This window comes from Tachyglossus aculeatus, chromosome 14 (assembly GCF_015852505.1).
Source record: "Tachyglossus aculeatus isolate mTacAcu1 chromosome 14, mTacAcu1.pri, whole genome shotgun sequence".
Taxonomy (NCBI): Eukaryota; Metazoa; Chordata; class Mammalia; order Monotremata; family Tachyglossidae; genus Tachyglossus; species Tachyglossus aculeatus.
Window position 1 is genome coordinate 42,798,922 of NC_052079.1, and position 144,179 is coordinate 42,943,100.

The following is a 144,179-nucleotide window of genomic DNA, read 5'->3' on the forward strand; positions in this document are numbered from 1 at the left end:
GAAAAATGTCCTTTTAATTAGGAAAAGTCATGTACTTCTAGGTTTAACTAGAGTGGAAACAATGGTGGTTCATTGAGTGAGCTGTTTGGGGGTTTCTCCTGAAAGTGTTGACTTTGTGCAGCAGAGCACTGGGGAATGAAGCAGGAAAATGTCTCCCAAGTTCATGGGCCCAGCCATCATTCTGAGAGCCAGAGCTGTTGCTTGCCTTCTTCAGCGGTCTTTACCAGTGATTGAGACAAATATGTCTCTTGGAAAGAGGCTAATTGAGATCTGAAATGTCTAGTAACGTGTTTGTTCATTTATTTACATATCAGCTGCTCTTTGGCTTCATTTACTATTGCTCTGACTCAGGGCTCGTTTTATTAATTTGATTTGGATACTGCCCAACTATGGTGTTTTGCTTTTGATACAGTGTTTAACAGTTCGCCCAAGGCCACTATTGCTAAAAATGTAACTGGCTAGAAAGTTATTCTCCATGGCAGGATAGTATCGAGGCTGGTCTACACAGCCAGAGCAGAGCAAAGGCATTTAAAAATAGCTAAATATGGGACTGTCTAGACCATCAGTGCAGCTAATTCAAGCCACTTCAGTTCCTTCAAGTATCCCAGCTAATAAGACATAGCCCTGATTTGACAAGACAACCCCCACAATCAGCATCCCTTAAACTTAAAAAAAAAAACCAACCAATATTTATGGCATTGATTATTCTGGAATAGCATGTTTTTTCAAACCCCTTTCTGCTCAATGCATTTTTATAATTATCGTTTGACTTTTTTTACGTGGGAACTTATGCCAGGAGAGTTTCTTGAACAAAGCAGAATTCATCTTACATAAACCAATTTACTCTGCTCTAATCCTAACCCATTTGCCCTACTGCATCACTGTAACATGGCTTGAACTTTTTCCAGAATTTTCTTTCATGTCTTCAAATCTGATAGAAGGGGAGCTTTTGCTCCACTGAAGCACAAGTTGTTTTCTCAGGTGAAAGCTTCCATTTGTCCTGTATGGCAGGTTCCTTTCTTCCTAGAAGTGTGATAAAGTCTCTCAAGGGAAGAGAAACAGGAGAGTTAAGAGATGAAGGGAAGGATTTTGGTGGGCATCGTACTTATGGTATCAGTTCTAAATGACTGGTGATTAGAAATAGTGTGCCTAATGGATAGGCCATGGGCCTGGGAGTTGAAAGGACCTGGGTTCTAATCACAGTTCTGTCACCTGTCTGTTGTGTAATCTTGGGCAAGTCACATAACTTTTCTGTGCCTCAGTTTCCTCGTCTGTAAAATGGGGATTTATACTGTGACCCCCATGTGGGACATGAACCATGTCCAATCTGATTAACTTGTAGCTACTACAGTCTGGCACACAGTAAGCATTTAAATTCCTCCCCCACCCCACCCCCACCACCAAAAAAAGGTTTTTTGCCAAGCACCTGGTATTAAATGTTTTGCAAATACTTAGGAGTCATACATGTTAAATACTGTGCTCTGCACACAGTGAATGTTCAATCATCATCATCATCAATCGTATTTATTGAGCGCTTACTATGTGCAGAGCACTGTACTAAGCGCTTGGGAAGTACAAATTGGCAACATATAGAGACAGTCCCTACCCAACAGTGGGCTCACAGTCTAAAAGGGGAAGACAGAGAACAAAACCAAACGTACTAACAAAATAAAATAAATAGAATAGATATGTACAAGTAAAATAAATAAATAAATAGAGTAATAAATATGTACAAACATATATACATATATACAGGTGCTGTGGGGAAGGGAAGGAGGTAAGAAGGGGGGGATGGAGAGGGGGACGAGGGGGAGAGGAAGGAAGGGGCTCAGTCAGCATTGATTGATTGTTTCATTTAATTTCTCACCTTGGGGGTGCTTTTGTTATCATTCCACCCTCTCCCCTTTTCTTTTCCCTTATCCTTTCCCTTTTTGTTTTCCCCTTTTTTGCTTTCTCTTTTCTCATGTCTCCCTCTTCCCCTTTCCCTCCTCTCTCCTATTTTTTTCCTCTCCTTTGCCTCTTTCTTATTTCTTTTTTTTTCTCTCAGGTCACTTTCCAAACCTGCAGCCCACCTGGCCCTCGGCAGCTTTCAGAAACTGGGGACACGTAAGCTCTGGGGTGGATATAAGCCAATCGGGTTGGTCACAGTCCCTATCCCTCATGAGGCTCACAGTCTTAATCCCCATTTTACAGATGAGGGGACTGAGGCATAGAGAAGTGAAGTGATTTGCCCAAGGTCACACAGCAGACAAGTGGCAGAGTCGGGTTTAGAACCCGGGTCCTTCTGACTCCCAAGTAGTTGACTCCAGCTGCACCTAATGTGGGCCTTTCCCAAATGGCCAATCATATGGTGAGAGGAGATCCCAGGCAGGGAGAGCCAGGGTAGTGCCCTGGCAGAAGGCAGAGCAAAGGGATGGTCTCGGAGAGATCCAAGATATTGATAACAGAGGACATGGGGGTAAATGAGAGAAATGTGCTACCTGAGCCTTCTGGGGGCAAGGACTAAATCTGATCTAATTATCTTGCAACTATTCCAACACCTAGCAGGGTGCTTGGCACTTCGTAAGCATTTAATAAATACAGCTGCTATTATTATTGTTTAAATCAATCCATCAGTAGTAGTAGGTGTTTGGGAAAGCACAGTACAGCAGAGTTGGTAGATATGATTCATGCCCACAAGAAGTCAAGAGGGAGAGATGGATGTTAAAACGATTTTCAGAAAGGGGAAATGATGGTGTGTAATATATGCACTATGTAATAGAGAAGCAGTGTTGCTCAGTGGAAAGAGCACGGGCTTTGGAGTCAGAGGTCATGGGTTCAAATCCCGGCTCCGCCAATTGTCAGCTGGGTGACTTTGGGCAAGACACTTCACTTCTCTGGGCCTCAGTTACCTCATCTGGAAAATGGGGATTAAGACTGCGAGCCCCCCGTGGAACAACCTGATCACCTTGTAACCTCCCCAGCGCTTAGAACAGTGCCTTGCAGATAGTAAGTGCTTAATAAATGCCATTATTATTATTATTATATGCAAAGCAGGATGGCATAATGGAGAGAGCATGCACCTGGAAGTCAGAAGGATCTGGGTTCTAATCTCAGCTCCACCATTTGTCTGCTGTGTGACCTTGGGCAAAGCAATTCACTTCTCTGTGCCTCCATTACCTCTTTTGTAAAATGGGGATTAAGGCTGCTAGCTCCATGTGGGACAGGGACTGTTTCCAACCTGATTAGCTTGTATCTACCCCAGCACTTAGTACAGTGCCTGGCACGTAGTAAGTATTTAACAAATACCATAACTATTATAACAAATACCATTAAAAAAGTGCTGCGGGGTAGAATGAAGGCGGGGTGAATATCGACTCTTTCTGTGACTCTGTTTCTGTTAGTGTTGCTGGGTCTTTTCAAACCATGAATCTGAAGTCCTCTTGACCTTTAAATTCTTTTTCTTTTCTATTCAACATTCCTGCTGAGGGCTTTGGAGGCTATAGAGGACGTGACCGCAGAAAGCCTTGAGTGAAACAGGACTGATGGCGTGGAATCGAGTAAGAAAAGAAGTAGGGCAGATGTAACTACCATGGTTTCTGTTGAACAACTTCTGCAGATTGTTCCTCAGAATTTGTATTTCATCTGGCACCCTTGGGCTGTGCATAAAGCAGCCACAGTGGGAATCAATCAATCAATCAATCAATCAATCGTATTTATTGAGCGCTTACTGTGTGCAGAGCACTGTACTAAGCGCTTGGGAAGTCCAAGTTGGCAACATATAGAGACGGTCCCTACCCAGCAGTGGGCTTACAGTCTAGAAGGGGGAGACAGAGAACAAAACAAAACATATTAACAAAATAAAATAAAATAAAATAAAAAATAAAACCTGAGAATCAGCTCTGGAAGCAGTAGAAGCAGTGTTCCCTAGTGGAGAGAGAATGGACATGGGAGTCAGAAAGACCTGGGTTCGCTTGTCTGCTGTGTGACCTTGGGCAAATCACTTAACTTCTCTGTGCCTCAGCTACCTCATTTGTAAAATGGGGAATAAGACCGTGAGCCTCATGTGGGACGCGGACTGTGTGCAACCTGATTAACTAGTTTCCACCCCAGCATTTAGCAATGTGTCTGACCCGTAGTGAGCACTGAACAAATGCCATAAAATAAACAAACAAGTAACGATTAGACAGGAATGAGGTGCCATATTGACTGCTGTTCTCTTCTCCTACCTCTTGACTGTAAACTTGCTATGGGCAGGGAACCTGCCTGCTAATTCTGTCGTAGTACACTCCTCCAAGTGTTTAGTAAAATGTCCTGCACCTAGTAAGTGCTTAATAAATACAATTGATTGGTTGACTGATTACCTGCTTCTGTCACGGCTGTCTGCTCCACGCAGGGGATGTTCAGCTGCGTGAATGTATACTTTTGCATATGCAAGTGTTGTTTCTGGGTGGATCTGCTGCCCTTGTCTGTTTCTATAACTTTCTTTCCCTCTTTAGTGTATTGCTCTGTCTCCTTTTCTCATTTTCTCTATTTGTCAGTGTCTTTCTGTGTCTCTCTGTCTTCTTTTTCTGCCTCTGCTACCTGCATCCCATCATTCAGTGGTATTTATTGAGCATTTACTCTGTGCTAAGCACTTGGGAGAGAACAATACCATTAGTAGACATGATCCCTGCCCTCAAATATCTTAGTCTAGTGGAAGCGTGGACTCTTGGGCTTGATCCTTGGAAGTCTTGCCCCAGAGGAAATATGGTCTTTCCATGTAAGCTGGTAGTAACTGGGGAGCAATTCTTTGCTTAACTTTGTTTTGCTTAGCCAAATCCACAAGTGAATGGTGTGCAATAAATATCATTACTACTTTCGCATGGCTTCCCCTTTTACTACTTTGTTGTGGCTTCCCCTTTGTGCCTCTCTATGCCCTTAGGAGAATCAAGTTCAACCCTTTTCCCGTCTTTGAATGCTACCAGTAAATAATTTATATTTTGGAGGAAAAGTGAGCATGAAATGAGTTTTCTGTAAATCTTGAAGTACAGCTTGGGATTTAAATCCTAGTACTTAAGTGATTATGTATGGTAATTTGTTTTAAAAAAGCTTTATTTTCTAAATTCTTCATAATTTGGTACTGGAAATGATTTATTTCTCTGATCTCCACAGCTAGATAAAATCATTTAAAATTCAAAGTAGAGCTGAGCTCATATTAGGCTTCACAGTGTTTTGGACCCTTTTAACCTTAGAAAGAAAATCACTTAGGTTCTAAAAATATGCTTTTCCTTCTCTTAAAGAGTAAAAAATACTATATTTGTGATTAATTATTTAAAGGGTCTGGCCCAGTATCTGCTTACAGTGCTGGATTTTGTGGTGCAAGATGAATTCAAGAGCCCATAAGGGCTGATGGGAGTAGTGCTTTTGGAAAGCTGAATATGTGTAAGTGCAGGACAACTAGGAAGTAATAAAATAATTAAATGAGAACTGTGACTTAGCTACAGTGCAAAAACATTGCAATTCTAAGTGGGGAAATTGATGGGGACAGGTGGAGCAATGGGAGCACATGAGAAATAACTTTCTCTCTCTCTTTTTCTCAGGGTTCTTGGACACTATCAGGAAGGAACCAACCCCACACTGGTAGACAAACCCTGGACATCCCCTCTCCATTAAAACAGAGAGTGGGAAGAAGCTGCTTTCCTGGTATGTAGGTGATTTGGAGGTCTGAAGGCTTGAACTGGTAGAGATTTTGGATTGATTTGTCAGAGCTGCGGTTCCTTGATCGGAGCCCATGAGCACCTGGTTTCCCCCACCTCCCTTTCTCTCCCCACCAAAGGACCCAGAGAGGCCTTAGAGCTGTGGGAATATCCTGGTACACATTCTTGCTTATTTGAGTTTGTTTTTGAGAGCGGCTGATTTTTGAATAGTTGAAATTTTGATCGAGGGAATTGCTCTGGGTGTGACTATTACCCTGTTCCTCCCCGAGTAGATTCTGAGTTTCATGGGCCCGAGGGATGATGCCATTTTGGCTTTCTTTGTGATTTCTAAGCATTTAGCATAGGTTTCTGCATGGGGAAATTGATCATTAACTCGATGGGATGATTATGATAATGAAGATGCCGATAATGATGATGGGGTGGGAAGAAAGAGAGATCATCATCATCAATCGTATTTATTGAGCTCTTACTATGTGCAGAGCACTGTACTAAGCGCTTGGGTAGTACAAATTGGCAACATAAGAAGAAAGAGAGATGAGAGATAAGAGTCTGGTGCCTGGACAAATCTCAAAAATCTCCAGTGGCTACCAATCAATTTGCGCAACAGGCAGAAACTCCTCACCCTGGGCTTCAAGGCTGTCCATCACCTCGCCCCCTCCTACCTCACCTCCCTTCTCTCCTTCTACTGCCCAGCCCGCAACCTCCGCTCCTCCACTGCTAATCTCCTCACTGTACCTCGTTCTCGCCTGTCCCGCCATCGACCCCCGGCCCACGTCATCCCCCGGGCCTGGAATGCCCTCCCTCTGCCCATCCGCCAAGCTAGCTCTCTTCCTCCCTTCAAGGCCCTGCTGAGGGCTCACCTCCTCCAGGAGGCCTTCCCAGACTGAGCCCCTTCCTTCCTCTCCCCCTCGTCCCCCTCTCCATCCCCCCATCTTACCTTCTTCCCTTCCCCACAGCACCTGTATATATGTATATATGGTTGTACATATTTATTACTCTATTTATTTATTTATTTATTTTACCTGTACATTTCTATCCTATTTTATTTTGTTGGTATGTTTGGTTCTGTTCTCTGTCTCCCCCTTTTAGACTGTGAGCCCACTGTTGGGTAGGGACTGTCTCTATGTGTTGCCAATTTGTACTTCCCAAGCGCTTAGTACAGTGCTCTGCACATAGTAATTGCTCAATAAATACGATTGATTGATTGATTGATTGGACAGGCGACTTCTCTGCATCCTCCTCTCTCCCTTCCAGGACGTTCTGAAGCCACATGGGAATAATACCACAGGAACTGCTGGGTTGAGTTCAGCTGATCATATTTTCCAGAGCTCAAAGTGGGATAGGGAGAGGTGCCTCTAGGGATATAGAGCCAATAGACAGCAAAGCAAGAATGAGAAAGAGAAATAGAGACAGAAAGGGAGAAAGAGACAGAAACAGCATAAGTGGCAGAAAAAGGCAACAGGGGTGACATCCACCCCCCTTCCTCTTTCCCTCCTCCCCCCATACCACACATACACCCTCACACCACCGCACACACATCATGCCAAGTCAGCTAGCTAGCCATTCACTAGAATCCTTTCCTCAGTGCCAACAGTAATGAGTGATGATGTTGGTAATGATGGTGGCAGAGGCTGGGATTCTTGGAGCGGCACAGAAAGGCAACAACACTGAGTGGCAGTAACAACGGCAGTAGCAGAAGAGAACAGCAGCCATTATAAGCAGCCTCTCCAGTGGCTAACCCAGCGCCTGCCAGGCTCACTGCCGCCACGTCCAGTCATCGTTTCTACTGGGGTCACTGCCTGCTCCACAAGGTTTGTGACTCACTTATCCTGGAGGTCTCTGGGAAGTGTGGAGTGAACAGGCAGAACTGCAGCAGCAACAGCAAGCCTGACAATGCACAGAATGGCTGAATTATGTTAGCTGTGGCTTCTTAATAATAATAATGGTACTCATTAAGCACTTACTATATGCCAAGCACTGTTCTAAGCACTGGGGTAGATCAATCAATCAATCAATCAATCGTATTTATTGAGCGCTTACTATGTGCAGAGCACTGTACTAAGCGCTTGGGAAGTACAAATTGGCAACACATAGAGACAGTCCCTACCCAACAGTGGGCTCACAGTCTAAAAGGGGGAGACAGAGAACAAAACCAAACATACCAACAGAATAAAATAAATAGGATAGAAATGTACAAGTAAAATAAATAAATAAATAAATAAATAGAGTAATAAATATGTACAACCATATATACATATGTACAGGTGCTGTGGGGAAGGGAAGGAGGTAAGATGGGGGGATGGAGAGGGGGGCGAGGGGGAGAGGAAGGAAGGGGCTCAGTCTGGGAAGGCCTCCTGGAGGAGGTGAGCCCTCAGCAGGGCCTTGAAGGGAGGAAGAGAGCTAGCTGGGCGGAGTGGCAGAGGGAGGGCATTCCAGGCCCGGGGGATGACGTGGGCCGGGGGTCGATGGCGGGACAGGCGAGAACGAGGTACAGTGAGGAGATTAGCGGTGGAGGAGCGGAGGGTGCGGGCTGGGCAGTAGAAGGAGAGAAGGGAGGTGAGGTAGGAGGGGGCGAGGTGATGGAGATACAAGTTAATCAGATTGGACAAAGTCCCTTGTCCCATGGGGTTGCACTCATCCCCATTTTACAGATGAGGTAACAGAGGGACAGAGAAGTTAAGTGACTTGCCCAAGGTCACACAGCAGATTTGTGTCAGAGCCAGGATTAGAACCCAGGTCCTTCCGACTCCCAGGCCTGTGCTCTATGGACCAAGCCACGCTGCTTCTCTTTATGACCCCCAACTAAGTTACTGCCTCCTCTGATACCTTCCGGCCCAGAGTGGGAGGTTTAGTGTTTAAAAGGTCTGTAGTTTCTTGCAAACCATGAGACTCCCAGTCACATTTGATTAGGTGGCATGGCTAGGAGTGGGTATGGTGGTGGGTAAAGGGGAGAGGTAACAACTACAGAACCTTGTAAGGTAAGTTGATGCTTTTCTCTCTTTCCTGGGATGCAGAAGGTCAGTGGGAAGATGGAGGTGAGGGAAGAAAAGTTATAAATGGTTACCTGGCTATAGCATAGGTTTCTGCATGGGAATTAATCATTAACTCGATGGGATGATGATGATGATGATGAAGATGACGATAATGATGATGGGGTGGGAGGAAAGAGAGATGTGAGCTATAAATGGCTAGCAGCGACAGGGAGAGTTCAGGCCAGTTCCAGTGATCCTGAAAGTCCCGTATCTATCCTTATTCTCAGCTGCTTTTCCTATCTGAAATTATTTTAAGATCAGTTTCCTCCGTTAGTTTAGTTAGTCTGTCATATCTGACTCTCCCAAGTGCTTAGTCCAGTGCTCTGCCCTCAGTAAGTACTCAATAGATACCATTGATTGATTGAAGATTCTGTTGCTGATGATAGACCTAACTCAGATGGATATATGAGGATGAAAAGATGACTGTAGGACCACCAGACCATTCCCACTATTTGATTATGCTCTTCCCATCTCACAGACCAAGAGAGAGAAGACTAAAATACTGTATGATGCAACTTAGGGCCTGAACTAGCATCATGATCATAAATACGCTTCATTTTGCTTTTCTATTTACCATTTCCTTATTTGAACAGATACCTATGTTGAGTCATGTAATGGGAAAATGAGGTTTGCCTCCAATGAAATTGCTTTTCATTCAGAATTTCTGAATTTGAAGAGATTCAGAGAAATTTCATAATGATTTCTGCTTCAAAGCTCTCCATCACCTCGCCCCCATCCTTCCTCACCTCCCCTTCTCCCCCTTCTACAGCCCCAGACAACACACTCCGCTCCTCTGCAGCTAACCTCCTCACTGTGCCTCCTTCTCACCTGTCCTGCAATCGAGCCCTGGCCCATATCGTACCTCTGGCCTGGAATGCCCTCCCACCACACATTCGCCAAACTAGCTCTCTTCCTCCCTTCAAAGCCCTACTGAGAGCTCACCTCCTCCAGGAGGCCTTCCCAGACTGAGCTCCCCATTTTTCCTCTCCTCATCCTCCTCCTGTCCCCATCGCCCCTCCCCCCAGCCCCTACCCTCCTTCCCCCTCCCCATAGCACTTGAGTATATTTGTACATATTTATTACTCTCTTCGTTTTATTAATGATGTGTATAAAGCTATAATTCTATTTATTCTGACATCTATTTATTGACACCTATTTACTTGTTTTGTTGTCTTTCTCCCCCTTCTAGACTGTGAGACCGTTGTTGGGTAGGGACCATCTCTATATGTTGCCGATTTGTACTTCCCAAGTGCTTAATACAGTGCTCTGCACACAGTAAGCGCTCAATAAATGCAATTGAATGAATGAATGAAATCTTCTTTGCTAAAACAGCAGAATGGCCTAGTGGATAGAGCATGGACCTAGGAGTTAGAAGGAATTGAGTTCTAATCCCTGCTTCACCACTTCTTTGCTGTGTGACCTCGGTGAAGTCACTTAATTTCTCTGTTTCACTTTCCTCATCTGTAAAATGGGGATTAGTACTGTGAACCCCATGTGGGACATGGGCTATGTCTAACCTGATGGCCTTGTATCTACCCCAGTACTTAATGCAGTGCCTGGCACAAAGTAAATGCTTAACAAATATCATTTTTAAAATGTTCAACTTTGTAGATTGTGACCCTGATAGTGAAGGAGGAAGCGCTATATCGTTGATAATAAAAAAATTTAGATTTTCAAGTTGAGTAAATTCCTCTGAAGGAGGGTTAAAATTTGATGGTGAATGGTGTCTTCCATACATGCTGCATAAGAAGCACAAACATAATGATGCTCTTTCTTCCTTCTGCATGTGTAAACCCAGTGTGTAGTGTACTTCTTCACACCCCCTCAGCTGTAAGTAGTTATTATTTCAAATCCCTATTAACATATGGGAGTTGGGGTTTCCTTTTGGCATCTAGGTAGACAGCCAGACTGTATACCAAGTTTATAGCAAACAATAAATTTTTATTCAAGAAAACGCATTAGTATTTCCTTTAACTTTTAAGTGGGAAAGTTTCAACAGATTACTTGGAACTTTCATCTATTTCTTTTCCACCTGTTTGTAGTTACTGTCACAAAGAACATTACGTCTCTGTTTCACAGTCGGAAAATAATTTTATGTTCAGTGAGCTTTCGTTGGTTCAGCGGCTCTACGAAATTTCAAGCATCCTCATCTATTTTCCCATACAACTCCTATCCTAATTTGTGGGATTTGCAGCTAGTGGTGCGCTAGTGGTGCTTACAGGGATGTTTATGATAATTAATGAGCAGCTCGGTATCTGAGGACACTCCAGACAGGAGTTCTGCCAGCACGGATGTAGTATCTGGGTCAATTAGCCAACAGTATTGGACTTACTAGAGTCGGCAACTATGGTCTCTTTAAAATAAGCAGGGTAAGCAAGTTCCTAATTATTCAGTGTAAATTTGTGGGCAGCTTTCCGCTATTAACACAGCCGCTGTTAGATATCTTTGATAAGAATTTCAAAATTTATCTATCATTCGGTTTTCCAGTTTATCAGTTTTCAAATAAAGGTTGGGCATTTTGAAAACTAGATTTTCATCATGGGGTTCTCCATTCCTTCCATGAAGTGTTGGTTGTGTTTTAGGGTAAGGAACCAGGAGAGTCTCTCTGCTTATTCTTCTGCTTCCCTGCCCTGCTTGGGAACCAAATGACATTGGTGAGGAAGGGCCACACACCTGTTGAGGATGGTCCTCCCATACTTCCTCTCCTGGAACATCCTCCACCTGCAAATGTCTGTTGCCCTGAGTGTAGGTTGCTAGGCATCTCATACGCTGAAAGAACAAGTTTGAGGAACATAATAGTACAGAAACATTATTCACTAGTCCAGAAATGGAAAGCAGCATGGCCTAGTAGAAAGTGTATGGGTCTAAGAGTCAGAGGACCTGGGTTCTAATCCTGCCTCAGTCATTTCGTCTGCTGTGTGACCCTTGGGCAAGTCACTTCACTTCTCTGCGCCTCAGTTGTCTCATCTGTAAAATGGGGATTAAATCCCTCCCTCCTCTCCTATTTACACTGTGAGCCCAATGTGGGACAGAGGACTGTGTCCAACCTGATTATCCTTGTAACTATTCAGCACTTAGCACTTAGCCTTGGCACATAGTAAGCACTTAACGGTACCAGTAAAAAAAAAAAGAAGAGGCACTCAAAAGTTAACCTCTTTGGGGATTTTTCTCATGTTTGCTTTTGTATCTGGCAAATCAGCGTGGCATTGTCAATCTGCAAAAGCCCTGTGGACTAAGATTCTAAAAAAAATCCACCAAACAGAAGCATTAATCATTTGGATGCTCCATAGCTCAGTTTAGTTGTTTCAGAGCACAGTCCCATTAATAACTGTGGTATTTGTTAAGCACTTACTATGTGCCAAGGCTGTTCTAAGTGCTGGAATAGATGCAAGATTCTCAGGTGGGATGCAGGCACAGAACACTCAACCGGCCTCTCCGTAGAAATGGCAAAAAAGCATTCAGTCTTTGGAGCTGGAACCAGACTTGAGGATTTGACAGCCTGCTGACCTTTTGTACCTGGGAGTCAGAATGAGGGGGCTTCTTCTCTGCCTCCGTGACTAGAGGTCAATACAGTGTCACTGCTCCCTCATCAACATAATTAGATGAACTGACACCTGGTGCAAAATCTTCAAGTCTTGAGCCTTTGAAAGCAAAGTGTATAAGCAGCAATTGGCATGTTCATTTATGTATCATCTTTTCCGTATTCAAAATCTGTCTGTGACTTATTTGATTAAGCATAAAAATAACTCTGTGAATGTCATTAGATGTGCTGATGAATATTCAATGTCTGGTCTCTTGCATCTGTATTCTGGGGAGGAATTATTAAATTGCCTGTAAGTCTTTCCTCTTGTAAGAACCCGATGGTACTCTCTGGAGTCTGAAGGAATTATTTTCCTATTGAGTGCTTTAGAGCTTTTAATTTTTCCACTTCCCATTGAACAAAAGGAAACAGCTGGTAAATTAGTGAGTACCTGGTACAGTGTATTTGGCTACTGTATTCTCATCTTGCCTCTTTGGCTAATTGAACGAGAATGTTTCAAAAAACTCCTTGTTGTTAGATGAGAAGAAAATGAATTTTTATTTTAAAGTTTGCCTTTACTTTTTCTTTACATTGCCCCTAGGCACCATTCCTCCACTTTCCCTTCCCTCGGTCTGTCCCTTCTTTTGTCACAGCTCTTTGGGGTAGAATGCTTCAAAGGCCTTGACTAGCACTATGGACTTCGACTTAGTCAACATTATATGCCTTGTGCTCTTCATTCATTCATTCAATCGTATTTATTGAGCGCTTACTGTGTGCAGAGCACTGTACTAAGCACTTGGGAAGTACAAGTTGGCAACATATAGAGACGGTCCCCTACCCAACAACAGTCTTCCACACAGTCTTCCAGTCCAAGGGCTACTCCCCCCTTTCAAGAGTAACATTACTGAAGCCTGGAAACCCACCTCATCCTTTTCCAGATGTGATCTTCACTTTATAATAATAATTGAGGTATTTGTTAAGGGCTTACTGTGTGCCAAACACCGTTCTAAGTGCTGGGGCTAGATACAACGTAATCAGGTTGGACACAGTCCCCTGGGACTCCATTTCCAAATTCTGGGAGGGGCAAATCTTAATGTGAAAGAGTATTAATTTCTCTACTACATTTCAGTACCAAAGTTTAATTAGCTATGTAAAAAAGTTCAGACCCTCTCTCTCTGGCCAAAGAAATAATACCTCTGAGGAGCTGCAGTCTGGTGTCAGAAGATCTAAATTAATGATTTTGTGGGGGGGTCCTTGTTACATGTAGCATCAATTCAAGTGCTAAAGTCTTTTGATATACACATGTTTATGGGGCAAGGAGAAGGGAGAGCAGCACCCCATAGACATGTCTTTGATCTTAGACATTTTCAGCCTACCCAGTATGATAATAATGGTAAAAATTATGATAATGACTTGGTATTTGTTAAGTGCTTACTCTTACTATGTGCCAAGGACTGTACTAAGTGCTGGGTTGATACAATATAATCAGGTCCCACGTGGGCAGAGAGTTCTCGAAGATAAATCTGTCTAGACATCTCAGTCTCCCTAAACAGCTTTTCTCTGGGTGATATGGATGAGTTTGGACCTGAGTGGCGTAGGAGGGAGGAAGCACCCCCACCCGGATGATAGGCTCTATCTCCAGATATAAAAAATTCAGGGAAGGAGATCTCTAGTTCTTCTAGACAGCAGGAAAGCATCTAGGGAAGTACAGCACATAGATTTATAGAGATGAGGGGTTCGCTGTGGACATATATCCCTGAAGAAACCAACCTCTAGGGGATGTTTTTACCAAAAAAAAACTCAAGCAATTTTTTTCCTCCAGATGCAGGTGAATTCTCCAGTTGAATACTTCCTCAGACAATTTCTAAAAAAAAAAAAGTATTTGAAAGGCAAATTAACCATTTGTTTTCTACTCAGTCATCTTGCAGTTGGAGAGGTGAATTTCAGTAGTGTCTCTGAATTAGATAGACACCGAGACACCAGCAACAATGAATCTATTTTGAGGTGAATTAAGATGCATACAGGGAGAAATAATATTCCAAATTTTTCAGCTGAGGATTGAAGGGAGATGGAATACCAAGGAGGAAAAGAGGTGGAAGATGTCTAAGATGATGCTTGTGACTACAGGGAACATGGGGCAAATGGGATATCTGAATTAAGGGAAAGATGGGAGGAAGAGAATAATGTTCAGAATTGAAGTGTGGCTATTCTCCTGTTTCTATAACCCTAGAATTCACTTTTCATATTTTACTTTATGCTCTCACATTCTCTAAATGCTAAGATCCTTAAAATAAGATGCTGTAAAACTTGTGATGCAAGAATGAAACAATGTAATTCATAAGGTTCTTAGGTGTAGCATTTTAATAATATATGGTATTCCTCTTCACCTGACAGTTGAACCAAATGGTTTCTTAAAGGTAAAGTCTAAATAAAACATTGAATGTTGTATTTCATCCATACAGCTCAAAGTGCTCTTCAAACATTGAGCCATTTTCAGAACAACAAATGATTTAGGTATGTGGGTGGCCCAATTTAAAGCCTGGGGAAACTTTTAAATAAGTGTGTTCCAGGAATGGTAACAAATTTTCTACTTAACTTGTGTTCGATTATTCATAAGTAGAACTCAGTTATCAGAGTCTAGGGGGTGTACCTATTAGGTAATCACACCAGCTTTCCAGGTAGTAGATAACAAGCAGTTCTAAGCTTAAGTGGCAGAGAGATTCTCACTTCCAGGAAATCCATTCCGAAACACCTGAGGCTAAACAACAGTTTAGTTATTGGGAAGGATAGCTGTGTCCAAATTAATTTTTGAAGGAAAACTGACTAAACAATCTTTTCCCCACAACACACCACTCCTACAATGTTTTTGTACTAATGTCTTGGTATGATAGAATCTGATTATAATGGTTCAAGGGTCCCTGCAATTAATTACTTGAATAGTTCGCGTGGCCTAATGGAAAGAGCCTGGGCCCCAGAGTCAGAGGACTTGGATTCTAATCCTGGCTCTGACACTTACCTGCTTCCTGACCTGAGGCAAATCACTTCACTTCCCTTTGCCTCAGTTTTCTCAACTGTAAAATGGAGAATCAATACCTGTTCTCCCTCCTAATTTAGACTGTGAGCTCCTTGTGGGACTGGAGATGTGTTCAACCTGATTGTCTTGTATCTAGTCCAGTGCTTGGTACATAGCACTTTACAAATACCATAATGATGATGATAATGATGATTGGAAGAGAGAGGATGGGCCCTCACTTGAATCTGTTGGCTAAATCTCCTGGATCAAGATCAGTGGGGTGTGTATGTGTTTGGCTGTCACTGAATTCCAAAGATCATCCTGGTAATTGGTGGTTTATTTGAAGGTGGTTTGCTAAGGTTCTGTTTGGGTGGGGAAGATGACACCATAGTTAGCAGCACCGTTGCAAGTGTTCCATTTCTTCTGGTCTGTGTAGTCACCAACTCAGTAATACAAAATGTACAGTGGGCAATGGAGAAACCAACTCATTTATCCCTGTCTTTGTTTTTCTTATGACCATAACTGACAACATTCTCAGCTGTAGGATGAAATCAATACAAAAGCAGCATGGCTCAGTGGAAAGAGCACGGACTTGGGCGTCAGAGAATATGGATTCTAATCCCGACTCTGCCACTTGTCTGCTGTGTGACCTTGGGCAAGGCACTTAAATTCTCTGTGCCTCTGTTACCTCATCTGTAAAGTGGGGATTAAGACTGTGAGCCCCACGTAGGACAAACTGATTACCTTGTATCTACCCTGGTGCTTAGAACAGTGCTTGGCACATAGTAAGCGCTTATAGCCAGCAGCATGGTATAGTGGATACAGCATGGGCCTGGGAATCAGAAGGTCATGGGTTCTAATCCTAGCTATGCCACTTATCTGCTGTGTGACCTTGGGCAAGTCACTTCACTTCTCTGTGCCTCAGTTTCCTCATCTGTAAAGTAGGGATTAAGACTGTGAGCCCTATGTAGGACAGACACTGTGTCCTACCTGTATCTTGCTACCCCAGAGCTTAGAACAATACCTGGCACATAGGAAGCAGTTAACAAATACTATAATAATACTTATTATTATTAATAAATCCAGCCCTGTATTTGTTTGGGGAATTACTTAGGATCATAGAGAAGAGGAGAGGGCCTAATCACTGGCTCCTGTAACACAAGAGCCAAATTTTCAGAGCAGGACACCTCTATCAAAATGAGAGTGCAGTTGTACCCATCAAATAACTCATTAACAAATAAAAGAAGGTGATCATTTGTAGTTAAAAAATGGTTGAGAGCCATAATGTTGTGTAGAATATGATCAAAGAGAATGAGACAGTGGAAATTAGAGAAAAGGAAAAAGGCAGGAGAATGTCACTCACTCTTCCCTTGAGATGGGGGAACTTACCCCTACCTGAAAACATTTTAGTGAGTAAAACTGAACTGAAAGGAGAAGCATATTTGATATTAGGGTAAAAGAAAAGCATAAATGTACCAATTCATGAACTGTTGTAAAGTTATTCTTATCATCATTGTTGATAATGATAATGATGATGATGATGATGATAATAATAATAATAATAATAATAAAAGCACTTACTATGTTACAAGCCCTGTACTAAGTAGGAGGGAGAACAAGTTGTAGCTTGCAGAAGATCCAGGCAGGTATGGAAAAAGTGGTGGAAAAGTGAAACAACAGGCATACTGTTAACAGAAAGATGAATAAAGAAGAAGTTGAATTAAAGCAGATAATTTTTAGATTGGGTAAAACATGACTTCTATTTGTTGCCACGGATCTGCTTATGAAAGGATGAGGGAAAATTTTAAGCAACCAGTTGAAAGCTTTGACCATCGAGGAAAATTCTAACATTTAAAGTAGCTACTCTGTCTCCTTTACTGAGGAAGTTGAGATTATATCGGAAGCTGACACAGAAACAGTATAATCCAGTGACTCATCGAGGTTCTTATGGCTAGGGCAGGATCTGGTTGGGTCCAGCTCAAGATTGCCAAATGACCAGTGAAATAAACCCTGCATTAGGTTGGTAAGACTGTGATTGTAGTACTAAATCCCCCAGTGAGTCTGAGTCTTTTCACAGGAGGCAGGGTCAGAGCTGCTGAACCTGACCAGGAGACTGGGGCAAGGTTAGGGGAGAAGGACCGGGGGGGATGGACGTGTCTTTTAATGTTGGCCTCCAAAATGACTCTTGTGACTGATAATAATCTCAAATGTTATGCCCATTCTCCTCAAGGGTCCCTAAAAGCAGTGGAGGCAACTTTGATCACAGCCCTCTGAGTAAGTGATTGCTGTAAGCAAAAAGTTCCCAAACCCCAGGATGGTGTACAGTTGAGTGCTTACCTGTATTTCCACCTGGAAGCTGTTTGGTTTCTTCGCCAGATTCCATGTCCTTCCTTTCTGGAAGTACAAACCTTACTTGAAGTCCAAGGTACAATCTTCTGAGGGCTAAATCCTGATTCACTGAAGTTTTCTCGAGTGGGTTTCTATCTATTTCCGTCCCGCGTGATTGCTCTATTGTTTTCAGGTGAACCTCCTCCCATTCCAGAGTTGAGAAAAGAACATTTTAGAAGCCAGGTGTTATTAACCATTATCCTTTATTAGACCTCACAGAGGTGTAAACTATACATACAAATACATTAGAAAGATACCCTCTCACAGCAATGCTTCACATTTTGGACCTGAAACCAAGAAGGCTGCAACACATTTCCATACATTCTACAAACCAAAGGGTGTGTTAATCTTTACGTTCACAGAAAGACAAAGCCCTTTTCCATTGGCCAAGTAGATGTAATTTGAAAATAGGTCAGCGTGATCTTCCAACTTCTGGGCCTGCATATAAAAACGTTTAGAAGCACGATTCACTAACGTTAATGGAACAACACGGAATTTGACAAGTTGTAGAGAGAAGAAGGACAGGTGGTTGATTTAGCATGGTTTGCCAAGAAGCAGGATTCTTTGTGATCAACTTTCATAGTTTCTCCTATTAATTGTTTTAGCAAAAAGGGTTCCTTACTTTGACCTGTGATTTATTTCTAGAAGGTTTGAAAAGGCCAAGTGGAGATTATAGCCCAACAAATGACACTGTTGAGGTATCCTGGGGTTTCTCTGCAACACAATGATGTTACATACACAGTATGAAATATTACTTGTCATCAAGTATTGACATTGCAATATGAATAAGCACAGACAAAATTAATAAGCACAGTTAGTGGTTTTTAATATGGATCACATCATTTAAAGTGAACAGGTCATATTTGCAATTATGTGAAGATATGTACTTGTACTGTGAATTTGAGAGTTATATTAGTAGTGACAAATTCACTCTTGTAGCATATAAACTCAGGTTTTTTCATTAAAAAAGTCAATCAATGTAAATGGGGCCCTTGTCTTTTGCCCATGGACAGGGAATTTCCTTATAACCAAATGTTAAAATTGGATTTTCTTCTAAGCCCCTAAAATGGGTGTGACTTTAGAAAATGGAACGAAGCACTGCACGTCCTTACCCAGTGAATACCAGAAGGTTAGTAATATGTCACTTTGTTTTTTCTATGATGGTAATCCTGAGGTTTGATGCTAACAACATCTTTCCAGTAAAGAACCAGAGGGGCTTTAAGATACCAGCATAGAAAGAAATACCACATTCTGAAAAAGATATATTTGCGTATAACTCTTTAGAGAGAGCAAATATTTTACTATGTAATCAGATCTAGAAAACATTTTTCATATCACTCTGAAGTATGGATTTATAATTCACTTTTGATTACATTGGTTTGTGTCACATATTTCATTTTGCTTTATTGTGAATCAGTATATCACATAATTCATACATATTGTATATTCCAATTGGACAAATTCTACACTTCCATTTCAGTGTACAATTTACTTTCATTTCTGTGTAATAAGAGCTTTCAAATGCATATTTGTTGCAATGTCCTCCATTAGTGAAAATTATGCTATATTACAGTAGCTTTCTCAAGCAATGACACATTGCGCCAACATTATCCTGAAGGACTAATCAATCAAACATGATTCATTTTAAAGTGATTACTAAAGAAATGACTGATATACCACTTTATTTTGAAGCTCTATCAATACATTGCCCAAATTTTCTTCATACACCATAAATGAAAGATGAACATTCAGTTACATTTTTAGAAGTCATTGGGATCGATACTCTTTCATCACATAGACTCAGGATTAATTTCTTAAAAATTACTTTCTGCGGTTTAGATATTATGGTGAACTTCCAATAGTCATTCTCCTATTATTCTGGGGCAGGACAAATGTGTTCAGTGTTTGCAGGTCTCTTTATCACACTTGACCTAAAAGCGATCAAACAATACATGATGTAGCCACGACTCTCATACTTCATTACATCTGCTTTTCCAATGAAAGTTTGATACAGTGTTTGGAGCCCTTGTGTAAACTAGATACAGGCTAAATGAGATTTGATTAAGTTTTTGTGAATCCTATTCTGAATAGAGTGAAAAAACGAGACACAGACACATATAAGAACTATTAGTAAATACCTTGAGGGCTGAGAGGCACCCCTGCAGAATGGTTAGCAGCAGAAGTATTGTATAAGGAACAATTCAAAATAAGTGAACAGAGATAGCAGAGCAAAACAAGATTAAAAATTCATGGACTAGAGATTCCAGGTGGATAATTAAAATAGTCAGGATCATTCTGTCGCCACTTTATCCTGTGTTAAAACTACTGTACATCAGTGCAGTTTGACCAAAAGAAACTGAGTATCTTTCACTTTTAGAATATATGCAGTGATAACTGGAAAACATGCGAAGTATTACAATGGGGTAAAGTTTATTTATAAGAAAAACAGGTTTCAAATGACTTAAAAACAGATGTTCCATCTCTCATCAATTTAAAAATAATCAGATTATCTGAAATGAACTGATGGGACTCTCTTGGCACAACAGGGAGTGAATCTTGACTATAAAAGATCTTTTCCCTTTAAGAAAGAAAAAAAAATATCATAATGATCACTGAAGGATGGAAAGAGAAAAAAATACCTATAACTCATTTGGAATAATGCATTATAAAATAAGGGAAAGGAAAAAAATGATTAAAATCTTGATCGGAAGAAAAAGGATAATTAAAAAACAACACCCTCTGCCCCACAATGAGTGAGACTTCTTAACTTTAAAGAAAGTACCAGGGAGGTCCTTGTTGGTTTGGTCCCTGTTAGACTGGTATCTTTATACTGTACTATATGCAATCAAGCTCCAAACTTTCTTCTAACTTCCTTTTTGTAAAAATGGTACAGAAAAAATTTATATATATAGATATTGGTTTCTGAATTCTGACATGAAAATCTATTTCAGAATATTAGAATAGTGACAAGCAAAATGTGTACTGTAAGATTAAACATTAGCACTTAAAAATTTCCTTTATGATTTTTCCACAATTAAAATAGATAGATTTGATAAGCTTTACCAAGAAAGGCTCTGGATTTGTGGCCAAGTATTATCCTTCGATTTTAAAATCAGAAATGTGAAGGCATTAGAATAGATTGGTCATTTGCAAACATAACAAAGGAGAGGTCTGGGTGAAACCTTGGCACCTGGAAGATGGATTTGAATGGAAGCAGGATGGATTTGAATGGAAGCAGTGTATTTAGGGGAGCCAGCTGAATAGATAGGTCTCTAATAAATTAGTACAATTCCTTTAAGAATAAAAAATAACTTTAAAACATTTTAAATAGACTGATTATAACTTCATCAAGTCAAACATACATTTTCTATCTAGCCTAAAGTTTCAAAGATTCTCTATTTGGGTTTAACTTACTATCCCTCATTCCAAAAAATCCTTGAACTGAGTCATTTTTGAACATGAAGATGCTCAAAGAGACTATATAAAGTTAAAAAAAACTTCACAGACTGTTAGCCATTTCTTTCAACTCTTTCTCGTAAGTTGTTCTTTTCATTATCAGTAGATGACCTCTGTCTCACTTTGGGAGTGCTTTATTCGTCAAATCCCAACAAGAACAGACTTTGCTTTAGATAAGTAAAGCTAAATGCTCAACAAGATGCTTGGGGAAAGGAAGAACATCTTCAACCAACCAAGAAATGCCAAAGAATTTCACAAGGGGAGAGGCCAAAAGCTATTTTGAAAGATGAACATTTATTGTTTTTTGTTTCTGAGCTAAATGTCTCCTACATTTTGATCATTTGAGTCTACCATGATTGCACAAATTAATTGAAATGTCATTTTAGCTCTGCCATTAATCAATTAATGTTTTCCTCCCTTTGTGTACCACAGTCTTAGTCCAGGCACTTTATTCTACTACACTATAGGAAAGTGTTGGGGAACTCAAGAACTTGAACTATAATGCGGCACTCTAACTTTCATTCTACTCCCCAATGTTGTCCCTAAAACTAACAGTTTAGTGGACAGTTTGCTGCTTGTGAATGGTTCAAAGTTGAAAGGTGATGGCTAAACATTATTCTATTCAATAAGCCTATATTTCTAGAATTGTCATTTTCATATTTAAAAAAATATGGTTTGTTTTCTATTTTATTTAGTACTTTCTTACACAAACAATAGCACCACTTTGGCTTTCCTGGCCAAATCAGTAATTAGTAAAGCAAAAAATGCTACATATCCATTTTAAAGCCTCATTCAGAATGTACTTGCTTGTCTTGAAGGCCTTCACATCATTGTTCTAAATATATGGCTCCATGCTTCAGTATACAAATCATCAAGAGATAGGTGATTTGAGAATGGTCCCTGCACAGGTCAGACTTTTTCATGGACAATTCAGAGAATGAATTTCTGCGAACTGATGTGTGTTATGCTCAACCTTCGAAGATTGGATTCAATTGAATAGACAGAGGTTTCAGATCGGGCCAGTTAACTTTGCCAAAAGGCAGAGTCTGGCTAATGTAGTCATCTTACTTGCATTAAGTTCTGTAAAGTGAACATCCATTTTAGGAAGGATTTGGAAACACCTTCTGATGCTTGTTGGTATTAGGTTCTAAACAGGAGGACAGACTCATTCACAAAGAGGATGGTGAGCATATTCTGTTCTCATAGAATGATATACAGAAAAATATATCAGTAACTTCAAGAAAGGCATAAATCCATGGATGAGAGGTCATAATAAGGATTTCAGAGAGAAAAGTTTGAAATGTTAGATGGTACATCCATAGCAGTGAAGATGCATGTCAAAGAGGATAACCATCAAATAGTTCCCCCAAGAATCCTTTGTGGCCATTGCCAGAGAGATAATTCAGGACTCAAGAGATCACTGGTCTGAACCAGTAATGGTATTATTTATATTATCTTGTCATATATGTACTGAAAAAAGTTTGAGCTATTAAAGAAAGCAACATGGGAAATAAGATTCAAATAAAAAGAGAGTTCTCAGGTTGAGTGACCCGGTTTATTGATCCACATCTACTCAAACATATTTTCTGCTCTCTGTCATTCTACCCATTCCCTAGAATAAAAATATATCTTATGTGTTGGCTTTGTTAATTTAAAACATTCTGAGCTATTAGAATGGCACAGAACATTCTTTACTTTGTTTTTCCCTCCTCCTCCTCTTCTTCTCTCAACCCTTCCAGAAAACAGATGATCCCTGGTTTAATGAAATGAAGATTGTATCTTTTTATGGCTTAGGATCATTTGAGAAATCTGCCTATATGACAACCAAGTCCATTTTAAGCCATTAAATAGTCTGGATGTAACGCATCCAGGGAATAATTTTTCAGCTGTTGTGGTAATCACTTCACTGGTAGTTGAGTGGTGGAATGAACATCTTAAAGCCTAAATTTATTAGATATTTTTTCATTTAACAATAAAATTTACCAGATATGGTTATCCTTCTCCTGCCTGCCTATTTATGGTGCTTTCCTCCAATGTGTTTAAGGAGTCAGACAACTTCCCATGGTCAGAGAAATGAACAAGCCTGTGGGAATTCAATATACATTTTACTCATTAACCCACTCTTTCTCATAGTATGTGCTCCAGAGAGTTTAATCAAGAGGGCGCATATTGTTACAAAAGAACAAAAGATTTGAGGCAACCATCTCTAAACACAGTCTTTGTGTAGGTAGAATAGAGGGATTGAAAGGCCTGAATAATGGCAGACTTTGTTGGGCTGAGATATTCCTCCCATGTAAAGGTTTTCTACGTTTCACCTATTAAGAAGATAAAATTCTTAGATGTTTCCCTTTCTGAGATTCTCCCACTTCTTCCCCTCCGTCGCTACCTCAAATCTTGGGAAGGGTGGTCAGACATTTTCCCATAGCCAACTCACTCTCTTACACTCTAATCATGCAGATTCAAAGCCAGCCACCTTAAAGCACTGTAAAAGAGCAAGAGGGTAAGGAACAGGGCAAGGAACTCTGAGGAGTAGCAGCAATTTCCCTGGATTTGTTTGTAAAGTACCACCTACCCAAAAAATTCTCAAATTCAAAATCTGTTTTCTTTCACCCCAGGCAAGTCACCTGAATAGAGTCACATCCCCAGATTGTTTGTTTTTGCCAAGAGGTCTTGTGATTGAATTCAGCAAGGGGCAACTGAAGAAACCCAATTATCTCTCCTGAGCTGCACTTGGTTACATTTCCAAGCTTGGGGATAAATTGTCGAGTTACCCACCAGAAAGTGCTCTCAGGGTTTAGAAAAAAAAAAACAGAGAGAGAAGGTAACTCAGTTGCCCAGTTGCCATGAGATGGAAGCAAAGACCTCAGAACAGGGACTTTCTTTGCCAGAGCCTCTTATACCTCCACTCCTGGAAAGGATGAGAGAGGTCTAGACCCCCACCCCAATTCCACTTTGGGGGTAGGATTTTCCCCTGTTACTAATCCAACTCGGCCAAGTAATGTCACCAGGCACAAAATCAATGTGCCCCAGGAGCAAAATTGTGTGTCTAACTACAAAACTAAAGAGGTTTTATCTTGGATTTTTAGACGGACATTATTGTCCCTGATTTTTGGAGGGATTTCTGAATCCCCTTTACTATTTCTGTAGGGCAGACCTGTTAGTGCATCCTGGAGTTTAGCTTCAATGGTTCAAAGTTTTCTGGTCTGGAGGAAGGAGTTTTGTAGTGTACTGGCACCCCATTCTAGTTCACTGATGAAGTAGGTATTAGATTTGGAGAATATTGTGACTCTTAATTTGATGCTGTTTAAAATAATTTTAAATTGTTGTGTGTTGTTAAATCAGTAGGCCTCACCTTGCCAGTATGATGGGGATGCTTCTCAGTCTTTTAAAAAGGGGTAAGTACGATTTAATGCCTCGGAGAGATATTTACTAAATGGATGTCGATGCCTGAAAGGGTCGATGTATGCTCAAAAATGGAGCATTTGCTCCTTTTTCGCTAGTAAAGTGTCTGATTCTCTCTCTCCACATTAATAAGAATATATATATATAGTATTTTAAGCATGTGGGCAGAAATCAATTCTGTGATCATTAAACATTAATCCAAATTGCTTTGAAAAGCTTTTAAACTATTCTTGGGTTAATCTTGACATAGATTCTCTGTTTGAGTAATCTGTTAATGCACTATACAGTAATAATAACAGTAATACTTCCTACTTAAAGTTTCTTTAGCCCAGTATCTCAAAAGGCTTTCCAGCATCTCTCAGGAAACATCGTAGGATAAGAATCTGACCCATTATTTTATCAATTCTCACCCCACCCCTGTGAGGTAGGTAGATGTCGTGAATGATGTGTTCCCATTTTACAGATGGGAAAACTGAGGCTTAGAGAGGTGAAGTGACTTGCCCACAGTCACACAGTGGGGAGTCAGTGGCAGAACAAAGAATAATTTTCAGAGCCAGAATTGAATCCTGATTCTTACACTTCTGCTCTCACCACTAGACTGGTTCCTCTCTAGATTCTCAGACCCAAATCTCAAGAAGAAAGCAACTGCACTTTTTATTTTCAGAGGACTGGAAATTAAAACATGGAACTTCTCATCTTTCCAAACTGACATTCATATTTTAAAACGTACTTCCCTTTGTGTCATCTTTGGCTGGGCACACAGTATAATCTTTTCTTTGCTTGAACCTGTTACGGTTTTGGCCAGACCCTTTCATAAAACAAAACTACAAAATAGCACCATTGTACTATAAAACAGAGTTTTACATACTGCTTGATATATCTGTATAATTGATATGCTAAATTTTACATACTGCTTTACATGGAAAAAGGTTACTTATAAGGTTGCAAAACATTTTGTAACCTGAAGGAATCATTGGGGTTTAAGAGCCTACATATGCTTTAACTGCTTCTAAAAATTATTTGCTTCACAAGTTGCGACTACTTGCACCTTAGCAAGATGTGGAAAAATAAAGCTTTGTCTCTAAAAATAAATGTCTCCAACCCATATTTGGTCAAAATGCCACAGATGGAATTCATGTATGTTAAACAATGTTAGTTACTTTACTGCTGCTGCTACTGAGAATGTCAAACTGTGCAAATATAAATGGGGTAGACAAACAATGTTAGACACTGTAAAACAAACAGGCTGTGGCTTGTAAAGAAGTACAAATAAAATAAAACCACTTAGACAAGGCTGGTGAATGGCTCCAGCAGCCGGGTTCATAGATTAATTTAGTGCAATTGGGTCCATCAAAGGCCCATGCATTTCTGGGCTTTTGAGGGGCACAGGACTAAGATTTTGTGCAGGATATTGAAGACAGTTTAAAGCTCCAATAGCTATATACCAATTCCAGGAACATTTTAGCAACGAGTTGGTTTGCGACAATGTGCACTAAAGACTTAATATTGGAATGTTTAGTTGCTTTGTTCATTGGGAGAATGCCCATTATTTGAGATTTTATCAAGCTTATTAAAACTATGTTTTGTTTTTGAGTCTTCCAATGTTTAACAAATAACTTATTTACAGCAAAGTATCCTGCAGGTGGCACATTCATCCTTCACTCCTCTGGATGGTATTTCTTACATTCTGTAGCTCCTGTTTCCTGCACTCCCTCTACTTGCGTTCTTCAAATGTACTTCCTGAAAACAATGGGAAAAAAATCCTCATTAATCTTAATTAAGCTAATACCGGTGGCTTAATGAACAAATCTAAAGTACTGCTTATCATTCCATGTAAGAACTTCCAGAACTAAAGTTTCTCTCCTTCTTATCTCTTACAAGGAGTAACTGAGCCCTAATGTGACACTCTGGCTTAGTCCTGCTCACCCAGGTAAGTTGTTAAACCCTTGGGCTTCTTGAACTTCACCCAACTCAGTGGGCCCTTCTGCTGAGATCATGTAGAGTTTCTTTTGGAGGATTTTATTTTCAGAGAAGGAGCACGGGGACAGGTGTACAAAAACACTGTTCAGTTCGGGAAACTTGTGAAATGGAAGCGAGTTTCGCCTCTCCATTGGAAAGAATTAGGAGCCCAAAGTCTGAGTTCTTACTGTGACACACCATCAGTGGCCTAGGAGAAATATCTTTACTCCCGATCAGGAAAACTGGGAAAGTATCTGTCTGTTCCCTACTTTCCCAAGAAGCTTTGAGGACAGGACCCATAATCAACAAGTTGGTTCAGGGGAAAGTCACCATCTAAAAGATTCAGGTTATTTTTCTATCCGAGATGCATGAGGGGACAACAGAGAAGGGAGAGAAACCTTCCTTTACTCCAACTCTCTCTCTGTTGAAGCAGGCATGCCTACCCCTGATTCAGTTGGAGATTCTCTGCTCAGGCATCACCTGCTGCACTCCCTCAAAGCTTTGTTGAAGAGGTATCACAGAGGAATGAAGCAGTGGATCTGTGCAGAAGGCAGAACCACTACTAGACTAATCCCACTGCCCCACTCTCTTCCTTCTTTAGGCTGCTCTGTGCCCATAGATAGAACCTCTAGGGTTTCACCTGATACTTTCCAAGTCCTTAGTACAGTGCTCTGCACACAGTAAGCGCTCAATAAATGCGATTGAATGAATGAATCAATGTAACAACCTAGTAAAGATGGGAGGAGGAGGAGGAGGAGGAAACTCTTTCTTCCAAACCACATAAGTGTGTCTCACCACCTGTGGATATCCTTAAGGAAATCAGTTATTTTTTTTTTTTGAGAAGCAGCATGGCATGGAGGATAGAGCTCAGGCCTGGGAATGAGAAGGACCTGGGTTCTAATCCCAGTTCCGCCTTTTGTCTGCTGGGTGACCCTGTGGCAAGTCACTTAACTTCTCTGTGCCTCAGTTACCTCATCTGTAAAATGGGGATTAAGACTGTGAGCTCCATGTGAGACATGGATGGTGTCGAACCTGATTAGCTTGAATCTACCCCGGTGCTTAGAACAGTGCCTGGCACGTAATAAGCATTTAACAAACACCATAAGAAAAAGTGTGAAGCTGTAAGCTCCCTGTGGGTAGGGAACATGTCTACAAAATCTGTTATAGTATAAAAAAAAAGATGGCATTTGTTAAGCGCTTACTATGTGTGAAGCACTGTTCTAATCGCTGGGGGGGATACAAGGTAATCAGGTTGTCCCACGTGGGGCTCAAAGTCTTAATCCCCATTTTACAGATGAGGTAACTGAGGCACAGAGAAGTTAAGTGACTTGCCCAAAGTCACAGAGTGGACAAGTGGCAAAGCTGGGATTAGAACAAATGACCTCTGGCTTCCAAGCCAGTGCTCTTTCCAGTGAGCCATGCTGCTTCTCTACTCTCCCAAGTACTTAGTACAGTGCTCTGCACACAGTAAGTACTCAATAAATAGGACTGATTGATTGAGAGATGGACACTGGGCTCATAATCATCTGGTTTGACCTTGGATCACTCACAGAAAGGGACCTTGCATTCAATTTGTACTATTTTTCCATTGGGTAACTCTGGGCCACCTTTCACCACTGGTGTTTTCATAAGTGGCTTTTTCATAAGTCTGGTATGTTTTAATACCAGTTGTGCAAGGCAGTCACCCTTGAGTTCCCAGAGCTCGGGTTTACCAGTCACCTGGGAGATGCAGGTTAACCATACTGGTTAGCATCTCTGCAAAATGTCCAGAAGGTTTCCAGTAGAAGGGAGGAGAAGGAGAAACAAGTAGCCGGGGCACTTCACAGACAGAACAACTAGCCTTTGCAAAACCAAAAATTAATGGAATTGGAATACAAATCCGAAGAGAATATGAGCAATTTGCTTTGCAGTCTTACTCGCTGGCAGGGCATATTGGCTTTCAAAAGTTCTAGAAGAAAATTTCCTGGTATTTATCCATGACATTTCCTCCCAAGCAGAAAAGCCTCCTCTATTAATTCACTGCTGTAGTTTATGATGGCTGAGTCATCAAAGAAAGCCATTGCACTCAGATAGGTCAAGGGTACCAGTGTTGTATTTTATCTCCATGCCAAATGTGTGATGCTCTCTTTCCTCTCCTGCAATAGAAGGGGTCGGTTTGAGTCTGAGCAAGACTTGGGGGGGTAGGAGGGCCGATTCTAGGCCTGACATTGCAGCTAATCAGAAGCCACACACAACCAAATCGGGCTCCTCCTCAAGTAGCACGTTTCCCGCGAACACATACAGCTGAGATCATTCAAAACCAGCTGGAATGTCTGGTTCAAGTTTGGCTCTCTTCCCAGGGTTTTGCACATGATTCCTTTGTTGCAGACAATGACAGTGATATAACGAAAGTACGCGGGGACTGTGGTCTCAGTCACATCTGTTGCTTCACTCATTGTCTTAATTTAATTATGCAGGGGATGAATGGCAAATGACAGCCATGTTAAGAACAGCAGTCAGTGTTGGCACCTATCTCATAATCACTTCTTGAAGGGTTATGAAACTGTCCCCATTTCAGGCAAGCAAAAACTTTTCACTTCAACAGCTCATCCAAAGCAAACCAACCAACCAAAGCAGGACAGACTTTCGAAAGGAAAGGAGTCCTTTTTCTAGTGATAATGGCATTCTTTAGTTTTCCCAGGGTTCCATATAGGATCACCCAGGTATAGGATCACCCAAGTATTTCTTCTCAAGCTCTTTGAGATTGTTATGAGGCAAGTCAGTTCTTCAAAAGGTCAGCTCAGTTTCCTCATCTATAAAATGGGGTTCCCTTTCCCTTTTAGGCTGTGAGCCCTGGGTGGGATGTGGACTGTGAACTGCTTTTCTTTGTAATTAAGCTAGTGCTAAGTACAGTGCTTGGTACATAGTAAGCACCTAATAAACATTACTATTATTGTTTTTATTATTATTATCATTATTATTAACCAAATCTTTCTTGGGCACAGGGTATGATCAACCCATTCTCTGAACCACTGGCTTCAGAATGATTATTATACTTCCCCAAGTGCTTAGTACAGTCCCCTGCACACAGCAAGCACTCAATAAATACCATTGATTGATTGAGTGACCTCAGTCAGTTGTCCAGCTATTTTTGAAAAATCTCCATCAGTGACCAAGGTTGGTGAATTTGGTACCCTGGCTTCAATTCACAACTCACTCATGTCCTGGGGAAGCCTATTTTAAAGAGACATGCTATAATTTAGGTTTGGTTAGTGCAGCCCCAGGTGCAGAAAAAGGGGGTGACACTTGAGAAATACTGACTTCATGAAGTGGAAGGCCTTTCTTAAACAAAGGCTGTTTCTGAGCAGGATAAGGACTATTTTGTGAAAGGATTTTTCTACTGCAAAACTTCTTTTGACCTGAAGCTCCTCAGAGCGAATCTAAATGTCGACACCTACCAATCTCAGGGTAGATGTGCGGTGCAGATAGGAGTAGTGTTTATTGAGCTATGTATCAGTCTTGATCTAGAAGCAACATGGCATAGTGGAAAGAGCATGGGCCCAGGAGTCATAAGACCTGTGTTCTAATCTTAGTTCAGCCACTTGCCTGCTATGTAATCTTGGGCAAATCCTTTGATTTCTTTGTGCCTCAGTGCCTCATCTGTAAAAGAGGGAAAAAACATTTGTACTCCCTCCTCCTTAGACCGTGAGCCCCATGGGGAAGAATGACCATGTTCAATCTGCTTATATTGTACTTAGTGAAGTGCTTGGCACATAGTAAATGCTTACCAAATACCACAATTATTATTATTATTAGAACCTGCCTTGGCTTCCACCTTTCCACCTGCTTGATGGGAAGACCCTCTTCAGTTTCTCACCCTTCTGTTGCTCTGGGAGCTTCATGCCAGTCTAAAGAGTCCAGGTAGGCTGGCAGAAAGGTGAGGAGAGCAAGGCAAGGTCCTCAACTTCTCTGCAGAGCAGCTGCACAACTGTGTGGATTCCCAGATTAGCCAGGAGGCATCCTGGAAAGCACGGTCCCAGAGCCAAAATTATCCAGACATATAACCTGAAATAACTGATGTTCATCTGATTCCAGGATTAGCAATACAATTTACTACTTGCCAGTCTCTCTTTAGTGACTTTGAAAATGAAGCCAGACAGGGTTATGTTATTAGGAAACATGTTTTGGGGAGTTGGCTTTGGAAATGAGTGTTGGTTTTTGACTCAGGTAGATTTGAATAAAGTGTGGGATAGGCCATATCTGGGCAAAGGCAGAGTTAAAACCAGGGACCTAGATCAATTTACCAATGGTATTTATTGAGCACTTACTGTGTGCAGAGTACTGTACTAATTGCTTGGGGTAGTGCAAATCAGCTGATAGACACTATCCCTGTCCACAAGATACTGTAATCTAGTAGGGGAGAGAGACTTTAAAAACAAATCATGGATATGGAAATCAACAGATTATAAAGTAACCTGGGGGTGGGAATAGGGTGGATGAATATCAAGGGGCTGGGAATATGGGCACAAGTGCATAAGTGAGGCAGAAGGGAGAGAGAATATGATGGGGAGATGAGAGGTTAGTCAGGAAAGGCTTCTTGGAATAGATATGATTTCATTACGGCTTTGAAAATTGAGAGTGTTGGTCTGTCAAATATAAAGAGGGAGGGAGTTTCAGGCAAGAAGGAGGGTGTGAAAGTTGAGATCAAGGCATATGTTCAAGGTTGGAATTAGAAGAGCAAAGTTTGTGGGTTGAACTTTAATGGGAGATGAGTGAAGGGAGACTAGGAAGTCTGAGTAGGATGAGTAGGAAGGGGAGAACTGATTAAGTGCCTTAAAGCCAATTGTAAGGAGTTTCTGATAGATGTGGAAATGGAAGGGCAACCATTGGTGCTTTTTGAGGAGTGGGGAGATTAGTGCAGAGTGACTCCTGAGAAAAATGATCTGGGCAGTAGAGTGAAGCATGGACTGGAGAGGGAAGAGATTAGAGGCAAGGCGTCATTGAGGAGGCTGATGCAGTATTCTAGATAGGATATGACCAGTGCTTGGTCCAACATGGTAGCCATTACGATGGAGAGGAAGTGGGGGATTCTAGAAAGATTGTGGAGATAAGATTGACAGCATTTTCTGACTGAATATGTGGCTTGAATAAGAGCGATGAGTTTAATGCCAAGGTTACGGACTTGAGAGACAGGGAGGCTTTGTGGTGTTGTTCATAGTGATGGGAAAGTCAGTGGACAGAGAGGGTTTGGGTGGGAAGATGAAGAGATATGATGGCATTCCTACAGAAATCCACACGAAAGGATGGGACTATGCCTCAAAATATGACTGAAAAATGGTACAAGACTTGGAAGATCCTACCATAATCAAGAAGAAAGGTGAAGTAGAGACTGGGTAAAATCCCAGTATATCTTAGTGCTTTACATTCCTATCAAGATTCAAGGCAGTGTCTGGATATAACCTACTGAAGAATCTTGCCTACTATGTTGGTGATGGAGTCTCTCATCAAAAACGTGGCTGAGCCTGGGTCCGGTCACTTTCTTCCAGGAAGACCGCAGGACTACAAGCGTGTAGGTGTGTGGGAGCCCAGCACACCATGAAGTTACATACAGAACCCAATTTTGACTTTAATGACTACAGCATAGAGCCAAAGATGTGCCTTTGATGCTACAGTCTGCCCCACTTAGTTGTGCCAGTGATTTTCAGGATTAACCATATTCTCCCTGACTATCCACTTGGCTTCCGACCAAAAAACAGACACGATCTTTGCAGCAAGACAACATAGAAATTCAGGGTGTCTCACCAAGAGCTCTCTTTTCTCTTTTCAGGAACTTGACAAAAAACATTAGGCCTTATTAACAGATTTGTATCCTGGACATCCACATCCAAACTGGCTGCTCTGTAAAACTCATTTGAGCCTAAGGCCATTGATGGTGTGGACAGTCAAATCTTGAAGTTGCTCTTTCTAATCATTTTCTTCATCTTTGTCGGAGAAAAGCTGATCTGTTGGGTAGGTCCGCTACTGATCAACCTATTCTATGCAGTGAAAGTGAAGATTTGCAAAGGACCAGGAATCTAGTATCTCAAAATGTACTCCATTATTAGCCTATATCCAGTTTAGAAATATAGTGTAGCCTCACCTCTTCCTTTATGAAAGCACTAATTTTCTGATTAATAGAGAACATGATTGATATTTTCAAGATCTTACATTTTTATCAACTTAATAAAGCCAGCCCAACTACTTATTAATAGGAATGATGTTTATTGACATTTCTTGAAATCAGGCCCAGGATTGACTGCCACTATTCCCTTGTTTTAACTCTTTAGACTCTTGCCTCTGAGACAAGAGGCAGGCATGGAGGAGTGTGATATTGGGCAGTTTTGAGTTCCCATAGGAAGCAGTGATGCTTTCTAAAGATTGAAATTTTCAGCCCTGCTCACATAGAATAAGCAAGTTTTGTACAGTATAATGTCCTGGAGAAATACTTGAGAGTCATGTGCCTTTTGAGAGTCATGTGCTGCTATTTTATTAGGTATTTGATATGGAGGTACTATGAGTAGCTGAGAATGACCTAGTCATCTAAATATCTGCTTTGGAATTTTGAAACTCCTTGGAACGACAAGTTCAAATTCCAGCAGGATTGCCTCACCCTTTCATCCTTGTCAGGCAGACAAATCCAATGGCTGGGAATTTACTCACTGTTTTTGAATATGACCTTAAAAACCAAGATTCCTATCTGTTCAGGATGACTGTTAGGCAATGCCTACACATTATATTAAATAACTGCATTTTCTGTAACCATCAGGCTCGCTCTTTTGATTCAGGCAGTTCATCTACAAATACAGATGGTATCGTTTCAAGTGGAATAGGAAATGGAGGTGGATTAAAATAAAAACTGTCTCAGATCCATAGAGGCAGGGTTAGACTGGCAGGGGAATTTGCACTCACTCTGGAACTAGAGTGTTTGCAGAGTAAATCTCCCTACCTCTCTAAAAGAAGCTTCAATAGGCAGAGGAGAGGAAGTCCTTAGTACCATGCTCAGCACAATACGTTTGATTGATTGAAGAAGACAGATAGATAGGGTTGATTGGCTCAGGAAACCAAGTACTGTGATACTCCTGATGTATCCAATTCTTTGTCTCTCTTCAGGTGTGATATAGCTACACCTGGTCCTTTTTGAAAGAATAAGGGTTAGGGTTAATGTCTGTGACCAATTTTTGTGTCATTATTACTGTCTTCAGGGTCTTACATTTTCATCAACTTACTAAAATGAGGTCATCTAGAACTCCACCATTCTCAGCCTGAAATCTTTAACGTATGTCTCAAAGAGCTAAGTTTAGAAGACTATTGGAAGGTGTGATTCTCCTCTGCATAAATATTACATGCATTTACACATTTACATTTATAAAGGTTTTAAGATTAAAACCTCTTCAGGAATGTTTGCAATGTATATACAGTAAATCTTATTCTAGGAGAATAATTCTATTTTGAAGAGAGGGAGATGGACCCCCTCATTCCAGCAATTCACACACATGCACACAGAAAAATCTATCAAGCACTCAGATATCCTGACTTCACCATCAATCATATTTATTGAGCACTTACTGTGTGCAGAGCACTGTACTAAGCGCTTGGGAAGTACAAATTGGCAACATATGCTTTGACTTCTTTTTAGTGGTTAGAGCTAGGGAGAATGGTAAAAACATTTTGCATGATGAGTAGATCAAAGTTTATAAAAACAACTGAAGCCTCTCTTTCTCTCTTTTTCTCAATTTATCTCTCAGTCTCTCTCTCTCACACACACACACACACATACACACACAAATAGACTCCCACAAGGAGATGTCTTTTCCCAGGGCAAGAGAGCTGGTAATTACACTTCACCCTACTCCTTTTCAGGTCCCGTTCACCCTACTTAATGCTGTGGGCCCATCAGGGCCGATTCAGGAAGGCTAGATGAACCTGTTTCCACATAGACAAATAGTTTTTTGACTCAGCTGTCTCCTAGCCCAGCCCAACAACAGTCCTGCCTAGAATCTTTGTCAGGAGCCCAATCCAACAACATGGTCACAGTTCATTTAGAGCCAGGGTAATATAGGGATCATAGATATACCTGGTAGAATGACCCATTAGTGATAATGATTTTTCCATACTTCATATAATTAGAATGTTTCCACGTATCTATAATACGATGGATAGAAAGGAATCTTGGAGTTTGCTTTAGAAGTATTTCTTGCTCTATCAGATCTGACTGCGGGCTTGGTATTAATGAACTAAATACATAGATCCCCTCTCAAATGCAATTTTTAGGTTACCAAATCAATTCCTGATTAATCCCCTAAGTGGGCTGGGCTAGGTCTTCTCCTCCTCAGCAGGGCCTATAGAAGACCCAGTTCCTCACAGTCAAGTTAAGGAGATAATAGCCTCCCTTGAGCTAGAGAGTTAACGATTGGTTGTCGTGAGGAAGTTACTGCTACCACTTTGAGCTCAAATATTCGGATTCCCTAGGCATTGCCAACTCAGCTGACTTTTCTCACATATTGATTCTTTAGGTTAGGCAGAGTTATGGTACAAGAGTCTGCAATCCTAAGATTCCTCAGCACTTATTCATGGATGTCTCCATTTCATGACCCTTAGACATTTATGTTACATGCCTGCTTTAATCTTAAAATTACAGAAGTCCCAGTGACGTTCTATCAGGCTGCAAAAGTGTTGGCACTAAGTTTAATATTTTTGTGGGACATTGTAAAGCAGGTTAGAGCAAAATACTACTTTGATTGTTGATTCTGTGGACCACATATTTGGTTAGCTGTTTGCGTTTGTCTCCACTTCTTTAAAAGAAAAAGTTTAAAGAGATTATCTTGCCCAGAGTCCGTTGTTTTTGGAACTGATGAAAGGCTCAGACAGTGTACTCAGCTCTGATGTGGCATTTATAAAAGTGCACTGGCAGATTCCTGCAATGTCACTGATATAGGCCAAATAGAGTCACAGGAGGATGGCCAGGTCATTTTAAACCAAAATGCTATTATTATTTTTCTTCCCTCAAGTTCTGCCACATGTAGGTTTTCTGATTTCTTCAGTGTTTTATTCATCATTGAATTACACCAGATCATTTGGTTTGTAGAACTAAAGGAAAAGCCAGTCTTTTTTTATCATATTGAGTCTTTTAAACATAAAAATATATTTCAATCATTAGAGGTCAGGAGAGAGATTTTCTGGGGGTCATGGAGAGACTTGGAGACATTGAGCCAGTGAGCCAAACACAAGCGAGGCAGTACGACCCAGCGTATGGCATGGGGCTGGAAGTCAGGAGACCTGGTATCTAGTCCTGGCTCTGACACTTGCCTATTGTGTGACCTTGGGCAAGTCACTTCACCTCCGTGCAGAATGGGAATTAAACGCTTGCTCTGCCTTCCACTTAGATTGTGAACTTGTGGTACAGTGGTTGTGGTGAATCCAATGATCTCCTATTTACCTCTGAGCATAGCACTGCACTTCGGTATATCACTGAATCAGTAGATTAGCACAATACTTGCCAAATACTTAGCTCATTAAAATTATTGCTAGTATTATCATTACTACTATTACTCAACTTTTCTGTTCCTAAATCTCTTCACTTTGAAGAAGGAGGCTTGCCTTGTGTTCTTTGACTATTATTATTATTATTTGACTAATAATAGATTATTGACTATCAATAATGATACCATTATTAATGGGCAAATAAATGAAATGGGAAAATTATTTTAGGTATTTTTAAAATGGTATTTGTTAAACACTTACTATATGCCAGGTACTGTACTAAGTGCTGGGGTAGATACTAGCTCCCTTTATTCATCCCCTCTCCCAACCCCATTACACTTACGTACATATCTGTAATTTTATTTGCTTATATGAATGTCTTTCTCCCCTTTAGACTTTAAGGTTGTGGTGGTCAGGGAATGTGTCTGTTACAATGATATAGCGTACTCTCCCAAGAGCTTAGTTTAGTGCTCTGCATACAGTAAGTGCTCAATAAATAATATTGACTGCCTAGATACAAGGCAGGAAAATCAGGTTGGACACAGTCCCTGTCCCAAATAGGGTTCACAGTCTTCATCCCCTTTTTCCTGATGAGGCAACTTAGGCACAGATAAGTTAAGTGACTTGTCTAAGGTCACACAGCAGACAGGTGGTGGAGTCAGGATTAGAACTCGTGTCCTCTGACTCTTAGGCTTGTGCCCTTTCTACTAGGCCATGCTGCTTTTTATATAGCAACCTTCAGGAAGGTAAATATATGGGGAGCTAGAATTTTTCTGAGTAGATAATCCTTAAGCAAGAAATAGATTGATAATATTTAATCAGGTTTTCATCAGAGTAATTTAAATCCCCTTAGGGAAAAACATTGCTGCCATTTCTACTTTCCAGATGAAAAACTGAGACACCAAGCGGAGCCTACTATTATATAGGGACAGAAACCAGTGTCTTGCCTTGGGATCCTTTCAATAGTCCCTGTTTCCAACCCAGAGTTTGGGGAGCAATCTCTTAAATAAACACCACTATACTGATTGTACCTCTCCCCAACTTTCAACCTGTCAGCTTACTCTTTTTCTGGCCAGTCAAAATTCTGTCTAGCCATAGATGTTCTCTCCAGCTGCGAAAATAGAACATCCCATTTATTTAACAGACTCCAAGCCTCTTTTACCTTTCTTTGTTCAAGTTCTTGGTATTGGCCAGACCAAATGCTGTATGCTAGTATTCATATAGTCTGCAGAGAAATCCGAGAAACCTTCGGCACCCCAAATTCAGTCAGTGAGCCATTGACGTTTTGTTGGTTTTAGTTTGAAGTAAAATGTTCTATCCATTTGTAGGAAAAACTAGGGTTGTTGTTTTTATTTTTTGGTAAGATGTGCCTTTGTAATGGTTATTTGTTGATCCTGGTAGTAACTGGACCTTGTTCATTCAGCAGGATGCAGGGCCTAAATATAGCACTGCAAATAAAAGCTAGTAACACCATATAAATTATTTGGGTTTCTGTAACTCTCTTTTCTCCTTATTTGGGTTTCTGTAACTCTCCCTGTTGAGAAAACTGGTGAATGGGTTTGAGATCTATCATGTGAGGTGTGCTCAGCTGAAAACCTCAAACACTTTGGGAATGCCTGATTTAAAGTGCAACTGAGCCACTTTTGCAACTAGATCAGAGGGGAAGAAGTTTTCTCTCTAGGAAGTGAGAGAGAGTCATGACCACACAAATGAATTCCCCTTCTCCCATAATGTTTATTTTAAATCAATCAATCATATTTATTGAGCACTTACTGTGTGCAGAGGACTGAACTAAATGCTTGGGAGAGTAAAATATAACAGAGGTGATAGACACATTCTCCGCCCACAAGAAAATTACATCTAGAGGCCGAGACAGACATTAATTTAAATAAATAAATTATAGGTATTCACGTAAGTTCAGTGAGGCTGAGGGACAGGTGAATAAAGGAAGAAAATTCAATGCAAGGGTGATCCAGAAGGGAGTGGGAGTGGAAAAAGAGGGCTTAGGAAAGACTTCTTGTAGGAGATCTGCCTTCAACAAGGCTTTGAAGGTGGGGAGAGTAATTGTCTATCAGATGTGAAGAGGGAAGGCATTCCAGGTGAGAGGCAGGGCATTGAGTGAGAAGTTGGGAGCAAGATAGATGAGATCAAAGTACAATGAGTAGGTTGGAATTAGAGTAGCAAAGTTTCTTTAAAGCCCTCATTCGGAAGTCTTTGAGTTTGCTTAGGAACTAGCTTCTACTAGATTGATACTTACTCTTTACTTTGCTAGCTTGTTTTAAAAGAGGGGAAAACCCCATGAATTATATACAGATGCATCTAGAGGTGACAACTAGTACCCCAGGTTGTATCATTTTTTTCTTTTGTTTCTTGTTCCATTGGAGAGTCCACTGATAAAACCTGAGATATTTCCCAGAGACACAACCCAGTGGTTGGTACATATTAATACTAAATGAATGAATTACTATTTCCTAGCTGTCACTTTTCATTTTGCAATACTCTTTCAATCCCTGAAACTGTCCTTACAGTTAGGGCAAACAGCCTTCTCATTTTCTCCTAGGGGTACTTTCCCAGCTCCTCCACTTGTCTGCTTGGTGACCTTGGGCAAGTCACTTCACTTGTCTGTGCCTCAGTTACCTCATCTGAAAAATGGATTGAAACTATGAGCCCCACATGGGACAGGGACTGCGTCCAACCTTATTTGCTTGTATCCACCCCAGTGCTTAGTACAGTGCCTGACACAGTAAGCACTTAATAAATACCACATTTATTACTGTTATTATTTCCTCACCCCCTTTGTAACTGAATGGAGTAAATACAGTGTTTGAAAATCATTTTCCAGTGAGATGGGGTTGTTTTGAAATGAGCCTGCAGAAGTCAAACCTAACACTTGACAACAAGTTGGCTAGTTGTTGTCAAAGATGATGCTACTGAGCTCCTCTCCATTTATGGGACTTCGGCTGAAAAGATCAACTCGCAACAAAACTCACTTCCCTGTTTGTCCACAAAGATAATTCTTTTACTGCATTGTTTATGGACACAGAGACCAGAATCCCAGGAGACAGTCTTGGAAATAGACAGGCCCAGAATGGAGTAACAAATGATAGTTCCTTACTGCATTGATTCTTTTCCCCACTCAGGGCCAGTCTTTGTTTTTGGGACTGCCTCCTGGGGTTCTGTTCTATCAATCAGTCAATCAGTCGTGTTTATTGAGCGCTTACTGTGTGCAGAGCACTGAACTCTGTGCTTGGGAGAGGACAATACAACAGAGTTGGTAGACATGTTCTCCGCTCACAACGAGCTTACAGTCTGGAGAAATTCTGTGATTGATCGTTCCCTGTGCAATCCCCATGCAAGAAGATCCACCTATCCCCCCTTCCCAGACTGGTTTGTCTGCTGGGATGGTTCTCCAGCAGTCTTCCATGAATCAGGCAGCTTGAGCCCGGACTTCACTATAATCAGCAGTACCTCACTGTTGCTTTGGATCCACCTGTGACTTCCTTCAAGAGCCCAGATATTAGTATTCTACCTACAACACAGAGTAGTTAAGGCTTTTGCTGGGCACCAGTTTGGTCCCATACCCTCCCGCTTCACTGGGGGAGCCTTCTGGTAATTTTCCAAGCCTAGGTTAGGTGTTCTGGAGAGGGAGAGAGAGAGGAGAGCAGAGAGGCCCAGTCCCCGTGGCAGCCCCTTCCAACCAAGAGGCCTGCACAAGGAGCAATCTCACAGAACAGGTACTATGTTTCTCAGCCTAGTGCTTTTAAGCCCTGGCTTGCAGTGTGAAATCCTCCTAGCACTAACCCGTAGTCCTGAAGGAAGCTAATAGACCTGGGATGGATTCTATTGGATGTTTTCTACCTACTGTTCATTTGCCCTGGGCCTTTTTGCCTTTTTCTCTCTGCTTTCCTCAGTCTGCTTCTTTTTATCAGTTATACATTGACTTTGTATTCTTAGGCATTTGTAAGATTCAGTGAATATGAAAAACAAAAAGCTACACCATTAAACTTGAAACATGGTAGTGCTAGTTTTATCAGGACTTCTGAAAATCAAATCTAAGGTATTTCAGATTCGGTGACCTGATCAGTATGTTCATTGATACGGACTTCTGGAACACCTGATTCAGTTGGCAACAATCACAGTTTTGTATTTTTATTGGCTCAGATTTACTCCATATTGACCTACTTCTAGTAACCTCATTTCATTCTCTCTATTAAGGAAGGGTAAAAAAAATGTAGGCAGCAGCTGAAGATTCCCAGACTTTCACACAAACACTTCAGTACAGAAAAGTTGAACCCTTCCTTAAGAGAAAAGTAAGCTTCCCCCAGAGTGCTTATACTGGCCCATTTTCCAGGGAAATTCAGATATTTATGGGCCCTCAGAGCATCATTACTGACCTCAGCTACTCCTTGTTTAAGAATATGCTTTTTCTTAGGTCAATGAATGCTGTCACTGCCTTTAAAAAAGAACCCATAGCAGGACTGTTACTTCATGGAGAGGGACAAAGCATAATAAGGAATTCTGAATATGATCTTCAGAAACAGGTAGAGAAAAATTTTACTCGGTCATAAAAGAGAGATCCCTGCTTTATAGTTTGTATAGTTTTGCACATTATTTTCAGAATACGGCTACATCCCCAGTCATTTGAATGGAAACGAAATGTAAGGTCCTTAAGGGCAGGGATTGTGCCTACCAAGCCTACTGGAACAACCCAAGCACTTATTAAAGTGCCCCGCACACAGTAAGTGCTCAATAAATGCCACTTTTTATTGATTGGTTAAAATCTTCATTTTGAATTAGGGGGCTGTCCCTGAAAAGCCAGTACAACCTTGCCATCCCAATAGGCTAATGGAATTAGTGAAGAAAGAAAAAGCACAGCCACAGAATTGCACTTCCTCAGACCATTTTTTTCTTTTCTGAGTGGAGATACTTTTTAGAACCTCTTCTTTGCCACCTTCTCTATTGTTTCAATCCCAAATTTGTTTCATCCTGGTCTTAGCTTGGGATTTTTTTTTCAAAAGCCATTTAAAAATAGATTCAGTGTTTGCCAAAGGCATTGGGTTGGCATCCTTAGGGACTGATGTCCCAGAAGCTGGGAGAGGATTGAAGTGCCCCATAAGTCTATCTATTTTGGCATTGCAGTTTAAAATATTTATGGGACTTCATGCTCCAATTCTATTTTCCCCAGACACTGCACTCTTGGATCAGCTATTCCACCCTAATAATGATGAAAGCACATATTACGTTAGATTGAAGTAGCTGAGAAACATAGTGCTTTCTAAAAGCCGATTCTACCATTCTAGCCGTGAAAGTTAAATCACCACATGGGAGAGTTCAGTTTTTATTTAAATAAAAAGTATATTTAAAAATCTAATATGCTCAAGATCATTTTTTACTTGTACCAAATTAACACCCAACAGCATCTGCTTTGGGTTAATTTAATTTAGTTGTCCACCTCTCAGGCGTAAAGTTGTTGTAAGCACATTACCCTAATTATACAACACCACACTTGTGTCACTTGTAATGCCTATTTGAAAGCCTATCCTTAAGGCTTGAATGGTAAATAAAGGGATGAAAATATCTAGGTATGGTTGAACACAACTCTTTTTCCTTCAATTGTCTTTTTCGTAGCTATGACAAACTCGTACACACCATAAAGGTCTACCTGTCTGCTTTTCTATTTTTAAGCCCGATTGAATGGCTCTGTTTTGTCGTTGTCTGTCTATTGTCTTGTCTTATGCCATCGAGTCATCTCCCAACCATGGCGACACCATGAACACATCTCTCCCAGAACGTCCCACCTCCATCTGCTATCGTTCTGCTGGTGTATCCACAGAGTTTTCTTGGTAAAAATATGGAAGTAGTTTACCATTGCCTCCTTCTTCACAGTAAACTTGACTCTCCACCCTTTACTCTCTCCCATGATGCTCCTTTTTGACTCGTAGCAGATTGCCTTCTACTTGCTAGCCACTGCCCAAGAGAAGAGTGGAATGGATATGCCTCTGCTTGACTCTCCCTCCCGTAGTCGAGACTGGTAGAGTACTGGAAACTCTCCAGGGCTGACTCTGGGAGGGTATCTATAGATTGATTTTAATACCTACCTATTTATTTTATATGTCTACCTTCTGGCTATCTATCTTAGCTATCCATTTGTGTACCTGCAGTCTATCTACTTTACCAACCTACAGTCTATCTAGCAGCTATCTATTTATCTATATCTATCTTTGTTACATCTCAAAGAGCCTAGCTTAAAGAATGAGTACTAGAAAAGAGTCCTTTTATTCTGGTTAATATTATCCAGTGACCAGGCTCGTGGACATTCAGAATGTACCATCTAAGAGTCTCTACACCCTCAGGGGTGAGAGAGACGTTGGATTTTGTGGGAATATTTTAATAGTTGGATTAAACTGATTGTTTTAGGTAGAAAGCTCTACGTCTCATTCTGAGCAGAAGAAGCATTAGCTCTTGTTCCTCTGACAAATTTAGCATCAGCCAACTATTGGCACAACTGCTGTAAGGAGAGCATGACTTGAGAGAAGACCAAGTTGCCAGGCTTTTCCTAAAGCAGTTTTGTTGTATGCAACCTAGTGCCTTGAGTATGAGAGTCCAAGTCATTAATTGGATTTGGCATTGACTAATGAGTCAGTGGGGAGAACGAAGGCTTGGAGAGATATGTCCCAGGAACCTTTACCTACTGAATGAGTCTCACCACTAGCTGTGTAACCTGAGTAGTATTCTTTGTTACTCTCTAAGCAATTCAATAATAATAATAATAATAACTGTGGTATTTGTTAGGCACCTACTATGTGCCAAGAACAGTACTAGGCACTGGAGCAGATATGAAATAATCAGGTATCACAGTGATGGGGCTCACAGTCTGAAGCAGGAGGGAGAACAGGAATTGAATCTCCATTTTGCACATGAGGTAACTGAGGTACAGAGAAGTTAAGTGACTTGCCCAAAGTCACCCAGCAGGTACGAGGTGGAGCTGGGATTAGAACCCAGGTCCTCTGATTCCCAGGCCCACGCTCTTCCCACGAGGCCATGTTGCTTTTCAAATGACATAAGTTCAGCATGTAGCCAAATGCCCGGATCATCCTGAAAACTTGTGCCTTCAGGAGGAGAGGACTCAGTCTTGCAGGCTCAGAGAGATGAAAGAGTTTCCTTCTGGCTAGGAAAAGTGATCTAGAGAGCAGATGTGATGAGGTTAGCATGTGCTACCTTGACACTGGGCAGCCACACACTTCTTGTGGATCTCTGTGCTCTTCTCCAGATCAAAGAGGCTGTCGACGCAGATCGTTTTCACTGGCTTGGTGTTTGCTATCTGTTCTAGGAAAAGGCAAAAAGGCTGCTTTGGTTCAGTGCAAATCTCTGGATACGATAATTCAGATCTTCTCAATTGCAACTCTTCTGTCTTCCCGTGGATTTAGCTGTCGTTTCCTGGTGAAGAGCATCTTCAATCCCATTCCAAGAATCCTGAGAATCTAGGGGAGCTCCTGAGGCCAGGGAAAGAGGGCTGAGATATTCTCTTTTTTTCCATTTGATTTTTTGGGTGCCATATTCCACTTCCTACTGTTTCGCCACTTTCAGGTAATTAGACTTGGAAATATTTGCCCCCATGACCAGTCTCTTGGGACTGTAGACTGAAAACTCTTCCTCTAGACTGTAAGCTTCTTGTGGACAGGGTGGGGTGTCTACCAACTCTGTTGTTTGGTACTCTTTCAAGTACTTAGTACAGTGCTCTGCACACTGGAAGAGCTCAGTAAATTCCATTGATTTATTTCAGATCACCTTTCAATGCTTTGGAAGACATCTATTCTATTTTGCCCTCCCTTGACACTAAGTACTCTCAGCATCCCTCTTAATTTCTCTTTCTATTTTTGTGATTATTTCTGGCAAATACCATCTTGCCACTCCTTTACTCTCTCAAGTCTGACAAAAAAAAAATTATCTTCGACTTTGTGAGTTTTATCTGTAGATTCCAAGGTGGGGCCAGACTTCTTTCTGGGGAAAGACTTGGACAGAATTTCACAGATTCACAGATTCTTTTTTGTGGCTCAAAGAGTAAGGACTGACAAACTTCCTTCCTTGATAATGGGGAAAGGGGATTTTGGAATCTTTTTTTTCCCAACACTTCAGCCCTACTTCAAATATGCTCCATCAATTTCCAAGAGTTTGAGTAAGCATGTGATAATAACGCAGATATGTCTTCTAATAGCTCAGTAAAAGATGAACTATTTCAAAATTTGGACCTTTTCATCGTTTTTCTGGGGGGCTCATATATCAGGTTTTTTCTATTTATATTGTTTTCCACTTTTTATTTGCCTTATTTTGGAATTACTCTTATAATCTCTTCATTCTTTCCTTCTCTCTTTGTTTCACCACATGTTCATTTCCCTGCTCTCATCATATATTACCTATCTCCATAAATTCTACTTTTCTTCATTTTCTCTCTATATATTTCCTGAATTTCTTTATTCTTTCTGTTTCTCTCTCATCTTCCTTGCCTCTGTATGTTTACTCCTTCCTTCCATTTTCCTTTTATTCCTCTGGTCAGTATTCCTATCTCCAGTCTCCCTTCTCTGCTCTTTCTTCTTTTCTTTGCTCTGCTGTCTCTCTTCTGTCCCCTGATTCTGTTCCCCTCTTTGTTGTTTCTTTGTCCCACCTTTCCTTCTCCTTTCAGCCTTCTTTTTCTTGTTGGTAGATGGGGAAATAGCTGGTTGATACTGTAAATATCACAAAAATAATTTCATTGAGAATACCTTGAAAATAAACCTTTCCTGTGGTGTTCCTGATGATAATTGTTTCAACCTAGACTACTTTCACTGGACTCCCGAGATCTGGAAGAATAAGTTTTAGACCTTTACTTTGCAAAAGTATCTTTACCCCCATACACGAATCTAATAATGTCAAGAACATTTAGCACTTTAAATCTTTAATTCATGAATGATGATTTCTTTTCTCGATTTTAAAATTGAGACTCTCAAAAAATCCCCACCCCTTTCATTACCCCAATCGTACTGTATTGTTTCATCATTATTTTCCTCCTGTTAAAATGATAGCATTGTTGACATGGACTAAAAACTCATATTTTTTAAAAACATCAACATCACGGAGTGATTTACATGGTGCTGCCCCCGTCTTGCTCTCACTCTTTCTCTCTATAACCACTAGAATCTCCGATGAACTATTTCATTTTCATGACTATTTTCAGATAAGACAGTATTAGAAGGACTTGATCAGAGCCTGTTATAGGAAGAAATTATTCATTTCTCACGTCTCTCTTGCTTCTGTTGTAATTTCCCAAGTGCTTAATACAGCGCATTGCGCCCAGTGAGTGCTCATTAAATAACATTATAACTACTTCTAACATGCTTTGTTCGTTTTTGTCTTTGGCATCCATTTTTTAGCTTTCTAAAACAAGTTTCCCTTAGCGGTGTTTAATCAATGTATCTAAAATCCAAACTTCGCCTTTGGAGAAAATTTTCTTTCTACACTCTACCTCCCCCGTGCCCCCTAAAGTGATCTTGAGTTGGGAATTAGAACTGGAAATGAATTTCCATACTGTAAATTCAGATTCAGTCGTGTTCAAAGACAGGTGAGGAGGGGAGGAAGAGAGCTGGAATTTAAACTTGGAGCCCAGGAGGTAAAAACGTACTAGTCTGGGCTTCAAGAGGTGTTGGAAATGCTCCGTGGGGCATTCCACAGCACTTCATGAGAGGGCACATTTCTTTCCGCCAGCCCCAGAGGGAGGACCCTCCAACTCGTTCTGCTCTACCCAGCACACAGGAAGGCCGTGACATTTTCTGGCCTACCTTTTGTGCTTTTGGCATATCAGTGTGGCGCTGGGCACGCACCGAACGTGCTGACTTGGCCGGTTTGATGGGGGCGCAGTACATCTCCAGCCTCCTCAAGTCACAGCTCCTGAAGCAGCATTCATCCACTATTCCCGTGTGGTGCAAACGCCGACTGCTGGATCCATACCCCGTGGGCTTACCTGCACACAGCAAAGCAGAACAACAGCCTGTCATTAATTGGGAAATGCAAAACGTTTATAAGCACTCCACCCAGGCCCGTGGCTGAGGAAAAGGTGGATGAGGGAACGCTCTTATTATTCCCCCGCCCCACAACTTCAGGAACATGTGTGTGTGTGTGTCTGTAACTCAAGCGGAATGCTTTAAATGAAATCAGTCAATCAGTGGTATTTATTGAACACTTTCTGTGTGTAGAGCACTGTACCAAGTGCTTGGGAAATGCTGTCAAGGAGCTTGCAGTCTATACGGGGGAGACACGTTAAAATAAATTACAGATATACGTAAGTGCAGAGGGGTGAACCTTAAGGGCCTCAAAGGGACAGATCCAAGTGCATAATTGATGCAAAAGGGAGAGGGAGAAGCAGAGAAGAGAATTTATTAGGGGAAGGTCTCTTGAAGGAGATATGATTTTAATAATAATCATTAATAATCATTATAATAATTATGGTATTTGCCTGCGCTGTTGTGGTATTTGTTAAACGCTTACTGTGTACCAGGCACTGTTATAAGCTCTGGGGTGGATACAAGCAAATCGGGCTGGATGTAGTCTCTGATCCACATGGGGCTCACAGTCTTAATCCCCATTTTATGGATCAGGTAACTGAGGCACAGAGAAATGAAGAGACTTGTCCAAGGTCACCCAGCAGACAAGTGGCGGAGCCTGGAGTAGAATCCAGGTCCTTGCCCTATCCCCTAGGCCATGAGCTTCTCTAATAAGGTTTTGAAGGTGGGGAGAGTGGTAGGCTATCAGATATGAAGGGGGAGGGAATTCCAGGTCAGAAGGGGGGACATGGTCAAGGGGTTGGTGGCAAGGTAGATGAGATTGAGGTACAGTGAATAGGCTAGTGTTAGAGGACAGGGTTGTAATAGAAGCAGCGTGGAAAGAGCCTGCGCTTTGGAGTCAGAGATCATAGGTTCAAATCCCAGCTCCGCCAACTGTCAGCTTTATGACTCTGGGCAAGTTACTTTACTTCTCAGTGTCTCAGTTCCCTCATTTGTAAAATGGGGATTAAAGTTATGAGCCCCACGTGGGACAACCTGATCACCTTGTTTCTTTCCCAGTGCTTAGAACAGTGCTTGGCACATAGTAAGTGCTTGACAAATATCATTATTATTATTATTAGTAGTAGTAGTAGTAGTAGTAGTAGTAGCAGCAGCAGCAGCAGCAGCAGCAGCAGCAGCAGCAGCAGCAGCAGCAGCAGTAGTAGTAGTAGCAGCATGGCTCAGTGGAAAAAGCCTGGGCTTTGGAGTCAGAGCTCATGGGTTCAAATCCCAGCTCCACCAATTGTCAACTTGTGACTTTGGGCAAGTCACTTAACTTCTCTAGGCCTCAGTTCCCTCATCTTTCAAATGGGGATGAAGACTGTGAGCACTCCCGTGGGACAACTTGATCACCTTGTAACCTCCCTAGCGCTTAGAACAGTGCTTTACACATAGTAAGCACTTAATAAATGCCATCATTACTATTAGTAGTAGTAGTAGTAAGAAATCAGCTAGGTAAGGCAGCCAGGGGTGAGATGATTGAGTGTTTGAAAGCCTATTGTAGGGAGTTTATGTTTTATGTGGGTGCAGATGGACAACCACTGAAAGTTGTTGAGGACTGGGGAGATGTGAAGTGATTTTTATTTTAGAAAAATGATCCAGGCAGCAGAGTGAGTTATGGACTGGAATGACTTTAAATGTATTATCTGAGATGCTGGTCTTGGAAAATGTCCTTTCCAGCTTTCTCTTCTGTTCATGAGCTTGAAAATCAAACGGTGGCTACCTTTTCTAATGAAAAGATCAAAGGCCCAAGAGTCAGGGAACTTGGGTTCTGATCCCAAGTCTGCCATTGGCCTCTGAGTGACCTAGGGGAAGTGATTTGATCACTCAGTGAACCACTTTCCTTATCTGTAAAATGGGGAAAATACCTCCCTTTCCCTACCTTATGAGGTTGTTGTGAGGGTGTACCTAAGGTAAAAGTGTTTTGGGTAAATAATAGTGCCATACAAAATAAGGTATTACTAAAGACATGGCAAAGTAGAGAATAGGGTCTATTAGTAGAGAAGCAGCATGGCTCAGTGGAAAGAGCGCGGGATGGGAGTCAGAGGTCATGGGTTCTAATCCTGGCTCCGCCACTTATCAGCTAAGTGACTTTGGGCAAGGCACTTAACTTCTCTGTGCCTCAGTTACCTCATCTGTAAAATGGGGATTAAGACTGTGAGCCCCACATGGGACAACCTGATTACCTTGTATCTCCCCCAGTGCTTAGAACAGTGCTTGGCACATAGTAAGCACTTAACAAATACCTTCATCATCATCATCACAATACTGAAGTTAGTGAAGCAAAATTTTGCCTGAATTATTTGGTTAATTTCCTCAATTGTTTGTCTTTCCAAATTTAAGAATCACTTTCACTCCCAAATCATCAAGAAAGTAAAAAGCACTCAGTACAGTACTCTGCACACAGTAAATGCTCAATAAATACCTTTGATTGATTGAAATGGTTTTGGCAGCTGGTTTTAGGCTCTCTACTTCAAGCTTTTATAGACTTCAATGATTTTGTAAAAATTCACCAGAACTATATAGAGGGAGCAAATTAGTTAACCAGTGGCAGTTTCTTCTCAACTGAATGTTCCCCTTTAATTTCTCCAGGGCAGAGAAATGGACATGTCAAGTACAATGTATGGTAAGGAAGAGGTAAGAATAGCCTTCATTCACATCAAGATCTGTAAAGGGTGGCCCCTTCTTGAAAAATCAGTTGAGTGAAATAATTTTTCCATTGAGGACAGCCTAGACATTGACTTCATAGCTCCCCATTTGAAGCTATGAAGTCAAACAGATTCTGCCTTCGAGAACAGCTGCCTGTTCTCTATCTCTTAAGAAAACCACTTTACTGCTACTTGGCCAATTAACCTGGAAGGTCGTTTTTAAGCAGGTGGAGGTTTGCAATGGGACTTGGTGCAGCTTGAAGAAGAATCTTAATAGGGCATTCTTTGCCTCCCAGAGAGAGTACTGCTTCTTCGGCTCTGAGATCAAATCCTGGAGGAGCCTTCATTGGTGTTGAGTTTGGGGGAGACAGTGCAGCTGGTGCTCCTCTCTGCTTCACAATATGTTGTAAAATCATCAGTGGAAGAGCCACTACTGCTAAAATATGTCTTTAAGCTTTAGCCAGTGATACCTTTTGCTGAGAATCGACTGTTCCCTTGAGCTTCGTAAAATCAGACTATTTTTGGCAATCTTTTCCAGGGACTATAAATTAGAGACGAGGGAAAGATGTGCTTACGTGGTAGTTTGTAACCCGTTGAGGATCAGCCGATGCTGTAAGCTAAGTTACTGGCTATTTCATGAGGCCAAAGAGGTCAGCCAACTAAGAAGAGATTATATTATGGACAAGGATATGGTAAGCTTTCCTGCCCCTGCACCACATAGAATGATACTAGACTGTAAGCTTCATGTGGGCAGCGATCATTTCTACCAATTCTGTTGCATTGTAGTCTCCCACATGCTTACTACATTTCTCTGCACACAGTAAGTGTTCAATAGATGCCATTGATTGGTAGCGTAAGGGAGGTTCAGAAGTCCAGTTTTCTTTATAATAATTTCTTTTTAAGAATCTATATTTTTTATAAGAATAGATTAATAAGGGCCATTTTCAAAAATAGGAAATGGTTATTTAGATGGGGGTGGAAGTTTCATAAATTACCAGGCAGTTATTTAAAAATCAGTATAAATAACAATAAATAAATTGTGGCATTTGCTAAGCACTTATTAGGTGCCATTCACTGCATTAAGCACATGTGATAGATATGAAATAATCAGGTCAGACACAGTCCCTGTCCCACATGGGATTCACAGTGTCAGTAATCAGTCAATTAATGGTACTTACTGAGCACCTACTCTATGCAGAGCCCTCTACTTAGTGCTTGGGAGAGTTCAGTACAACAGAGTTGGTAGAGAAGCAGCGTGGCTCAGTGAAAAGAGCCTGGGCTTTGGATTCAGAGGTCATGTGTTCAAATCCTGGCTCTGCCAATTGTCAGCGTGTGACTTTGGGCAAGTCACTTAACTTCTCTATGCCTCAGTTATCTCATCTGTAAAATGGGGATTAAGACTGTGAGCCCCCTGTGGGACAAACTGATCACCCTGTATCCTCTCCAGCACTTAGAACCGTGCTTTGCACATAGTAAGCGCTTAATAAATGCCATCATTATTATTATTAGACACATTCCCCACCCACCAGGAGCTTACAGTCTACAAGGGGAGACAGACATTGATATCAATTACAGAAGGGTGGGGTGAATATTAAGTTACTAATGGATACAGATCTAAGTTTATAGATTACTCAAAAGGGAGAGAGAGCAGGGGAATGATGTGATAGTTGGGAATGGTCTCTTGGAGGAGATATGATTTTAATAAGGCTTTAAAAGTTGAGAGAGTGGTGGTCTGTTGTATATGAAAGGGGATGGAGTTCCAAGCCACAAGGAGGATGCGGGCAAGGGATCAGCAGCGAGACAGATGAAATTGAGGTACAGTGAGTAGGATAGCATTAAAGGCACCAGGTGTGCAGATTGGGTTGCAGCAGGAAATCAGCGAGGTAAGGTAGGAGTGGTGGGTTGACTGAGTGCTTTAAAGCCAATGGTAAGAAGTTTCTGTTTGATGGAGGAGGTGGATGGGCAACCACTGGAGGTTCTTGAGGAGTGGGGAAACCTGGATTGAATTTTTTTTAGAAAAGAGATCTGGGAAGCAGAACGAAGTAAGTACTGGTGTGGGGAGAGGGAGGAGGTAGGGAGGTCAGAGAGAAGCAGTGTGGCCTAATGGATAGGGCACAGGCCTCGGAGTCAGAAGGATCTGGGTTCCAATCCTAGCGCCACCACTTCTCTGTTGTGTGACTTTGGACAAGTCACTTAACTTTTCTGCTCCTCAGTTACTTGATCTGTAAGATGGAGATTAAGACTGTGAGCCTCATGCAGGACAAGGACTGTGTCCAATCTGACTAGCTTGTATCTTGTCTTATGCTATCGAGTCGGTTCCAATCCATAGCAGCTCCATGAGCACCACACCTCTACCTGAAATCATTCTGGTAGTATATCCATAGGATTTTCTTGGTAAAAATATGGAAGGGGTTCACCAATACCTCCTTCTGCGCAGTAAACGTGAGCCTCCACCCTTGACTCTCTCCCATACTGCTGCTGTCCAGCACAGGTGAGTTTTGACTTGTAGCAGACTGCCTCCCACTCACTAGCTACTGCCCAAGCTAGAAATGGAATGGATTGGGCATGCCTCTGTTTGACTCTCCCTCCCGAAGCTGAGACTGGTAGAGTACTGGAAACTCTCCAGGTGTGATCATGAGAAGGAAGCTTATATCTACCCTAGTGCTTAGTTCAGTGACTGGCAAATAGTAAACACGTAACAAACACTATTTAAAAAACAAAAATTGATGCAGTAGACAAGGTGGGTTATAATAAGTTCTTGGATCACTGTAGTAGCAGTTTGGATGGAGAGGAAAGGGTGGATTTTAGTGGTATTGTGAAGGTAGAACCAACAGGTTTTGTTGACAGAATCAGTATGCGAGAGTTAAGTTGAAGGTAATACCAAGGCTACTGGCTTGTGAGACAGGGAGGTTAGTGGTGTTGTCTGTAGTGATGGGAAAGGCAAGGGGAGGAGAGGGTTTGGGTGGGAAGATAAGTTCTGTTTTGGATTTGTTTAGTTTGAGGTGTCAGTGGGACACCCAAGTAGAGATGTTCTGAAGGCAGGAGGAAATGTGAGTCTGCAGAGACTGGGAAAGATCAGGGTTGGAGAGGTAGATTTAGTAATCATCCGTGTAGAGTTGGAGTGACTGAGTTTTCCAAAGTAGATGTAGAATAGAAAGGGACCTAGAACTAAGCCTTGAGGAACTTCCACTGTAAAAGAGTGGGAGGCAGAGGAGGAACCTGCAAAAGAGACTGAGTAGTGGTTAGAGAGAGAGTAGGAGTGTGAGGAGAGGACAGTGTCACCGAAGCCATGGTTGGCTAATGTTTCATGGGAAAAGGCATGAAAAGGAAAAAACCACTGTGTTGAAGGCTGAAGCCAAAGTTTGCATTTGACAATTAGGTCATTGATGATCTTAGAGAGGGCAATTTCCTTGGAGTGAAGGGGATGAAAGCCAGATTGGAGGGAGTCAAGGAAAGAATTGGAGGGAAGGAAGTGGAGGCAACAGGTAGTGATAACTCGCTCAAGGAGTTTGGAGAGGAATGCTAGGAGGGAGAGGAAGAATGACTGGAGGGAGCCACATGATCAAGGGAAGGTTCTTTTAGGACAGGGGATTCTTGAGTACATTTGAAAGCAGGGGGGAAAAAGCCATTGGAAAATGAATGGTTGATGATGGCAGTCAAGGAGAGAAGAAGGGAGGAGGCAAGTGTTTTGAAAAGTTGCAAAGGGATGGGGTCAAAGGTACAGTTGGAGGGGGTAGATCTTGAAAGGAGGCAGGAATCATCCTCTTGAGATACTGTTGGGAAGGATAGGAGAGTTGACGAGGGAGCTGGAGAAGAGAAGGACTGGAGAGCGGCAGGGGAAATTTTAAGAAGATCATGCTTGATGGTTTCAACTTTATCAATAAAGTGTGCGGCCAGGTAATTACGGGCAAGAGATGAGAGGGGAAGTGGGAAAGGGGTTTTGAGGAGGGAGTTAAATGTCTGAAATCATTGGTGTGGCCAGTGGGTATGGGATTCAATAAGGGTAGAGAAGTATTGTCATCGGGTGGAGGAGAGGGCAGAATTAAAGCAGGTTAGGATGAATTTGAAATGGATGAAGTCAGCCTGGTGTCTGGGTTTCTGTCAGCAGCGCTCCACAGCTGGAGGAGCTCACAAGAAGCTCACAATCTAGAGAGGGTCATTAAAGACCCACTGTCACAGGATGGCAGAGCATGAATATTGAAATATCAGAACTGTGACCTCACTCCCTAGGTTTAGTATCAAAAAGCACTTTTGTGTAATACAGTTTTTTCACCTTATCAGAATGTTTATATACTTACCCAGTGAGGTGGTACTGGGCTTTCCTGCTACCGAGAAATCCAACCAATTGTGGAATCCACGAAATTAATGGAGGGGTTCCACAAAGTCAAGGGAATCACCCACCATCATTGACTCTCTGCTTTTGTGGCCTGCCACAGGGAGAGGCTGTGTGGTGTAGGAAGGATCCAACGAACAGACCTCTAAACTCTAAGCCCTTTCTGGGAAGAGAAAGTGTCTACCAACTCTGTTATATTGTACTGTCCCAAGTACCTAGTACAGAGCTCTGCATGGAGTAAGTACTCCATCAGTTCCACTGATTGAATGATTGATTGATTGATTGAATTCTCTTGAAGTCACCTCTGTCAGTTCTCAACAATGGGTTTCAACTCAGAAAACCTTTCCTTTCCATCACTGATTGGCTCAGTGGAAAGAGCACGGGCTTTGGAGTCAGAGGCCATGGGTTTGAATTCCAGCTCTGCCAATTGTCAGCTGTGTGACTTTGGGCATGTTACTCAACTTCTCTGTGCCTCAGTTACCTCATCTGTAAAATGGGAATTAAGACTGTGGGCCCCCTATGGGACAACCCGATCACCTTGTAACCTCCCTAGCACTTAGAACAGTGCTGTGCACATGGTAAGTGCTTAATAAATGCCATTATTATTGTTAACAAATTGCAGGTAGGAGTTCATAGTCCCTTTAGTCTCTTGGATATTTAGTTTTGCAAAGTTCACTTGAAAGGATGGATTCTGTCACCTGTTTTCTCTTCACTATTTAAATGACCTGAAACCTTGGTTGGACTAAACATATTGATAATTCTTGCTCTAAGGCACAAGGTATAAAATGATAGATGACCAATGTAGTCCTTTTTAATCATTCTGACACAGTTTCAAAACTCCTGTTCATCTGCCATCAAAAAGGTCCTTATAGTTACTCGACCTTTAGAATGGAGCCTGTGGATACGCATGCATAACAATTCTTGGAATTCCTCCTGTTGAAGTTGATCGGTATTCTTGGAGGCTTCTTTCCTATTTTTTGTCAGTAGTTCACGCCAAAGAGGTTTTTATAGCATATAGGTCAAAGATTTCTTAATAGAATTTTTGGCTCCCTTTTAACTTCATCTATGAAAAAAGTCAGATTTTTTTTGTGTGTGCATGCATTGAGCAGACAGAATGTTTAGTCACAAAGTTCCGCTATTTCCTGAAATCTGGCCAACCTACAGAACTCCAATGGTTAAACAGCTGGCTCCTATAATAACAGCACTTCCCTTTAAATAATGCATGGCCAGTGAAGTAATTCAATAAGTTTCAGAGCTCACTTACTATTAACAAGGGCTCTGGGCAGAATTGTGGCATCATCAAAACCACAACAATTAGCTGAGTTTCCACATTTTGTCATGGAAATAAACAATAGCTCTCTTATTCTTCAAGCAAAATTCAGTATAGAGCTTTAACCTGCAGTCACCATTAATGAATACTTAAGGTTAAAGCGATGTCACCTCTACTGCACCTGGGGAAGCTCCTGACTTATCCTTCGTAAAAACTTACAGGGGCATGATCAAGGTATCAGATCTTGGGCATCTGACCTGGACATTAGCTTCCCACCCGGAGACTTCCTCTAGTTTTCTCTGCAGGTTTTATTTTCCAGATTTTAGCAGTGGTACTTCAACTATCCGATTCAATTGAACCAATAACAAAAAAAAAGGTTTTCCACCTACAGAAACCAATTCTACCTGAAAAACTGCACTTTGCTTAGAACTGTGCTTGTCACATAGTAAGCGCTTAACAAATGCAATTATTATAATTATTGCTGTACGAATTGTACTCTCTTCAGAACATAGAACAGTGCTGTGCACATAAAATGTCCTCAATAAATACTATTAAATTGATGAAATCTAGGCATTCTCATCATCTGATGACTAGAAACAATATTCAGTACCCTGGGGTAAGAAGGTCAGACAAGTAGATTGGGATTGGACTCAGACTGGTGGAGTGGCAAGGGAGAGGTTGATTGAGACCTACTTTAATGTTGATGAGGAGATGTATAAATAAAACCATAGTTCTCTTGGGATGAACTACAATCATATGAATTATAAATGCTTCTCAGAAAGGTTTATCAAACTGCCCTACTTACGTCCCATAAAACAAACAAAGGAATTAAACATGTATGAAAAACAAAAAAAGTTTTCATGGCAGGGGGAGAAGGTAAGGCCTACTTGTTATGGGGATTTGTAGTTCCAGGGCTGAGTCTATAGGTATCTTTATGTACTTGAATCTACAGTTTGTTGGAATCTACTTCATTATAAATTGGTGAATATGTTGCCGGTTTCCTTTTCTTTTCTCTGATTTTTGCACACAACTAACATGCTATTTGGGTTTTGTAAAGTAAGACTGTGGCAATATAGAAACTGAGGAACTAAGCTCCCTGCCCCTCTCTTCCTTCTTCCCCTTTAAATTTTATGGAAGTTCTCATTTTTGCACAGTCTAGGTTCTTTCTTAGAAGAGTTTGGTCTGAACAGTTCAGAATAACATTGTTCTGTGTTACATGGTCTTTAATTAGAATTTGGTTTTCTGAATACCTTCTCTTTGGAGTCATTCACTATGAACATAACCGGCAGGAAGGTCAGTTGACATAGCAAATAGTTTATACTTAAACTCATGTCTCTGGGTGCTAGTAGTTTTATATGGTGATTTTAAAATCTTTTAATGGGAAAAATTTTTCATTCAAGCTTTACTAGTTTTTTCATTATAAAGAATATGCTTGCTACCTCTAAATGAGTTCCTGCCCACAAGGGAGATAGTGACTTCACAAATGATCAAGAGGCAAAATGAAGTATTGAGAAGGCTCTTGTTTTAAGCGTAACGTGAAATTTAAGAATCTTGTCAAGTCAATAATTTTGACTTTATTTTGATATCCCAATCAATCATTAGGGTTTATTGAGTGCCTATGTTATATGGAGCACTGTAAGTACTTGGGAAAATCAGAAGATATGATCCTTGTGCTCAAGCCAGGGAAATAGTAACCAAAATAATTTGCGGGGAGATGGAAGAAAGAGAAAGAGATATGTATATTGGGAAATAGATTTACATTTTTGATTCCTAAAAATGTTTGTGGGGAGGATTTAGTCAGTTTCCAAGTAACCAACTTTCAAAGACAATTTAATTGCTAGGTTCTGATCTCATTTCTATGCTGTTTGTATTTTTAAAGTATAATCAGTTCTCCTCTAATGATGGGGTGGCTTTCTTTTGAAAACCCTAAATGAAAACTGGCATTTCAATGCTTCCCCATGTTCAGAGATGCCCAAAACACTCAGACGTTACTTCCAGCACCATGCTGTGTTCTATGCAGACAGGCATATGTTGTTGGAAGAGGGTATCCTAATTCTGCCACTGTATTCTTTCCAAAATTCATAGTGAAAACACGTGCTATGACAGACCGATGATATCTGTCTGTTTTAGTTTCTGAGCACCCTATTCTAGTAGTATTACTAGGGAATTGATAGTACAGTCTCATTCTACACATGTGCCTGCAAAACGAACATTTGTTGAATCCACGGTGGGGGGTTCTACCAATTCAGAGAGATTTGCAACTGGGACGTTTATTCATTCATTCATTCCACTTTATACACGCTTATATAGGCAAATTTTTGTATGCCTGTACTTGTGTGTGCGAGACCCTTAGCCATAACTTCTGATTATTTCATTAAGCTGCTTTGGGAAGATGCTGATTCTAATCTTTCATTTGTTTTACTATGAATGACTTAGGATTTCAGTTGGCTTGGAGTATAGCAGCTGAGCCTTTGGGAAACCAGAAGGAAAAGCAATCCTTTTTTTCCCTCTAAGGACAGGTCATCCTGTCAATGCAAAGGTGAAGTCACCCATTGCTCTAGATTGTAAACTCATTGAGGGCAGGGAATGTGTCTATTTATTGTTGTATTGTACTCTCCCAAGCACAGTACAGTGCTGTACACTGTACAATAAATATGATTGACTGGCTGAATGAATGGGCATGCTTTTAATCAGGATGTAAAGAGAGCAGGTTATCCTCGAGTCTATAGCTTTCATTATCAACCTAAATGGGCCTTTGTTTTCTCATTCTCTCAGTGCAGCAGTAGGGTAAGGGGATGGAGAATTATTAGGTAATAGTAATAATAATGATGGTATTTGTTAAGTGCTTACTACGTGCCAAGCACTGTGCTAAGCGCTGAGGTAAATACAAGGTAATCAGGTTGTCCCACGTGGGGTTCCCAGTCTTAATCCCCATTTTGCAGATGAAGGAACTGAGGCACAGAGAAGTTAAGTGGCTTATCCAAGGTCACACAGCAGACAAGTGGCAGAGCTGGGATTAGAACCCAAAACCTCTGACTCCCGCTTCTCTAGGTGAAAAAGTCTAAAGTTCAGACCGCAATCAGCTGTGCAGGCTGACATAAGGGTTCCCTAGACAGACTTGGAGGCTCAAATAACATTTATCTTCCCAGGGCAATCCCCGCTATTCCTTGCTAGACTATGAATGATAGGTTTGGGTCCCATGCAGATTTTTCATAACCATTTAATATTGAACAATAAGGCTTATTGAATGATTATTGATAAGGGAGCTTCAGAAATTCTACAGTATCCAGAACCCCAATGGATTGTGAGCTCCTCCCATTAGATTGTAAGATCCTTGAGGGCAGGGATCATGTCTACCAACTGTAATTTATTGCACTCTTCCCAGAACTTAGTACACTGTTCTGCATATGGCATGTGCTTATAAATATGATTGATTAATTTAAATCTCTTGAAAATTTAAAATGAAAAATAGTCATGATTTGTAGGAGCAGAGGGTCCTAAATATAACAAAATGCAAGTCATTCTAGTTCTAGAAGTGTGGCCTAGTGTAAAGAGTCTGGGTCTGGACCTGGTACTGATCCCAGCTGTACCACCTGCCTGTTATGTGACTATGAACGAATCCCATAACTTTTCTGTATCTCAGTTTCTTCAGCCGTAAAATGGAGATTAATTGATTCTTTCCCCTCCTGCTTAGGCTGTGAATAACCTGTGTAGGATGAGGGCTATGTCCACCTGATTATCTTGTATCTAGTCCAACCTTTAGTACATAGTGAGTGCTTAAATACCACTATGATCCCTACCTACTTTCCATACAGGTTCAGTCTGTGGCCTGCATTAATCTTTAACTGAAAGAGTATTTGCCAGACCACTTAACTCTTAATTGGGCAAGATCACTTTTCTAAGAATCAACATTTTTTTCCCTCTTCCTCAGATGTTCCATCTAAAACAAATGAAGCCCGGCTACCTCCCCTATAATCAATGAGGGACTGTTTGTCTTTCACAGAGTTTGAAATGACCTTTCCTAATACTCACTGCACTGTGCAGCCTCAATTTAAAGATCTTCTCTGGGGGAGAGCAGGGATTTCGGAAATGCATGATAAAATCACTGCCCTGGACAGAGTAGTTTCCAGAGCCTGTAGCAATGGTGTGAAAAGTGAGGCTTTAGGTAGGCTTAATCTGGGATTTGGAGTGGAAATGTTACTGTCTTAGAATCCTTTTGAGAAACAGGCAACAGGAAGAGTGGGAAACAACCTTGATGTATTGCTTTAGACCAATACAATGCCCTAGAGGGCGAGAACCTTGCCAGCACAGCACAATTTACAAGCCTAGGTCAGATTCCAGTGCTGGAAAGTGATAGACGCTGCCAAAAAAATTATACTTTGGCAACAGAAGTGCTTAACTGGACAGAAATGTATTTCTAAAAGAATGGCTTAGTTTATCAATGTTTGATTTAAGATAATTAGGTGCCGTGAGTTCCTTGTTACAGTTTAATTAATTTAATGTAGCCTACCATGGAGCAGCGTTCAGTGGATCTTGAAAAAGCCTTTTTCAGCTTGATAGGACTAGATTCTTTCACTATTTCAGTAAAGTAAAATAAATTTACTCTGCACTATCTCCACTCCTTGTTTCCTGTGTTTATTTCTAGATTATGCCCTGCCCAAGATTTTTGGTTTTTTGGTCCTGGAATTCCCATCTAATAGAGAATTACTTTCTGGGATGCCTCTTTTCTTATATGAGCTGCAAAATATTCGAAGGAGAAATATAGCATAAGGGATAACAGATTGAAAGTGCAGTCAGCCCCACTACTTGAAATAGATGAAAAATCAAAATCACACCAACTATGGAAAGGTTGCTTAGGTGGCATGCTCAGACCTTCACTGTGTATATTTCCTCCTGAAAATGGCCCAAAGGCTGAGAGCAGAAAGCATTTTTTACCTGTATGAGCTTCCAGTGTGAAACAGGGGTGAGAGCATAATAATAATAGTAATAACTGTGGCATTTAATCTCTTACTATGTGCCAGGCATTGTACTAAGCAGTAAAGTAGATACAACAAAATTGGGTTGGACACAGTCCCCTGTCCCATGTGGGGCTCACCATCTTAACCCCATTTTACAGATGAGGAAACTGAGGCACAGAGAATTGCCCAAGTGGCAAGTGACTTGCCCAAGTTCACACAGCAGAAAAGGGGAAGAGCTGGAATTAGAACCCAGGTGCTCTGACTCCCAGCCCTATGCTCTTTCCTCTAAGCAATGCTGCTTCTAGTATACCACTGAAAAATAAAACTAAAATAAGTGGAAAATCCTATCATTAAACTTTAGACTGCAGACTGAAAGCTCCTTGTGGGTGGGGAACGTGTCTACCAACCCTGTTGTACTCTCCCAAACACTTAGTACAGTGCTTTTTCACACAGTAGGCAGTCAATAAATACGATTGAAAGAATGAATGAATGAATGAATGAATGAATGAATGAATGAATGAATGAACCTCCTTGTCAAGAACTATGAGCAAAGGAGTACAGTTGTAAGGGCTGGGGATTGCTGGATTATCTAATTCTTGTGTAAGGAAAAGGTTGATTGTGTTTCTGCTAGAGCTCAGGTTTAAAGCATTTTACAGCTCTAATTTGTTTGCTTAACTTTCGGGGCAAACAAAAGCACAGAGGAAACCAAGCAACTACTGGAGAAGTCTAGATAAACACAAACACTTTCAACAATCCATACTTGGTTTTGCTTAAGACTTAAGCTAAAGCTAATTAGCCAAAATGTCTTGTTGTTTTCCATGCCTATTATCACTTGGAGAGCTTAAAAAATTAATTCTAAGTGATTGTTCTTGACTGGTTGGTGATACTTGCATTAATTTTAGCTGTCTTCAATTAGCTAACTGGGCTAGAACTCAGTTTGGAGACTCACTGCATCAGTTCAATTCTGGACATCCTGCCTCTGGCCTGGAACCCCTTCACTCCTGAAATCCGACAATCACTCTTTCCCTCTTTCAAAGCCTTACTGAAGGCACATCTCCTCCAAGAGGCCTTCCCAGACTAAGCCCCAATTTTCCTCATCTCCCACTCCCTTCCGCATCTCTCTGACTTGCTCCCTTTTCTATTCCTCTGTTCCTGCCCCACAGCACTTATGGTACATATCTGTAAATTTATTTATTAGTATTCATGTCTGTCACCCCCGCCCACCCCCAAACTGTAAGCTTGTTGTGGGCAGGGAAAGTCACTGTTAATTGTTATATTGCACTTAGTACAGTGCAAGCTCTGCACACAGTAAGTGCTCAATAAATATGATTCAATGAATGAATGAATGGACAATAATAATGGTAATAATAATAATGGTGCTTGTTAAGTGATGATGATGATGGTATTTGTTAAGCACTTACTATGTGTGAAGCACTGTTCTAAGCACTGGGGGGGTGTACAAGGTGATCACGCTGTCCCACGTGGGGCTCAGTCTTAATCCCCATTTTACAGATGAGGTAACTGAGGCACAGAGAGAAGTTAAATGACTTGCCCAAAGTCACACAGCTAAGTCACACAGTGCTTACTCTGTGTCTAGCACTGTTCTCAACCCTGGGGTAGATACAAGTTAATCATGTTGGACACAGTCCCTGTCCCATGAGGGGCTCACAGTCTAAGTAGGAGGGAGTCAGAGAGAAGCAGCATGGTGTAGTGCGTAGAGCACAGGCCTGGGAGTAAGAAAGTCATGGGTTCAAATCCCAGCTCCTCCACTTGTCTGCTGTGTGACTTTGGGCAAGTCACTTCACTTCTCCACACCTCCGTTACCTCATCTGTAAAATGGGGATTGAGGCTGAGAGCCCCACATGGGGCAGGGACTGTGTCCAACCTGATTTGCTCGTATTTACCCCAGTGCAAGAGAAGCAGCATGGCTCAGTGGAAAGAGCACGGTCTTGGGAGTCAGAGGTTATGGGTTCTAATCCCGACTCCGCCACTTATCGGCTGTGTGACTTTGGGCATGTCACTTAACTTCTCTGTGCCTCAGTTACCTCATCTGTAAAATGGGGATTAAGATTGTGAGTCCCACGCGGGCAACCTGATCACCTTGTTTCCCCCCAGTGCTTAGAACAGTGCTTTGCACATAGTAAACGCTTAACAAATACCATCATTATTATTATTACAGTGCCTGGCACATAGTAAGCCCTTAATGAAAACCATAATTATTCTTATTTAATCCCCATTTTACAGAAGAGGTAACTGAGGCACAGAGAAGTTAAGTGGTTTGCCTAAAGTCATCCAGTAGACACATGGCAGAGTTGGGATTAGACCTTTGGTCTTCTGACTCCAGGCCTGTGCTCTCTTCGCTAGACCATCTTGCTTCTGTTCTCTGGATACTGAGAAGGGTTAAGAATAGAAGATGAGAATGTTTACCAAGAGTATAACTAGGAAGTCTCTAGTTGATCAATGTGATCAGTCAATGATAGCATTTATTTAGTACCTAATTCTTGCAGAGCACTGTGCTGAAACTTTGGAGGAGAACCTATCTACTTTGTAGATTGTAAAATAAGATTGTATTTTAGATTGTGAGCCACCAAGGGTCTGAAACCATGTCTAATTCCCAGCTGGGCTTTCTTTTCTGGCACTTCGCTACTTAGCTCGGCACACAGTAAGCGCCTAATAAATACTATTGCTACTGTTTTGCTGTCTCAGGTTATACTCTCCCACGTGCCTAGTACCATGTTCTGCACACATGAAGTGCCAAAAAAATACCATTGACAGATTGATTGATTGAAATAGAATTAGTAGATATGGCCCCATCCCTCAAGGAGTTTACTTTCTAGATGACATACAGAATGTGATAAAAAATGGCAAATTGATTTTGGCTCTAACCTGAAGATTATAAACTGGCCACACAATCGATCTGCTAAAATTGCACTCTGGTTGCTCTTTTTTTTGTTCTTTTAGCACCTTAGAAGAAAATAGTGAGTACTGATCTTAAGGGAGTGTTCAGATTTCCCACTTTCCCCATCTCTGAAATAATAAGCTATTAAATGTGAATTAAAATAAAGTTTTAATTTAAAATTTTGCTCAAAATTCCATTGTTTTCATTTTCCCAACAACTCCTGTATTACTCCCTCAGGCCCCTTCTCCAACTCAACCAATATGCCCTTAACTTCCTGACCTGTCTGGAGTACCTTTAGAAGCTTTCAAGGAGGGACAGGCTCATTGACATTTAGGGAGAGTATGAATGTGAACTCCTTGTGGGCAGGGATTGTCACTCTTTATTGCTGAATTGTACTTTCCCGAGCATATAATAAGCACTTAATAAATATGACTGAAAGAATGAATAGGTTGAAATCTCTACGAGTAGAATCAATTTTCATCCTTATTTCATGCAGGACTGATATTGCTCCAACAACCCACAGGATGTAACTAAGTACTTTTCAGTTAACATCATTATTTGTCCAAAGAAATCAGTGGTCATTAAAGAGTCCTGAAAATCAACATAATAATAAATAAAGTTGATATCTCCAGTTAATGGGATCAGAGGATGAATGAACGAATAAAATGAGATTTTCCGAAGAAGCTCTTTAAAAGATCCACCGTGTTACTTGTTGTCATTGTGAAGGAGCTCTAGGTAGGAAGTTAAAATATTGTTGAAAAGAACATAAAAATGCAATGTGAAATTCATCCTGGGACTTTTCAATCATTTCACCCTAGTTGTATTTACTGTGGAGCTATATAAACACTCATTATTGATTGATTAATGTAGTATCTTTTCTTGAACTGGAATATACTTACATTTTATAGCTAAGTGAATAGGAGAAAAATCATGGTCAGCCAAAGATGTTTCTCAGTAGTTCTCTTTAGAGAATTCTCTTCAGAGAATTTGTCCTCTGAACTGGCTAAAAATATTGGAAATTTAGGGAGATAGGTTGAAATCTCTAATATTGAATCAAATTACATTCTTATTTCTTTTTGAACCGCTATTGTTCCTATAACCCCCAGGCTGTCACTAACTGCTTTTCAATAAAAATCATTATCTGTCCAGGAAGTCTCTCAACATTTTTTTCCAACTAAGTTTAGAATGTGCTGCATTTTGCTTTGCAATCTTGGCTTTGAGCGATCAACTATTTCTTTTTTTTGCAGACTACACTAGGCTATGAATGACCACATCTGCTGTGAGATTCTATTTGGAATAAATAACCTCTTGCCTGATGAGTCAATCAGTTCTGTGAATTTGGACTTTCTGAGAATTCCAGACAGTGATCCTAAAAGACCTCTCCAGTGTAGTGCTTAACCTAACCCAGCTTTGAGAATCATACCTTTTTCCCCAGCTGTCACTGGGATGCCTACTACAATACCAAGAAATAGCTCTTTGATGTGGTAATGCTTGCTTCAACCAAGTTTTCAAGGCCACTTCAGTGTCTTCTTCACGTCATTTTGGTTGGTAATCTATTACCCAGATGTGTGAAGCATTTAGTGATGATGTATAGGGTGGTGCAATGATTCTCAAATGTTTTCTTCTTTTGAACGCCACTTATCCTCCCTCCACTGACTCTGGAAGGCTTCCAGGACCTTCGCGAAGGGCCCAAATCACTCTTCCACACACCACAAGTGGTAGCAGAATTTCCATATTTCCTTGCTGTTAAATGTGCTAGATGCTAGAGTGCTAGAAGCATCTTTTCTTTCTTTAGTCTAAGAAACTATTGGGAGAATGAGGTGATAATGAACAAAATGAGAAGGTGGTGAGAATACATCAGATACTTAGCCAGTGTCAACAGACAATCAACAATAATAGGGACAAGACCGGGAGAGCAAATACCAAATTTAGCTAACAGTAGTTAGGAGGAACTATTTTTAAAAAAAGAAATACACTGACTGGGGTCAATGTTTAAGCTGTTGTGAAGAGACCTTCAGGTCTGTATTTTAAGTCACCACGTAATTTCTCCATGATTCCAGTTTGAAAGACATTTGTGTAATGATCCTAATAATAATAATTATTATTATTATGGTATTTGTTAAACGCTTACTATGTGCTGAGCACTGTATTCTGCACCTAGCATATCAATCAATCAATGGTATTTATTGAGCACCTACCTCGTGCCTGTACTAAGTGCTTGAGAGAGTACAAAACACTTGGTGGATATTATCCATCAAGAAGTTTACAGAATAACTGCTTATTCTCTTCATTTTCATATCAAGAACTTCAAATACTAATTGCTCTCGGATGACCCCTTCCATAAAGAAGACATTGGTTCTGCTTTCATATGGTGTCAGGCATCAGCTCTGCGCTTCTGATCCCAGACTGTTCTACAAAGAGTGGCAGAGGTGCTGGAGAGCAATTCAGCAGGCACATTGCATTTTAAGTGAAAACTTTACAGGTTAAATATTATATTCTTAACTCTGCCTAGTGGATGCACAAAGATCAATGGCCCGAGGATGAACCCAAATTCTTGCTGGGAGTTTTCAATACAAATGTCTGTATTTGTTTAGAAGGAATTTGATAAGAGAGTGGGAATAGTGCAGCAGAGGCCCACACCACTAAAAACAAGGCATTCCCACTGAGAGAGGGTAAGGCCAACTTGGAAAGGAAAGTACAATTGAAATCAGGGCTGCATTTCAGGAACTACTGTTGTTTGTCATTAATGACTCTAAAACCCTTCTCTCCTTAGCCATACTCAACTATGTACATTATTTTTTTCTATAGCGTGTAGTCTAGAAAGGCCAGTAGTGAATATCTAACATCCATTTATATCAATTGCTTAATTTTTTTCTGACCATAGTGCAATATTTGTCTACAGTGCCCCCTTTTTAACATTTGGACTGATCTCTCATAAATACTGTGAATTATTTGGAACATCTGTGCCTTTCTTTGCCTCTTCTTTTTTCTTGGAACTCAAGAGGCCACAAATCACTGTGATTTCTCTTTCCAAGGCTTAGATGTCTGAATATTCTTCTTTCAAGTCAAATTCCTCTATGTCCCTCTCATTTGGGTTCTCCATTTATCATGCCATCAACAGTGTCACCTTTTTGCTCTAACTTGGAATCATCAATTTCTCTGAATAGCAGAGTTTCTATGCAAATCATGCTACCTGGTTTTAAGCTGAGTTAAATTCCTTAAAATGGTTTAAAAATAGTAGCACCGACAACACTTTCATAAAAACAAGAGCACTCGAGAAAATTGAAGCATAGAGCGTGCTGATTAGCTGGTGAGAGGTAATGAGCTATTATAAGATCAGTAAAGTTAACTAACTGAGGGTGAAAACAAGGCCTGAATGTAGGCTGACTGCATCGAGACCAGAATTGGGGCATCCACATTTAACATTCTCTATTAAGAACCCATGTATTTTTAATGTAATAATAATTGACCTGAAGCATTTATAAAAATAGGCATGTCAAATATTTAAGGCAAAAATGATTAGTGGGATGACTTACAATCATGGTGATGACCAAACAAAGGCAATTACTCGCCCTCTGCACTCCCATCCCCAAAACAAAACACCATGGCCAAAGGGATAGAGCACAGACGTGGGAGTCAGAAGGACCTGGGTTCTAATCCTGACTTTGCCACTTGTCTGTTGTGTGATCTTGGGCAAGTCACTTCACTTCTCTGTCCCTCAGTTACCTCATCTGTAAAATGGGGATTAAGACTGTGAGCCCCATGTGGGACATGGACTGTGTCCAACCTAATTAGCTTGTGTGTACCCTAGAGTTTAGTACAGTCCTGGCACATAGTAAGAGTTTAACAAATACCACAAAAGATCTCTATTGATGACTGTCCAGTGAGGCTGTCACTATGTAAGCATTTAGAAAAGAAGAAACAGAAGACATTTTTCTGAAGAATTAAAAAATACTACTCTTGCCTATAAAAACTGGGAACAAGATATTAAACCACTCAAAATCAACAGGTTTGGAAAGCACTGACTCCATTTTTCTTCCTCCCTGCGTTTGTCATTTGCAAAGCTTACGCAGAATTACGTATTTCTAGAGATTCCATGACAGCGTAGTGATTTTGGTCCAAACAATCCTCCTGGCAGCTAATTTTCCTATGTAGACCGATTTTGATAAGGAATTCATTAGACTGACTCAACTCCGCTTGGAGTAGGGCAGAAGAGGACAGAGAAAGGGAGGCAGAAAGGGAGGGTTCTAACAGCAGAATCCTTTAGCTGTTTGGCTGCTGCTGCTGATGCTCTGGTTTCTACTGCTCATCCCCACCTCTCATCTCCAGGAACCCATCCCGTTCTTCCCTGGTTTTAGAGTAGCAGAAGCTCCATTGGTGCCCCACAGTGATATGATCACCACTTTTTGAAGCTGGAGGAAAGCAAGGGAAGCAGCATTCTCTCTACCTGTGCCTGAAGCAGCTCCGCCACTTCCAGGGGGTTGAAGACTCCACTTGTCACAGGACATATCTCAAGCATTTAGTTCAGTGCTCTATGCTCAGTTAGCGCTCAAGAAATACGATTGACTGACTATGCAGATCAAAAACAAAGCAGTTTGCTTGGTGAGCATATCAGATTGAAAGGTCACCAAACCCCTTTGATCTGAAATGGAGTCGATTAATCAAAATGCAAATGGGAGCCTTCAGGGACCTGTAGTCCAACTAGTCCCTGGAGACTGAACACTCTGCCATAGTCCTCACACAAGAACTCTGGCACAATATCGGCATCATATGGCTGCATTCGAACTGATGATCTTGTATCTACCCCAATGCTTAGTATAGTGCTTGGCACATAGTAAGCCCTTAATAAATATCACAATTATTATAGAGCCAAATGAGAAGTCAAAGTTCCTGAGACTCTTAAGAGACTTAAAGCCTTGCTGGCAAAGTCATAAATGTCACATCGTTCTAAAGTTTTCAAAATTTGGGGTGGATATCAGAATCGATGCATTAAACTGAGAGCTATTACTGAGTTGCTCCATGTCCCCAGTTCCCCCAAATCCAGGATCTAATTTGCTTGAGTTTTCCCTTAACGATGACAGGGCAAGACATAAATACTGAAAGGAAATCTTAAAGTGTTAGGAATTTTTTTTTACATATTCTATTTTAATTGTACCGTAAAATCAAAAGCATGGCAACAATGATCACTCAAAATTCTTAACAAATGAAAGGAAGGTGATGAAAAATAAACTATCAAATGATATCTGGCACCCCAGAACCCAGGGTTATGTAATTTGGAGGCCATTCAATTTTTTAAAAATATAATTTATTATTTGTGAGTCACATTACACAGAATCAGAAGAACTGCTCAAGCTAAGACTTTTATTAGCCAAACTGAGGATAGGAAGACTGTGTTAATCCAACTGTCTCAAGAGGTAAATCCAAAGTAGTTGGCATATTTTGATCCTTTCTTTTCTGAATTACACTGACAATACATATACGCTCCCACATACAAAACGAAGACAAGTAATTCTTGAAATGGTATTTGGGAGGAGATAGTCAATCAATCAGTGGCATTTATTGAGAGCTTACTATGTGCAGAGCACTGTTCTAAGCACTTGGGAAAGTACAATACAACAGAATTAGTAGTCGTGAACTTATTTCCCAATTCATTCATTCAATCGTATTTATTGAACGCTTACTGTGTGCAGAGCACTGTACTAAGCCCAGTAATCTGCTTCTCCCAGAGTTTACAACTCTCTTTATGAAAAGGTAGGTTTGTCAGTCCTGAGTAGGTCATCTTCAGGAGGGGATTTCTGGGAATGGCCAAGGGTCCTCGTTCAGTTTAATTCAATCTCTTACCTCAGTATGCATGTGTTATCGGTCCATTAGTCATTCTCTTTATTTCCTTGTGTCTTATTTGTATCTGTTCTCTTACTCTTAACTTAGGCATGCTCATCAATTTAGGTCCAGTTTCCACATTTGATTGTAAACTACTAAAGGACAGAGATTTTGTCTTTCATTTCTTTAGTGTGTGCCCCACTGCACCTGAGCTAAACCTCCAGCCAGAGTGGGTAAAATCCAATAAATACTGTTGCTACTGATTGCAGTCAGAATTTTCCTCATAAAAATCCTTTATATGCTTTTATGAAGACAATTATTGTTGTAGCTCTTTAAGCATTTCTTCTAGGCTAAATAATCCCTATTCTTCTCACCTTTCCTCTAAGGATCTTTATTCCAGCATTTTTAATCTCTGTTGCATCCTGGCCAGTTTCTCTACATACGTTTTAATAGGGAATGCCCCAAACTGGACTTAGAAATCTAATCAGGAATTGACTGTTGTAGAATATAAAGGGTAGAATATTTCTCAACTCTCATATGTGGTATTTCTCCTAAACATAGTCATAACTTGGCTTTTTGGAAAATATATTTGCATTTGTAAAAACAAAAGTTTCTAAGTCCTCGCACTCTCCCAAATGCTTAGTACATAATGAGTACTCAATACATTCCATTGACTGATTGACTGAGTGATTACTTGGGATGCAGGTGTTAACAGAATAAATTTAATTGGTAATCCCAGATTAGGGTCTGGCAATTCATTTGTGTTATATGCAGAAGAATTCTGATTTTTTAATTGAAATTCAAAAATTCAATTGGGTATTAGAAATTCAAAGTTCCTACAACAAGCTGAAGGAATAATATTTTCTGTCTCTTGGGGCCTCATGACTTTAACTTTGCTTCTTACCGATTTTCTGGATTTTTTAAAACATGGTGTTTATGAAGTACTTAATATGTCCCAAGCACTGTAGTAGATACAAGCTAATCAGGTTAGACCTGGTCCATGTCCCACATACGGTTCACAGTCTTAATCCCCATTTTATAGATGAGGTAACTAAGACACAGAGAAGTTAAGTGATTTGCCCAAGGTCACACAGCAGACCTATGGCAGAACCTGGGATTAGAATCCAGGTCCTTCTAACTCCCAGGCCCGTGCTCTATCCACTATACAATGCTGCTTCCTATTTATTGATTGATTTATAAATAAGTATCCGGATTACGGACCAGACCCAGCTGAGGGGTGGGCCGGTATGGTGAGTGACATGGTTTTTAAAGTGCTGCTGTTAAGCAGAAAGGAAAGGCCTCACAAAGTATCTCCTGTGTTTTGGCACGTATTGTAAAGGTTGAAAATAGAGGGTGCTATTTATAAAATCCACGAACCAGTCCATCCAATTATAGTTGAGAACTCACAGTGTGGTACTAATCAGACATATGGGTGTCATTAAACACACCTCTTATCCGTAGTACATGATATTCTACAGTAATGCAGCAATGGGGAAGATTGTCCTTGCTTCCTTGCCAAAGTGACCTCACTGCATTAGGTCTCTCACGCGGATAAGCAGGACCTGGTGAAGGACTATGTTCTCAGCATTCCATTTTTACATGTAGCACCCATGTCAGTGTGATCCTATTGAGATATGATGACTCTTAAAATTCATTCAAGAATCAGAAGAGCTCAAAAGGATCCCATTAGTTCTCACTCTTATGAGCCCTGCTTTGCTTCTGCTTCCCCTCTTCTGCACACCTACTTACTCTGTTAGGAAGTAGTAAGGAAATTCAGGAATTGTTTCTGTCTCTAGAGAAAGATCTAGAAAGAAAAAGGAAAGAGGGGCAATAAAAGGTGAAGACATTCTCATATGCGGGGCCCGGGAGGTGAGGTGTTTTCACTCTATCCCATCTGGCCAAGTATCCACAAAATCTTCCCAACTGAAAAATTGCAACCCTCCCGGCCCCCCCAAAACAATCATCATTTGAAGTGTGAGCAACTTTAGAGTAATAGTTGGTAGATTTTAGGAAGAACTGCTGCCGTTGCCCTTTAGTGTAATGTATATATTCAATGTATACACATTTCCAGTGAAAATGTTTGTATTTTTCAGAATATAACTGACACCTTCAATTCTTTTTCCAGGGCTGTTAGAGCCAAGGGGTAGTAGAAGAAATATAGATGTGGGGATTCCACCATATGTTTTGCTTCTGGGCCTGTAAACTTGACTGAAATTTGGGAAGTAGTAAGACTGTGTAGGGGAGGGGAAGCAGAAGCAGGCAGGGCATATATGAGTGAAAACATTCAGAATCTACAAATCCATGGAACCTCCTTCCTGGTCTCCTGGTTTCTAGCCCTAGCAGTCCTTTCATCCAGCTGTGACCCCTTGGGTAGTAGAGATATCATCCAATCAGTGGTATTTACTGAGCATATGCTGTGTGCAGAGCACTATATTAAGCGCTTGAGCGAGTTCAACACATAAGCGCATAGTACAGTGCTCTGCACACAGTAAGCACTTAATACATACTATTGAGTGACTCCTAGTCAGTAGGCCTGATCCCTGCCTACGAGAAACTTACAGTTTAGAGTGGCAAACGGACATTGAAATCAATTACAGATATGCACATAAGTGCCGTGGGGCTAAGAGTGGGGTGAATATCAAGTGCTTATAGATAGGGTAGAGATCCAAGTGCATAAGAGATGCAGATGGGAAAGGGAATAGAGGAAATGAGGGCTTAGTAGGGAGGGCCTTTTGAAGGAGATCTGATTTTAATATAACTGTGAAGGTGGGGAGATATGGTCCTTCATATATGAAGGGGGAGGGAATTCCACACCAGAGAGAGGCAAGGGCACACCAGATGAGGGCAAGGGGTCAGAGGTGAGATAGATGAGATCAAGGTACAGAGAGTAGGTTGGCACTGAGGGATCAAAGTGGCTTGTATTAAGAAATCAGCAAAAATATGTGATCCTGTGAAGTCCTGTTAGCTACTCACCTCACAACTGACAGACTCTTATGTGCCCTTCTCTAACCTACATCTCCCCATTGTCTTAAGGGGGCCAGGAATCCTGAACAGGGCTTATATGGGGAGTCCTTTAAGGGCTGAATAAGAGGGAGGATAAGTGGATGGAGGAGCAGCCGTTCCTTTATTTCCATAGCACTGCTCCAATGGACCGCGTCAGAGAAGAGAGTGGCTCCTTGGTTGGGAGTCTCTCAGAGCAGAAAGACCAAAGTGAAAGAACTCCTGTGAGCCATTCTGCCCAATGCAATGTCAGTGCAGCTGACATTGGGGCGTATGAGTAACTGTTTGAGTCCCCTTGAGATTGGGGGGCCCAGACCACTGACTGTCCCACTGTATCAGTGATCATGCAGCCCTACTACTCACTGTGTGGGAAAGCTATGGGATCTTTGTGTTTAAAGTTCTGAAACACAGGATTTACCATACTACATGGAGACAAGTGTTGAGTAAAAAGACTTCAGAAGTTCCTTTCGGTAGAGTTTACTGTTGGCTTTGTGGACTAAAAATCCTGTGCCACAGGGAAGAGTACTCTGTAAATTATAGATGGGATTTTAATGGCCAAAGGAAATGGGTCTAGATTGCACTTTCCCTCCTCTTCACCTTCCCCCACCACCCAAACATGTAACCTCATAACATAAAGGCATAACATCTTTTTAATCGCAGGTTATTCCTGATACAGCACAAAGTTGATCATTTTAAGAGTCCTCCTGAATAATTCTATTATATTATTTCTCTTAGAGCACTTCATGCTGCCACTATTGCCTATGATTTTAAAATCTCCAGCAGATATAAAATACTGAATTTTTGGTATTTACAAGTCCTTAGTCCAGTGCTCTGCACTCAGTAAGGGCTCAATAAATACCACTGATTCATTATAAGCAGTTTTTTAATAGTATTTGTTAAGCATTTACTATGTGTCAGGAACTGTTCCAAGCGCTGGGGTAAATAGAAAGTAATCAGGTTAGACACAGTCCCTGTCCCATGTGTCTTAACCCCCATTTTACAGATACGATAACTGAGGAACAGAGAAGTTAAGTGACTTGCCCGAGGTCATACAGCAGACAACTGGTGGAGCTGGGATTAGAACCCAGGTCCTTCTGTCTCCCAAGCCCTTTCTCTACCCCGTAGACGACACTGCTTCACTTACTACATGACTAGAACTAGGCAAAATTCTGGGGTGGAGAAAAGGTGAATTTGAGGCTCAAAACTTTCCACTTCAGTTGTAATTTTAAAGGAAGACTACAAGGAAGCAGGGCAGTGTGGATTATTGGAAAGAGCACAGGACAGGAAGTCAGGATATCTGGGTTCTAGTACTAGCTGTGTCACCAGTCTGCTGTGAGACCTCAGGCAAACCACTTTTAACCTCTCTATGTCTCATTTCCCTCATCTGTAAAGTGAGAATAGGATATTTGCTCTCCCTCTGTGATTGTGAGTCACATGTGGGACAGAGGTGGTGTCTGATCTGATTATCTTGCATCTACTCCAGTGCATAGCAGGGATATTAAAGACATACTGTGGGGCAGGATAATGGAGGAAAATGGGAATTAGACATGGTTAGGGGAGCCAAAGAACCAATAGCATGAAGTGGGGATGAAAAAAATCTGGATTAAGAAAGGACATGTTCCATCAGATGCAACTGTCAATGCTAGAAAGGAGTTAGGAGATTATGTGAAGCAGAGGGATGGCTGTGTGGTTGTTGTTAAAAGGTAAACAACTTTTAGAAATTCCTAAAATGTTTCACAAAGGCTAAAGTCTAATATGAGACCAATGCAACTTTCCTTCCCCATCTAAATGATTTTATTTATCCCCAGTTTCTTTCCTAAGAAGCTCAATATGGCCTTTGGCAGGTGGGGTAGTGGTACAGGCTTTGGAGTCAGAGGTCATGGGCTCAAATCCCAGCTTTGCCAATTGTCAGCTGTGTGACTTTGGGAAAGTCACTTAACTTCTCTGTGCCTCAGTTACCTCATCTGTAAAATGGGGACTAAGACTGTGAATCCCACATGGGACAACCTGATCACCTTGTATCCCCCCCCCCCACCAGTGCTTAGAACAGTGCCTTGCACATAGTAAGTGCTTAACAAATGCCATCATTATTATTACTGGGGAATTGGGTTTTCTTTTTTATCTTTCACCTCCTGGTGATAGAGAAAATTCGTCGATATCTGCTTCTCGGCAAACCTCCCATCCTCATTCTAATCCTAGACACATCCCTCCTCTGCCGTGCTTTTTGCGTTAACACAAAGTGGGAAATGTACTTCCTGAAAACAGGATGTCTTTCAAGTCTAAGAGAAACCAAAGTGCCCAGGAGCATAGATATTTGAACGTTTGTTTTTAAAAATGGCTCAGGAATTCTATGCTTCAAAATCCATTTAATAAACAACTCACCACTAATGTACACATCTGGTAAATGAAAGTAAACTCCCGAGGACAGAGACCAAGGCATCACTGACTGAAAGAAGCATCCCTGAATACTTAGAATGGGGACGGAGTTTCAGGTGGGGTCTCAGGCAAGAGGATGGGGTGGCGTAATAAGAAGGGATTGTGTCCACAATGATGGCAGATTTGACCTTTTGGCTGCTCTGTGGAGTGGTATTGGCAGAGAGCAGGATAGAAGTGCCAGCCAAACGTCTTCACCACAGAGGGATGCAGCAACAGCTGCTGTGAGACATCAGGAGAAAAAGGGAAAAGCAGAAGCTAGTGAGGAAGGGATCCCAACAGGTGGTGCAGAAATGGATTCTGCAGTTGCTGATGTTATGAATAACTGGGACTGCCATAAGCCTTTTGAGCCTGAAGAGAATTAATGAAACGCATTACAGGGTGTAAATTTTGTATGACATGAAGCGAGCTGGGGAAATGCCTGTTTTGAACACTTTTAATGGATCCCACCAAAGTGGTCCCACACACGTGGCTATACTGCGGCTCTCAGCACAGAAAACAAACCTGGTGTGAAACAGTAATGGATTGGATTTGCACTTGCAAAGGCAGTATGGGATCCAAGGCCTTGAAAGCAGAAAAGCAATTTAAGGACATGGCCCTGCTAAAGGAAAACTGCACCTGTTTTATTGAGCCTTCTAGTCTGAAAATTTCCTTGCTTAGAAACACTCTACCCGCTGTGCAAACCTGTGACTTCAGTGCGAAAATCAGAGTTTTAATTAACTTGAGTGTTTCTGCGCCTTCTGCTGAGAACCGGGGGCTAGTCATTGACAAGAAGAATGACATCATTTGAAATCCTGCCACCTGACAGTCTGAAAGGCAGTTATCAGAGACCAGCAATTCAGCTTCCTCACTCCCTCTACATCAGATGAACTCTCTACTTTGTTCATTAAGCACTGAGAGCAGCTTTATCACCCTTCTGCAGCCAAATTAGCACTGAGGTGGAACTGGAAAAGAATTTTAACAAGAGATGGGGTCATTGGAATTGGGTTTAACTTTTACTAGTTTTTCTTGGGAAGATGAATGGAAATGACCTCTCCCATTTCTGAATGAGAACAAGTTGGGAGGAAAGCTTGTGGCTCCCCAAAGCAACCCCCTCTATTCAGTTTTTCTGAGCTGTAAGCTCGTTGTGGGCAGAGAACGGGTCTACCGACTTTGTTATATTGTACTCTCCCAAGTTTTTAGTACCATTCCCTGCATACAGTAAGTACTCAATAAATATGATTGATTGATTTTATGCAGGACTTGCTCTAGGAGGTAGTGAGGGAGACTCAACAGATTTACATCAATTCCCAGACCCGAAGGGCTCTCCCTGCCTCAACTTCTCATCCTCGTTCAAAACATTACGAAAAATCCACCAAAATCCAAATCTTTTCCCATGTTAATCCTGCCTGTGTCTGGTCAGATGATCACCCCGAGGACCCTTTGTGCATATAGAAATATGCAAATATCTGCAAATTATTCAATCTACATTTCAGTTTGTGGTCCTGTTTCTAACAGATTTGATGTTTCAGCCTCTCAGGTTTTCTGTTGATTTGGTACCATTGTGCCCTATTATATTATAAACACCATAAGGGAGGGTATTGTAATGATAACACTGATGATGATGATAATAATAATGATAGTAAATGTGCCAATTATCCTGTCACATATGGAACTCACAGTCTAAGGGGGAGTGAGAACAAGTATTGAATCCCCATCTTAATAGAAGAAACTGAGACGCAAAAAAGTTAAGTGACTTGCCCAACGTCATACAGCAGTCAAGTGGCAGAGCCAGGAGAACCCAGCTCTCTTCACTCTCAGGCCTGAGCTCTTATCACTTGGCTATCCTGTCTTGTTCATTCTTTATAACTCTTGAATCCCTCCCCGCTCCTACTGTAGTATAGTAGAATGCTTGCTATAATATTTTACCCCCAGTAGGACTGCAGAAAACACTGTTGTTACAGACTGACCCCAGGAAAGATGAAGAAAGAGGCTCTGATCACGTCTTGCTATTCTGAGAAGTGTGCTGGCTCACTCCTTACCCAACAGATCTAGAGAAAACTGGTGCAGGTACCAGAAGCACTCTGGGGATCCTGAGTGGCTCTAGAAGGAAGTAAGGGCAATGGGAAAGCTACCCCCTCCACTTTCTAGGTGATGTCTTACAAAATTAATCTCTTTCAGTACAATCCCATTCATGCCGCTTCATCTAGTTCAGAACTTCTGCATATCTTTGTAATTTCAACATTCGTTCCTGTTACTTGTACTTTTAAATTTTTGCCTCCAACACTTGCACATTAAAAAAAAATCTAACTGTAAGTCTCCATTTGTTTCTCCTGCCTCGTCCATTTAGTTGTTCACTCTTCAAGGAACCATGCTTTTTGTTTGTAAACCCCAGTTCACTCAGTGACTAGATACATCAGAGTTGGTTTGGCAGATACCGCTGAGAGCTTCCTATAGAGAGGGAGGGGGAACAAGAGCCTATTTGCAAAAACCCTATCCCTGTATGTGTGCCTGCTCCAGTTAGTCTCTCTTAGATGGAATCCTCTATGATGAGTTCAGGCGGCCATAAGAATAAGCACTGGCCAACCAGCCTAGAGCCTAAATGAAATCTGGTAAGTTTAATGGAAGTCAGGCAGAAGGGCTAAAAGGATGGTCAAACACCGAGACTTTTGGTTGACATGCTTTTAGGTTCATATTCATGGAAATCTGTGTTGACGGGAGAATGCTAAGTGTATTTACATGGTTAATATCAATAACGTTGATGAGGTGCTCCTTCTGGTTGTGAAAAACTGTACTGGGCTCCTGAAAACCTTCCACAAGAGTGAAAGACATGATTCCCAGATCACCAGGTTAGGAAAACCCAAACATCTGCTGCTTAAAAATTGTAAACTCCTCCATTAGCTAGCATACTCATCGAGGGTAGGGATACTGTCTTTCACTCTTGTGGAAGGTTCTCAAGGGCCTAGTACAGTCTTCCACATCCAGAAGGAGCACCTGCCCAACGTTGTTGATATTAACCATGTAAATATGCTTAGCATTCTCCCATCAACACAGATTTCCGTGAATACAAATCTAAATGTATCTCAACCAAAATGAATTTAAGGTGGACAAGGTCAGAGAAAACTCTGGATTTCCTCCAACCATGCTCTGCAGCTCGGGCACAGGTGTGGAGAAGAAGTGTGCTCTGGAGGTTATCTAGGGTTATGGGTTAGTGGTACGAGACGGGGGTAGGGGCAGAGGAGCAAGGGAATGCACTTTATTGGAGAGGCTGGTGTTGAGCTTGTCGATCTGTGCGTCAGGAGACTGTTCTGCTATCTACCAATATGTGAAATTGTTTGCAGCAGGGAGGGGAGGCCAGCTGATCACAGATTTTTTGGCAATGTGCATGTACTGCTCTTCCTGCTGACTGGTGCCTGCCATGCCCCCAATCAGCTCTGCAGGCGTTCGGGCATACCCTAGTCTGTGGATGTTGCACAGGAACCATGGCTGGCCTGGGCAGGAGCATTGTATCCCTCCTCATGTAAACCCACAGGATTACTGTCCCCTGCACAGTAGGGAGAATTGTGTTTAACCCCATTAACAACTGTAAAGGAAATGAAAAGCCGAGGAAACAACGATGGGTGAGCATTATTTTCCGCTTTAGAAGCATGTGCACTAGAGATGTGCTTCAGCTCTGGGCTATTCCCAGACTTCACTGAAAAATGATTGCTATGAACGGGAACAAGATAAACTTCAATGTCAGCTGAATGCCCATGAACCTCAATGTTTTATCTGACCTACCAATAGGTCAATGACAGACCGGTCTATTTCCACTTCCTCCGGATGAGACTTAAGTGGTTGCCCTTTATGAGGCCCTGGACAATGGACACTGCTTTGGAACACTCCCCTGAGACTCAAAATAAAAGTCTTTTGGAAGGATGGCCTGAGGATATAACTACTAGTAGTCAATGGGAGGCTCTTACCACATCAGTATTTAGTCCTAGACAGGAACTGCTATCGCAGGGACTTTGGAGGGCCTATCAGTGACCCTGCTTCTCTAATTCCCTTCAAAGGGGAGTTATTTGCAGAGACCAATGCTGCTGGCCTCTTCCACTACACTGCTAGTCATTTTTTGGTTTTCAGCAAGGGAATGAAAATGGGTCTGCCTCTCCTCCTTTGCTTTTTCCTCTCCTTCCTCTTCCATCCCTTCCTCAGCGAAGAACTGCTGCTTCCTAGTTCTTTCTGAAGATGTTTCACAAGAGTGATGACTTCGGGTGTCCTGAAGGGATCTCCACTGCCCCAAGGTCTTAGGAGCTGCAATTTCTTGTTAAGGATTTTATTTCCTACTAAAAGCCTGAAATACATTTTTGTACTGTTGCCTTTCTTGAAGAATGATTTTCCCAGATCCACTGGGCTGTTGGTCTCTGAATGTGCATGCCACAGACTTGTACAAAGACTCTGAATTTCCAGCTTCAAGTCTGGCTGGGAGTCTGGGGGATATGTGACTCCGCAATATTGTTAATCCTAGATCCTGGCTTTGGGGGCCATGGATTTAGGGATCAAGCAAAACCTCCATACAATTAGCTACCTGACTTCCATCAGCTACCCATCGGCTCTCTTCATCACTATTCCCTAGCTCAAACCCTCAATATCTACCTCTAACTGTATCTCCCTCTCAATTTCCCCCCATCTGACCCTTTGCACACACTGTTTCTCTAACCTAGAAAACTCACTCACTCCCCCCACAAATCTGCTAGGTCAGTTCTCCCCATCTTCAAAGTCCTCCTAACTTTCACCTACCCCAGGAAGCCCTTCCTGATTAACTCATAACATCTTAGTTGGGCCAACTCAACAGTCACCCCGGCATTTTAGTATTTTAATTCTATCATCTGTAATTCATTCATTCATTCATTCAATCGTATTTATTGAGTGCTTACTGTGTGCAAAGCACTGTTCTAAGCACTTGGGAAGTACAAATCGGCAACATATACTGTCCCTACCCAACAACAGGCTCACAGTCCAGAAGGGGGTAACAGACAACAAAACAAGTAGACAGGTCTCAATACTGTCAGAATAAATAGAATTATAGCTATGTACATATCATTAATAAAATAGAGTAATAAATGTGTACTAATAAAATAGAGTAATAAATATGTACAAATATATACAAGTGCTGTGGGGAGGGGAAGGGGGTAGGGCAGAGGGAGGGAGCGGGGTGGGGAGGATGGGGGGGGGAAATGGGGAGGGGAGGAGGAGGAGAGGAAAAAGGGGGGCTTAGTCTGGGAAGGCCTCCTGGAGGAGGTGAGCTCTCAGTAGGGCTTTGAAGGGAGGAAGAGAGCTAGTTTTGTGGATGTGCAGAGGGAGGGCATTCCAGGCCAGAGGTAGGACGTGGGCCAAGGGTCGACGCGGGACAGGCGAGAACAAAGCACAGTGAGGAGGTTAGCAGCAGAGGAGCGGAGTATGTGCTCTGGGCTGTAGAAGGAGAGAAGAGAGGTGAGGTAGGAGGGGGCAAGGTGATGGAGAGCCTTGAAGTCGAGAGTGAGGAGTTTTTGCCTGATTCTAAGGTTGAAAGGCAACCACTGGAGATTTCTGATAAGGGGAGTGACATGCCCAGAGTGTTTCTGTACAAAGATAATCTGGGCAGCAGAGTGAAATGTAGACTGAAGTGGGGAGAGACAGGAGGAAGGAAGATCAGAAAGGAGGCTGATGCAGTAATCCAGTCAGGATAGGATGAGAGACTGAACCAGCAATTTGGGTAACAATTATTCATTCGGCTACTTCAGTCAGACATATTTGTATAAAACCCTTGTTAGAGTCCACATTCTTTAGGAGGTTTTCCCTGATTCATTTTTCTTCTCTCCAGGTCATATTTTCCCAATCCCATCTCAGGATTTTTGTGCCATCTCTGCAATTATGCACTCCCAACCACTTACATTACATCTGTTCCTATCAACTTATATACTTTATATACTTTAAGCATTTACTAATCCACATAGTCATCTTTCCATTCTTTTCCCCTCCTATCTGTAATTTAATTTATGTCTGTCTCCCCTGCTAGAACGTAGGCTTCTTGAGGGTAAAGATCCTTCCTTCTACCTCTATTGCATCTTTCCCACTGCTTAATTTGGTGTCCTCTGTAGAGTTGGCACTCAATAAACACTGTTGATTTTTAAAATTGATTATATCCTTGTTCCTTCTCTTAGTCCCACTTTTTTCCTCTCTATCCTCACTTTTTTCCTCTCTATCCCATTAGCTTATAAACTCCTCAAGGGTAGGTGAACTTGTGTTTTCCTTCTGTTCAACTCTCCCAAAAATCTTTGTTTGGTGCTTTACATTCAGTAACTGCTCAGTAAATACCACTGATTGAATTCTCCCTTTCATACACAGCTTTACTGTAATTCTGAGTCAGGCAATTTAGAGGTCACATTTGAAAAAAAAATTTATCAGATGCTATTTTATTTTTTTAGAAGGCAACTTATTCAAAATGCGATCAAATGGGGATTGTGTGAGTCATAGGATTAGTAATGGGTTGTAGAGTCTTTAATCTTCTGGCTGTTGGGTTGACTCCAGACCAAAATGGTAAAAAGTCATGGCCATTTGATGTCTGTTTATAAGTCTGTGAAATTAGGTTGTGATCTCAGTCTAGTTTCTGGCTAACAGGTGTTCACCATTGCTACAGTTCTCAATAGAGAGGTATAGGGTCATGAATCCTCACCCCTCCCTCTCAAGGCTGAAGTGCATTGGCAGGGCCGAGGGAGGGAAATGGACACTGCTACTATGCCCAGTTTTTTATTATAGACAAAATGTCAGGCCTGCATGTACTTTTCTTAAGCTCTAAATTTGCCTTTATTGCTTTTTTTTTCCACAACAGAGAAGTCTCATATTTCACAGGGGTGATCATAAATAATGCTTTTTGGTTAAAACATAAAGTTGCTAGAGCTTTCAGTAGTCGAATGCACAGAGTGAAGTTACAAAAGTGACATTGCTATGGTTATGAGTTACACAACAACATGATGTCAGCCTTCCGAAAGGAGTCATGCTATTGAGCAATGCCACTTGGAAGAGGGAGGTCACACACCGAAAACTGTCCAACAGTTCTGAGAATTTTATATCTTTAAAAATATTCAATATATTTCTTTATGTGTTGAGGCATGGACTTTCCAAATCCATGTTAGTATTTTTCCAGAAATCTCAGTGAACTTGGGGTCATGGGATGGCTTTTTACTGACGGGCTCAGAAAGAGCAGTCATTGGGAGTTTGCATTCAGCTCACAAGAAACAGCCGACCGGGGCATTTGAAAGGCATTAAGGTTATGTCCCAGCTGGGGTTACGAGCTGGGCTGAAGGTTGGTGGGGGTGATTGCCAGTAGATCCTATTCATTTTCTCTTTCTCTAAATCTGCTCATCTGACCCTGACCACCCACTCTTCTGTTGAGTCTGGACAGCTGGAGTGGTGTGTATGCATTTCCCACTCTTTCATAACTAACATCTAGCCCTCGTGACACAGTGTGGACTTGGGGAAAGGGCTGAACCACCGCTGACTACCTGCTCTGTGGCACATCCACCACCCCTGGTGACAGGATGGGCAAACAGAGCCTGATCAGACAGAAGGCTTCCATCCCTGGATGAAGAAGTGGTGTTTATTGAGTGCTTTCCTGGTGCAGAACACTGAGCTAAATGCTTATGGAAAGAATTATGGTCCGAGAAAAGTTCCAAGGGTCAACTAAGCCTCTGAGCCTGAGATATCAAAGTTTAAGAACCTTATTAAATAATTGTTCCCAAACTCCATAAGTAAAATCTTATTTTCTCCAATCTGTTGCCTTGACAAGTAATTCTTAGCAATTCTTTGTGGCAATAAATGTGGAGAAACTTGAAACACCCTGTGGGCTTATAATTCATCTTAAACTTGTTTGACCATCACTACCATCATTAAATATTTATCGAGTCCCTGTATGTGGGGAGGGAGCTGTGCATCGTGAGATGCTTTATGAATGACAGAACTTTTGCAACTACTAGGGCTGTCATCTAGGGAAGATGTTGGGGACAAATACTTGCCTTTTACTGATAGTCTCAAAACTTTCTTGCTCAAAGGTTTGGCAGGGCAAAATGTAGCTTTTCAATCTACCTCTACAGAGTAGCAAAGATTTAAAGCAAACGTTCTTCAAATTCCACCCAACAATAATAATAATAATAATAATGTTGGTATTTGTTAAGCGCTTACTATATGCAAAGCACTGCTCTAAGCGCTGGGGAGGTTACAAGGTGATCAGATTGTCCCACCGGGGGCTCACAGTTTCAATCCCCATTTTACAGATGAGGGAACTGAGGCACGGAGAAGTGAAGTGACTTGCCCAAAGTCTCACAGCTGACAGTTGGCGGAGCCGGGATTTGAACCCATGACCTCTGACTCCGCAATCTATTCTAGAAATCGGAGGAAGTTTCCACTGGGGGAAAACTTGAAGGGAGGTGGCTTCAAAAAGATAGATATAATACCAACCTCTATTGGTTGTAGGTAGCATTATCTTGTCTGTGATTTTCTGCAGTCTTCTGTTAATTCTCCTGTTCTCATCTGAAATAGTGATTCTGTTTAGAGCACATATAAATGACAGGCCATTTTTAGTATGTTTCTCTCTTTTAAAAAGCAGGAGGAGCTTACTTTCTCAGGCCAATGAACACATAACTTCTTCTGCTGCTACCGGGATGTGTTCAACTTCTGCTCAACAATGACAGGATGTCATAAAGAGGCAACTGCTGACTGAGGGCAGATAAGATAATTGGTGCAATGCCACTAGTTTCCCACCATCTAAATGTGTGAATACATTAAGACAAATGATATACTGTAGAAGGAGGGAGAGGAAAAATCCAGGAAAAACCTAATGCTCTCCCCATGGACCAGTCTTGAAAGCTTTCAGTGGTATTTACTGAGCACCTTCCGTGGGTAGAATGCTGCATTAAGCACTTGAGAGAGTACAATATAACAGATTCGATAGATGTCTTCCCTTCCCACAAGGAGCTTACAGTCTAGAGGTGGTTAAATAACTCTTCAAATTACAGGGGTTGTTTGGAGGTAGTACTTTTCCAGCATTCCCGATAAGACTTTTCAGCATAGAAAGAAGAGAACAATTTTAACACCTCACACCAACAGAGGTTATTTTCCAAATTAACCATAAATTCTGCTTCAAATGACAGTCTTTCAATCTTTAGGTCAGCTCCTGCTGCAGACTGGTCTGGGTATGTACAGCTTAAATCCTCTTACACATGCCAAGTTTGCTTAAGCAAACCTGGAAAGCATAACGGAGCTAACAAAATGGACAAATCCCCAGAGAGATTATTTTCTTAGTAACTTTGGGTCCTTTCTCAGCAGGTGGGATTCCAGGGTTGAGCAGATTTTGCAACCAAATTGGCATAAACTGAAGCACAGCCCCAAATAAAGGGAGTGAAAATGGGTGTGGAAGAGGACGGGACACCAAGTTTTGCTTTACACAGGGTAGGCCGTGTCTGCTTTAGGCCTCTAAATCTGGCCCATGCGAGTATGTCCAGCATGTCAATGGTATTTACTGAGCACTTAGTATATGCAGAGCACTAAACCAAGCGCTTGGGAGAGTACAGTACAACAAAATTGGCAGACACTTTTCCTACCCACAGCAAGCTATCCAAGTTGAGGTGAGTCTGAAACCACATGGACTAAACCTTCAGGAAATCTATGTGTTCCAGAAAGCAGTCTGCTCCCCAGTTCTGCCCTGGGTGTGTCTTGCCAAAAGGGAACCTAAATTCCTGTGACTCCGTCTAACCTACTACAGGCTTGGCTTTTGCTCTCATATTCAGCCCTCTACTGTTCTACTCATCTCTGGATAACCAGGAGCTCTTGCTGATACCTTTCCTCCTGAGGCTAGATGATTTCGGAAGGAGCAGATCTTGCTGCGTAGAGAGGAAGAACATTTTTTGTTTGTTTGTTTTGTCTATATATTTTGCGAAGGTCTACACCAGCAAATTATCCTGCTCATTTAAACCCAAAATCCTATGTCATGGCTTCAATTATCTGGATAGTCTAGGCAAAAATTGTTTTATGTTCCCCCATCTCTTTCCTGACCCTAGTACCCAAATAATTGAAATTGAACTGTACTTTTTGGCTTGAATTACCCAGGTAATCCACTGGTACACCTCAAATTTGTGGTCATTTGCTCTCTTGATCCAGATTTTTCAAGAAACAATAGTACTCAGCCTGATAGGGAAAGAGGCAGTAGAAAAAACCTGAGGGGCTTCAAGGTGGAATTTGTATGCTTTCCCAGTGTGGTGGGTTTTAAAGACCATTATAATTATGTCTCCCCGACTAGATTCAAAACTCCTTGTGGGTAAGGATCGTGCCTACCACCTCTGGCTTATCATATCCCCCCAAAAACTTAGTAAAGTTTTCTGCACAAAGAAAGTACTTAATAAATAGCATCAATTGACTGATTGATAGAAATTGGAAAAGACAGATTCTTTCATGGGCATTCCATTTACTCCTATTCAAAGTCAAGTTGCTCCTGCAATATCTCTGACCTCTTTCAGGAAGCCTGAATATTTCCAGGCCTTTCCCAGCCAGCATCTAGGCACAAAGAGGGCAGAAGAAGGTGAAACACATTTTTAAACCAGCCTTTTCAACAGCGGGAAAAGATCCAATGCCAATTCCTTTGAGGGTCGAGATAAAAGATCTAATTAATCTTTATTTCCAAAGAGCTGACTCCTTATTATTCTATGCCACTCCAATCTTAATTCCACACTGCTGAAATATATTTCTTTTGAGCTAGAGACCAAAAGAAGTGTCTCTTAGCTAAAAAGGGATTTTTTTAGCACATTTTTATTTCAAGGTTTGACATTCAATTCCATAACCATTTGGCTGGACCATTGTCTTCGACCATTTTTCTTTGAATAGTAACTTTCCCATATTATCTTGTAAGGTAACTATGGTCAGAGAGGACCAAATTGAGATAGGAGTACAAACTGAAAATCACCATATTAATAATTGTAATTGTGTTTGTTAAGTGCTTACTATTTGCCAAGCATTATTCCAAGTGCTGGGGTTGAGCCAAGATAACCTGGTTGAACACAGTCCCTGTCCCACGTGGGACTCACAGGTCTAAGGCAAGGGAGAACAGGGATTTTGTTCCCATTTTCAGATGAAGAAATTATGACTAGTCATAACTTTATTTTTGGTAACTTCTACCATTTTAATAATCTTCTACTGGAGTAGAAAATCTAAATTAAAGGGTAGGTATATCTAAAGTAAAAGCAATTAAAAAATGCAAGGAAATAAAGGAGGCCCCAATTCTGACATGGCATAGCAAACATTTTACAGTTTCTTACAGAGTAATGAACAGGGTGCAAATAAATTCCCCCAGATTGTCAAGAGGAAGATATTCCAAGGGATATGAAATGCAAATTAAAGTCCATTGAGATGGCAACATATTATATGCTGTTATACAAGGACAATAACTTCTTTCTGAGGAAACTCTCCCACTCAGATCTCTGACCCTCTAAAGATGACCAATGCTTGGGATACTTGCACAACATCCAATACATCTGCTCCTTAACTAGAGGAGGCTTTCAGCAGTATTCCGAAAAGTCATTCCTACATCATTCAGCTTTAGAGCACACACTTCAGCTTTCAAATTGCTGACAGCAACACACTTTTTCAGCTTCTTAAAATCATTTTTTTTTCCTGAGTGGAATACTAATGATCTTAATCAAATTAGAATGACAAGAAACAATATTAGAACCTGACGAGGAATGACAACTGGAGTAATCTGATATGAGTAAAACACACATTTGTCTGCTTATTGCAAACATAAATAATTGTCTTTGTTTTTTTAGTGTTATTCTCTGGCCGTTCATGAAGAATGTAACTCTTGAAAAAAAATTGGCACGACCGTAACGACTGAAGTTTAATTTCTGGCCCTAGCAATTGGTTTGGAAATTGCAACCACAGCAATTAGCATTTCCAGTTTCCAGTTCACGGAAGGTCAGGCAATGAGGTTATCCTTGGAGCTATTCTATATTACCGCGGAGAAAAAGCAAAACCAAAGTGAGGGAATTAGTTGAACTTTGCACTGTTGAGTCAGCATACGCATGGTGGGTACGTGACAGGGGTGCGATTTGCAACACGGTCAGTTGGTTGGATTACGGATATGTCCAGGCATCCTATCAAATCTATCAATTTCTAGTAGAAGTGGTTGAATTATGACCCAACATGGCATCACGTCCCCTGTGACTGACTTCTGCCGTCATTTGTTGGCAATCTGACACCGGTCTGGCCTCCACCTCCCCATTTTCCCTCCCCAGTCTGCCTGTACGTCAGAGACTCTGTCCCCACTGCCCCTTCCAGAGCAGCCTCTCTGTTCCCTTCCACCCACACAAACCTTCCTGAATAAGGAAGGTCTTCCAGTCTGGTCTGGAAGAACAGAAGCCGGAAGATAGTCTGCTCTTTGTGGGCTGGGTACTCTTTCTCCACTGTCCCCTCAGTGGAGGTCAGCTCTGGCAGAATCAACATGGGAGAGATATGAAAGGCATAATCAAAAGGAGGGCTTCTGCCTATTTATGAATCCCCAAATAATTGAATATAGGGGAAGAAAATAATTTACATATTCTTATTCTTCCCTTCCCACCCTTCCTCCACAAACTCCACTTTCAATTCACTGCAGAGCCTCTCCCCATCTGTAAGCCCAATGAAGTAGGGCTTGGGTCTCTTCCTCTGGAGCTCATAGAGAAGCAGCATGGCTCAGTGGAAAGAGCGCGGGCTTGGGAGTCAGAGGTCGTGGGTTATAATCCCGGCTCCGGCACTTATCAGCTGTGTGACTTTCACTTAACTTCTTTGTGCCTCAGTTACCTCATCTGTAAAATGGGGGTTAAGACTGTGAGCCCCGCATGGACAACCTGATTACCTTGTGTCTCCCCCAGCGCTTAGAATAGTGCTTGGCACATAGTAAGCACTTAACAAATACCATCATCATTATTATTATTATTATTATTATTATGGAGAGTCCTGCCCTTCTCTTCCCTGACACTATCCCCTGGTTGCAAGATTGACAGACTTTGTAATTTAAACAATGAAGACAATCAATCAAGAGACTGTATAAAAGGCTCATTTATCAGATCATCTTGAAGATTTCCCCCTGATTAACATGTAGAAGCAGCATGGCTCAGTGGAAAGAGCCCAGGCTTGGGAGTCAGAGGTCATGGGTTCAAATCCCAGCTCAGCCACTTGTCAGCTGTGTGACTCTGGGCAAGTCACTTCACTTCTCTGGGCCTCAGTTACCTCATCTGTGAAATGGGGATTAAGACTGTGAGCCCCACGTGGGACAACCTAGTCACCTTGTAACCTCCCTAGAGCTTAGAACAGTGCTTTCTTAGAACAGCCACTGGAGATTCCTCAAAAATCTCCAGTGGCTACCAATCAACCTACGCATCAGGCAGAAACTCCTCACCCTTGGCTTCAAGGCTGTCCATCACCTCGCCCTCTCCTACCTCACCTCCCTTCTCTCCTTCTCCAGCCCAACCCGCACCCTCCGCTCCTCTGCCGCTAATCTCCTCACCGTGCCTCATTCTCACCTGTCCCGCCGTCGACCCCCAGCCCACATCATCCCCCTGGCCTGGAATGCCCTCCCTCCCCACATCTGCCAAGCTAGCTCTCTTCTTCCCTTCAAGGCCCTACTGAGAGCTCACCTCCTCCAGGAGGCCTTCCCAGACTGAGCCCCCTCCTTCCTCTCCCCCTCCTCCCCCTCTCCATCCCCCCTGCCTTACCTCCTTCCCTTCCCCACAGCACCTGTATATATGTATATATGTTTGTACGTATTTATCACTCTATTTATTTATTTATTTTACTTGTACATATCTATTCTCTTTATTTTATTTTGTTAATATGTTTTGTTTGGTTCTCTGTCTCCCCCTTCTAGACTGTGAGCCCACTGTTGGGTAGGGACTGTCTCTGTGTGTTGCCGACTTGTACTTCCCAAGCGCTTAGTACAGTGCTCTGCACACAGTAAGTGCTCAATAAATACGATTGATTGATTGATTGATTGCTTTGCACATAGTAAGTGCTTAACTAATGCCATTATTATTATTATTATTATGTAGCATTGCAAAATGCATCAATCTGGCCTAGTTCTGTAATGACCTCAAGCAGGATTTTTCTCATTTATCTTTTCAGTGAATCACAGGTGTATGTCTTTCTTATCCAATGCTGGTCCATGGGAGTAGATGAGCTAAAGAGGTCAATAAGGACTTGCTACTCCTTTAACCATCCCTCCCGCCCAGCCTCCGCAAGAATGGAGAATGGTGTCCGCTCTTTCTTTCTGGCTAGATTTGCCTTCCATTCTTCTCCGAGCACCACTGGAGTCTGGTTCTTTGATCCCCAAAGCAAGCTTTCCCACAATAAATCAAATCTCATTAAAAATCTTTTCTTGGCTACAAAATGGTTTCCATAGCCAGAGTTTGATATGTGATGAGCGTGTCTAGATCTCTTGGGAGCCAGGGTTTTCATTTGCACTCTCAAACACACATCAGATGATTTCAAGGCTTTGTGCAGTGTATGCCTTCAATTAGAGGGACGGACTTGAATCTTTTTTCTTTTTCTAGCATTCCTGGCTCTTAAGGGTCTTCCCTCTTCCCCCTTTACTAGTTGCTATCCTAGCCTAAATGATAAGGAGGGTTCCATAAGCACATGCAAAGTTACAGTAAATGACAGAGAAGTAAGACAGACTGGTAGCACAAATACACTTCATAATTCTCACTATTTTATATACCTTTGGTCTCTCAGTTCCAACTCTAATTCAGAATGACACGGTAAATTAGAATGACACTTACAGTGTTCACATGTTATCAAAATTCCATCTGAGCCCATTTTTAATTAACTGCTCCAAAGTATGAGGGAAAAATTAACAGAATTAGCCAGACCTTATAGGGGAGACAGATTTCCTGGCCCAGAGTGTCTCCCCTCAAAATTGAGAGAGGAATCAACAACATAAATGCAATGAATTGGCAGAGGCCCCTATGAAGGAAACAGCGTCATTCCTTTAATAGAGAACATTTGTTGGGGTTTGACAAAATGGACTGTAAAACGGCTGGATCCATAGGAAGGATCATGCTGAAAATGGTTTCAATATGATTCTGTTTTTTCACTCAATACCCATTGATTGAAGGGGCCCTGCCAAAAACAATGAGAAAATAAGCCAAGGATAGTCTCACATTTTGACCAAACAAGCTAAAGTTGCATCTGAAGTACTATACATTTCAAGAATATCAAAACAGCTACGCAGAATGACTAGCTGGCAATGATGCATTTGATGAAACCAGGAAAAATTAGTCAAATTATCAATAGCTTGCTCCCAAATTACACTAAAAGAAATTAGATCCATTTTCAGTAGCTTTGCTTTCAAATTTCTTCATTCCATGAGTCACTAGTGCCCTGCTGCCAAACTAAATATGTCTATGAAAGGCTGGAAACTTTAATGGAAAGAAATATAAAACTCAAAATACTTAGGAAAATTTAAGCTTCCAAATGGAAGACCTGTTGACTAGCAAATCAGGAATGTTGGGGATGAAGAGGCAAGGCGTTGACAGTGTCTTTATCTTCACTTGTGTTCCAACAGCAAACAATTCAAATGTACAGAACTGTTTGTGAATGTTACCTGAAAGCTGCTTTCAAAAAACCCCAGAAAAATTAATATTCCTAGGGACAGTGGAATTCCACACTTACAAAACTGAATTGACCATGACTGTAGTAACAAGAGTCCTTAAAACATCAGATATACCAGGAGGTAGAAATTGGATGAAAAATTAATCTAGGTCTTTTCAGGGCTTGAATTATGAAAGAATGTTGGTCTCTAGTAGATGGGAGGAACATAGAAGAGAGCAGACTGCTTCTTATGGTGAGGGAATGACTGAATAAAAGAGTCTTTTCTTCCTTTACCAACTGCTTCTAAGTTGACCAAAATAAAGCTTAAAAATGTAAAAGCCTCTGGACTCTCTCACTTGTGGGGTGCTCCAGATCTCCAAAAACATGGTCTTATCTTTGTTCTAGGGCTTATTGTACTGATGATATCTAGCTGGCCTATGGTATTCCAGTTATTCATATGACCAAGGCCAGCCCTAGAAGGATATAGAATTTGAGTTACTTAGTCATTTTTGTATGGGATTTGTTAAGCCTTTACTATGTGAGAAGCACCGTACTAAGTACTGTGGTAGGTACAAGCTAATTATGTTGGACACAGTCCATGTCCCACATGGGACTCAGTCTTCATGTCCATTTTGTAGCTGAGGTAATTGGGGCACAGAGAGCTTAAGTGGCTTGCCCAAGGTCACACAGAGATGGAGTCGGAATTAAAACCCAGGTCTTCTGAGTCCCAGGCCCATGGTTCAGCCAGTATGCCATGCTGCTTCTCTAGTTGATTGGATTTTTTTATGGTTAAGTGCTTACTGTGTGTCAAGCACTGCTCTAAACACTGGGGCAGATCTAAGTTAATAAGGTTGGACACAGTCCCTGCCCTACATGAGGCTCATGACCTAAGAAGGAGGGAGAACTGGTATTGAATCCTCATTTTGCAGTTGAGGAAACTGAGGCACACAGCAGGAAGTAGTGGAGCTGGGATTAGAACCCAGGTCCTCTGGCTCCCAAGTCTGTACTTCACCCACTTGACCACAAGGTTAAAGAACAAAAATCCCTTCTGTATTATGAAACCCACTGGATATTGTGCAATGGGGAGCATGCACTTGGTCTGCCACTTCATGTTGCTCCCTCCCTGCTCTTCCGGGTACACTCTGCTCTGCCTCAGCTCAAGTCCCTGATCTTCCTTTGTTCTTGATGAAGAGGGCTTGGAGAACTGTAGCTGCATGGGACTGCAGGGATTGGGTGAAGAAAGGAACAAGAGGGTCATGGACTTGGAAATATGACTGCCACTCCATTCTCACATCCAAGCCGTCACCAAAACCTGCCGGTCTCAGTTCCGCAACATTGCCAAGATCCGCCCTTTCCTCTCCATCCATACCGCTACCCTGCTCATTCAGGCTCTCATCCTATCCTGTCTGGACTACTGCATCAGCCTTCTCTCTGATCTCCCATCCTCGTGTCTCTCCCCACTTCAATCCATACTTCATGCTGCTGCCTGGATTGTCTTTGTCCAGAAATGCTCTGGGCGTATTACTCCCCTCCTCAAAAATCTCCAGTGGCTACTAATCAATCTGCACATCAGGCAGAAACTCCTCACCCTGGGCTTCAAGGGTGTCCATCACCTTGCCCCCTCCTACCTCACCTCCCTTCTCTCCTTCTACAGCCCAGCCCACACCCTCCACTCCTCTGCTGCTAATCTCCTCACCGTGCCTCATTCTCGCCTGTCCCGCCATCGACCCCCGGCCCACGTCATCCCCCGGGCCTGGAATGCCCTCCCTCTGCCCATCCGCCAAGCTAGCTCTCTTCCTCCCTTCAAGGCCCTACTGAGAGCTCACCTCCTCCAGGAGGCCTTCCCAGACTGAGCCCCTTCCTTCCTCTCCCCCTCGTCCCCCTCTCCATTCCCCCATCTTACCTCCTTCCCTTCCCCACAGCACCTGTATATATGTATATATGTTTGTACATATTTATTACTCTATTTATTTATTTATTTATTTATTTATTTTACTTGTACATATCTATTCTATTTATTTTATTTTGTTAGTATGTTTGGTTTTGTTCTCTGTCTCCCCCTTTTAGACTGTGAGCCCACTGTTGGGTAGGGACTGTCTCTATATGTTGCCAAGTTGTACTTCCCAAGCGCTTAGTACAGTGCTCTGCACATAGTAAGCGCTCAATAAATACGATTGATGATGATGATTATTCTCCTTGCTGGTGGTATTGTTTGACTGAAGTCCTTAGGGTTTGGGGCAGTTCATTCATTCAACTGTATTTATTGAGTGCTTACTGTATGCAAAGCACTGTACTAAGCACTTGGGCAATTGGGCAATTGCCCAGATGGGTCCAACCACAGGAATTTCCTGAATGGGTTACTCCCTCTGTTGTTCCCAACCATTGACTGATAATCAGTCGACCACATTTTTTGAGAGCTTACTGGAGATACAGCACTGTATTAAGTGCTAGAGAGAAAACAATATAATAGATTGGGTAGACCTGTTCCCTACCCACAAGGAGCTGACAGCCTTCAGGGTTTATTAATACAGCCATTTGTGTCAATGGAAAAGGTCCTTTGACTGATGCCACCCTGGAGCTCCTATTTCTGCCCACTGTGACTGGCAGGAACTAAGGCGACCCCTCTGAGGCAATCAATCAATCAATAATCAATCAATTGCATTTATTGAACTCTTACTGTGTGCAGAGCACTGTATTAAGCACTTGGGAGACAGTACAATACAATTTAAACCAAGCTGGTAGACACGTTCCCTACTCACAGTGAATTTACAGTCTTGAAGGAGCACCTATCCATCAACAGGCCTTTCTGTAATTATTGCGGTATTTGTCGAGCACTTACTCCGCGCCAAGCATTGCACTAAGAACTGCGGAGGTACAATATAATTAGGGTGGCACAGTCCCTGTCCCACACTGGACTCACAGTCCACGTAGGCGGGAGAAGAGGTATTTAGTCCCCATTATAGAGATGGGGAAGCTGAGGCAAAGAGCAGTTAAGTGTCTTGTCCTAGGACAAATAGCAGGCAATCGATAGAGATAGTTTAGAACCCAGGTCCTCTCACTCCCAGGCCTGAGCTTCTTCTACTAGGCCACACTTTTCTCGGTCACACAAACTCTCTCATTTTTATTATCATGAGCCCGTTTCACAATTTCAGTGTAGTGGCATAAAGAATGAAAGAAAATGATGCTAGTAGCAATAACAATAATAATAGTATTTTAAAGGGCTTATAGAGAAGCAGCATGGCTCAGTGGAAAGAGCATGGGCTTTGGAGTCAGAGGTCATGGGTTCAAATCCCAGCTCTGCCACTTGTCATCTGTGTGACTTTGGGCAAGTCACTTAACTTCTCCGTGCCTCAGTTACCTCATCTGTAAAATGGGGATTAAGACTGTGAGCCCCATGTGGGACAACCTGATCACCTTGTAACCTTCCCAGTGCTTAGAACAGTGCTTTCCACACAGTAAGTGCTTAATGAATGGCATTATTATTATTATCAAGCATTTTACAGATGAGGAAACTAAGGTCCAGAGAATTTATGTACCCAACATCACCCAGTGGACCAGTGACAGCTGGAACAAGAGTACAGATTTCCTGACTCTCAGACCACTGGACCTTTCCCCCAGACCATACTGCCATCTCATTTGTCATATTTGAAGATATTACTGAAATTCTTCCTGTAGCTGAATTTTTTCCAGCCCAAAGCCACCTTGTTCCCTAATTTGCAGAGTTATTTGGATAACTCTGATTTCAGGGCATAGCTCATGATTTTGTCTCTCCCACGGCTGTACCTGTAGGATGAAGTATTTGCTTCTCTGTAACAACTCCAGAGGGAAGGGTCCACCCTACAGTGAGGAAAACCACTGATCATCATCAATCGTATTTATTGAGCGCTTACTGTGTGCAGAGCACTGTACTAAGCGCTTGGGAAGTACAAGTTGGCAACATATAGAGGCAGTCCCTACCCAACAGTGGGCTCACAGTTTAAAAGGAAGTCACAGTCTGATGTGGGGCAGAGAGGAAAATGTGCTGCAATGCTCATTATGGTCAGTCTTTGATCATCCAGTAATAACACTTGTAGTAGTTGTTAGAGGCTTACTATGGTTCAAAGACTGTAGTAAGCACAGGGGGTGAGATCGTCGGGTTGGATACAGTTCCTGACCCACATGGGGATTCACTGAATAAAATTGGGGCCAAACTACTAGTTAATTCCCACTTTACTGAGGCACAGAGAAGTTAAGTGATTTATCCAAGGTCACAGTGCAGGCAAGTGACAGCGCTGGGATTAGAACCCAGACTCCCAAGTCTGTGCCTTTTCCACTGGATGAGGCTATGTCAACAAAAATAAAATGGGAAAAAACTACATTTCCCAGAAAGCAATGGGGCTCAGCCCTTTAGATGATGGTCAGGGGTGGAGCTAAGCCTCACTTGATCTTCTTGGTGAAGGTGGCTGGCTTGCTGACCAAGCTTTCTTTCCCTGTTTCCCTCCCTCACCCAACCTGATGCTTGGAGAATGAGGAACCTGTTCAGAAGTGGTTTCACATGGGTAAGCCTCCAATCTCTTGATTAAGCTAATGGAAAGGAAAGCTAGGGAAGTTGGATCAATGATCTCTTTGGAAGTTTTCTGGTGTAAACCTTAGTTTGACTATACTCTCCTCGGCTCTTTTCAAATGCATTCCAAATTAAGCCCTGTTTGAATTCAGGATGGCTGGGATTGAGCCTAGCGTATGCATATATAGCAAAGCAGCCCCAAGTTCCATTTAGGGAGATTGCAATCACAGTAGTTCCATGAATTCATTCCCAGCATTGTTTCCTTACATTCTTGAATTTAACATGCAAATCTATTCAAACAACTTGCAAATTCAGAGAATCTCCACATTAAGCTGAAAAAAGATGGCCTCATAAAACCTGAAGCCTGTCAAAAAGAAAATAAAATCAAAACCAGGACTTTAAAACATGGTAAAAATTAAATAGTAAATTGGAAACTCTTTCATAGCATGTTGTCCTAAGTACGTTGCCTTGTTTATCCTTTTGAAAACATCTTTCTATGTCAGTGCATTAAAGAAAAACAATAGATGGCAGGGCAAGTTGTCTAAACATGAAATTTGAACCCAGGGCAAAAAAAGAAAGTTGTTTCTTTTCAGAAAGTATGTTCATTTTCCTAAAAGTCAAGTTAAATGTTTGAATGGTTCCCAGATTTCCAAGCATGTCTTCTAGCTGAACTTGCAGAATGGAAGCCTCAGGTGTAGCCTGGCAGAGTAACATCATAGTAGACCTTAACGTTTCTGGGGAGAAAATCCTCAAGACTACTTAGAACTGCTAAAGTATTAGGTTATATCTGTCTTTTTTTCTGACACGAAGAAAATGAATAATGATCCTGATCTGTCATTATTAAAATCATTAATTGGTGATTAGCAAGAACTCTGAAAATTTAAAGTGCTGCATAGAGTCTATGTATGTAGTTGTTTCAACTCCTAGGTTGAGTTAACACTGGTCACAAGTAACTTCTCCACAGTATTTTAATAGTTAATAATGATTACAATAATAATAGTAATAATGACATTTGTTAAGCGCTTACTATATGCAAAGCACTGTTCTAAGCACTGGGGAGGTTACAAGGTGATCAGGTTGTCCCATGGGGGGCTCACAGTCTTAATCCTGATTTTACAGATGAGGTAACTGAGGCACAGAGAAGCAGCATGGCTCAGTGGAAAGAGCACGGGCTTTGGAGTCAGGGGTCATGGGTTCGAATCCCAGTGCTGCCAATTGTCAGCTGTGTGACTTTGGGCAAGTCACTTAACTTCTCTGTGCCTCAATTCCCGCATCTGTAAAATGGGGATTAAGACTGTGAGCCCCCCATGGGACAACCTGATCTCCTTGTAACCTCCCCAGCACTTAGAACAGTGCTTTCCACATAGTAAGTGCTTAATAAATACCATTTTTCATTCATTCATTCAATCGTATTTATTGAGCGCTTACTGTGTGCGGAACGCTGTACTAAGTGCTTGGGAAGTACAAGTTGGCAACATATAGAGATGGTCCCTACCCAACAGCGGGCTCACAGTCTAGAAGGGGGAGACAGACTACAAAACATATTAACAAAATAAAATAAATAGAATATGTACAAATAAAATAAATAAATAGAGTAATAAATACATACAAACATATATACAGGTGCTGTGGGGAGGGGAAGGAGGTAAACTTCTCCTTCTCCTTGCCCCTTCCCCAACACCCCCTCCACCTCTTGCCTCTTTCACTTTTGCCTCCTACTCTCCTCTCAAACACACAGCCTTTCCACTTCTTTACCTCTTAGGATCTAGCTCCCATCTTGCCTTGGCTGGATTAATTTTTCTGAATAAAATGGTACCATTTTTCGGGGTTTTTTTTAAGTACAGAGGAAATCTTGCCACTCACTTATGTGATTTGCTCGAAGTCACACAGCTGACAATTGGCGGAGCCGGGATTTGAACCCGTTACCTCTGACTCCAAAGCCCGTACTCTTTCCACTGAGCCATGCTGCTTCTCTAATGGTATTTGTTAAGCTATTACTGTGTGTCAAGGACTGTTCTAAGCGCTGGGGTAGATACAAGTTAAGCAGGTCAGATAGTCTCTGACCCATGTGGAGTTAATGGTCTAAGTAACAGGGAGGATAGGTATTGAATCCCCACTTGACATTTGAGGGAACTGAGGTACAGAGAAGTGAAGTGACTTGCCCAGGGTCACTGAGCAAGCAAATTACAGAGCTGGGATTAGAATCCAGGTCCTGTGACTTCCAAGCCTGTGCCTTTTCCACTAGGCTACCCTGTTTCTCCGCAACTAGTGAAAACATGTATTTGGTGGTGAGAGTATAATTATTGACTCGACCTCTTGGACTGGTAGTTTAAAGTAGCTAATTCAGTGACAGTAATAATAATAATTCCTTGTTTTTGTTCTTGGCTTTTCTAGTTCAACACTCAGTTTGTAAATCTCTCTGCAGATCGCATCTCCATAGAAAAGCACCTAGCCAAATTCATTGCAAACATTGATAAAAGCATTTTGAGGCTTTTGGTGAAAATGAAGACTATTATAATATAGTTAATCTGGAGATTTCATGATTTTGGAACTGTTTATTCCTATGCTACCATTATGAATGTGATCCCTGGCACATTTAGGGTGGGATTCATTGGTGATTTTAAATTCATGGTAATAGGAGAAAGCGGTTGGGTTGTGGATTATCAAAAACCCCAGATAATAAACAGCATGCTCAAACTGAGCTTCAGCTCACAGCACTGTGATGTCTTAACTAGCATTTGAGATGTAAATAATGCAAAGTAAAGTTTGCCACTATTGAGCAGGAATGGAGAAAAACACACTGACTCCCGTAGAGAAGAAACAACACTAATATAAAGAAGAGGTTTTATTTGTTGTTCTAAGCCAGACATTGGCAGCCCCCAGCTTGCTTGCCAGTGTGTGGCATGCCAAACCATCCTCCTGGCTGGTACACAAGCACAGAGGCTGGGAGTGATGGCTTAAATCCAGAAGCAGCAACACCTGCTTTGTAGATCCAGCTCCTACTGGAGTCCATTCACTCCCTCCCGCCACTGCGCCGGTCCCTGCTTCATATTGGCAAAGAAACAATAAAAAAAATGCCAAAGCATGTGCTAAATCATCCAGGAAAGTGTGTGACTGGGGAATGCTAGAATCGGTGCCTAAGCCAAATTCATTTGTGTGCTATCCCTGAGCCCTTTTCCAGCCACCTTCTATTGGAGTTGCCAGTGAGAACTGTCCACTGACCAAAAGGGTGCAGAGCAAGAGTGGGAGAGTCTGAACAAAGCCCGGGAAATTCCCTAATTGGACATATCAATTGGGTCAAATTCAGAATGGGTGGTATTTTCTGGATGAAAGAATCAACTCTTCGTCACAACCAGGGCAGAATAGGTCGTTAGAGTTGCTGAATGTGATCGTTAGAGGGAGACCGATGGAGACTCAATTAGAGATAGAGATAGGTCTCAATTTTTCTTTAAGTAATCAATCAATGGTATTTATTGTTTTCTGTACGCAGAACACTGTACTAAGTGTTTGGGAGAGTACAGTAAAACAGAGTTGGTAGGCACATTCCCTGCCCACCAGGAGCTTAAAATCTAGAGGGGGAGACAGATGTTAACATAAGTTGTGGATAGGTACGTAAGTACAGGGGAGAAGAAGGTGGGGTTGATGTCAAAAATTTAAAGGGTACAGATCAAAGTACACAGATGATGCAGAAGGGAGAGGGAATAGGGCAAGATGAGGGCTTTGTAGGGGAAGGCCTCTTGGAGGAGATGTGATTTTTAATAAGGCTTTGAAGGTGGAGAGAGTGGTTGTCTGTCATATATGAAGGGAAGGAGTACCAGGCCAGGAGGAGCACATGGGCAGGAGGTCGGTGGTGAGACAGACGACATCAAGGTACATTGAGCAGGTTGGCATTAGAGGTGCTAAATGTGCAGACTCGGTTTCGTAGAAGAGTAGCAAGTTAAGGTAGGAGGGGGTGAATTGATGGAGTGTTTTAAAGCCAGTGGTAAGGAGTTTCTGTCTGATACAGAGGTGGATGAGCAGCAAATGCAGCTTCTTGAGGAGTATAGCCTGAATGTTTTTTTGGAAAAATGATCCAGGCAGGCGACTGAAGTAAGGACTGCAGTGGGGCGAAACAGGAGACAGGGAGGTCAGTGAGGAGGTTGGTGCAGTAGTCAAGGTGGGATAAAATAAATGCTTGGGTTAACATGGTAGCAGTTTGGGTGGAGAAGAAAGGGTGGATCTGAGGGATTATTAAGGTAGAACTGATAGGATTTAGTGACAGAATGAATGTGTGGATTGAATAAGAGAGATGTGTCGAGCACAGTACCAAAGTTATGGGCTTGGGAGTCAGGGCGGACAGTGATGGGAAAAACAAGGGGAGGACTGGATTTGGGTGGAAAGATGAGGAGTTTTGCTTTGGACACGTGTTAAATTTGAGGGGTCGGTGGGACCTTCAAGTAGAGATGTTCTGAAGGCAGGAGGAAATGTGAGGCTGCAGAGCAGGAGAAAGATCAGGACTGTAGAGGTAAATTGGGGAATCATCGCCATTGAAGTGCATGAGTACTCTAAGGGAGTGGGTGTAGATGGAGACTAGACAGGGACCAGAACTGAGCCTTGAGAGACTCCCACAGTTAGGGTGAGAGGGGCAGAGAAGGAGTGGCCAGAGAGATAGGAAAACCAGAAGAGGAAAGTGTCAGTGAAGCCAAGATTGGCTAATGTTTCCAGGAAAAAGGGAGGGTCTACAGTGTCAAAGGTAGCTGAGAGGTCAGGGAGGATTAGGATGTGGTAGAGGGCATTAGATTTGTCAAAAATGAGGTTTTGGTGACCTTAGCGAGGGCAATTACCAGAAGCCAGATTGGAGGGGGTCAAAGAGAGAAATGGGGGAAAGGAAGTTGAGGCAGCAGGTTTACGGCAACTCTCTCAAGAATTTGGGGGAGGAAATAAGCAGTATTTTTGCTGAAACAAAAAACCATTTAGATCTGAAGACTAAAGGGTGAGGGCACTTAAGCAAATAGTTCTGTGGCTAGTTGAAGCTTTTAGGAAAACTTTAGGAACTTTTTAAAATGATAGATTCCCCAGTACCTCTCTCTCAGATGAGGCATTGCCTTTTGATGGCTCAGGGACTGATCACCTAGTTGGTAGATTAACCAGAACTTTAATTTGCCTCCCCTTTTTTCTTTTGTCTATTTCACAGCCCAGTAGCACTTCCACCTGATGGTTTGGGCAGATAAAATGGAAGCAGATTAAATTCAAAAGGTCATTCTAATTCTCTGAGTGTTTACAAGGTAAAAGATTTGGGGTGAAGAGGTGTAAATTCGTGGCTAAAATTTGATTTTGGACTAGCTGTGGATTTCAACTGTTAACGCTAGATGTGTACCGTTACCATGGAAAACTGACTGTATATGGGTTTGCTCAATACAAATTTTCCTAATCTCAGGCCTGTGATGAAAGCCCAATTCCATCAGCATAAGCAGACAGAATAATTCCAATTTTCCTGACCATTTCAAGAGAAATGACTATGTGATGATTGCTGTATTAAAAAATGAAATAAAAAATAGACAGGCATTTCTTAAGAATCAAGAAGTAACTACATTTCATAAAATTGGCTGAGGAAGGAAACCACTCTAACAGGAGTTCAGGTGCCTTTTGCTGAAACTTTGCAGAAATGAAGTGAAAACCCTCTTGGTTTGGGACTGTGTTGACGTTTGAGTTCGCAGAAAACTCCAGGAAAAAAAAAAGGCTATCAGTCCCCAAACCCATCTCTACGCTTCATATTTTCCAGGAGCTAAACTTCACTTAGCCATTCCAAAGCAACTCTACAGGAGTTTACATTGGAGAGAGAAATCTAAGATTCAGGTTCTTATAATATACAATAACAGTCTGAATATCTCCTGGTATAACTTGAGCAACAGGAACTTTTTGATGGCTTCTTTACAGGGCAGGCTAAGGGAGGAAACACCCTTGGGAATATTACTTTTGAAATTGTGGTTAATTAAAAAACATGATAAAGCCCAATTTATATTAAGGAGGCTCTGAGAGAGTCTAGGCTTGTTTATTCATCTAAACCTGGAATAGATTCTTTGGAATAATCCTCCCAGATTAATTAAAAACAAGCTTGTAACAACCCTATCCCAAACTAGTGATAAATATCAAAATAGTCTTTCATTTGATATTAGTAATTCTCAAACATGAAAGTCATGCCAGTGAATCTTTTTTGTGCACCCTTTCTGGGTTTATTCTGCATTCACTTAGTTTCTTTGCAATAGGAAGGGATCATTTTTCTTAACTTATGCAACTGGGGTGATTTCAATTGGGAGATATTAGTATGACGTATGGTTAAGTGAGAATCTGCTCCTTTTTCAAAGGCTGCAGTAGGATGAATGCCTAAGTATTTAATGTGAAAGGTTTTAATTAAGAGACTGTGTGGCCTCAGTCGATTTCACAATTTCTCTTTGTGACTGTAGCTGCTGATGATCAAATATTGCAAAGCTGTTAATTATTTCAGGACAAATGTAGAGGCCCATAGCGGAGATTCTAGCCAATTGCATAAAGTAATGTGCCAGAAGTAAAGTAAGTCAAGGGTTTTTCTTGGTATTTAAGGTTCAGTGAAAAAGTAAGAGTGGCAGCTATGCCAAGAATTAAAACTGAGCTTGCCAAGTGCTTCTTTAAGTGCCTTTAGCCAGTATAAGACTAAACAATGCATTAAATAGCATTCAACTAACTGCAGTTAAGGAATCAGATGTCAAGTAACAGCTTTTTGCTAAAATGTAAACTTGATCTAGCCTGTAGATAAAGACAAGTATACCAGTTGTCATGTCTTTTCACTTAACAGCTATCAAAATCTGGACGACCCCACTTTCAGGGAATCTACCCTAATTTATTCTTCTAGGTGTCAACATGGGATCTCAACCCATCATTCCAGCCCCTGTGTAGACTTTACCATTGATTATCACCCAAGAGCAGCAGGGGCCCCATCAAATGAAAAGGCTAAGGGCTCCTGGATGACAACAGTTGTGTCTCCCCAGGAGCCCTCCAATGAAGGGAGAAACATCTCTTTGTGCTTTTTCTGGTGTGATGCATCTGATTGCTTTGAGAGGTGTGGAAAGTAGATCCTCCTCCCCCGCCCCCCCAAGAGAGGATGATATCAGATCTTATCTGAGAACCACATCCTTCTCATGCAACCCTTGGGTATAAACACTGTGAGAAGCCACAGGCACATGGCCTTACAAGATTAATTCTTTTTATTGTAAAAAAATCAAATCACTAAACTATGCCCAAAAGGATCCTCTCCCAATATTACGCAGCTCAGACCCGTGTAATAGATTTATGTCTTTCACCTGTGGTGTAGAGAAGAGCCAGCAGAATTTATTGTGGCCCCAATCGCCTAAAAGTGTCACTGTTTCCTCCAAGAATGAGAGTGATGAAGCCTGTCACCACGTGAAACTCCTGATATTATCTTCTCAGGAGACAATTGGAAGAGTTAGTTGAGCATACACTCCTTGGAAAGCAGGAAGAAATCATTGGCTAACCACTTGGCAGGAGCTAATGCTCATTGGTGAATCATTAGTTTGATATCTTGTCACATTTCAAAAGCCATATATTCCAAGATCAACCAAAATCAGGAGGACACCTTCTCCAAGGCGAAAAGCAACGAGACATCATCAATAGATAGAAAACCCTGGCATTAGCCTTAGTCCCAGTACCTTACCTCTGGAAAATCTGTTGGTAAAAAATATGCATCTGACTTTCCACCTGTCACTTGTTTCCTCTTGTTGGCTCTTCTAGGAGCAACATTGGAATTGCAGCAGTTTTTCATGCAGCCATCAGTTTCTGTCCCTTAAACATGTGAACTTTATCGCTTCTTCCTTTTAAATAGGTGAGGTTTGAGACTGGGAAGGCGTAGGCTTTCAAAAACTATCTTAACCAACAGTGTTTAGAACTCCTGCTCACTGCTTGCCCAGTAGGACTTTGAATTGACAAAAACATTCCTAGTTACCTGATGTTGTGTGAATAGCTCCACTGGGATCATGGCCCCCACAGCTTTTCGAGCTGGATTCCCAGCCTCCTTTTATCCCTTCATTCATTCATTCAGTCATATTTATTGAGTGCTTACTGTGGAGACCACTATACTAAGCGCTTGGAGAGTGCAATTCGGCAACAGAGACAATCCCTACCCAACAACGGGCTCACAGCGTAGAAAGGGGAGACAGACAACAAGACAAAACAAGTTTATAAGCAACCAAACAAGTATACAGGCAGTAATCAGTAACATGTAATCAGGTTGGATACAGTCCCTGTAACATGCGAGGTCCACATTCTCAATCCCCATTTCACAGACGGACAAGACTTGAGAGTTTCTGGTGGGGATTGAAAAGACCCAAAGAGGGACTTTCTGTTCTGTTAGTTCTTGAAAGCCTACCCCCTCCCTCCCAGTATCCATCCCTGTTCCCTTTGCCCCCACACTCATAATGAAAAGTCATCCCCTGCAGTCGAGCAAATTTGAAGTGATGTGGATATAGACTGTTGTTTTGGGTGTGGAGGAATTCATTGATTTGGGCATAGAATGATGGGACTTGGGAATTAAAAAATGTTTGTGTAGGCATATCTGAGATTCGGTCTTTCCAAAGAGATGACCTAGGAACTCCCCCAATTGAGTATTTGGTTCATGTTAAGTGATTTGGCAAATATTTACCCTTAATAGTAATATAATTTATTAATCACTTACTGTGAGCAGAGCACTGAATTAAGTGCTGGAAAAAAAGTACCTGGATGAGAATTTGACACATTCGAAAACTCAAAGTGATTATCTAACAGTAAAATGCTCATTCTTGGCTAAATTTGCGTGGAGTTTCTGGCAAACACTGGTCAGGTAAAGCTCTTGGTAGCCCTCTCTAATTATATGTAGAGTAGCTGCAATCCAGAATAATCCAGAACTACCACCATCTTTGACCCAAAGACAGAAGGGGAAATCTGTGACTTTGAATATGTCTTTTCTAGCAGAAAAAAGTGATGACTCTGAAAACTCATGTGCCCTCTTGGCGGGTACAGTTCATGCTTCTGACTATTTCTTCTCCTCTGATCTACTCTTAAAAGTACAAGTTCCAAAATGAAAGACTGACTTCTTCAAGGTAATGTGATTTTTTTTTTTCAGTTCACCTGGAGTTAACTACACTGCCTTATAAGTGTGTTAGGTCAAGAACTCCCAGAGGGTTTCTGAACCACAAACTTCTCCTTTCTGAATGTATCTTCATCTCATGCCTTGTGTCATCTTCTAATTAAAGATGTAGTTAATAGCATACTTTGATCTGGCCAGTTTGGTACTAATAACCTAAGTACTTCTGCTGAAGCGTCAATTTTAATTCCATCAGCAGAACTAGGGTCAGGGTGGGACTACCTCCTCAGAGTAAATTGGCAGATTTCCAATGAAACCAGGACCCTCCTAAAGAGTGGGGATTCTAATGTGTGGGGCTATTGGAAAGCATAGCATACTCCTTTCTCATTCTCTATCCAGTCTCCTATCTGCCATGGGACATTTGGAGAAGCCAGGAGGGAGATTAGGACTGGTTTGGGAAAATGGCAGGGCCAGAACAAGTACTTTTGTGCCCATAATAATAATTTTGGCATTTATTAATTAAGCTCCTGCTAAGTGTTAAGCATGGAGAAGATGTAAGGTGATGAAATCACAGTCCCTATGCTTCATGAGGCCCACAATCTATCTTATCCTCATTTTACAATTGAGGAAACTGAGGCCCAGATAGAGTGTCTTGTCCACCTTCACACAGTACTAGTGTTGGTATTCACTAAGTGCTTAATTGGTGCTAGGTGCTGAGGTAAATATAGAGTGATCAGATGGCCCCTATCCCAGATGGGGCACCCAATCTGAGGGAGGAAAAACAGATATATTATCCCCATTGTACAGATGAGGAAATTAAGGCACAGAAAGATTCAGTGATTTGCCCAAGGTCACAGAGCAGGCAGGTGGCATTGCCAAGAGTAGAACATAGGTCTCCAGATTCCCAGTCTCATGCCTTTTGCATTTGTCCGGGCAGCATTTTACAAAACCAGAAACCGAATTAGCACACAGTTCTCCTAATGCCCAACATGAGCTTGACATTTTGACTATGATCTTTTTCTCTCTTTAAAATGAAAGGAATAAAAGAGATGGTCCCATGAAGGAAACCCCGAAACCACAAAATCTAGCTCCTATCCTCCTTCTGGTCCCTTCCCCTTTAAAACCCTCTATTTTTCTTTGGTCCGCCTGGACCTCTGCTCATCTTCTCAGGGTTGTGGTCTTTCCTGAAATCCTGAACCTGAGTACACTCCAGGGACCTGCCACCATCTTGTTATGGCAGGTGTCACCGTGTCACTCACATCTGGGGAAGGGCCAGGACTCCTGAGGCCAGAACCAACTAAAAGCTGCATTTCTCTCTGCTAAGGCCCTGTAGAACCCAAGGCTCATTCATTCATTCATTCATTCAGTCATATTTATTGAGCACTTATTGTGTGCAGAACACTGTACTTAGTACTTGGGAAGTACAAATTGGCAACATATAGAGGCAGTCCCTACTGAACAATGGGCTCCCAGTCTAGAGGGGAAGACAGACAACAAAACAAAGCAGGGCTCTTTCCCTGCCCTGCCATTGCCTTGTCAGATTTCCCTTTCCAGTTAAGGTGACCACAATTCCTGACTTAGGTGGGACAGACCAGACACTTTGGAGTCTGCCTTGCCTTCTGTTTAGGTTCTTTGGGTCACAGAAGAATCCTAAAGGGGAAATGGGTTCGGCAAACAGGAGAGATCACATAGGAATGGCAGTGCGAGCCCACACATCTCTCTCACTCCTTTGGGAGCGAGTGGGGAGTGGAAGGAGGAGCAAAGACAGGAGGAGGCCACAGCCATCCAAGCTTGGTAGCTGGTAGGCTTGTAAATCCAGAGATTGGAAGCTGCTGCCTTCTGGTTCCAGATCGCTCGTCACCTCATTTCCAGCCTCTATAAATCCCACTGTTAGAAAAAGGTATCATTGTAATAGCAGATGCAGATCATGTGAGCTCCGGAATCCGTGACTCCTGGACTCAATACTACGGTCCTACCAATAACACCAGGCATTCTCAGTAGCCTGTGGCAGGTGGAGACGGCTGCTTTTGCATCTGAACGTGACTCGGGACTTGACTTTGCTTGTTCTTGTCTACCATCTCTTCCAGTAATATCTGCCTCCTGCTTCTGTCTCCCTCTTTCCTCACCCACCTGGCTCCATGACACCTGCCTCCTTCCCGCCTTGCTTGGGCTGCTGCTGTGCTGGGATTGGATGAGTTCCCAGCTGCCTGGGAAATACACAAGTCCCTTCTCCCAAGGCTCCACCCTTGGGCAGGACAGGCACCTCGCTCCCCTCTGCAGCTTCCTGGAGTCAGAGGAATTGGCTCAAGGGCAGGAGTTAGCAAGGGTCTGGGCCAGCCAAGGCTGGAGCCCAGCTGGCCCTGGGCAAAAGGCCAATCCTGGCTGGGATAAGTAGTCCTTACAGCCTCGCAAGATTGTTGTAAGAAATAATTGATTAAATGATTATGTCAATGCTAAACAATAACAGAACAGATTCAGGAGCCTTAACCTTAATACGCAGGAGTTGGAAACCAATTTTGGAACAGTCATAGAGATGAAATTGTCAGTGGTTCCACTTCTTTGCATAATCTCTTTATTCTGAGCTGTTTAGAGAACAGTAATATTGTTTTTCCTCAATGGAGGCATGATTAGAATTCTAGAACACAAAGGGCTTTAGGATTCTGGGATTGGTGGGACCGTCACTTGGATTATTATAGTGACAATCAGTGGTAATGGCCATTCAGGAGCTGGAAGAATGGGACGCAATTTTAAGAAGCCACCTGACACCAAGCAGGCCTAAACCAAAACTATCTGAAACAGTTGTCTAACTCACTTTCAAAGATTTCAGGAAAGATGTTCCTCACCTGACCTCCCTACCTCTTACTTTGTGAGTCTCCTATGGGGACTCATTAACCTACTTCTACCCCAGCACATAGCAGAGTGCTTGGCACATAGTAAGTCCTTAATTAAATACAATATTATTGTAAAGAAAAATACCACCATCTCTGCTGTAGCCTCTTCTGGTGTAGTCACCCTTATAGGAAAAGAATGCTTTCTTATAGCTGACCTAGTTCATTTTTGCAATTGTTCAAACCCCACTTCTCTTGTTGGGTCCCTAGGGAAGAGAGTGAACATAAGCAAAATCATCTGTTCTGGGGCCTTTAGGGCTGGCCAGGAAGGGTTTGTTTTTCCCTTAATAAAGATGATTGCCATAATATCCACCATTCCATCCATTTCCTCTAGAATTTGGAAAGTGAGAAACTGGCTTGTGATGTCTATTCTTATGGCACAGAGGCAAGAATCAGTAATTAACTTTTTATTTGGACTTTTCATTCCTTAAGACTGCAGGGGAAGTATTAAATAGAACCAAGGGAAAATAAACATTAAGTGCTATGTTCTACTTTTACTAGATAGACGTAGACTGAGCCATGCAAGTTTGGAAGGTGCTACCATCGCATGATACCTGGAATTTTTGACTTGTGGAAAAATCGGAGCTCATGAATGACCAGTGAGGTTTTTAGTGAGAGCATTAATGTATACAAAGGGGTCAGGAAGCTCCTCCCTACATTCCTGAAAAGAAAAAGACAAAAAGGAACCACTTTTATATTTGACTTTGCAAATCAGGTTGAGTTCAAAAATAGTGATATTGGAATTTATTTATATACAAAACGCACACAGTATTTTGGGGCACACAAGTCACCTCTGTGGTGGTAATGGGGTGGAGAGGGAGATAGAATATATTTGTGGCTTAACTGTTGTTTACAGTTTCATGACCAAGTCTTTTTTTCTCCCTATTCCCTTTTACTTGTACATATCTATTCTATTTATTTTATTTTGTTAATATGCTTTGTTTTGTTTTCTGTCTCCCCCTTCTAGACTGTGAACCCACTGTTGGGTAGGGACCGTCTCTATATGTTGCCAACTTGTACTTCCCAAGTGCTTAGTACAGTGCTCTGCACACAGTAAGTGCTCAATAAATACGATTGATTGATTGATTTTTGATTTAAATGATGATGTAGTTTTATTCTAAACTCTCATCTGATTTCAGACTTTAAAGGTCAAACTAGGTCTTTAATTGGGAAACTGCCAAGGGGAGAAAAAAATTGAGTATTGAGCGGTTGTCGGTATGTTTTCTTGTTATTCTAACTCGGTTTGAAAACACTTCTGACTTGAAAGAACAGTGGTTTTTTAAAAGGTGGCCTGCCCTTTGAATACTTTTCAAGGAGGGGTACATGGCCATTCTGATCATTTGTGCAAATGTTTATGTGTATGGCAACGTTTATGTTGCCAACTTGTACTTCCCAAGTGCTTAATACAGTGCTCTGCCCACAGTAAGTGCTCAATAAATACAATTGAATGAATGAATGAAATGAAATGTGACAACTCTATTACCCAGGGAATTGCTGTGTTCACCTATTAGCCTGGCTTAATCATGCTATCTTTCAAACTCGAAGGAGAGCACTTTTTTGGTGTGTGTGTGTCCAGTGGTTGCAGACATCTACTGCCATTGTAGCGCTTCCTGTATGCCTTTAATTGAAAAAGTTTTGATTATGGTCGATCTTATGCCTCTGAAATTCCAAAGTATTAGAACCCTGAGTGGTGTAGAGTTGGCTTTGATCCAATCTCTAGTAAAAAAAAAAAATCTCTATTCTCCTCTTTCCATGGAAGCAGTGTGAAGGAGAAGAAGCCATGTCCCTGTCTCTTTTCTCCAGCGTTTACCCCTGTAATGAGCAGCATGCATGGCCTAGGGTAACGGAAAAGCCAAGTCAAGTGGTTCTATCCTCAGTGACATCTTTACCCAGTCTTACATCAACCTGCACCCTGTCAAGCATGAGAATAGAATTGGACTTATCCTGGTGCCTAAAAACATGCCTCTTTTAATATAATCACATGAAAGAAAAACAGAACTTAAGCCCAGTGTGGGTAGGAATTGTCTCTATTGCTGAATTGTACTTTCCGAGAGTTTAGTACAGTGCTATGCACACAGTAAGCACTCAATAAATATGACTGAATGAATGAATGAATGACCCTCAGCTCCCTGTCCTAAGAATAGCTAACTTCAGAGAGAAAGAAGCATTAGGTAGAAGTTTAGATTCATCCAAATATACGTATAGGTTGTAACACCCATGTGCAGCCTTTCAAAGACCTCACAATCATCCTGAATATAGAGACATCCCAATGCATAAATAAATTTAGAAGACCTTTTGGTAAGGAATTTGTCTCTGTAGACTATCAATTAACATGATGATGGTGCATTCATGAGATTGTTATTTCTTCAAAAATCTCTTTACATCCTCGTAGTACGGAGTGCAGTACAGTGCAATAAAAGTGCATTGGAGGCAGCAAGGGAGCTCTACTTAAGTGACAGGGAATGAATTAACTGCTTATGGGTTATTTTTCAAACCCTGTGGCCTGTTTACACTGTCTGCCCAAACCTATTAAGGTAGAGAGTTAACTGCATCTCCAGCCTCTAAGGTGAAGAAAAGCAACTTCTTTTGTAAAGCCTGTTCCCTCTGAAAGTGGGATTTCTCTCCTCACAACATAAATGCCTGGTGCCTTCTGATAATTCACTTTAAATACCTTCAGCTCTTCTGAAATTTCCTCCCAGATTGGGTTGAAATACCAGAAAAAGTGCACAGAGGATAGACTGTATTGGGGGAAGAACATAGAAATTATAACAACAGGAATGAGGCTGGGGAGTTTCCCAAAGGGCCTACTATAGGTGGAGAAAGATTTGGTACAACTGTGGAAAAAAAGAACAAGAGTGGAAAAGATCCTGGTTTCATTAAGGAGCAGCACGTCATAGTGGGAAGAGCACAGGCTTGGGAGTCAGAGGACCTGCATTCTAATCTCAGCTCCACCTGCTGTGTGACCTTGGGCAAGTCACTTAACTTCTCTGTGCCTCAGTTCCAGTGCTTAGAACAGCGCTTGACACATAATAAGCACTTAACAAATACCACAATTATTATTAAGGCACAAAAAGAAAAGGCCTTAGGGAACATGTCTACCACCTCTGTTATACTGTACTCTCCCAAATGCTTAGTACAGTGCCCTGCACACAGTAAGCATTGAGTAAATGCAATTGATTTTTTATAATGGCATTTAAGTGCTTACTATGTCCCAGGCACTGTACTAAGCCCCGGAGTAGATACAAAGTAATCAGGCTGGACAGAGTCCATGGCCCACATGGATCTCACAGTCTTAATCCCAGTTTTACTGATGAGGTAACAGGCACAGAGAAGTTAAGTGATTCGCCTAAGATCACACAGCAGACAAGTGACTGAGCCGGGATTAGATCCCAGGTCCGCTGACTCTCACACCCTTGCTCTTTTCACTAGGTCATGCTGCTGCTCACATAAACATGCTTTCTTTAAAGATGCAGGGATTCAAAACTGATTTGTTGTATTATCAAATATGAGAATTTGGGTGTATAGGGTACAAAATAAATCGCCACAGGGAGCCACTAAAAGTACCAAATCCTTCACTTCCAATCTGCTTGTTTTCCCACCAGCCTACTTTAATCTTAGGAATAATAACTGTGGTACTTGTTAAGAGCTTAGTATGTGTCAGCCTCTGTATTAAGCGCTGGGGTAGATTTGAGATCATCAGGATGGACCCAGTTCTTGTCCCACACAGAACACAGTCTAATTAGAAGGGATAAGCAGGTATTGAATCCCCGCTTTACAGATGAGGGAATTGAGGCAAAGAAAAGTTAAGTGACATGCCCAAGGTCATACTGCAGTTAGGTGGCAGAGCCGGGGTTATAATCGCAGGCCCATGCTCTTTCTACTAGGCCATGCTGCCTCTCTTCATTAAATTATTTGACCATGTCACCATACAGTTTGCTACCTCAATATGAAACTTTAGTGTCACTTGAATAGAGTCCATATGAGAAAGTGAATTGGTAGCAGGAATTCATAGAGAGCAATTATGACCCACGTTTACATTGCATTTACGGTACAAGATTTTGAATGTTAATTTTCAAAGTCTAAACAATTCTGGGAAACTTATTCCAAGAGCTTCCACACACTGGATCTACAACTCTACCACGGACAGAGAACTGGGTAAAGGGAGTTAATGGTATCACCCAATTCAATTGTTGATTGAAGGTGTTCATTGTTTGCCTAGGAAGGTGGTGGAATGCTCTCTGAATTTAGATGCTTTAACGAAGAATCGCGACAGAATCGGCAGCCGGTATCCTGTGCCTGGAGAGTGGGGAAATGTCTGGGAAAAAGATGAGAGAGGCTCACAGCATGTGAGTCATAACAGGAGCTATTCAGAGCTTAGCGGATAACCGAAGTACCTTTCCACACTCTAGTGATATGAACCTTTAAGAATGATTCATATTCACTGGGGGCCAGATTCTCCTTCCCTGTAACACAATGGGGAGGCTCTCATGAAACTCCCTGAAATTCCATAAAGTTACAGTGGATAAGCATCTGGCCCTAAATTCTTTCATTGCCCCATAATATATAACAAGATAAATCCTAAGTAGACAACTTAATGAATTCAACTGAACTGCATTAATGCCACTGATTTCTTTTGTAATTATGTGCAAGTAGAAATTTGTAATGGGTCTGAATTATTAATGTTATGCGCTTCACTCCCTCTGACTGATGTACTCTAAGAGTTCTCAGTGCCATTACCAGTGTGCTCATCCCTGGGTGAGCACATCTCTGTGTGTCTCCGTTAACTTGGTTGGTCCATTAAGAATCTAAGACAGATCCTGAATTAAACATTGATATGGCCAGGGTAGCTGGCTTTCAGGCAATAAGCTGTGATTAGGTTTTTGATGGTGTTTCCTGCATTTCTAGAACATCTGCCAGTGAATTTATGTCTGCATTTCAACCTTGCAAAATTGAATTTGATATTGCATGTGAATGTGAATTAGATATTGAGCTAACATTCTGTCTGCAGCTTTTAAAGTTCTCACTCATTAGCCACAGGTTCTAGCCTTATATTAGCTTGGAACCATAAATACTTTTCAGCTAGCCTATGTTACTACACGCAGTGCGCCTCCTTCCCATTCTCCCACTAAGGTACCAGGTTGTAGCCCAAAGAAAGAAGTTATAGTCTCATTGATCACAGTCCAGAAGGCAGTAACATGGCGAGGATGGGGAAGGGTAAGGAAAGCAAAAGGTAAAACCAAAACATTTAGAAAATGAACTCCATCGAAGTTTGAGGGGGAAACAGAAGACATGCCAAGCTGCTCAGCTCTCCATCATGCTTATGGGTGAGGAATCTCTTAAAATTCAGGATAATTGCCTACTTTGGGGACTCATTTAATTCTCCACACAAGCACCTTGCGGTTGTCCGTCCACAAAGGAACATACTTGAAGCTTTAGAAAAGGGACTAGAGAAAGGAACTTACTGAAATAGAAACCTCTGTCTCCACATACGAATTGAAGAGCATCCACCAGCTCGGCACCACAAAGCGTCTCTGACCCAGCCGTAGCAGAGCTGGTTAAGGTTAGCAAACACAGGGCAAGGTAGAAGAGATGGATGTAGGACACAGTGTGCATCTTCACCTGCCAAAGAAGCAGAAGGACTGGGTCATATATTCCCCATCTCTGATACCACAGGAAATGAAGTACTGCCCTTCCAAGGGAGTGACCTTATGGCCTGATTGTAATTTGCGACTAAATTAAGGCATGTTTATCTCACAACAACTACATAAATCTATCCATTTATCCAGGGTTGACTCTGCTATTCTTTTTAATTTACACCTGAATTTCAAAAATGGAACAGTTTGCCCAATGTTAGGGAGCATAACGGTGGAGATGTAGGAGCAGAATTGCTGAGGCCTAAGCTTCACCGCCCATCCCCCAAATAGTAGAAACCCATTTTCTCCAATTATTGTGAGGTTAGTTCTTATCAATACCAGCTCTACAACACTGTTCTCTCCTAAGCACCTGGTGCAGTGCTCAGATACCGGTGATTGAGCACGTGCTGTGTGCAGTAGTAGACATGATCCCTGCCCTCAGGGAGTTACCATATAGTGGGAGAGACCCACACTAAAATACCAATCAATGGTCCATGGTTTGGTCCAAGGAAGCTTCCATATGTGAATAGCTTTGCCACCTCTCTGGGGTCTTTAAACTCCAGAATTAGCCAAAGAGGTGCACCCTGGGTATCAGTAGGATTCTACGGTCAATCATGAGCTGTAATTTTCAAGTCCTTCACTATGAACCTTGACAGCGTTCACACGCAGCCATGTAACTTTTGGAGTAACAGACTCAATCATTTATACTCTGATTGCCCTCTCTACATCCTGTGAACTCTCAACTTTCGTAATAAGCTTTACATCAAATTGAACATTTTGCTCTGTCACATTTATTAAGGTTTAGACTTTTGGGGCCACCCCACTAGCCCTGCACTCGGAAAGGATCCCCCAAAAATGGCTCTCATTAGGACAACATAAATAGTTAATGCTTGTAAAAGTTCTTTGAAGAGGAAGTGTTCCATGTGATTGCAAATCAGTAAAAATAAGTGGCATGACATGGGAGGGGAGTTGGAACCAATTCCAAACAGTTCCTTCCATTTTTTTTAATGGCACCATTGCTGGCAATCTCCAAAGTCAAAATCTACCATGTGCTGCCTGAAACCACTGAGGAGCCAGTATTCATTTTCTTATTCACAGGAGGCTCTGATGGCCTCTCCACTGGAGACCAAGAGCTGAAAGAGCATTACTGACTTCAGTGGTTGCTCTCAAAGAGCATCATAAAAGATTACCTAGGCTACATCCCACTTGGTTTCTGTCTATAATTGATCATATTTAAGCCTATATCTACTCTCCTCTCCAAAACTCTTGAACAAGACTGACAGTCAGACACCTGTAATTGCAGTTGGCTTGTAAATATAGGAATTCTAAGGAAATAGATTGGAAAAATCACTCAGCATATAGTCCCACTGGCTTGAAAGCTTTGTTATATGTCAGTACTTTGTTTTATAACAGCTCATTCCCTTATAAAACACCAGGGCCAGTAATAAACATAAATCCTCAACGTTTAACAACTTATACTTTTCAGTGTTTTCAACAGGATCACATTGTAAGATAAATATCAGCACTTTAGTTCCAGGACAAGATAGATACTCCAGTGTTTTTTCCCTTTTAGTGAAGGCCAAGAGAACAGTACAATACCCAGAGAATGAGAGCATTTATCCACACTCTGTTCCAAAAGAGAAAACAATAAAGAACTTGCATACAAGTTAAATGCCTGAAAAAAGTAAACCCATATGTTCATCATTCACTATCACTTCTTTTATTTTACACCACCTCCCCTTCCCCCCGCCCCCCTGCCACACACAAAATACATAAATTCAAAGCCCCATTTCCTCAGTCATTCAGGAACATGCTTTAAAAAGAACATCACTCTTATCTGAATTTGAATTAAATGGAATATTAATTGATTCACCATGTCTAGGATAAGAGCAAGGTACCCAGTTAAATCCAAGGACAGTTGTCATAAGAAAATACTCACGTAGGTGTGACAATTTTGCTTCAGGTCTTACAGCAGGTCAGGGTGGGTATTATGAGCCTGATGTGAATAGAAAACTGAGGACTTCAAAAAACATGTGCTGTTTTGTGGGTGGGGTTTGGGAAAGCATCTAGTTACATTTGGACACCAAGTGCAGGTACAGTGTGAGACTGGGTGAACTTCCTTTTGTCCATTCAAAGACCAGTCCTATTTGCACAGCTGAAACTTCACTGCATCGTTTTTCCATTAAAGTGACCAGTTTCCACTGCATTGCTATTGCAGCAGCATAAAATAGTGGTAGGTAAGTGAAATGACATAAGCTCTGAGTCTAGCTTCTGCCCTTGCCCTTTTCTGAGGGCTACATCACTTGAAAATACATTGAGCCCCAGGATACATTCAGTATGTAAGTAATTCATTGGCATGAGCTATCTTTGGTCTCGGAATTACATTGCATTCAATCATGTCTGTGATATCCTCAGTAATACATAGTTCTGAATAATTGCATATTGGAAATTCCAAAATCCTTTGTGATTTAGTTGGCATATTTTAAAAGTTGAGCAAACATGTAATTACAATGTAGTTACATAGTACTGACTGCACAGTATTTGCTATGTAGTAACCAGGAAGTTTTAAAAAAAGTCAAATTCACTTCATATCCCTCTCCCCCTTAAAAAAACAAACAAACCAAAAAACTCAAATCATGCCTCTCTCAAAAAAGTCAGGATGAGGACTCCCAGTGGCTTGGATTTCTTAAATCACAAGTCACTTAACTTCACTAAGGCAGTTCCTTGTGAATTGTTTGAGAGGAGTGAATGAGTCCTGCATAAAGTGGCAGGTACATTTTATGAATTGGGCCCTGAGGCAATTACAACAGTGGAGGTTGTGTCAACTGCATAAAAGTGCTTGCAAATTGAAAAAACACAGGTCTTGAAGGATATAATTTTGCCGTGAGTGGAAACTTGAATGAGGGCCAGTGATAGAAGCAGAGGTCAGGGTATTTACGGCAGCCAAATTTACCTAAAGAGAATTTACACCAGCGAGTACAAATCATAGCTGTATAACTTGAAACCTCACATCAAAACTTTGCCTTCAAAATCCCTCCCCAAAAGGGAAAAGTTGGATAAGCAGCTGCTGGAGTATTTCCGCTTTCCTTATACAGTATACATTTGCTTAAACTATAGGAATATGCAAGGTCAGCAAGAGCTGTTAAGGCTTTCTTTTCTAAAGAAGCAAACTAAACTTCACTCTAACTTTTAACATCTCTAGCACAAAATAAGTGTGGGGAGAGTTCCAGCCTTTTGGCTCCTAAGAAAATCTATTTAAGCTTTTTAACATCATCAAGTATACTCTCCCCCTCAACCCCCAAATATGTTATTTGTATTGTAATGACAGTAGTGACAAACTTCTAAGTATTCTGTCTGCTTATTTTCAAAATCTACACCTGCAGAAAAGGTAGGAAACTGCATATTCCACATCAAGAGCATTAAGTATAGGTATGATGCAAAGTAATCCTTAATAGGCTACAACTGAAATCTTATAGAAGTGGAATTTAGCATAAGTACCTGCAATAGCTAATCCCCTTTCAACTGGTAACTGCAACTGCAAACTCCTATTCAGTCAATTCTCAAATCACAGAAATGTGTCTGTTCAGCAATTTATAAATAATCCTCACTTTATAAATCAAAGAATTAAAAAGTGGCAAACACACTTAAAGACAAAAGCATACAGTACAAAATGAAATAAAACTCCCAAATGATTTCAAATAGTAATAAAGATTTACCTTCAAGAAATCACAAAAGCAGCACTTAAATAATTGTGTTGAAAGGCTGTTGATTTTTTCCATTGCTTCTTAAGTGCAAAGTCTGGAAATGAATTGGTTAGCAGTAATAATGAGAAAAAAGAAATCCAGAGAGATGGGAGATGTTGAGAGCAATGTCACATTTCAATATTGAGGACTTTATTCCATTGCGCAGGCTCTATCTGCTCTGAATTTAGCAGTGACAGTGAGATTTAGCAAACAGAAGAGGGATTTAGAGAAAATCCTCACATTTATCTACAAAACACAGACACTGTAGACAGGAAACAGCTGGGGGAACATTTGCCTTCTCTCTCTCTCCCTCTTCTGGCAAAGTTATTGAGTAAGGACTTTTTTGGGCATGGTGACAAATAACATCATACCTTTGCATTTTAAAACTGGAGCACAGAAGCATTTTTTTCCCTTAAAAGAATGTGCATTAATGACAGGGTTAGCAGACAAAAAAAAATGCTTATGCTGCCATAGAAAACAAGGAGCTGTATTACGATTAACTTTCGGCTGAATATAGACGCACACACGCACACACATACACACACACATCTGCTTATACACCTTTAAATATTGGGGAGAGAAAACTGGCACTTTTAGATTCTCGAGCCAAAAATGTAAATCTTTAAGCGTCTCCCAAGTTTAACCCTGACTTTGCCATAGAACAATAGACAGAAATACAATCCTTGAAGAATACTTACTTGGAACTCACAGAATAAAATATCTGTGTGATCTTCAGCAGCCACGTGAGGGAGATGATCTCATTTCCTAGAACCTACCAAGTCAGAATGCAGCAATGCAATTGGCCTACTTTGGGTCACTGTTTCATGCCCTTTGCCCAGGATTCTTCGGCAGGACTGGAAACCAAAGGGTAAACCACCCTTCCTCTCTCTGTAGGATACAAATAAATCATTGTCAGCGACGAAGGAAAGGGTACCTGAGAGAAAATCATCTCACATTGCTAGCTTTATCATGTGCAACCTGGGGGCTTTTTTAGCTATGCCCCCCTGCCCTCCCCTCCCCCCATGCCCCCTACACACACACACACAGACACAATTTGTGTCTTTTATAAATAACACCAGCTGGCCAGCAAAATACTCTCACAGGTTATGATGTCATTCAAATCCCTCAACTGTGTTAGTGGCTAGCAACATACGTCAAGCCAGCTGTTTTTCTATTTATAATGTATACTCACAATTCAGTTCTTTGCCACTGAGAATAAAGTTGTGATATTTTAGAGATACAATTTGTACATTTTTTCTCCTTAGTTCTGAGAGGTGATATACAACGAGGAGATGATTATACAAGGCTGCCAAAGCTACAGACTGACATCCTTCCCTAGGTATCAAGGTGTGATTTCCAATAAATGAAGAAGTGTGTTGTAGTTTACAGCTCTCTCTGGCAATTCTCCTTAAACCCAGTTACATCAAAGCCCCATTTCAAATTGCAGTTATCAGGAAGGGTTTCTATCTGTAATTTTGCATTCTTTGGAGGATTGGAGCTGTATTAGAGCGATGGCTACATTTTCAGACTGGTGCTTGCTCCAGGAAGAAGAAAAATGACGATTGATTGATATCACATAATTTCATTTAACTGTCTCTTGCGGGGTTAATATTCCAAAGCAATTGTCAGTTTGGGACATTCTAGCTTTTTTTAGATGTAGAGTGTGCATCCCCAAGCAGCCTTAAACAGGACACTTCCCAATTCATTTGTGAATTTAAACTATACTTCTGGGAGCCAAACCCTCTGGGAGGCAAGCTTGAAAACTAAGACGGAGAAGAAAAAAATGACTGTGCTCATATAAAATTTAGTCTCAACACTCAGTCCTTTGCTCTGACCACTAAGACTCCCAGCATATATGGAGTAAAGACTGCACTTCACTTCCCACTGTGGTTTCTATATATTTTAATCTTTCCAGTATGTTTCAGAAAGCTCCCTGCCTTTCATAAGTATGCAACCAAGCAGATGTGATTCACTATAGCTCTTAGTGCATGAATCACTTACTTAATCAATTTAATAAGGTGTACTTCTTTAGTAGAAGCAAAATCCGACACCTGATCAAAGCACCAGTCTTCCCTGGTATTAGGCACTAACTTACAGTCCTGAGGTTTTTGTAACCACAAAGCCATTCTACCTTAAAAGGTAATTGGGTTTTAATTTGTGTCCCAATTACTGTGCCATGAGCCAAATAAAATACATATTTCAGTAACCTATAATTATTGTCAGCTGCACTGTTGCAACATTTCTGATACTAGGTATCAGTTTCCAATAGTGGAAGTAATTTCCTGAAGTGATTGTGATTTCGGCTTGGAGAATATGGTGTTTCTGAGCAGGCCGAGCCATGCACCATCAGTGCTTTATAGAAGTGAGATAACCACCAGAGAAATTTTCCTTTTCCTTGCTAGTTCCCAAAGCAATTATGAAAACTCCAAGAGGATAATGTACCACATGATTACTATTTAATGACCAAATGCTTGTATGGTTACTTGTACCTCATAAAGTACACCTATAAACTACAGATTACATGGTAGTCAGAAATATAATCACCAAGAAATGTTCAGGTCACAAGTAACCATTTAATTAGAGTATATAAAGCATCTTTATAAAATTATGGGGGGCTTACATGGCTCGGTGCCTGGCAAAATTTCCTAATTCAATTCTAAAAATGGATACCATCATGACAGGTTCTGTCCCCATAAGAATATGGTCTTCATAACCCAACTGGACTCATGGCGATTTAGAGAGCCATAGTTTTTACCTTTGCATTTTAAATGCCTGTGTGATATAAATAACTTCAGCTCCGTCTCTTTTCTTGAGCACAGTATTTGCATAAGGTGGCCATTATATGATAAAAATAATGATCCACCCCTCTAAAACTGAGTATCTTGCTCATTTCAAAAAGTGAAACCTCATTTTTGTTAACCTGAGAAGGGGGAATGAGATCCAGTCCTCCTCCTCACTTGATCTAGGTCCATTGACTTCAAGTTCTGCTTGGGTTAAATGAGCGGGACTACGTCCAAAGTGAAACTTCATATCCGTGAGCAATGGGGATATTTAGGTTTTCTTTTAGCTGATTCACAAAGGAACCCAGTCTATCTTTAAATCAAACTAGATTAAGATTCACAAGTTCCGAGGACAAGACACTAGACAGAGACTTGAAGAAAGATCTCTGGGTTGATTAGGCCATGGGCTTATATGATATTTCACTAGGAATATATTAATCAATATTTATGTTGTGTCTGTAAATTGCTTTAGGTTAAAAATGCCAAGTGGAAAAGAACAGTGACTCAAACTTGAAAATGGTGGCCAAGACCCAATTTACTGCAGTAAAGCTCTAAACCTCCCCTGAGTGGGCGTAAACCAGATCTCAATGGTTGGTTCTGGCTTTGCTCAATATCCTGTTCTATGAAGAGAGATTGGGTGGGACTATGCATAACCAAAATGGTATTTCTACTGAAAGTGATCATCTTGCAAACAGAAGAAAATCAATAATAATAAATAATAATTATGGTATTTGTGTGTCAGGCACTGTTCTAAGCACTGGGTAGATACAAGGTTATCAGGTTGTCCCACGTTGGGCTCACTGTCTTAATCCCCATTTTACAGATGAGGTAATTGAGGCACAGAGTTAAGAGGCTTGCACAAGAGATTAGAACCCACATCCTCTGATTCCCAAGCCCATGCTCTTTCCACTAAGCCAAGGTGTCATGTTGAGTGGGCTGGGGGAAGAACCCCCATACTCTGCAATTCCTGCCCTAGTGTCATCTTAAATTGAAATCTCTTTCTTTCTAATAATTAAAGAAAACTGTACAATACTAGTAATTCATCTTCACGTGTATTGAGGCGGTTTGGAAAATAGGAAGAATAAGCCATCTCCCTAAAGGCATCTGTGTTAGGGTTCGGGATTCTATCTTTATCTTGCTCTGTTTGGAAGCGGTCTGCACACAGTAAGTGCTCAATAAGTATGATTGAATGATCCTGTATTTTCTAAAACTTGAAGAGGGAAATATTGGAAGTGATTGGAGGTGAGAATTTTCATGTTTTGGGGAATCAATAGAAAGTGTTTGAAGCAGTTTAGGTACTATAATCCACAAATAAGTAACTATTGGGAGACCTTTGAACTCAAGCCCCCACTCCCAAAGTTCCTAATTTTAATATGAATTTTGAATGCATGTTCCTCCCCGGGAATTTCCAGCTTTTAACATGTATGTGCTTGCTTTGGAAGTAATGGAAAAATGTGAATGCCCCCTAGTGGGTTGCCAAAAGAATACCTCTTCATCCCTGTCACTTTCCAAGTTCGTGTACTGGATCCAAATCTGCTTTTTGTTGGACTTCTTGATATTTAGATTTACCTTCCCTGCAAGGATATTTAGATTATATTTGGCAATACTGTAAAAGCAGGGAAAAGATCGAGGATGGCTGAGCCAGAATATTTTATACAAGACTGGAACAGATTAGGGAACAGCAAAGACCGATACCTGAAGAGGTGACACAGTATAGGAGAAATAAGTTTAGGAAACCATTTAACTGTTCAAATTTAGGGAAGAATTAGATCCCATTGGTTGCTTTTATTCCAGCAATTCAAAAAAAATGCATGTAATAAGTTTTGAGGAGAGTAGAAATGTCCTAGCTACATGTGATTTTACTTCACAATAGAGCATCATTTTCTCCCTGCTAAAACTAACTCCTTTCTATTCTTAATCAGTTAAGAGCAATTTTTGGTGGTATTTGTTAAACACTTATAAAGCATTTATTGAGCACTATTTGTGTACAGAGCACTGTGCTAAGGGCTTATGAGAATACAGTACAGTAGAGTTAGTAGGCATGTTCCCTGCTTACAAGGAGCTTCAGACATGACTTCGCTAAGCTGCCTTTTCTTTAAACATCACCTGGTTAGAAAATTTTCAGTCTAATGATGCTGAACCTTTTAAATAGAATCATAAAGTAGAAAGGGACCACATGAGATTAAGCCACATCTCTGCTTCCAGACAAGTGAACGATTCATTGATTGTCTGTTAAGGATTCCTGAAGGTCTTCTGTGGGTGTCTGTTCCAGTATCTTATTTCCCTGATAGTCAAGGAGTTCATCCTTGCATTCATCCCAAATTTCTCTTACTTTTATTTGTCTGTTTCATCTTGTTCCTCAGTAGACCTGGACACTCCTCCTATTCCAAAAAACCCTTCAGTTACAAAACTGAGTCATCCTTTAGCATTCTCTTCTGTAGGCTAAAGAACTCCAGTATGACCTTTCTTATAGGATCTATAGTCCAATCGGTTTATCATTTTCATTGCTTTTCTCTGGACCCTTTCCTGTTTGTCTCCATTGTTTTAAACTTGGCTGTTTAAACTGGGCTGTTAGAACCTGACCAGCACAGTGCACAACTGTATGAGAAGGCCTTCCTGAATTGATTTTCTTCTTTTTTTGGCCATGCCCAGGCATTTGTCGTATCCTGGCTTCATGACTGCATCATTCTTCTTGCTAGTCTCCTCGCCTCCAGTCTCTCCCCTCTCCTCCAGTCCTCAGTTAATTCTGCTGCCAAGAAACTTTTTCTAAAATGCTCTCCTGCCCACTTCTCCTCAGACCTCATAAAGCTCTAATGGTTTTCCATTCCTCTCCACATCAAGTGCGAACTCTTGTACCATTGGATTTAAGGTATTTCATCAGCTCTCTCCCTCCTACTGATCCACTCTCTTCTTTTAAGACTGTCCAGCTCATGTGCTTCATTCCTCTCAAGCTAACCTATTCATTGTGCCTCCTTCATGTCTCTCCTGCACCTGGTCTGTTCTTCACCCTCTTGTCTCCCCTGCCTGAAACTCCTTCCCCATTCAGTTAATCAATTACTCATACCCCTCCTAAAATCACACCTCCTCCTGGAGGCCTTCCCTGATCATTCTTTCATCTCCCCACTGTACCTCTCCCCAACTCCACCGTCAGCATTTTCCCACCACTTAAGCATTAAAGTACTCACAACTTCCCGCAGCACCTATAGTGTTTGGCACATAGTAAGCGCTTAACAAATACCGTCATTATTATATATCTTATATACTCTATTACTTCCTCCTATTAGTAATTTACTTTAGGGTCTGTCTCCCCTGCTAGATTGTGACTCTGTGAGACCAGGGATATCATGCTTACTAATTCTTTTGTACCTATGACATGCTTAACACAGTGCTTGGCACACAATAGGTGTTCAGTTAGTACTACTGATTGATTGGAAATGTAGTCAGTTCCCTTGCTCCGAGGCAATGCTCAGTGTAACCCAATTTCCCTGAGTGCAATTTGGGATGCTGCACCTTTTGCTCTTTCAACTCTTCAGGATATCTGCCTTGAGGATTGAAGGAAGGCTGACTGCTTAACCCAAGAAGCTTTCTGGAAATTTGTTCTGTATTTGTGATGTTGCTGGATTTTCCAAGACAGGGGCTTTGTTTGACTCTGTGGAATTGTGGAGTTCCAGAGTTCAGTATGACCATAGTGGAAGTGATACCAAAAGACCAAGCTCTCCTGTTTAGGGCAGCGGGACATCAGTGAAACCATGTTCTGTAGGAATGTTTCGTTCATGTAGGGTTAGATGATGGATTTGGTATATGGACTATGTCATCTGTAAATATTTTGAGAGGATTCCTATTTGCTTGTAGACAAACTGAATTTGTACATATATCTCAAGTTTTCTCACTATGTACTAGAACATACTGACTTTAAAAGGGCATTTTGGTAAAATATTAATAATAATTTAGATTAGGGATCCAACTACTTCCCTTTGGCTTGTGTTAGAACATCAAAGGATTCACCTTGTTTGTTCAAAGCTTTGAAAAAAGTCTGAAGTCTCCTGCTACTAGTTATCAAAAAGAGTAAATAATATTGCTCCAGTTAATAATGGTTAGTTTAGTCAAATCCCATTTTTCTGGAATCGCTTTTTCCAAAATACATTTTCACCATTGTGACCAGGCTCTCTCTGCATGCTGCTCAGGCTAATTTCACCTGCCAGTCCTGGATCCGGTGAACCTGAATTTCCAGCCCCTTGCAGAGACTACTAGGTTGGGCACCTCAAAATTAACGTGTCCAAAACGGAACTCCTTATTTTCCCACCCAAACCCTGTCATCCCCCCTGAACTTTCCATCGCTGTAGACAGCACCAACATCCTTCCTGTCCCACAAGACTGTTACCTTGGCATTTTCCTCAGCTCATATCTCTCATTCAATCCACATAGTCAATCTGTTACTAAATCCTAACAGTTCAACCTTCACAACAGTGCTCAATAAATGCCATTGATCGATTTATAGAAGACATACATAGGTGGGGCCCCTTCTCCCCTGGCCCTCTCTGATAAGATGGGGCAGACACATGCATGTCAGTCATGGAAATTATCCTGATCTGGGCCCACCCTGTCTGTGGCAGATTGCATTATATGATTAGCAGATGTTCCCAGCAAATCAGATTCCATCAGCAGGAACCAATCATAGGATGTGGCTCATATGTTGTACATATGCTGTAAATCAACCCCCTTCCACTGTGTGGAAAATGACCAGGAAGGGGCTCATAGGAAGGGACATAATCCATTCCAATATAGTTTAAGCAATCCACACCAATAGCATGTATCCATCTCCTTCCTTCTGGCTATAACATTTCGTTTTGGATGTTGTGTGCCATCTTAAACACATTCACAACCTCGGAGTCATTTCTCATTCCTCACTCTCATACACGCTTCATACTCAGTGGTTCTGCAGATATTTTTTGGTAAAATTCCCCATGTCCTCCCATTTCTCTTCACTCTTGCCACCATCCACCTTTATATAACCCTCTTCCCCTAAAGGCTTAAATACCGCTCCCTAGTTCAGGGCCACACATTCAGTATATCCTGTGAATATATGATACTTCTGCGAGTAACTTGAAATCTAAAAGGGGAAATAAAGCAAATCGGGTAAAACAATAAATCTATACATTACACAAATCCAGAAGTAGGGCAAAATATATAGTTGTGCACAAGCACACCCACAGCAGTAGGGATAGGGATGAAATTGTTATTGTGACACTGCTAACAGAGAAAGACCAACTCCTAAGGAAACGTCTTGGATTTTGTGGTGTCACAGCATTTTCAACACAGTTGCAGAGTATTATCCTCTGGGGAAACTGATGATAGAGTGAGCAGATTGTATTTACTGGATTTCAGCCAAAGAGCCACCAACCTCCTTGCCACCGCGCCCCCTCCCCTCCCTCCACCGCAATTTAACACCTGATCGCTTAGAGGAAAGTAGATTAAGGCAGACCAGAGAACATTAACATATCTTTGAGACTAATCATTTTGGGTATGGAAACTATGGTTTATAATACCTTCCTTCCTACATAACAGAAGTTTCCAGTTGGGCAAAACATTTTGCTCTGGAGGAGTGCTGGGCCTCCACTAAAGATGCTCTTCTATTATGATCAACAGAATTTATTTAGAACTTACTGTTTGAAGAGCAGTGTTTTAGGCCCATGGAAACATACAAAGGAAGCAAAAACTTGCTCCCTGCCTTCAAGAAACTTAGTAAAGACAAACCAATGTAAATTGCTGAATGTAAAATAGTTTAGAATAAGGAAATCATTTTATAAGTAGAGGTGAATAAATGAATTAACAGTGGTATTTAAGCATTTACTATATGCCAAGAACTCTGCTAAATTCTGGACATTTAGATACAATTTTATCAGATTAGATGTTGTCCCCATCCCATATGGGGCTCACAGTCTAAGTAGGAAGGAGAACAGGCATTGAATCTCCATTTTAAAAATTAGAAAAATGAGGCATTGATAAATTGTCACCTTTTTATGGTATTTTTTAAGCACTTACTATGAGCCAGGCACTGTACTGAGAGGTGGGGTAGATGGTGTAGTGGATTGAGCATGGGCCTGCGAGTCAGAAAGTCATGGATTCTAATTCTGGCTCTGCCACTTGTCTGCTGTGTGACCTTGGTGAAGTCACTTTACTTCTCTGTGCCTCAGTTACCTCATTGAGACTGTGAGCCCCACCTGGGACAGGGACTGTGTCCAGTATGATTTGCTTCTATCCACCACAGTGCTTAGAACAGTGCCTGGCACATAGTAAGCACTTAAGAAGTATCATAATTATTATTATTACAAGATTAATTGGGTTGAGCATGGTCCCAGTCCCCCATAGGGCTCCCAGTCTTCATCTCCATTTTACAGATGAGGAAACTGAGGCACAGAGACTGTAAGTGACTTGCCCAAGGCCACACAGCAGACAAGTGATGGAACTGGGATTAGAACCCAGGTCCTCTGACTCCTAGGCCAGTGCTCTATTCACTAGGCCGTGCTGCTTCCCCACTAGGTTACAGAGGAGGCAAATGAAACAGACAAATCCATGAATGCTGAAGGGGCTAATGGCATTGCATGACCAGAAAGGAAAAAGGAAAATTAGGCAATTTGTCTAGGAGGGGAATTTTTAGTAGCTTCTTTTGAGCAGGGATTACATCCTACCAACTCTATTGAATTGTGCTTTGTACAATATTCTGAACTCTGTAAGTAGTCAATAAATTCCATTGATTGACTGAAGGAAGAGTCATAGTTTTAATCTAAGAAGAGAGGGCAGAGGCAGAAGAAGTGTGTCAGAGGAAGAAGCATCAGGAATATGTGTCAGGAGATTTGCTTGGGAAGAACATAGCTAGGCCAAAGGGGGAGAAGATAAAAAGGGATTTAAGTGGTGATCAGGAGTTTATTTTATACAAAGAACAGTAGAGCAGTTTTGGTGATTTGGAGGAGAGGTGTGATATGCTTTTTGTAGAAATGTGATGTGCAGCTTGACGGGAGCAAAATCCCCATGTGAAGATCTTCAGTCAAACTGCAGTAGTGCTTCTATTCTCCCTCCCACTTAAACTGTGAGCCCGGTGTGGGATGGGGCCTGTGTCCAACCAGATTATCTTGTATCCATCCCAGTGCTTAGTACGGTGCTTGGCATATGGTAAGGGCTTAACAATTATTATTATTTCTACTATTATTCTGACAGTTTGGTCCTGTGTTTTCCCCCCAACCCCAATAAAGTAAGTGGAGAAATAATCTGAACCAGTCAGAGCTATTTGATGGTCCTCCCTATATGAATTCTACATGGGCAGGATTGTTGAGGGCAGACTATGGAAAAGCAGAGTTTTGAAGAAGAGTTACCACCAGAGGCCCCAATTTCTGCCTTTCCATTGGAAGAAAAGGAAAAACGGAGGGAGTAATTCAATTGATCAATTGAAATAATGGATTCAGAGGAATGACAGAACCCTACAGACGCCCACCCAAGAAGGTATACAAACAATTATAAACTGAACCAACCAGGCATGAGAGTTGACACTCCTAAAGAAAACCAATGTATCATCCTGCACCGGGGAAATCGTACACACATCTGAAAATTTTCATTGACCACCCAGATCAACAACTGTCACAAAATTATATTACTGAGGAGGCACACTACTGACAAGTGACACAATGATAGACAAGAAATAAAGCCACATCAAGAAGTCCAGTCAACTCTTTAAGACACTGTCAAATACAGTGAATTAGCAGCATGATATTTATTAGGCTCCGGGCCCACTGAAGGTCCACAATGCTGTAGTGCCCTCTTAACTTCTGTGTGGCTGAGAGACCTGGGCCCCACCCAAAGATTACATCTGACTCCATGAGCAGTTCCGTCAATGTCATTTATGGGCTGTACTCCACATCATCATCATCATCAATCGTATTTATTGAGGGCTTACTATGTGCAGAGCACTGTACTAAGCGCTTGGGAAGTACAAATTTCCACATCAGATAGCAAGAGCAGCTCACAGTCAATCAAGTATCAAGCACCTACTGGGTGCAGAGCACTGTACTAAATGCTTGGTAGACTACAATATAAGAAAGTTGCTAGATATGTTCCACACCCACAAGGAGCTTACAGTGTAGAAGGGGAGACAGACATTATTATAAATAATAATGGGGCTGAGGGTGTGGTAATTAAAGGGTGCAAATTCAAGTGCAAGGGTGACATAGAGTGTGGGAGAAGAGAATATGCATGTTTAATCAAGGCAGGCCTTTTGGAGAAGATGTGCTTTTAATAAGGCTTTGAAGTTGGGGAGAGTGGTCATATGTCGGTTCTGAAGAGGGAAGGAAATGAAGGACGTGGGCAAGGGCTCAACAGCAAGATAGTTGAGACTGAGGTTCAGTGAGTAGGTTGGCACTGAAGGAGTGAAATGGGTGGGCTGGGTTGTAATAGGAAATCGGTAATGCCCAGCAGATCTGCACATCTGCCAAGCTAGCTCTCTTCCTCCCTTCAAAGCCCTACTGAGAGCTCACCTCCTCCAGGAGGCCTTCCCAGACTGAACCCCCTTCTTCCTCTCCCCTTCCTCCCCCTCCCCATCCCCTCGTCTTACCTCCTTCCCCTCCCCACAGCACCTGTGTATATGTATATATGTTTGTACGTATTTATTACTCTATTTTATTTGTACATATTTATTCTATTTATTTTATTTTGTTAATATGTTTTGTTGTCTGTCTCCTCCTTCTAGACGGTGAGCCCGCTGTTGGGTAGGGACCGTCTTTATATGTTGCCAACTTGTACTTCCCAACCGCTTAGTACAGTGCTCTGCACACAGTAAGTGCTCAGTAAATACGATTGAATGAGTGAATGAATCAGAGAGGTGAAGTAGGAGGGCGCAAGGTGATTGAGTGCTTTAAAGCCTAGGGTAAGGAGTTTCTGTTTGAGCAGGTGGATGGGCAACCACTGGAGTTTCTTGAAGAGTGGGGAAACTTGGACTGAATGGTTTTGGACAAAAATAATCAAGGCAGCAGACTGAAGTCAGGGAGGCAGGAAGGTCATCAAGGAAGCTGATGCAGCAGTAATGAGGCAGGATAGGATAAGTGCTTGGATTAACATGATAGTTGTTTGGATGGAGAGGAAAGGTTGGATTTTAGCAATGTTGTGAAGGTTGAATTGACAAGACTTGGTGGCAGATTGAGCATATGGGTTGAATGAGTTGAAACAGTGACATTCCTGCAATGAAATTTTTCTAGCCTTGAAGCTATGCTTGCTTCAGCACAGCTTCGCTGGGTGGGACATCATGAGAAGAATGAATTACAGTTGGGTAGCCTTTTGGTGAGTTTAAGTGGGGAAAGCAATCACAGTCTCTCAAGCACTTAATACAAGGCAAGTGCTCAATAAGTACTTTTGATTGATGGAAGCCAAAAGCAAACTGGAAAGCAGCCTCACATCTGAGCCCAAAGAAGCACCAGGTTTCTGTGAGTAATACCAAATGGAAAAGTCACAGAGATGAGGACTAATGTACCACACAAACAGAAAGTCACATCTGCTGGGCATAATCAGAAGGAATGACAATTTCCCTTGCCCCACATGTGAACCACATAGGGGAAGGGAACACATTGTAAACCAAAGAGGGAAAAAATAGCAACTCTCCTGGATACAATCTCTTTCTCACGTTTTTTTTTTTAAATGAAAATATTTAGATATTGCTTCTTACAAACCAGGTTTATCTCATTGACACTGAGAGTTAACCAATTCACTTCCCTTCTTGCCTGTAAATTAAATAGATGGGTAATCAGAGTAGTTGTGACATCTGGTTTCAGATTCACTGTTATCAATAGGCCAAGTACATTTAGCTTTAATTCTCCAAGCAATCTGATGAATTCACTTGACAACAGGAAAGGATTTCCTGGGGGAATCATAAAGCAGAGGTTGTTAAATGAATAATTGTGTAAAATTACCTTCAGAAGCTTCCCTCAGAAATTGAAGCTGAACCCAGGTGACCTGACCATTTCTGACTGTGATCATTTTAAGTGAGTAACATTTTAGGGACAACACCACCAATGTTAATGAGTCAGAATCCGTAGGACACATGGACTATGGACATTTCCTTGGTTAAACTGAGTTTTTTGTGATTACAAGGCTACTTCTGTGGTCTTTCCATCTTGGCTGCTCTTGGTTTTTTTTTTTTTTTTTTTTACTTTTTTGGCTAATAATCACCATCTGAACTGGTTCCCCTGGACCTTTAATCAATTGTTTCCTGGCTTCAGGTCCCTGTGTTCTTTGCAAGGAAAATGGTGACAAGTTTTGGGCCTCATAGGAGGTAGAGTATTGCCAATCCAACTGGCACACTTCTCCCCAGATTGGGTTCCCATCAAGGTAGACACCACATCCTAAATCAGCGATCCCCACGTAAAATGCCAGATTATTCATTCATTCATTCATTCAATCGTATTTATTGAGCACTTACTGTGTGCAGAGCACTATACTAAGCGCTTGGGAAGTACAAGTTGGCAACTTATAGAGACGGTCCCTACCCAACAGCGGGATCACAGTCTAGAAGGGGGAGACAGACAACAAAACAATACATATTAACAAAATAAAATAAATAGAATAAATATGTATAAATAAAATAAATAAATAGAGTAATAAATACATACAAACATATATACATATATACAGGTGCTGTGGGGAGGGGAAGGAGGTAAGGCCGGGGGCGGGGGGAAGGGAGAAGGGCCGGGGGAATGGGGAGGGGATTGTTAACATATTCTTCTACTTTCAAGAAGTAGTTCCAGAGGTAATTTCATCTTATGCAAAGCTTTGGAGTGACCTTTATGGGGCTGGTAATGGAGGAGATCAGTTTCTTCTGAGAGGCTGTCTAGGTCAACTTGCCTAATGGCTAAACTTCTCTTATGTTATTATACATGTGCATCAATGTGATGAATATTTTACATGATTATGATGTAAATGAAATGATCAATAGGCTAGGTGTCTGCAAGGCAAACAGAAAATCTAAAAGCATCAACATAAAAGCCCATTAAAGGAAGGGGATTCCACAACGTCAGCTGAGGGGGTGGGAGGGCGGCACAAGTGGCTAGAGGGAACAATGAACAGACTTTGGGTATTCAGTAGGATCTAGTCACAACTGGCTGCCAGCAGTTATCCTTTTGTGGTGATGAATTTATGTAATTTTAGAAGCTTATAAATAAACCTCTTTTTATAAAAACCAGCCATTGAATAATTTTCAAGGAGTTCAACAGTGTTTCTGCAGGACCATGACTATCCCACTAATGCCAAGATCATTACATGGAAATGTCCCACGTTGCAGTTTCTTTCCAGAGGGAAACTATTATGTGAATGCAAGATGATAATATTTATGATATTGTTCATCTTAGCCTCAGCAATACTTGCTGGAACCTTGATCATCAGAATTGCATGGAGGGCTTCATTCTCTTGTGTCCTTCAAAGTATGCTGTCAAGAAGATAGGTTTACATAGCTCAGAGTCAAACAATTTGGTTAACTAGATAGAATGTTCAGGAAATACCAAGGGTAGGCTCTCGTGGATTCACTGTACCAAAGTGCATCCATTTGAATGGTCTTATTATATGCTTTCTTAAATAAATGCCATGTAAAGTATGGCCTTATATGACCCAGATGAAGTGTGTAATTCTGTTAATAAGCTCTGGAAGAATGCAAGAGTACAGCATCTCCTAGTTATCATTTGAAGGACCCTCTGTGTGTGTTGCAGATGTTGACCATGTAAGCAGTCTTTTTTGGCGATAAAATATAGTGTATTCCTAAACCTGTGGCTAATGTTCTGTAATTGGGATGTGTTCACAGGTAAACTTGATGTTTTAATGAATTGTATAAATAAATCATAGTTCAAGTTGAGTTTGAATGGGAAAAACAATAGTCTTCAAATAAGTATTCTAGGCAATTTAATGTTATATCTGAAAAACAAGCACTTATCTTTTTTAATGGTATTTGTTAAGTGCTTACTATGTGCTGAGCACTGTACAGAACGCTAGGGTAGATACAAGATAATCAGGTTATGGGCTCTCACAGTCTAAATCAGAGGGAGGAGAATTTGACAGATGAGGAAATATAGGCCTAGAGAAGGTGAGTGTCTTACCCAAGGTCACACAGAAGGCGAGTGATGGAGTCAGGATTAGAACCCAGGTCCTCGAACTCCCAGGCCCGTGCTTTTTCCATTAGAACATGCTGCCTCTCATGCTGCTTCTTACCATGTCACACAATTCCCTTAGAGATAATTGACTTAGTGATTTAGGTACTCCTTCTTAGTCATTCATATGTACGGTAAAACTGCTTAAATACTCGTTTTAAAAGTGCATTAAATTAAGGAAGTGGATGGAGCCATACCATGCAATTTTCATCTGGGCATTCCTGGGCACAATGAGGAGCTATTAAATGTGTATGTTGTGAACAAAATGGCATTTTAAAGCAAGTGTAGGAAAGATATGCATGGGTTAAAGGCATAATGACTGTGTTCTCAAAGGCAGGTAAAAATCTACATTGCAAGATATAGAAGAATGAACGTTGGAATCATTGAGAATAATTTTTTAGAAATCCTGTCAAAGTGGCTAGGCCGGAGAGGAATTAGGGAAGTGCAAATCTGCAGTTAGCCCTGTATGCTTTTTTAAAAAAGTGAGAAGAGTCCAGGGAATTACAAAATCAAAAGCTTGACTGGTAAACTCCTAGGGCAGTTAATAAAACTGTCAATTTCAGGCAGCTAGAGGTAAAAATAAACTGAGGACTTCTATATAGCCTAGCTTTGGAAACAAATCTAACTTAACTATTACCTTTTCCTTCTATTCTATAATTATTAGGGCAAGGAAGAAAGAAAACCAAGAAAACAAAAAAATCCTAAGCATAAGTAAACACGCTACAACTCTATTAAACAACATAGATGAAAGCGGAGAAAGTGATTTAGAACTTTCAAATGGTCTAAATGGTCTTAATGAAAAATCAAAGCCCAGGATCACTTTTCAATGGCATTAGGTTTACTGTGTTCAAGAGGAGCATTTAGAGTAGTGTATTAATTTGATAGCTCTGTGAAATTGATAAAGTAAGATTCAGGAGGGGTAAATGTGTTTAACATGATTATAATGCACAAGCTGAAAGGGAAATAGAACTAGAGAGAGCAATTTAGCTTGAAAATCTATAATAATGAATCATTCTACAAGAGAAGCAAATGAGTATGTGGTTCAGTGAATAGAGCTGTCACATGAAAATCAGCAAGGGGACAGTTGCTGTGTGCTGCAATACTGCTTAACTCTGAACTGGGAAATAGATTTACTTTGGAAATTTTGAATTGGGAAATATCTTTTGGTGGAAGGTCGGGACCCTTGGAATTGAACATATTGGGAAGAAAAACACTTGATCATTGACTTCAAGACTCTTTGTCAGTTGGCTTCCTCGTGCCTTTCAGCTTTCTCCTTGACCTAATTTTTGGTATTTCTCCTCTTGAGTAAATCCTCATCCATTCCCCCTCAAATCCCTTCTGGTCTCACTTTACCCTCCTCTGACTCATTGAATTTACCCTCCCGAAAAGTTCCTCTCTCGCTACTTTGCCAGAACACATCTTCCCCTGCTCGGGGCCCTTCCAGGGCATTCCCAGATTAACACTATTCCCTTTCCTCCCTCCTTCCTCCCCCTCCCCTTCCAGTGGTCTTATTCAGCACTCCTAACCACTTAGATCCGTATTTATTATTCATATCTACACTTATACTTCCTTAACCAATTCAATAATTTATGTTGGCCTGTCTGCCCTATGGAATTGTAGGATCCCTGAAGGTAGGGATTATATTTTATACCTCTTCAGGTGTATGTCGTGCCCGCAAAAGGCACCAGTAGATATACTCTGAAAATGGTGATAGAAGTGAATATTGAATGACAGGAAAGAGTCACCAAATGCGTATTTGTATGCTAACGAGATAGGTTGGTTGAAAAATCAAGCAAACAGTAACATCATTCATCATGAATCCGATCTTCCTTAAAGTGTCAGCCAATGTTTGGTACAGTCAAAACAATGACAAAAGTCTCAGATTAGGGAAGTTCACTGACCCTTCTTCTCTGTTCATTAAGACAATTAAACCCAGAGTCAAGCTAGCTATTCAAATTTTGGTTTAGGCTTAGCTCTGAGACCCAAACAATGGAAGTCTTTTGGAAGTGTAAAACACTATGAAATTTCATTGTCAAAATAATTTCATTCCAGCTTAAGTATTCAATCTGTGTTAAACAGCTGTGGGGAAACTAATCTGGAGAAGTGTTTCTTAAAACAAACGCAAGCCCAAGTTAAGGTCGGCCTTAATTTGAGATTGCATTTGTTTAACTTGGGTCATAATCAGAATGTGTTCCAGAAGGAAAAGTCCTGAAACTGTTAATACTTGGAACTACTGATGATTGAATGGGGAAGTGGCCAAATAATCCTTAACAATATTCGTCCTGAAGACCAGACCTTGGGAGGAGTGCAACGAAAGGCTATAAAAACCAGTTTCATGATGGTAGGAGGAGGGAAGCAGTTATTTTTAAAAAGCCTCTATATTCAGTCTTGTCTAGCTTGGAGGTTGGCTCTCCTGCTGATGGCTAACTATTGAGTAGCACCATGTGTGTTTCACCTCCCTAATAACAGATAGGTCTGAAGACTACCACCCCAAGTGGGTTTTTTGTGAATTCATTCATTCATTTATTCAGTTGTATTTATTGAGTGCTTACTGTGTGCAGAGCAGTGTACTAAGCGCTTGGGAAGTACAAGTTGGCAACATATAGAGATGGTCCCTACCCAACAGCGGACTCACAGTCTATAAGGGGGAGACAGTCAACAAAACAAGACATGTGGACAAGTGTCAAGTCATCAGAATAAATAGAAGTAAAGCTAGATTCATTCATTCATTCAATCGTATTTATTGAGCGCTTACTGTGTACAGAACACTGTACTAAGCGCTTGGGAAGTACAAGTTGGCAACATATAGAGATGGTCCCTACCCAACAACGGACTCACGTCTAGAAGGGGGAGATAGACAACAAAACAAGACATGTGGACAGGTGTCAAGTCATTAGAATAAATAGAAGTAAAGCTAGATGCGCATCATTAACAAAATCAATAGAACAGTAAATACGTATAAGTAAAATAAATAGAGTAATAAGTCCGTACAAACATATATACAGGTGCTGTGGGGAGGGGAAGGAGGTAGGGTGGGAGGGATGGGGAGGGGGAGACGAAAGAGGGGGCTCAGTCTGGGAAGGCCACCTGGAGGAGGTGAGCTCTCAGTAGGGCTTTGAAGGGAGGAAGAGAGCTAGCTTGGTGGATGTGCAGAGGGAGGGCATTCCAGGCCAGGGGGAGAACATGGGCCGTGGGTCGACGGCGGGACAGATGAGAATGAGGCACAGTGAGGAGGTTAGCGGCAGAGGAGCGGAGGGTGCGGGCTAGGCTGGAGAAGGAGAGAAGGGAGGTGAGGTAGGAGTGGGCGAGGTGATGGAGAGCCTTGAAGCCGAGAATGAGGAGTTTTTGCCTAATGCGTAGGTTGACTGGTAGCCACTGGAGATTTTTGAGGAGGGGAGTAACATGCCCAGAGCGTTTCTGCACATAGATGATCCAGGCAGCAGCATAAAGTGTAGACTGAAGTGGAAAGAGACAGGAGGATGGGAGATCAGAGAGGAGACTGATGCAGTAATCCAGTCGGGATAGGATGAGAGATTGAACCAGCAGGGTAGCGGTTTGGATGGAGAAGAAAGGGCAGATCTTGGCGATGTTGCAGAGGTGAGACCGGCAGGTTTTGGTGACGGTTTGGATGTGAGGGGTGAACGAGAAAGCAGAGTCGAGGATGACACCAAGGTTGCGGGATTGTGAGACGGGAAGGATGGTAGTGCCGTCTACAGTGATGGTAAAGTGACGGAGAGGGCAGGTTTTGGAAGGGAGGATAAGGAGTTCAGTCTTGGACATATTGAGTTATTATATGAAATGTTATTGAAATACTGACCTATTTTCTTTCAACCATTAAGAATCTTGCTGATTCATTATCAGATGTTTGGCTTTTATGTAACTTTAATAGATGCTCACTCTCATTAGCATTTCATATGTTCCATATAAATTGTGAATGATTTAGCACTACACCCTGGTCATGTGTGATGGCTGTAATTAAGAAAAGGATCTCAGAAGAGGGCTCAAAAGGAGGGAAATACATTTCTTAAAAGTTATTCTCCTGTGAAGTCCTAAGTTGAATGGAGAGAACAAGCACAGTGGAGATAGCAAAACTGTCAATTCTGTAGTTTTTTTGCAGACCTCCTGAAATGTGGGGTTGAACCCACAAAATGAAAAGAAACATGGCTTGGGAAGAATTGATGAAAACAAGTCAAATGAAATAAAGTTTGTAGGACCCTGGACGAGTCATGTGGGAATTCCAATGAAAGAATGACATTTCCTGTGACCCTCAGATTTGCTGGGGTCTGCATTATTAAATATGCATCCACTGATGGATGAAAAACATTCAGATTAGCCTACCTTTGGGATGTGCAACTTGACTTCATATCCCTCAGTTCAAAGAAATAGTGGTGGATGGGTGTTTTTAAGATAGAGAACCAAACAAAGAATTAAACCTGATAATGCCGGACTAGATGTTCTTGATAACGTGTTGCCAACAGAAATGTTCTCATCCTCGAAGATAGTTTTTCAAGTGGTCATGACACTCTCAATCATAGAAGCTGCTATCTGGAACAGGCGTTCAGTGCCCTTAATATTTCCACCCTTGGCTCAGAAGCAACGTGTCATAGAAGACACTAAGTAACACAGACTTTCACTTGGAGGAATCGGTGTTTCCTCTCTCTCTCTGGCTCTCTCCAACAAAAAGATTTTCAGCAGTGACATAAAATGGATAAATTGTGGCTGTGAGGCTGCTGCTGCTTCCTTCATCTGATTTTATTGTAATCAAAGGAAAGTAAAGAAAGAAACGTCACTTGGAATCTGAGGCAAGGTTTCTATTAGGATAGCCTGATGGCTGTTTTAGGATCCCAGGGGCTGAGATGGAAACTTCTCTGCAGTTATTTTTCGGGTCCAGGTCCCGGAAGAAGGAATTGGTGTGGTTTCAAAGTTGCCTGGCCTTCAGGGTTGGGGCTTACAGTTTGTGTGTTGGGAACTCAGGTATTTGCCAGTGTCTGAGTGTACACAAGTCTCCGTTTTCTCCCTCCACCCCTTCCCTCTAGACTGTCACCATGGTCAAAACTGAGTTGGGGTGGGGGGGAGGAAGAAAGAAGCATGATAAGTGAGGGGGAAGCCCAGGCTCCTCCACTGGATTGTAAACACCTTCAGATCAGGGGTTCTGTCTGCCTGCTCGATTTAGGCAGTTTTGATTATTCATTCATTCATTCATTCATTCAGTCGTATTTATTGAATGCTTACTGTGTGCAGAGCACTGTACTAAGTGCTTGGGAAGTACAAGTTGGCAACATAGAGAGATGGTCCCTACCCAACAATGGGCTCACAGTCTAGAAGGGGGAGATAGACAACAAAACAAAACATGTAGACAGGTGTCAAAGTCGTCAGAACAAATAGAATTAAAGCTATATGCATATCATTAACAAAATAAATAGAATAGTAAATATGTACAAGTAAAATAAATAGAGTAATAAATCTGTACAAATATATATACAAGTGCTGTGGGGAGGGGAAGGAGGTAGGGTGGGAGGAGGAGGAGAGGAAAAAGGGGGCTCAGTCTGGGAAGGCCTCTTGGAGGAGGTGAGCTCTCAGTAGGGCATAGAAGGGAGGAAAAGAGCTAGCTTGGTGGATGTGTAGAGGGAGGGCATTCCAGGCCAGGGGAAGGACGTGGGCCGGTGGTCAATGGCAGGACAGGCGAGAATGAGGTACAGTGAGGAGGTGAGCGGCGGAGGGAGGAGCAGATTATTCCAACTTCCCTCTAAACTGTTCAGATTAGAAAATCATATGTATGTTGCTTTTTGTATTATTGCAATGTTTAACATACTTGGTGCAGGCTATACCTTTAACAGGAGTTTCAGATGCTTCTGTGTTTAGTTTTGTCCATTCTCTCTCAGATAGTAGACTTATCAAGGTAGGAATTGTTTCTTTTTCCTTTGTAATGCCCCATTACTCTGCCACATATTTTGGTGATTTTTGTATTTTGTGAATTTTATTGACTGACTGCCAAAAGTTTTCGGTCATCAGTGACAACAGAAGCATTTATCGGGAGTTTATGCTCTTTTAGGCCCTTGGAAATGTATAAAACAAGTGAATATTCAAATGTATAAAACAAAAAGCAATATCCCTGCCTCAGATTGAAAGCTACCAATTCTTACCAGTGGTTACCATTCTATTGTATTGTACTCTCCAAAGTGTTTAGTATAGTGCTCTGCAGCATCAACTGCTCAAATACCAATAATAATAATAATTATGGTATTTAAGTACTTACTGTACTAAATACTGGGTGGGTACAAGAGAATTCGATCAGCCACAGCCCCTGTCCCTTAGTGGGCCCACTGTCTAAGTAGGAGGGAGGTGTGGCATTGGCTCCACATTTTACAGCTGAGGAAACTGAGGTACAGAGAAGTTAAATGACTTGCCCAAGTCACTGAACAGGTAGGTGGCAGAGCAAGAATTAGAACCCAAATTCTCCGACTGTTCTCTTTCCACTGAGCCATATTGCTTTTCTTGATTGACTGCCCTCTAGGAGTTATGCTCTAAAGTGAGACACAGGTAGTCATAAACTGCCAAATAAATAGGAGGTGAAAGAGAGGCAAATGATTAAAAACCAAAATCAATCAATCAGTCAATCAATCAATCAGTCATATTTATTGAGCACTTACTGTGTGCAGAGCACTGTACTAAGCGCTTGGGAAGTACAAGTTGGCAACATATATAGACGGTCCCTACCCAACAGTGGGCTCACAGTCTAGAAGGGGGAGACAGAGAACAAAACAAAACATATTAACAAAAAAATAAATAGAATAAATATGTACAAGTAAAATAAATAAATAGAGTAATAAATCCGTGCAAACATATATACATATATACAGGTGCTGTGGGGAAGGGAAGGAGGTAAGGCGAGGGGGATGGAGAGGGGAAGGAGGGTGAGAGGAAGGAGGGGGCTCAGTGTGGGAAGGCCTCCTGGAGGAGGTGAGCTCTCAGTAGGGCCTTGAAGGGAGGAAGAGAGCTAGCTTGGCGGATGGGCAGAGGGAGGGCAGGCCAGGGGGATGACGTGGGCTGGGGGTCAACGGCGGGACAGGTGAGAATGAGGCACGATGAGGAGATTAGTGGCAGAGGAGTGGAGGGTGTGGGCTGGGCTGTAGAAGGAGAGAAGGGAGGTGAGGTAGGAGGGGGCGAGGTAATGGACAGCCTTGAAGCCGAGGGTGAGGAGTTTCTGCCTGATGCGTAGGTTGATTGGTAGCCACTGGAGATTTTTGAGGAGGGAAGTAACATGCCCAGAGCATTTCTGGAGAAAGACAATCCGGGCAGCAGCGTGAAGTATGGATTGAAGTGGGGAGAGACAAGAGGATGGGAGATCAGAGAGGAGGCTGATACAGTAGTCCAGATGTGATAGGATGAGAGCTTGAACGAGCAGGGTAGCGGTTTGGATGGAGAGGAAAGGGCGGATCTCGGCAATGTTGCGGAGCTGAGACCGGCAGGTTTTGGTGACGGCTTGGATGTGAGGGGTGAACGAGAGAGCGGAGTCGAGGATGACACCAAGTTTGCGGGCTTGTGAGACGGGAAGGATGGTAGTGACGTCAACAGTGATGAGAAAGTCAGGGAGAGGGCAGGGTTTGGGAGGGAAGACAAGGAGTTCAATCTTGGATATGTTGAGTTTTAGGTGGCGGGCATACATCCAGATGGAGATGTCCTGAAGGTAGGAGGAGATGTGAGCCTGGAGGGAGGGGGCAGAGCAGGGGCAGAGAAGCAATTGAATAAATAATAAACAGATATACACAAGTCAGTTGCATGACCATGAAGGAGGGGAATAGTTACGGAAGGCCTCTTAGAAGAGGTGGCATTTTGTGGCATTTTAGGAGATCTTTGAAGGGAAGTTCTGGGTCGAGGGCATTATCAACACCATAAAAGGTGGACAAGAGGTGGAGGAGGGTTCTGACACATTAGATCCCACTCGATTTAGCCCAACGTGGTCATTGGAGACTTAGGCCATGTCTCCCCCCATAGGAACCTGTGCTGTTTAAGATCTGCTGAGGTATTCAAGCTCTCAGGTGTTTTGGATAAAGAGTTCCTCTCTGTTCCATCAACGGAACCAGCTACATTACCATCTTGGGACAGGGAATGATGATCCATCATCAGCTTGGCAAATATTTTGATGACTACAAATACTACAACGAGCTTCATGTAACTTTAATACACGAGACTAGAGACCCTGGATGATACTTTTTTTTGTAGTTTAAGTAAATAAAATGAAGTTTCAACTTTATTTTACGTGCCCTTCACCATGGGAGATTTGAGTTCCTTTTGCATATAGTGCTTTCTGGAGAAGCACTTTAGTAGGAGCAATATTTTCCAAATGATAAAGCTTTCACTCTTGTGCCTAATTATCATATGTGCCATTTAGAAATCCTTTCACATATCTGATTTAGGATTTCTGTGGAATAAAATTTAAATGTAATTCTCCCTCCTTCATACAAGAGAGCTGCCTACCTAAGACTAATGACTAATTTCTTTATTCTAAGCCCCAGTCATTGTACTTGTACTTGGGAGGGTACGGTGGTGGCTGCTAGTTAAAGGCTCAAAAGATAAGAAAAACTTCAAAAATGTTTTAGGGCATCACAAAAAGCCTATTGTAGCTCTCTGCACTTTGGAGGAACATTAAAGTAATGTGAATTATGCCAGTTATCAAAGAGAAAATGAAAGCCTCTTGGACGTGAGTACAATTTGAAGCTGAGCCTTTAATCAAATTGACAAGAAAAAATGTGGTCCTTATATGAATAAAGAATGATAAGAAGCCATTTATAATCTTAATACAAGTCTTCTGGTATTTAACTCTGTGTTTTACCTACCGTACAATCCTAATAACCAGCTCTTCATAAGCGATCAAGCCGCATACATCGATTCAGTATTACAGCTTGTCTCCACACTCGTTTCGGCTCTTTCAACAGCTAGGTTACTGCCTTCCCCCATGTTCAGAAATATGGAAAGAATTCAAGTACATTTATTCAAATGGCCCTTGTTAAAATAAGAATGACACCGTTTGCTCAAAATTAAGAATTAGAGCCCCACAGGTTGTCTGTGATTATCTTATCTGTGATTTCACAAAACTACTATTTTCCAAAGCTGAGAGCATATTCCTGACACTATGGAATAAACTTTTTCAACTCCAAAGGGAGGTGGGCATTATTCATTCAATAGTACTTATTGAGCATTTACTGTGTGCCGAGCACTGTACTAAACGCTTATCCCTTTATTATGTGGAAATAAAGTCCTGGAATGTAAGCTTATTGCGGGCAGGGAATATTTCTACCAACTCGGTTGTATTGTACCTAGTACAGTGCTCTGTACACAGTAAGCACTCAATAAATGTGATGTGAGGTACTTGTTTCAGGTATCCAAGATGAGGGGGCTAGGATGAAAATATGTATCCTAATTCTGTAGCAATGATGATAATGATAATTTTGGTACTTATTCACTACTTATTCTGTGCAAAGCACATGGTTGAACCTGGGGGTATATGCAAGAAAATTAGATCAGACAAAACCCTCTTCCACCTGGGGCTCACAAACTAAGAGTTAGGGGAAGCAGGTATCCCATCTCTAATTTAGAGATGAGAAAACTGAGATTCAGAGAGGTAAGGAACAAATAAAGATCACACAGCAGGCTAGTGGCAGCACTGGGTTTAGAACCCATTTCACCTGAATCCCAGCACCAAGTTCTTTCTACTGTATCAATATGCTCCCTCCATGTTATCTAACTGCTTTCCTTGTCGGGCCAAACTGGCACCCTTCCTTCTCCTTTTCTGGGTAAGTACTACAATTATTATCTTAGGCAGATACTGTACTTATTGCCTGTGATAATAAGTGAGTATTTGTTGCATGTTTGTCATCATCATCAATGGTATTTATTGAGCACCTTCTATATGCAGAACACTGTATAGCTTGGGAGAATAGACTACAATGGAGTTGGCAGACACATCCACTCCCCCCGAGTGAAGTACTGTGTTAGTACTGTGATAGATACAGTATAATTTTTACAGACTCTATCCCACATGGAGCACTCATTTTAAAGGGAAGGGAGAACAGGTATATTTTCCCCATTTTACAGATGAGGAAACCAAACCACAGTCTCAACCGTGGTCGCGAAGTAGGCAAGTGGTGGAGCCAGGAATAGAGCCCTGATTTCCTGATTTCTAGTCCTGCGCTCTTTCCAGTTAGTTCACTGTGTTTCTCTTATGATGGATGAAGGAGATCACAAAACCATCGAGAGAGCTTTCGAAGCCTGAAAAGAATGCTGCAGTGATGGAAAGCAGAATAATTGACCAGGGCCTAGCACTTGTATGTCTTGGGGCCACCATTCCCAGAGCACACAGTTAGATAGCTGCAGCTCGGGACCGTCCCTGTTTTCTCCAAAGGGAGCTGTTCATGAAGAACACCAAGTTTCGCAGAGGTTTTCTAGCTGGGCTCTGTGAGAACAGCCCAACCTTAACTTGCTCCCACTGCCTTCTGCACCTGCCCTGCTCCCACTGCGTGTCAAGCAGGTTACAAGATAAGATGAATGGCTGTATTTGGGGTCCGCAGCTGTTTCCCAAGACCAATTTACTTGTCGGAGCTCCAAACTCCAGGATTGGTCATGGAGCTGTTCGGTCAATAACACGCTGGAAGGCCTGTGCTGTTTTGAAAACTCCTCCTTTCCAGATTGATGACCTCAGGCAGCCAAGGAAATAAGCTCGGACTCGGAGCCTAAAGAAATCAAGTTGTACTTACATGGAACTTGGGCAGGGAACTCAACTAGATTTCATCTACCCTTCCTTGTTTCTTTGTTTTTGTTTTGTTTTATGGTATTTGTTAAGTGCTCACTATGTGTCAAGTGCTGTTCTAAGCTCTGGGATACATACAAGTCTATCAGGTTTGATACAGTCCCTGTCCCACATGGGGCTCACTGTCTAAGTAGCGTGTCTTGTCTCTCTCTGCCTGATGTTTTTGTGGGAAGCTTTGCGCCACTGCTGTGGGAAGATTCTTGGGTTCTCAACTTTGTGACATGCAAATGAGGTTTGTTTAGTTGGTTGTGGGGGTGCGTAAAAAGGTAGCTAGGAGCAAGGCCAGGGCCAAATGACTTTTGGTTGGAACAGCGATGGTAAGTAAGGCATCTCTGGAGGGTTTCCCAAGAATTCTGTGGGTTTAAGGAGCATTTGTGTGTAAAATCCTTGGGAAGGGGCAGGAATACAGCTCAGCCCCAGTGATATCTTTTGTTTGGATTTGATGAAAAATGAACAGATTGGAAATTTCTCCTTTGAAAATGAACAGTTGTGTTTATTTCTGTGGAGCAGATCAGGTACATCTTGACATTTCAGTGATTTCATGGAGAATGTCTATTTACAGTGGCAACTCAGGAATATGTCAAAGCAATGAGAAGGGAACAGCAGGGAAGGGCTCTAGTTACAATGTACAGGAAGTAGCTGCTTTTCAGTAAATATACATGATTGGCCATCCAAAACTGAAGCATGTCCTTTTCCCCCCACCAAATTCCTAACAGTGAATGGTGTAATGAAGCAGTGTGGCTTAATGGAAAGAACATGGGCAGCAGAGTCAGCAGATCTGGGTACTAATTCTGGCTCCACCACTTGTCTGCTATGTGACCTTGGGCAAGTTATTTAACTAATCTGTGCCTCCTGAGCTGTAAAATGTGGATTAAATCCAACACCCTTTGCCTTAGACTGTGAACCCTACTTGAGACTGTGTCCAACCTGATTGTGTTTTATCTACAGCAGTGCTTTGTACAATGCCTTGCACAGAGTAAGTGCAGGTATCATAATGATTCTAGATTCTAAGCTCCTTGTGGAAAGGGAATGTCTCTACCAATTCTGTTAAACTGTACTCTCCCAAGTGCTTAGTACAGTGCTCAGCACACAGTAAGCACTCAACAAATCTGATCAATTAAATATCGTGATGTGCAGGACATTCAAAAGACATAGACCCTGGTGGGAAAGGAAATAGCAACTTCAGGACTCTAGTGGAAATAGCAAGTTGGAAGTTATAAAGTGGTGTAGACCACAGGTAGGCAGCTATTCTATCTCAAGTTCTTGTTGTTCCAAAAGTGGGGGAAAAGCAGGAGTCCATTAAAGAGGAAATGGCTTCCAAACAGGCAACCATACTGGAAATTTGCACATGGTTTGTGAGTTCTGAGCTGCCTATCTTCTAAGCTAAACCTTAAGCTGAAGCTGACGTTAATTTGATTGTAACCAGAATATTGGGAGACCATCTCAAGCCTGTGAGACTTCCCTTTCCCTATTTGGGAATTTGAGATTAGGTAAACAGAGTCCTGAAGTCCCCTTACATTCAGGGAGGCTATACCCAGAATGTATACTGTCTAGTGATTATCTTTTTGAGGTACTCTTGTGCAGACACAGGCTTGTTATATACTTGCAAGAGGGATAAGGGCTTTTCTCTGGTCAAGAAAGTGCCGTGGGTCATTTAGGAGATCTGATCCACTGAGTTGAGAGTGGGAAGAGAGGGAAGGGGAGAGAAAGAAAGAGACAGGGAGATGTTTCTTATTTCCTTCAAGTCACCTCCATAACCCCTCAGTGCGGGTTGTATTCTTTTGAACATGCTCTCTTTCCACTGTGTAGAGTTGAACATTCTTACGTTTGAACTATAAATGGTTCATCCATTTAGCATTCTGATTGGCTGGCACAAATTCAATTTAGTAGGATACTAAATAATGAAGAGGAAAGAGGACTGATTATTAATTTAAAGTGGCTAGAAAAAGCCAGTGAATAGCAAGACAAAAATAGATGCAATAATTACAGGCTTAGATTGTTACAATGTACTTTATATGAGTTGAAAATGAAATGTGTATGACATTACATGAATCATTCTGTGAATACGGGGAAGAATATTACTTATTCAAATGTTTTTGTCAGTAGTAATGCTCCAACTAGTGACGTTAATCTTAGGATAATATTAGAGTTAAAATAAGGGAGATTGATATTTTTTTTTCTTTTGGTCAAACATGAAAAAGATATGATAAATTCCTGAGTAAGACCTCATGATAACTTTGTACTAATCAGCTCTTATAACTAAAAATTACAGCCTTTCAAAGTTAGTTTCCAAATACCTATCCTCTGATATTTATGGATGTGCAATTATGTATTTCACCATGTTCTTTGACTTGACCCGAATGAATAGGAAAGACCGGAGTGTCTACTGTGATGTGGTTCAGTAGACCCTGGCATGAGATGCATTTGCAACGGGAATACTGTGGCCAGTTCTGATCACCACCCATTAGGGCAAGGGTCAGCAACCTATGGCTTGCGAGCCAGATCCGGCTTTTCTTAGATCCTAATGTGGCTCTTGAGCTTAGATACCCACCTATGCCTCAGACCTACTAGCTACACCCCCATGGCAAAAACAAGAACAGGAAATATCTGTCTTGCCCTTCCCCTTTGAATCAGAGGTTCCTTTGATCGTTGGCTGGGAGGGTGAAGTGGATCTGCTCTCACCCCTTTCCCCCCATTCCCTTTCACACACCCTGTTGTCATCAACAGCCAGAAGATGTTTTTCCATCTCAGACAGTAATCCCACAGTCCAAGTGGATGGACCTAGAAGCTACAACCTGGAAAAAGAAGCCCCTGTCTCTTTCTTCTCTGACTGACCTAGCAATCCCCATCTTGGTCTCCACTCCACATTGGGCTGCTCCCATCCCCATTTTGCCAGCCCCCTCTGCTTCCCCACCGGTAGTGGATAGGACACAGGCCTGGGAGTCGGAAGGTCATGGGTTCTAATCCTGGCCCCGCCACTTGTCGGCCGTGTGACCTTGGGCAAGTGACTTCACTTCTCTGTGCCGCAGATACCTCATCTGTAAAATGGGGATTGAGACTGTGAGCCCAATGTGCGACAGGGACTATGTCGAACCTGATATGGTTGTATCCACCCCAGCGCTTAGTACAGTGCCTGGCACATAGTAGGCACTTAACAAATACCATAATTGTTGTTATTATTATTGTTATTATCTCACCCACTGCCTAAGGGAAAGCAACATCTTGAACGATCCCTGATTTGGGCTAATTGGGGCGGAAATCCTCTGTCCACATTAGCACCGGTGGAATTTGGGTTATCAGTGGTGAGGAAATTTGGTAAGGTAGACTTTTGTCAACTCTGTGACCCACCCTGTTAACAAGGGAGAGAATGGGGAAGAGAGGGCTAGAGGCAAGGGAGTGAGGGGAAGAGAGAGAAAGAAAGAGGTATGGAACAAATTTGCATCTGGTTTCTTTTATCCTCCCCCTCCACCACCACATCTGGTTAACTCAGCAACATCAGACTTCGAGCATCAGGGAGCCTGATAAGCTTTCT

The 144,179-nt window shown here is 41.6% G+C and overlaps 1 protein-coding gene across 5 annotated transcripts; it reads right to left on the bottom strand.

Annotated features, from left to right (window-relative positions):
- Positions 1-26,169: 26,169 nt before the first annotated feature.
- On the bottom strand, positions 26,170-115,672 carry IGF1 (insulin like growth factor 1). Of its 5 annotated transcripts, XM_038756756.1 has the most exons (6): positions 115,586-115,672; positions 114,861-114,942; positions 110,974-111,130; positions 81,835-81,906; positions 45,759-45,940; positions 44,329-44,669 (listed from the first exon to the last, which is right to left on the bottom strand). In XM_038756756.1, the coding sequence occupies exons 2-6, from the start codon at positions 114,921-114,923 to the stop codon at positions 44,418-44,420; spliced, it is 726 nt and encodes a 241-aa protein (XP_038612684.1). In that variant the 5' UTR covers positions 114,924-114,942; positions 115,586-115,672; the 3' UTR covers positions 44,329-44,417. The 5 variants fall into 5 exon arrangements, with proteins under 5 accessions (XP_038612688.1, XP_038612684.1, XP_038612685.1 ...); XM_038756757.1 differs by lacking the exon at positions 115,586-115,672 and having other exon boundaries at positions 45,801-45,940; positions 114,861-115,173; XM_038756758.1 differs by lacking the exons at positions 114,861-114,942; positions 115,586-115,672 and adding an exon at positions 113,084-113,129.
- Between the last annotated feature and the right edge of the window lie 28,507 nt (positions 115,673-144,179).

Coding starts and splice junctions, on each gene's coding strand:
- IGF1 (XM_038756756.1), bottom strand. CDS start 114,923: ATGGAAAAAATCAACAGCCTTTCAACACAATTATTTAAGTGCTGCTTT. Junction 81,907..110,973: donor AGACAGAGGTTTCTATTTCA/GTAAGTTCCTTT, acceptor TCACTATTTCAG/ATGAGAACAGGAGAATTAAC. Junction 44,670..45,758: donor ATATGCCAAAAGCACAAAAG/GTAGGCCAGAAA, acceptor TGATATTTACAG/TATCAACCAGCTATTTCCCC.